A 144,179-nucleotide genomic window follows, 5' to 3' on the forward strand; every position below is an offset into this window, starting at 1 on the left:
AATCCCAGCTTCTCGGGAGGCTGAGACAGGAGAATCGTTTGAACACGGGAGGCAGAGGTTGCAGCCTGGGCAACCAGAGTGAAACTCCCTCTCAAAAAAAAGAGAAGTGATTAAGCCATGATCCCTCATGAATGGGATTAGGACTCTTACAAAAAATAGCTTGAGGGAGTGACTTCATTGTCTTCCACTTCCCCGTGGTGTGAGGACACAGCATTCATCCCCTTTTCGCTTTCCTACCTTCTGCTATGTGAGGACACAGCGTTTGTCCCCTCCAGAGGATACAGCAGCAAGGTGCCATTTTGGAAGCTGGAAGCAAGGCCATCTCCAGATATTGAACCTGCTGGTGCATTTATCTAGGACTTCCTAGCCTCCAAAACAGCAAGGAACTTCTGTTCGCTATAAATTACCCAGTCTCAGGTATTTTATTATAGCAGCATAAAGACACTAAGACAACATAAGTTGGTCCTACTTAGCACCATGTGGTTTTCTATTGTGAGGACACCCTTCCAACCGTAACAAAACTTAACATTTTTAGTTATGAAAATAATAAAAGGAACATTAATTTAGTTGAGATTAAGTTTACATCCAATATGCTATTTCATAAACTTGGTCATAACTAAAACGGATTTCATATATACCTTTCCATGTTAATAGACACAGCTCTGCCTCATTCTGTATAATTCCTGCACAAATTTCTATGATAGGTATATGACATTTTTTTAAAATAATACTTTAGCCAGAGATGTTTAGATTGCTTCAGCACTTTGCTATTATAAACAACACTGAAGTGATCATATTCATATATAGTTTGCCAGATTATTTCCTCAGGATACATTTCTAGACTGGAGCACCTGTTCAAAGAGCATGCACATATAAATTTTTGATATGTAATTTGGCAGCATGTTCTCCAGAAATGTTGTGCCAATTTACACTGTCATCATAAGTACATTTCTCTATTTCTGCAACAACTCCAAATATAAAAAGGATTTTTGGATTGTTGTTCTATCCTTGAGAATCTGAAGAGGAAAAAATTTATTGTTCTATTTACTAGCATTTTTCTAACTGTGAGATTAAGTATATTTGTATTCCTTCTTTGCTAATTGTGTTTATGTTCTTTGGTCATTTGGTGGCCATTGAATCTGATTTGGTAATCTGGCCCTGTATTTATTGGGAATACTAATCACACACACACACACACACACACACACACACACACACATATACCATTTATACATACTCTAACTGTGTGTATAAATATATGTGTGTATATAGATATATAAACAGAGATGCTGGTTTTCAATTTATTCACTTTATTTTGGATAAGGTTTTAAATTTTATATATAATCCAATTGACATATATCCCTCATAGTTATTATTTTTGACATTCTTAAAAAGGTACTTTAGAACTAATGATTTTTCACCTGTTGTATTTATTGTTGTTTCATTATTTAGATATGTCTGTTCTGTTTTGTGTATTTGCTTGTTGTTTGCTGTCATTTTATTATTTCATTTAAATTGTTGATGCATTTAATTGTTGTTCGTTTAAATTGTTGATTTATCTGGAATATGTTGTTGATAAAATTGAGGTCCAGGATTTTTTCCCCAATGCTTAATCAATTTTTCCAAAACCATTTATTAAATAATTCAATTTTTGAACTTATTTTGTTTCTATTATTTTATACTACATTCTCTATAAATTTAATTATATTTATATAATCCACTTTTCCCATCGAGCTACTTATTACATATACTGCTTTAATAAACTATAGTTTTTAAATAAAAAATCCAACTATATTGGAAAGCAGCTCCACATGTCTTTTTTTGGGAGGGGAGATTTTCTGGCTAATACTGCAAGGTTATCCTTTTAATTAATTTTACCCATTTATATATTATACTGTCACCAAAGTTTATTTAAAATATACTTATCTGTAAAGATTGAATACAATGCAATTTGAGTTCCCATATTTTAAGCAACTAAAGTTATTGCTGTCCTTTAAATTTGGTGATGTTATTGATTTCATTATTTAAACAATATAGACACAGGAGGGGAACAACACACACTGGGGCCTTTTTGGGGGGCAGAGGGAGGGAGAGCATCAGGAAAAATAGCTAATGCATGCTGGGTTTAATACCTAGATAATGGGTTGATAGATGCAGCAAATCACCATGGCACACGTTTACCTCTATAACAAAACTGCACATCCTGCACATATACCCCAGAACCTAAAATTAAATAAAAATAATATAAGCACATTAAAGAAAATCTAGAAAATAAGTTTTAAAAAACTTCCATTTCAGCTTTAGTTAGCATTTACTATACCTTCCCATAGATAGGTAAGTGTTTTCTAAACTACTGGATTTTACTTTGCTCAAGCCAGACAACACGAAAGTGTATAAAGAAAACAGTTAGTAATCTTTCACCTTTATATTTCTCTTCTACCTCAGGGAATCAGTGCTATCAATTTGGCATGTATCCTTTGCCATTGTTTTTCTTGCTCATAGAAATATACAAAAAATATATTTGTACACATATGCAGAATTCTGCATTGTTTTTCCTTCATGAACATTCTCCAGCTCAAAACATATTCATCTAATTTATTTTAATAGAATAGTAATATTCATAATACTGATACACCATAAATTTTATAACCATTTACTTATTTCCCACTATAAGCAGGAATAAACATACAGTCATAGCTATAAATATAAATATGTACATAGTTATTACATATGTAGTACATATCATATATATGTGTTTGCATAGTGTATCTGTAGTATAGATCCCAATAAGTAGGATTAAAATGATTGCATATTTTAATTTAAGATGTATCAGATTAATTACCAAAAATGTTGTAACAAGTCACACTTCCAGTCACACTGTAAAGGAGTTTCTGTTTCCACAATCCCTAAATAGCATTAGATTTTGTAAGACTTTCAAATCTTTGTCAATCTATTGGATTTTTTAAAATCTTATTTTTGAGTGCCATTTCTCTGAATACTAGTGATTTAAACTTCTTTTTATCAGTTACTTTAATTCAGAAAGCAAATTGCTCATTTATCTTATTAACATCTTAGGATCTTTTTGTATATTAGGCATGTTAACCCTTTGTCAGTTTTTGTAAACCAAATAGTTTCTCCCAAAATATTTTCTTTTGCCTAAATATTGTGACTTTTGTAAAAATAAATGTTTAATTTTAATGTACTCAAATATGATTTTTATCGGTTTCTTGTCTTATGATCTCCTCATCAAGTAAACTTTAACATGTTTTTAAATTATTATTTTTAATTACAAATCAATGTAGTACATCATAAAAATTTTGAAATGCCAAGTGTGGGAGGAAAGAAAGTTGGCATGCTACATAATCACCTTTAGTGCTGTAGAGCATTTTTTCCAGGATATTTTTTTCTCATACATATTTTTAAAACTAAGTTTAATCCCACTGAAAACATTAGTTTTGACTATAATGAATAGTATACTAGTTCTATATACTATATATCTTCAAAAGCTTTTTGTGTGTATGTATTTTCATGATGCCAGATTGACCTCCTAGGAAGTAAAAAATGTCTACTAGAACTTTTCAGGTCTTACCACCAGACTAGTTTTGCTTTTTTTGTATTTTAACTTTAAAAAGACATTTGACAAAGATAAAGACAAACCCCAGAGTGAATGCAGATATTTCACAGTGTGCATAACCATGCAGAACTTGAAGATTCTTATGTACTATTTTTATTGCCTCAGCAAGTTCTGTAAATTAGACTTTGAAATATCTTGTGCACCTGTGCACCTGTGCTATGTCTCATTGTTGCAGACATGAACCTAGTCCTAATGGCATTGCAATTTTTAAATCTTTCTAGACGAGATCTATCTTCTCTTTGTGGAAAAAGTGTATTCAATAGCTATAATGTCTGTATTGAGATAGTATAATAAGAAAGCACATAGTGGACAGAGCTGTGGTTCCAACATAAGTAAAACATTATTTCCAAAATAAGATTAATTACAGGGTTTTCATATTCTTCATTTTTGTTCACCATGATTAATCTTTCTCTTACCAGGTATCTGGCTTGGAATTCTCGAAGGAATCGGTATATTGGCTGTGATCACCAATGCATTTGTAATTGCTATTACTTCTGATTACATCCCACGTTTTGTTTATGAATACAAATATGGCCCCTGTGCAAATCATGTAGAACCAAGTGAAAAGTAAGGCTTAAATTTAAACATTTTCCTGATATGTTTTACATTTGTAATTAAAATAGAATCTTACTGGGAAGTTTTGTTCTGTGACCATTAAGGGTGGTGTTTCTAAGCATTGCGTTTATAATGTGTTTATTAGGTGAAATCAAGCAAGGTAAAAAGGACAACAGTGTTATTATAGCAAATAATCTTAGAGTCCATCTACTGTTTTTACTTGGAAATGCATCACAAGTATCAAAGTATTAAAAATATATTTAGAAGTTACATTCTGTAAATAGAAGTTATCTTAGAATAACTTCTTACCATCTAGATGGTAAGAAGAATGCAATCTTCTTACCGTATAGATGGGGAAATTGCAACCTATACTGGCTAATCAAACTGCTGAATGGAGCAGTGCTAGTTTGTGGGAAGAAGCAGAACTTGAAGGAACTGTCAGCTCTATGACTAGAGATTTTCAAAAGGAATTTACAACTGGGGGTTTTAAGGACGCAAAAAAATCCTGTCTCCCATGTATTTTCTTTTAAAATTTAAGTCCACTCTTTGCAACATAGTTTCTCAGCCTCTGCACTATTGACGTTTTAGATCAGGTAATTCTGTCTTTTCATGGAGGGCAGAGGGCTGTCTTGTACATTGCAGGATGTTTAGCAGCACCCTTGGTCACCACCCAGTAGATACCAATAGTAACCTCGCTATTCCCCAAGTTGTGGCAACCATAATTATCTCTGGGCATTGCGAGATGTCCTCTGGGGGACAAAATTACCCAGTTTAGAACCACTGCTTTAGGTGATACAGGTTTTCTCAGCTCTTTCCTTATTTAAATAAGGTATTGGGGGAAAAATGTAAGAGGGCATTGGATTTGAGGAACGGAGAGGAGTTGGAGGCACATGAAACAGAGCTGTAGCTGGAGATCAGCCTTAGATGTGGAAGAAGCGACAGGAGAAGCTGCTTCTCCTGCTTCCTTCAGGAGTAGCTTTGGGTGTGCAGCTGATCCAGATGCAGGGCATGTGCCACAACAGGATGAGCCCTGGAATAGGAGGAAATGCGCTGTTAACTCTGCTGAGGAACTGACGTTTTCTCAGATCAATGAAATACCTTTCTGGATATAAATGTCTCAGTTGTTTCAGATAGGTGATAAAGGGATGGATATTTCCTTTATGTATTGCATATCGTGGGGTCTTGTCAAAGGATTTTAACTTGAAGCCAGACATTTTAGGTTCGAGTTCTAACTTTGCCTTTTTTTTAAATTTTATAATAAATTGTCTACTTTATTTTAGAGATAATTGAAAATACAGAAGAATAAAAGGCCATAAAAACCCTAGCAAAAACAAAACGAGACTATAATTCCATTCCAGAAATACATATTACTAATATTTTGAACCCATCTTTTCAGATGTATTCTATTCATGTACACATTTTAAAGGTATATAACAGTAGAATCTGACTTTTTTGATAATCTGTTCTTAATTATTTCTGCCCTTAACAATATAGAATGAGTAAATATTAAACTTCTGTAGTTCTAAACTTAGACATGCTTATCCTGTATTCTGCTTTTTAGTAAAAGGCATGTCATTAATCTGGACCTAGTTGGTTCATAATAAGAAATGTTCGGCCGGGCGCGGTGGCTCACGCTTGTAATCCCAGCACTTTGGGAGGCCTAGGTGGGCAGATCACAAGGTCAGGAATTCCAGACCAGGCTGGCCAACATGGTGAAACCCCCTCACTACTAAAAATACAAAAATTAGCTGGGCGTGGTGGCGGGCGCCTGTAATCCCAGCTACTCGGGTGGCTGAGGTAGGAGAATCGTTTGAACCCGAGAGGGGGAGGTTGCAGTGAGCCAAGACCGTGCCATTGCACTCCAGCCTGGACGACAGGGCAAAATTTCGTCTCAAAAAATATATATATATTCATAGCCCTTATGATTAAGAAATGGTGTCCGAAATAAGATCTTATGAACTCTAAAGCACTATTTAAGTGTAAGAGGGATTTTGTATTAGTAGTTTTAAAAACCCTGTTTTTTCTTAATTCAAAATAATCTAGAAGCAGATGTTAAGGATTTAAAATATACAGGCTTGTTAGGGAGCCCTCTTCCATAGCATTATTTGCCAGTGTCTTCACTGCCACCTAGTGGCAGGTGAAAATGAGATTGACTGGGTATCTAGCACTCTGCGTTTATGTAGATAGCGCCTGCCTTTCATGTAGATAGCGCCCGACATCTTCTCCATATTCATCGGTTAGGAATATAGACTAATTTCAAGCAAAGATGTGGAGGACTTATGTTACATTGACACCACACATTCAGAGGAGCACCCTGTTTATTTTCCACGTATGCTTAGCAGCTAAATTGGCATAGATTCATTCAGATTGGAAATTTTCGGAGCAAGGTGGAAGAACAAGATGACAGTGGGAGGGGAGGATATTGGCAAGAGAGTAGGTGAAATGATAAATTATTGGTTCTAGTATGGACAACGAATGGAGTGAAGCAAGCATAGCTCTGTAATTAAGAATTCAAGGTTTAGAATCAGATAGATGCGTGTTTGAATCTAGGTTCCGAGGGCAGTCCTTCTTAACATGTGGTCTGCAGATCTCCTTCAGGGATCCATGAAGTCGATGCAATTTTTATACTGAAATTAAGATATCATTTGCCCTTTTCATATATTGACATTTTCCCTAGTGATCCAAAAATATTGGTGAATAAAGTTTCTGGTAGTTTTGCATAACTAAAGGCAGTGGCACCAAACAGTATTGCTAGTGATTGTATTCCTCACCATAATTTGGCCAACATAAAAAATTTCAGTAAGAAGTTCAGTGTGTCCTCAGTGAAGCAGCAATAATTATTGATTTAATACAATCTCCACTATTGAATAGATGCCTTTTAAATATTCTATGTGACAAAATAGGAAGTGTGCATAAACCGCTTTCTGCTGAATGCCAAAGTGTAATGGTCGTCTCAAAGAAAAAAAAATACTCATGTGATCATTGGAGTTACAAACTGAGCAAACTTTTTTCCAACATGAAATAATGATTGCCAGACAAACTATGATTATTCAGACTTGGATACTTAGCAGTCTTTTACAGAATGCTCACTACTAGCCTGTCATTTTAAAGAAAATAATTGCCATATTTATTGCCATTGAAAAAGTATAAGCACTGAAGTGAAAGTTAAGAATTTTGGATAACTTTTGTTTACCACTTTGAGCCTAAAAGCTTCCCAACGCTTTTGATTTTTTTTCTGATAAAAATAAATGGTGATATTAACAATTGTGAGTTTTTTCATGATCTATAGTAAAAAATATGTCAATATTTGGAAGAGCTGCATGGCTCCAGGAACGAATATTTTCCAAATAACCCATATTTGATGTTATAAAATCATGAATTAATAAAAGATGAATTTAAAATGCAAGTTAGACTTAGGGATTTTAATGTAGCAGAATGAAAACGTCATTGATATGGTTTAAAATTCCGCATTGCAACTAAACCTTATAAAGTATCACATGTAGAGCTTTGACGGAATGTCAATGAAAAATATCCACAATTGTTTCACATACTATTAAAATAGTCAGTATATGAGACCAGATTTTCTACTTATTCTTCAACCAAAACAACATATTGCAACAGATTTTATATAGAACCAGATATGAGAACCTAGCCGTCTTCTGTTAAAACAGGCATTAAAGGGATTTGCAAACATTTAAAGTAATATCATTCTCACCATGTTTTTCTTTTGGAAAATATAGGTATTTTTCTTTAAGAAACGGGTATTTATATTAATGTACCTTAATATAAATTATTTTTGTTTTTAAATGAAGTAATAGACGTTTTCTAAATTTCTCAGCTTTAATTTCAAGTACGTTAAAATATCAATAGATACATCTCTGTGAAAAAAAGAAAAAAGCTTCTTCAGATCCTCAATAATTTTTTTAAATGCAAAGGGGTTCTGAGGGCAAACGTTTTTGGAATTATAGGCCTACAGGAAGTTACTTAGTCCCTTTAAACTTCAATTCTTTAATCATTATGATGGAGATAAAATATATATGTTTTAAGGTTGTTGTAAAAATTAATTTTAACAATTCTTTGAACTCACCTGGATCTCTAAAGCATTGGTCATAATAACTCATTCTTGCCCCTCCCCTTTCCTTTGATGTCCTCTTTTCCATCCTTAACCATCTTACAAACCAGTTGTCCAATCACCGTAACCACTTCCTTGGATACGCAGGTCCTTTCCCCCATTCACTTTGTTACGGAATTGCAGAATCACATCGTTGGTTCTCCAGACTCTTTGTCTACTCTGCACTGCACTCATGCAGCTGCATGTGAATGAAGGAAAATGAACAACCACACTGACTAGTTTCACTTTAAGTTTGTATCACATACTTTGTGTGGACCTGACAAATGTATTTTATTTTTCTAGTCCATTTGCCCGTCTACTTTTTTAGAGAAGTTTGTCATAGCTTCTCCTTGCTCCTCAAGCCTTCTGAACCTCCTTTTTTATTCTCACTCTGACCTGATCTTGCTTCCTACTTAAGAAAAATTGAATCAATTAGAAAAGATCTTCCACAGACGTCTATTATCACATCTTCCTACCTACAGTATGTGTCCCATGTAGCCTGCCTCCTCCAAGTTCCTAGAAATAGAACCATCTGTGCTCCCATATTGAAGGCAAAATTCCTCCACTTGTGCCCTGGATCTCTTCTTCTTTCCCTATCTGAAACCATCATTCTAGTAATTCACCCCTTTTTCTCATACATTATGTATTTTGCCTCTATTTACATTTTCACATTAACATTGAAACATGCTTTTATTCTTCTAGTCAATAGATAAAGTCCTCCCTTGTCCCGGCTGCCTTCCAGTTACATCTTTATGTCTTTGCTCCCATTTATAACAAAAACTACATCCAAAGAGTTTTCTGTTCCTATGTTCTCCAATTCCCCTTCTCTTCTTCCCTTTTAAACTCTCTTCGATAATGTGTATGCCCCATGGCTCCGTTGAGATGTCATGATGACTTTCACATTGTCAAACCCACTGGTCAACTCTAGTTCTCACATCATTTGGCTTCTCAGCAGCATGTGATAATTGAGCATTCCCTTCTTAATATACTTTATTCACTTGACTTTCAGAAAGCCACATAATTTCGGTTTTCCTGCTACCCCACCAGCCACACCTGCCAAGTCATGTCTGCTAGTTCTCATCTCTCAGCTTTAGTTTTGGAGTTCCCCAAGGGCTCAATCTATGGACTTATTATCCATATTTCTATTTATTTCCTTGACCATCTAATTCAGTTTCATGGATCGATCTGTGCTCATACCTGAATTCTAGCCTTGAATATTCCACTGTCTACTTGGCATCTCCTCTTACCTGTCTAATAAACATCTAAAACTTGCCATGCCCAAATTTAAAGTCCAAATTTCATCCAATCCTGCTTAACCTTCAGTCTTGCCCATATCAATTCACAGCAATTTCATATTTATAGTGGCTCAGGCCATGATCCTTGGCAATCAGCCTTGAATACTTTTTTTTTCACGCCCCACACAATCCACTGGAAAACATGTTGACCCTGCTTTCTAAACATCCCTTTTTCATACCACTTCCACTGCCACCACCTAGCTCAAGACACTACCATCTCTCACCTGGATCCTTGAATAATCTTACTTAAAACTTAAGTTCATTCATGTAATTCATGTGCTCAAAACACAGTAGTGTCTTCTTATTTCACTCTAAGAGCCAAAATCCTCCTTAAATTCATACAAAGGGAGCTTCTTCTCTGAGCTCGTTTTCCAACACTATTTCCCTCCCTCCCTTTGTTTCCACCACCACTGCCCTCTCACAGTCCCCAGTACATGCCAAGGTCTCTGCTTTTTCTGCTTGAAACTGTCCATCCCCAGATACCCTCACGGCTGCCTCTTTCAACTCCTAATCTTTCCTCGTGTTATCTTCCTAAAAAAGTCTACCCTAAGGACTCTACGTGAAATTTTAAACCCCTAATTCCAATTTCCCTTAGCCTAATCTATTATGTTGTGAGGTGGTCAAAACTTTACATTACTTTCTTTAAGAACATCCAATTTCTCCAGCACCATTTCTTGAAAAGACAATTATTTCACCAAGGATTGCAGTGCCATTTTTGTCATAAATCAGGTGAATGTGTATTTGTGAATCAGTTTTTGAACTATCTCCTCTTCATTGGTCTATTGCCTTTCCTTGTATGAAGATCACAGTGTCTTAATTACTGTAACTTTACAGTAAGTCAATATTATGTGCTGTAATCTTCTGTACATTTTCTTCTTCAACATCGACGTTGCTAATATAGATTCTTTACATTTACATATAAACTTTAGATTTAATTTATCAGTTACCATTTTTTAAAAATTTGAGAGAATTGACATTTTAACAACCAATCTTTAAACATGCTGACTCCATTTATTTAAGCGTTTGTTGAATTCTCTGAGACATGTGGTTTGGTTGTTTGTTTTTAGATCCCAGTGTAGAGGTCCTATATGGCATTTTTAGATTTATGCCCTGATATTTGGTATTTGTAATGTCACTATAAATAGTATTTATTTAAATTTTATTTTCTTTTGTTTGCTGCTAGTATATAGAAATATTTTTCTATATTGACCTTGTATCTATCTAGTGACCTTGCTAAATTCACTCATTAATTCAAATGGTTTTTAGATTATTTTATATTTCCTATGTATATAACTATACCATATGTGAATAAAGTCATATTTATATATTGTTTCTTTATGTTAATTCCAGTTATGTCTTTTTCTTCTACTTGTGTAGGCAATGTTGAATAGAAATAGTTACAAGAGAAATGTTTGTCTTCTCCCTGACTTCAGGAGAAAGTGTTCAACATATGAAGCATTTCACTGTTAAATATGATATTAGCTATATGTATTTATGTAGATATTCTTCATCAGATTAAGATCCTACCAGATTTTTGGTTTGTTGAATAGAGTTTATTATGTCTCCAGTTGAATTTTATAAAACATTTGTTTATTTATTAATATGATCATATGATTTTCTTTTTGTTCTGTTAATGTAGTGAGTTCCACTGAGCGATTTTATATGATAGAAAAAACCTTGTATTGCGAGAATTAGCTCCACTTGGTCATGAGATTCATTTGTGGTCTATAGAAAATTTAAACTTATCTTTCTGCCCCCCACTGCCTCAAAACTTTGAGAATTAGCTCCACTTGGTCATGAGATTCATTTGTGGTCTATAGAAAATTTAAACTTATCTTTCTGCCCCCCACTGCCTCAAAAGTTTGAGAGGCTGTGTGTTAGTGGCAGGCCCCCTCCTTCTTGCAGCAGGATTTGTAGAAGGCCTTTTTCTCTTAAGTGCTGTGACACTCTAGAAGATTTCATTCTGCCTTTTGAAAATCAAATCACTCCCACCCCCAGCTTTCCAGGCTGCCCAAGAACTTAGCAAATATCTCATGAGAAAAACATCCAGGCATTTGGGGCTTCTGTACCTTCCCATCTGTCACATCAGCCCCATGCAATTGGTAAAACTCATTGGTTTCTATTGCCCTTGGTAGAGACACTCTGACTTGCTGAGCCTAATTCTTAGTATTCACCAAGATTTGATAAATGAATGCCTCCAGGAAAGGGAAAGAATAGGTGATTGCCAATTTCCCTAGGAAGGACTTTTCTCTCTCTGGAACATTCATTCATCTAGTTCTTGTTTCCATACATCTTCAATGTCTTTAAAAACTTGATTTTTGTTACCGTAGGAATGCTGACTTAACAATATCCGATCTGGAAGAATTACTTCATTTTTATTTTCATAGCACTTACTGCATTTTAACATTCTATACAATCTACTCATTAATTATGTTTATTGTGTGCATATCTCTCCCCTCTCCCACCCTACTAGAATGTAAGCTACACAGGGATAGGGGTTTTTGCCTGTTTTGTTCACTGTTAAGTATCAAGCATCGATAATTTTTCCAGAAAATCATAGGTCTTGAATAAATATATATGTTTAATAAGTTAAGTAAAAAATAAGCAATGTTTATTAACTACTTAATTATAATTGAATAATATGTGCATGCATATTTATAAAACATATTTTATAGAGTTTTAATGCATAGAAAGTAATTAGCAAAATATCTAGTGTGTAGTAACTACTTAATAAACATAAACCAGATGAAAAGGCAAGATAGGAATTATTGGGAGGAAATGGCAGGGCAGGAATCTCTCTCATTAAGGTACAATTATGAGAGTTAGGGAATGGAATAAAAGAGCTTGGTTGCTAAAAGTTTATCATTAGAATGGAAAAAATAATACATTTGTAAAATCCTGGCATTTGTAATAAAATAATTAGGCTAGAAACCTATGAATCTTTGAATCACATGATATTTTTCTTTTCTCCCAGTTGCTTGAAGGGATATGTCAACAATAGCCTATCCTTCTTTGACCTGAGTGAGCTTGGTATGGGAAAATCTGGTTATTGCAGGTACTTATAATAGTTATATTTCCTGCTTGCTTTCACCATTCCATGTACTCCCCCCTGCATGTTAATGAGGACACTTAAACTGTTATTTTGGCATTTTGGCAAATCAAGAAAATTCAGGCCTCCACTCGTTGATCTCTATTTGTCATTCTCTTTGTTTTTGTGGATTTCAGGTACAGAGACTACAGAGGCCCCCCTTGGAGTTCCAAACCCTATGAGTTTACTTTACAATACTGGCATATCCTTGCTGCTAGATTGGCCTTCATTATTGTGTTTGAGGTTAGTCGCAAGCTGAGATGAAAATTACTATAGATAAATGCTTTTCTAAATGATTTATCAGTTGCCTCTTTGAAATCAGTTCCTCACAGACTTCCATAAAAACACTTAAGTAGGTCCCGTAAAAGGCTTTAATACAATGAAAGCATTATTACAAGTACAGAAAAGCAAGAGCTGAATAATGTAAGAGTGTACATTAATTTAAATACCAGGAAATCAGCGTTAATAAAAAAGCTACTGCACAGTTGAGCTGAAAACTTTTGAGCCTCCTACTTTTGAGCCTTTTAGTAACCAAGTTTAAAAAGGAAAGGATGATTTTCATCATCCAATAAAAGAATCCATATCGATTCATTGGGATGGAAAAAACTGATTTTCTGAACAATCAATTCCAATTACAGTGGATCACTTATATATTTGTGTAAGCAACACTGGATGGTTCAATAAATTGTGCTTGAGAACATTTTATTTAAAAATTCAGAGACTTTATCAGATCCATACAATAATATCTGATTGTAATCCTGTGAAGAAATTTGGCAGAAGCTATTGTATTATTGCCTTGTTTATCATATAATTATTTCAATACAGTGAATAATTCAGCACTGGGATATATTGAGTATCTACTCTCTGAGGTACCACTAAGGTCAATAAAAAGACTTTAAATGAATCTGTTTTATATGGCCACACCAATTAATTCAGAGAAAAGGTAGCTATGACTAAGACTTTTGGAACAAATATTTTTAAAGGTAATACACCTCTCAACTGATCTCCAAAAAGTACTTCAAATTTTTTAGTGAAGTATCCTTCATCTTTAAAATGAAATGCTTACCCCTAAGGGTATCATCGAGGACTGAAATTCTGTTATTTAACGACTTTGCACCTATATACATGTCTCCTGATGAAGTGAGAGTGTCTAACATAAGAGTTAAGGCATATTTCCAACCCGGTGATTAAAAAAACTTCTGTTGTGTTTTTATTTACACTTCTCCCCCCATCTTATTTTGGAGCTCAAATGAACAAAGTTAATAGAGTGCATGGATTCAAAGCAAACTGTCATCACTGATCCATGTAATTTCCTCACTATTTTTTTCTTCTTCTTTCACCACTGCTAATTCCATTATCCACCCATTCCAAAAACATCCACTCCCTTTTCATCTGTATAAATTCTTCCACATATTTACTTGCATATGTGTTTGTTTACAAACAAAAATACATAGTATTAATTTGAGTGTTCTTTTTCAAAATTACTTCAATGGTATTGTTTCATGAAACTTATTTTGTGCCTTACCCATTTTACTGTTTTTAGATATATAGAGAGCTAGCCATGAGATTGAGCCACGTTTAGAACATTTTTTCTGTCTTCCGTATGATATTTCATCAAATGTATTAATCCTTTGTCAGGTGGATAGTTTGGAAATATTTTCCCCATTCTATCAGTTGTCTATTCACTCTGTAGATTTTTTTTATTTGCCATGCAGGAACTTTTTAGCTCGATATGATCCCATTTGTCTATTTTTGATTTTATTGCCCATGCTTTTGAGTTCTTACCCCAAAAAAATCTCTGCCCAGGTCTATGTCCTAAAGCATTTCCCCAGTGTTTTTCTTCTAGTGGTTTCATAGTTTCAGGACTTACACTTGTCTTTAATCCATTTTGAGTTTATTTTTGAATTTGGTAAGAGATAGGGGTCTAGTTTCATTCTCGTGCACATAGATATCCAATTTTCCCTCCACCATTTATTGAAGAGACTATCTTTTATTGTATTAAATATTTTCCCCTTAGAGCGCCATTTAGAATGAGTTGAATAAACTTTTTAATTATAAAATACTTCTGCATTAAGTTCTAATAGTCAGTGTTATTAAAATTATACTAACTTGGCCAGGTGTGGTGGCTCACGCCTGTAATCCCAGAACTTTGGGAGGCCCAGGCAGGTGGATCACCTGAGGTCAGGAGTTCGAGAGCAACATGGAGAAACCCCGTCTCTACTAAAAATACAAAATAGCCAGGTGCAGTGGTGCATGCCAGCTACTCAGGAGGTTGAGGCAGGATAATCACTTGAACCCAGGAGGCGGAGGTTGTGGTGAGCTGAGATCACAACATTGCACTGTAGCCTGGGCAACAAGAGTGAAACTCCGTCCAAAAAAAAGCTATACTGAATTATTTTTTGCTCAGGGACTTGAAGCATATCCCTACTAATTTAATTATAGCAAATGTTTTTAATTTTATTCCTATACCCTTGAGGCACATTCCTGGATATTTCTGTGAATATCAAACATTTTATCAAGAAAGAAACTTCTGATTATTTGCTTTTATATGGAAAAATATGACCTGCCTTATTATGATCTACTCTGCAGTACAGTCTCTTGGGACACATATAATAAGCCCAGTTAAAGTACCTTGAATTCTTCATAGACTATTATCTACTAAGAATCCATTAGGAATGTATTATTTTCCACAGGTTATGCTAACTCTATTAGTATCATGTTTTTTCCTTTCTGAGAAATTGAAAGATCTACTCTTCATAGGAAAAACAGGATGCATTTATAATAACAGGAGGTAATATTTAAGCAGGGCTCACACTATGACAAGCAATCCTTGAGCCATACACACACACACACACACATATATATATATACACACATACACAAACATGTATATGTATATTGTGTATGTGTATTTGTGTGTGTATGTGTATATATATTCATTTAATACTTATGCCAACCTTTAAGAAGTACTACTATTATCACCACTTTAGGGATATAACACAGAATATAGGTGATTTGCCTGAGGTTAAAACAGCTAATAAGCATAGCATTCAGATTCAAGCAGCCTCATTCAACATGTATACTTCCTACCACAGACATACTACCTTTGAGTTTTATTCCTGCTTTTTTTTTTTAATGCATTACTTTTGTCAGTTCATTTTTCAAAATATCGGCCAGGAGCAGTGGCTCCCACCTGTAATCCCAGCACTTTGGGAGGCCAAGGCGGGAGGATAACTTGAGCCCAGGAGCTCGAGGCCAGTCTAGGCAATGTGGTGAGACCTCATAACTACAAATTTTTTTAAAAAAATTATCCAGGTGTAGTGGCAGGCAACTGTACTCCCAGCTACTTGGGAGTCTGAGGCAGGAGGATTGCTTAAGCCCAGGAGATGGAGGCTGCAGTCAGCTGTGTATATGCCACTGCACTCCAACCTGGGCAAAAGAATGAGATGCTGTCTCAAAGAAGTAATAATAAAATAAAAGTAATATGTTTTTTATCATAGAATTATTATGTAATAAAGGTAAAAATATTTAAAGCAGCTATGATGATATATGAACTTAATAGACATGAAAAATGCATTTTCTGAGTTTGAGTCTAATGCTAGCATAACAGGCAGACTGCATTCTATGTGGTTTACATGATATGTGTTATGATCTATTGGACATGGGTTCTCCCTGGATATGATCTTTCTCATCTGTGTGTAACAATTCATGTCGTAATATTTCATAATATGTAAAGATTTTATAGGAGTGAATTTAAGATTTATTCAGTGCTTATAAAGTGATATCAACATGTTGCAGCAATAAGAGGAAGTAATTCTTTGTTTTGTCCTAATACTTAAGGAAGAAAGCAACAGTAGTGTTTTCAATATAATTTTTGAAAATATTAATATTCTAAATGGTACATACTAAGTTCCGATGCTTGATTCAAGGCAAATGCAACATTGTTCATTGTTGTACTGTTTTATAATTAGCATTTCAGAATCTTTGAAAACTGTCCTTTTCACATTTAAATTTGCAGCACCTTGTTTTTGGGATTAAGTCATTCATCGCATACCTGATTCCAGACGTACCAAAGGGTCTACATGACCGAATACGACGAGAGAAGTACTTAGTTCAAGAAATGATGTATGAGGCTGAACTGGAACATTTGCAACAACAACGGAGAAAAAGTGGTCAGCCTGTTCACCATGAATGGCCTTAGTTGACACCTGTTACCCATTAGGGGTGATAACATTAATGGGAAGAAATGATGGCAACTTTGAATGCTAGGTGAAATCTAGGAGGAAGGCATACTTGGCAAACCACATGTATAATATGCTACTTGGAAATGTATCACAGCCATCTCTGGGATTTGAAATATCCAGACTTGTAGGGAAGAAAACAATGACTTGACGACCTTAAAAAGGGTTAGATTGACATTGCAGGAAGCCAGGATGTAATTCTCAGAACCAGTCTCAGGGAGATATATGCTTGGAGAACTCTGCCTTCCATCAACTGCAGTGTAATGGGAAAGAGGGTGGTGAGGTTTTGAAAGACAGATTTCCATGTAAATGTGCACAAGCCAGGCATGGCTTAAAATATCATGCAGTCTTCACTCACATACTAATTTGACTTTGGAAAGTATGGTTGAGTTCAGATACTTATAAGAAATGACTTAAACAAATCCTTGCCTTGGCTGCCAGAACTCTACATCCCTTCAGTTTACAGGTTGGTAGGAATTGTCCATGTCTCTTGCTGAGATTATGGATCTGTGCCACAGGGGATTTATGCTGCTTTACATTGACTATGCAGTTGAAGAGTTGCACATCACCTTTAGTAGTCAAACCAAAAATCTAAGATTCCAAAAAGAACAGCATTCATTGAAATAATATTCCATTGCTTTGGCTACTTCAAGTCTCTTTTACCCCTGGCAGAGCCAGTTGCAGTGCAATTTTTTGTACTAAATGCCAATAAAGCCACATACTTATAAACTATGAATGGCTATTCTTATATAGTTTAGAACACAACTAATCCATACTTTATTGTGGAAGGCTGTTTTATAGTATATTTAATTTTTTCTCTATGATTTATTACAACTCTCACGGAATATTAACTTGAAATGCTGTAAATACGTTGGTTTTCCTTGTCCCTTTGCACCTTGACAGTACGTAGTATACATTGTGGTTTATGCAGCTCTGACACCAGTTTTTGCTATTGTAATATGTTTATTCGGGAAAACTGAGGCCAGATGCTCTGCAACACTAACGCTTTTTCAACAATGTGCACTCTTACTCATGAACTAATGAAAATAATGCATGAATATAAATCTATATTATTTGCTAAAAAAAGAAAAAACATTTGTGTTTTAGTTTCTTTTTTCATGACTGAAGGGAGTTTTATGTTATTATTTCTTTGATAGTTTTGTTTTGGTTTATTTTTAACAACGCTCTAGAAACAAAGTCAAATTAATCACAAAAGACATAATTTTGCTTTGTTGTGGAATTTCTATTTCAACGTCAACTCTGTATCTATGAGTATGTCTGTTCCACAGACAGATGAGGCAGGAGTGATGGGGCACTCAAGAAAGTTCAGAGGAGGCATAAGCTATGGAGGTTGGAAAGGAAGAAAGAGAAGAGCTGAAGTAAATGTATGGTAGAAATTAAGACGTTTCTTTGCAAAACAAGGAAATCACACATATGCACACATACATATTTATGGTTACTATGATTGTTATTATTTGTCCAATCAAGCAAAGCACCATTATTTCTAACATATAAAAGACCAGATCAAACACAATGGAAATAAAGCTACTACATATATATGCCAGTATTTCTCTAGTAAGATTATGTTTCTCTTACTAGAAAACTATTTTCTAAATATTAACACTGAAAATGTTTTGTTAGCTTTTCCTTCTTTCTCTCCAGAAGAAACGTGGATAGATGATAGCTGTTTCATTGTTTGTTTTTGTCAAGCATATTCACTTTCCTCCTTGTCCTCTGATTCTGAGCAAAGGGCCTCAGACTCTGAACTTCCCTCAAGTGCCGTTGTTATGTGAAACTCTTCCATTCAGATTCCAGAGAGGTTCTCATGCTCCCCCCCCGCCCCCGCCTTATTTGTAGCAATCGTAGCAACTAATTCCACTAAGTACAAGGGAGTTTTTTACACTCCTCCATTTTTATAGCATCTGCATTTCTTTTTCTTTGTTAGGTACATGTATACACCTGCCTCAGTATAAATACTCTCTCTACCTAATAATAACATCAACCAACATCTTTTCCAAATTAGGGCCACAGAACAGCAACATTTGTCTGACAGTAGTATAAAGAATAATGATAGCTCTATCCTTAAGAAGTATTTCCTTTCCTTTTTATATAGTCCCATTAGGGTTTAAAACCATATTGATCAACTAGAAAGAAAAATATGAAAAGAGAAAAATATTTTAATTTAAAAATTATAATACATTGATTTATAAAATGCCTTCTCTGATACTTTTGAAACAGATGTGAAAAACAGAAAAAGAAAAAATTGTCTGAAATGTTTATTTTGCAAAACAGTGCAATAGAATCTAGTTATGCCTTCATCACTGTTGACAGTAAATACTGACAGCCCCTTGCAGTGTGTTAGTTTTAGATCACTCTGTTTTAGTTGAGAGAAATGTTTTATATCATGGTTTTTATATGAATACAAATTACTTCTCAAAGATTTATAGCACACACTATTCTCAGGAATTCTGTATTACATGAATGCTGCTTATATATTTTCATATTCTAACTTGTCTTTTCAAGCAAATAACTAATATATATGTGCATGCAGTCTGCCTTGACAAGTTGTTCCAAGCTGAAGAGCTTTCACTGTACAATGTGTGGAAAATCACCATAGATCATGGCTGAAATAGTTTGTAATTGTCTGAGTCTGTGCACGTACTATTAGATAAAATGCTGCTGAGTGACTGCATGATGAGATACAATTTCTGAATGCTGCACATTCTTCCAAAATGATTCTTAGCACAATCTATTGTATGATGGAATGAATAGAAAACTTTTTCACTCAATAAATTATTATTTGATATGGTATTTTCCCTATAATTTGCATGTTAAGTTTAATTCTGCTTGCTTTTTAAATATTAAATTGAAATTTGTTTTCTATGGGGAGGGGGTGTTGTTCATTCTTTAACTCTACAAGGCTAGCTTCTTATTCTTGCAGGCCATTACCGTACTCTTAAAAAGGTTTGACTTTCTTCTGAAAAGATCATCATTTTCTTCAAGGCGTTTGCACATTATAAAGTGCTGGTGGGGAATCACACATATCTAATGCTTTGTACTAGACACAGATAAGAGAAGAAGCTTGATTAGTTCTTGTGAGGGTTAACAATACTGTCATCACACATAAGCCCTTTCTCTTTCGCATTTATGCTGGCTCCATCAATCACCATCAAAATCTCTTTAAGACAGGAATTTTAGCACAGATACAATGCATGCTAAGGAGGGAGGACATGCAGGAGCACCATAGCCAACTGTCAAAAAGAGGCTGCCAATTTGCCCATTTTTTTTTTAATGATAGTCAAAATGGAAAATCCAGGTGGCCTGCAGAGTTGCTTAACTGATATGGCTTGATTGACTAGCCTGTCAAATGGGGGCAAGTTAATATAAGCCTAGGGTGTGTGTTGTGTGTGGGTGTGCATACACACACTTGCATCTTGCCATCCTTTGTGTAAGAATCAGTGAGCAGTTACTGTCTTTGAAATATGCCCAACTCAGTCCTACTATGGTGACCAGATATTTCCACTCCATTTCCCCTGAAAATCATGGTATTAAAATGGACTCTGAGTATAGTTCTAGGTTTTATCCAGGGAATCAGTTAACATCTTACCTCATTCCTGGTATTCTTAGTGGCTCAGAGAGAACCTTTTAGGTAGGAGTGGCCTGAACAACCCAGCTTCTGATGAAAAGCCAAACATTTCCCTACAGGCATTTATATTCCAAATGAAATATGACAACAATACATAGTCCAAAGGAGATATTAATTGGGCTTTAGCTTGAATCATTGATCAGCCCAGGCTTCTGCTAGCTAGGATTTATACCTTTGTAATGGTGATAAGTTATCTTCAATTGAATTTGCCATCTGGCTTCATTTGAAAAAAACATACCCATGATCACATTTGATGGCTTTTTTGTTTTCTAGAGAACACAAATGTTACCCTCACTGCATCCTAGCCATGTCCACATTAAGATGTCTTTTTTAGGAAAGTGAAATGGAACAAACGGTTGGTAGAAAAAAGTTTCATATTTGGGACCAGTGCCAATATCTGGTACTATCAAAGTCTACCCTCAAAAAGAAATCTATAAGTAAGTCCAGTTTTACTGCTTTATGACTGTATCAGTGTGTGCTTCTGCAAAATTCTCTCTAGAAAAAGCCTCGTTCACATGCAGCCAGCCCAAGTGGAAGTCTTGATTACACTAGACAGTCAGTTATGTGGGCTCTGCTTTACATTTTTCCCTAAGAAGGAAAGAAATGAGATTTTCCGGTATAGACCTGCATTGACTTCCTCAGAGTGTTTTTTTTTTTTCATCTTAATTCTCTCTATGTGGTAAAAGCAATGTCTCTGCCCTCTTTGTTTTTCAGAAAGTAACACTTCTTATATTATTCGTTGAAAAACAAAACTTTATGAGATCTATTTAGATACTGCTCAAAAAATAATCGCCATGTAGGTGGCTAGCCCCATGTGCTACTCAAACTGCCTCAGTACCATTACAATCATTTTGAATTGCATGTTGATACATGAAATTCAACCCTACCAGTAAACTCTTCAGGCAAAATTAAGTATCTTTCCAACAAGTAATATGAACAGACTTTTCCACTGATCTTTACCCAGCGTATTTTTCTCTCTCTGGTGAGAAAAGAGAGATTGAGTGGCAGAAAAACCGGATGGCCAAGATAATTGTGGAAGCAATGTTTTGAAGATGATAAAGGCAATTTAGAGTTTCTACCCAGGCAAAAAAGTCTACTTTACAGACCCTACTTCAGTATCTGCTATGCACACACCCTGCCTTCTTTCTGGCTGAAAAACAAACCACAGCGTAGTTCATCTGTTAACACTCAGAAGAAATGAAGGTTTTTTTTTTCTTATCTATGTTATGATTTATGAAGCTAAATCTAATAAGCTTTGATTTTGGTGACAACTCTAACCAAAGAATAAACAGCCTATTTTCAGTGTTGAAGATGAAAATACACTTAAAAAGATATACAATTTAAAGGATATACAATTTTATCTTCCTAATATGTATGTCCATTGGCCTCTATATTGTATTTTTCAAGTAGGAAAGAGCTATTGGAATTCTATAATTGAAAAAGGAATTGGGGGACAGCCAGAAGAGACAAGAGTGGATTTCTCCAACCATTTTTATTCTCAACAGGAGAAATTATGTTGCAACCATATATTTATCCAGATGATTATAAATATTGGTTTTATTGCTCCTTTTACTCACTGCAGTTACCCTGCAAATCGTAAAAAAAAAAAAAATACACTGTGTATTGCTATCATTAAATATTCCTTCCAAATTCTTAAATTCTAAAGCCAATTTAAGGAAGCTTTGCTCTGTTGAGATAGACTGAATCAATTTTTAAGAAGGTGACCTATTCGCATTCTTAAAAGTAGTTAGCATAAAGGTGTGTAAACCTTTATGAAGTGTATTCCAAATCAGTCAATAATGCTATCCACAAATTCAGCCTGCTTATATTATACTATAATGCAAATAAATGATTTGAGAGTTGCTCACTTTTTTTAATATGGCAGTTAAATTAAGACATTAAGTAAAGAATTACACGAAACTACTCTTAGCCTTTTAAATGTGTCAAAAGCAGATCCTGTAATAGGGATGAGGTGTTCTGAACATCTGTGCACACACTTGCTTTTGCAACTTAGGACAGAGGTGAATCATTTCTGGAAATTCCTGAGGATAAGCTCCACAAAAGATATCACCATTATTCATTGCTTTTCTTGATTTATAGTAACCCACTTTATTAAGTTACAAACCCTCTTGATGTTTATTTCTGTGTGTGTATGTGTCATAACCCATGGGTGAACTAAATATTACAGGCATTATCCAAAACATCGTAAAGGAAGTCATGTTATATGATATGAAAAACCTTATTTTGGCATATGCTTACTTGGTCACCTGGTAGACCTGCCTTAATCTATAAGGTTTTAACAAAAGATTTTAGAATAGATGATTATCTTCCATTCCATTCCTAACCCTGTAGAAAATATTCACATTGATAATTCCAATGCACTTAAATTGGAACTTAATTTTAAAAATTTTAAATAATTATATATAAATTATATACCTATACTTGTTTATAGGCATTTTTCCTAATCTTAACTAGTTGTATAAACAACATTAGATTTAGATATATTCTAGGACTCTGAAATTAAAAAGCTGCAAAAGATTTTGAAAATACAAAAATATCACATTAAATGTCCTACCGATGTACTGAAATATCATTATCAATGAACATCTTGCTCCACAGGGTAAGATTATTTTTCTAATTTATGATGACAGCCTGACACTTCAAGAAAGGGTCATGTTGTGATTAAGAAGTTACATACTTATGAGCTTAACTCTTTGTCTTCTGAAGATGGCTAATATTTGAAACACCAAAGTATAATATTGGAAAAATGGGCTTGTTCATGTTTGTTATTCACATGAGTATTTGCAAATCTACATTGATTTACTCAGGAGATTGGGGTGGGAGAGGAAACAATGGTATTATCTGTTTCCAAGAATTACCAATAAAATCTACCCATTACTTAATTTACTATCAATGACGAGTTACATTTTATTAGTTTATAAATTTGTATCATTTTCATGTGTACCATTGATGATATCAATTAAATTTTAGTTATTTGAAAATAGGTTATACTACAAGATTATAAATGCTAGATAAAAGCAGTTAACTCTATAGTAAACCTAGCTAATTTGCAATATTGAGATTAAGTACATGAGACTTGTAAATATACAACTCTGCATGTACATACAGCTATAACTTCTGTAATATTTTAAAACAATTTATTTCAAAGAGAACAATTAAAGGGAGACTCCTCTATTTTTTCTATATCTTATCTTTGTAATAATGTTTGATTAAGACTGTAACAGCACAAAAATATTTCAGTAATATTCTCTTTGAAATACTGTTTGAAAGCCACATGGCCAATGGTTTACTTTTTATTTCTCTTTAGAATGAAATGGTGTAACCCTATAAAGTCACAAAATAGTAAAGTTCATTTTTAGCAAATACTATATAAACAAAGGGAAAAGACCCTCCCCACCTTCTGTTGCTATTTTGAGATTCATAGTTGCTTTGAACTGTGCATTGAGTAATAAACTTGGGTTGAGATGCTGTTTATTTATCAAGGTTTACATGTACAAAATAATAATAAATCATAATAATGAATATTGCATCTTTTAGTAATAAACTTGTTTATAACAGTAGTTTTCTCTCTTTTCAGAATTTAGGACCTTTAGAAAAGTTACTCTCTGGAAAATAATATTTTATTTAAACTCTGGCATTAAAAAAACTACTCTTTGGAAATTTACGGCATGACTTTTAATGTATACATTCTGTTTTTCTTATTATTTCTAATTCTCAAAATAGTAACATATATTCTGATCCTGCATCTTAAAAATCCTGAAGAGAAATAATGAAACCATTTAAGTTAACATGTACACCATTTTCTTCATATATTGCAGACCAAGTATTAAATGTTCCATGTGGGCCAGTCACACTGTGCTAAGCACTTTATATGATTTACTTATATAAATCTTCATAATAATTCTATTAAGTAGGGGTAATTTTTACTCTTATTAATTGGTGAATAAACTAAGATTTTAAAATATTGCCCAAAATTACCTAGATTTGTGTCAGAACTTGTGTTTGAACCTAAGCCATTTGACGGCAGTTCCTCACCTCAATCATAAGCTGTTGTAGTTCTTATTCCAAATGGTGACAGAAAATGTCTGTCATCAAAATGAAATCATTCAGAATGAGTTAAAGAGGTATTGAGGTAATTCTGTTCCATTTTTACCAATATCTGTGGTTGTGCTTTAAAGGTACAGTGGTGAGTATCAAGTTTGGAACACTTTAGGCCCCTCTAAAACTCATCATTCCTAGTGCCATTTATTGGGAATGTCTCTGGTCATGCTGTGGCAAAAACAGCCACAAGTTTAACCCTCTTCCATGGTATGGATGGAACTTGTCACTGAACTGTCTTTGTACTGCACCAGTGGCCTTGGCATGACTCTGGGCTGCTAATCCTAGTGAGGGCCTGAGAGGAGTGCTGGGACTCACTAGCTGAATCTGTTGACTGTGCACTTCATAGTTTCCTTTTGCTTCACCACACAACAAACATGGTTTTCATACACTATGGAAGACAGTTTCCTGTAGATTCCCATCTGCTCTCTACCTGAAACCCTAGATTTACGCATGTTTGTTCAATTAAGAAGAATGGGGGGAGTCTCTACATTGACCTCTAAAATCTCTGGAAATGTCATCTCCTAATACCATAAATTTCATTACACAAGAGAAGGCAGAGATATTTTTATAATAATAATTGCATTTTCCAGTTGTATGACATTTTGATAACACTCCAGGTAAGATAATTAGGGACTATAAAAGAAGAAACGTTTTTAAAACTTTCTCGGAAATGTACTGACCTAGTGAAATGTCTTTAGGAGAATTTGTGAGTAAAATTTGTGAGTAAAATGAAAAATTGTATGGTATATTTTGCTTTTATGCTATCCCAAGTGGAAGTTCACAATCCTGATGTATTCCAAATCATATTTACATATATATGTGTACAGATATATATATATGTACATGCATATGTAATACCTACCATTAATTTATTCTCATCCTCAGAATTGCTGTTTTTTTATTCTTTCTGTCTCTCTCTTCCTCTTCCTGTCTTTTTCTTTCTTTCTTTCTTCCTCCCTTTTTTTCTTTCTTTCTTTCTTTCTTTCTTTCTTTCTTTCTTTCTTTCTCTCTCTCTCTCTCCCTCTTTCTTTCTCTCTTCTTTCCCTAAGATATTAATAAAGCTAACTAGTTTTGGCTCAGATTTCAATATTCACAAAATATATATTCTAATTAATAAGAGTGTCACAAATCATTTGGAAAATAATTGCACCTCTCAATTTGCAAATCCTTAGATCAACAGCTTAATTAGCGTTGCCAGACTTTAAAAAATGTTTCCAAAAATTCTGTTCCTTCTCATTTTCAGATATTTCTCCAAATGTGACCCCTTTTGACCCTTTCCCTCTATTCCCAAATGTATTTTTTTCTCATCTCTCTTATAAACTGTAGCCTAATACCTTCTTTCTCTTTCTCCATTCTCCTTTTCTATTTGAGTGGAGGGAGAGAAGGCAAGGATTGGGCTCTGTTTTATAAACTCCAGTTTCTCTAATTCCTCCACTGATTTGTCTGTCTTTCTATCTTTTCTAATAATAAATACTGGTAATTTATTTTTTCTCTATTGTATGCTTCTTTCAAGACTTTCTCTTTTGAGAAATATTTAAAGACAACCTTTGGATTTCCTTATCCTTGCCTATTTGGACCATTTCTTCTTACTTTGCTAACACACTCTTTTCTAGGCCTTTTGCTTTTATCTGGCCACCAAAATAAATATCTGACACCTGTCCTAATATATGACTCTCAGATACAACTTTGTTTCTTATTATCTGTCCTCTGACTTGGCTCCTGTGACATACTGGTTCTTTCTTTTACCTTTTCAGAATTTCACTTCTTCACTTCTTCCAAAAATCTTTCACTGCTCCTTCATTTGTCAACTCGCCTTTTAATCTGCAATACCCTCATTCTCCAGAACTTTAAACATTATTTTCTAGACACGAACTATGAAGTTCTCCACTTCTGTTACCTAACCCAGGTGGAGTGAGTTGAGCTTGCTCACATGAGTTGAATGAGCAGAGTACAAGTCTTATGGACAATGTATTTTCTCCAAAGAAGAATCCTATTGCTGATGAAATCTCCTATGGTCTGTTACAATATTTGCAACATTCTTTTACCAAATTCTATCCTAACAACCTTCTATAGGACATTCCTTTTCTCTTTCCTTAGCCCTGGAAAAAGGCTCCAGACTTCTTATTGAGCTCTGAGGCAATTTTTCATTGTAAAGTGATAGAAAGGAAGAAGACATACTGCATGGACAGCACAAAGGGAGCAAAGTTTTTAGTTATAATCACTCCCACTAGCCAGACATACCATCTTCTTCTGTATTTAGCTGAATGTTTTTTTTAATGTTTGGTCAGGACAGCTAATGACTGGAATGACTGGAAGAGGACCTGATAGTGGTGGTGAAGGGAGGTTAATAGTAGTTGTATGCCAATTGTAGCTACAGGATGGGAGATGGGTGGCATAAAATATGTCTACATGTATGTCAGGTATGAGGTCGGGGGTGGATGTCATTCCTCTATTTTATCCCTCGTGGCAGGAAAGTGTTAAATATGCATATTTCTGTTTCCCGTTCTGCCTCTAAACTCCAAGATATTTTAATGGTTAAAAAACTACTAAAACGAAAAACCTGAAGTTTAATATGACACCAAGCAAAAAGACTTCACTTTCTTGAATGGTAATGAAATCCAGCCCTAATTTATTCAAGAAGGAAGTAGTCAAGGGCATTTGGAGCAGGTTGGTTTTTCTCTGTGAAAGTTGGAGCCTTTCAAAGAATATCCCGAGAGACAGTCATTTTGCATGTAGTTATAAATAAGTAGAAATAGGCACCAGACATCCCTGTCTTCTAGCAATGGCAACTATACATATCTACTAACAAGTAGGCAAGAAGTATGTGGAGTTTGTGTGTGTGTGTGCATTCATACAGGTATTGCCTTAGAAATGGGTAGTCTCAAATGCCATATTGTTGTAGCTTTTGTCCTTAGGATCATAGCCTGGGACATGTACCAGGCTTTCTCTCCTGAGTCCGTTCTGTAAGACAGATTCAGCCCCCTGTTTCCGGGCACTGCCATTCTCAAGGTTTTCCTGAGGGAAATAGAAAGACACATATTAGCAAGATATCCTTGATGTACTCCAAATTAACCTGAGAGAATCTTGTTTAGGCCTTGGCTTCAAAAAATTATATATACATACAAAAGAAGCATAAACAACTCTGACCTAAGACATTTTCTAATTGATAACTTTGATAATCCATGTAAGGTACTATTTCTAATGATAATAACAGCAAAAAGAACAATTTATTGAGCATTTACAGTATGTCTCATGTTGCATGAAGAAATTTATACACCTCTCATTTAACCCAGCAATCCTGTGAGGTAGTAGTATTACCTTATAAGGAGAAACATACCTGTATCTCATATGGGGATGGCCCCCTTCCTACCTGGGAATAGGAGAGTCTGCTGATAAAAACAGGGACACCTATACACAAACTCCCCTGGATGCTGCTCAACATTACTTTTTGGCAAAGGAGCCCAGTAGTGACACAAGGAGTGTCTCCTCCCTTTCAACTTATCCTTGAGAACAGAAGCTGGCTGCCTGCATTAATTAAGTTTATTATTTATTCCAGGAAATTCTATCTTCCTGAGTCTGCAAACCAACAAATAACTTGATCCGTTGCTTCTAGAACTTCCTCAAAATTCATTTATACAAACAATAGGCTGCTTAACCAGCTGCCTTCTCAGCAAAATAAATTGCTCATCTGGGTAAACAGCCCTTTTCTCAAAAGTATAGATTGTTCAATGAAGCAAACTCCTTGCTTATCAAGCCACTGTTCAATTATCAAAACTGACTTTAGGACCCTCACCTGGCTATGTTTTCCAATTTTAAATTCTCACATCACAGTTTTGCCCAGTTCCAATAAGAACCCTGAATTGAAAGATCTACCTTAAGTCACTTAAGCTCAGAATTCTATAAATGTCTGCACCTAACTTCTGTATTCTGAGTCTCTCTGTAAACGTGGTGCTCTTGCCTCCTGCCAAAAGTAATAAACTCAGCTTTAGGTGATATACATGCTATTCTGCTGTTTTCTGGAGATGAGAGCAATGGACAACTCAGAAATATTTGCAATGATATGGGTTAGGCTTCCCTCTCCTAAAATCGTAAAAGAATAAAATGTCTGGGACTAAAAGTGAATATAAGTTTAAACTAAAAAGAAAAACACAACAACAACAAAAAATACTCCTGCCCTTAATCAAGCTGGGAAGACAGACACTGATAAGGTCAGCTGCTGCCAAGGTCTGGCAGTCATCAAATGCCGTAACAACCCTTTGGGTGACCATTGCACTCTTACCAATGCTGCCCCAGATAGCTTTGTGGTCATTTTCTGCTTCCCATAGACCCCTTTAAGAATCCTTCAGTGGGAACCCAAACCTTACAAGAGACATGTTCTTCCTCCCTCTTGTTGAGGGTGGCATTCCCCGATTCCTCTGAAGTACCCCACCTTGCTGCATCAAGTCAGTAAGTCCAATTTTGTCTAACTACAGGCTCTTTCTGGTGGTCTTTGGCTGATGAAACCTTAATAGAACTTGGACAGTGTCTCTAGTACTGCCTGATCTGAACACACTTCTTTTTCCCAGAATAAAGAGAGCTGGGGAGTTAGAGAGTTAGGTGCATCTTGCTGCGTCTTTGCCTGTACATTCCCACCATGACCTTGCTTTACGTTTATATCCCATAGAACTGGAAATGCTTGTGTCCATGTTGCTCTGTATAATACCCCCCTTACTCATCCAGTTTTTAGATCAGAAAAGCTGGAGTTGAGGAGTTAAATAATTTACCCAAAGAATGTAGGACATGGAACCAGGATTAATCCCAGGACTGTCTGACGCTAAAGTCCATGCTTTGAACTATTATAGGAGAATGTGCCTTCAATTTGTTCCTTTTCTATTATTCACTTTTATATCTTCCTAGAATTCACCTTCACAGGGGTTAAAACAGTTTGAAAACTGACCACCTGCAATGCCAGTAATTCAGCTACAAGGCACTTTTACCTATCAACATATTTATATGCTTAAAAGCTGATTAGCTGAGGTAACTCTGAAGTTGAAACTCAAATTCCTTCAAGTTCTCACATTCACTGCTTTCCCTTTCCAGTGCATCTTTGCAGCTGGTTTAAATGGGCAAAACCAGGAATCCCTTTGAGTCCACACACATTTTTAGAAGCTCAAACATCAGCTCACCTGCTCTGTCCCACTGTCATGCTGAACTCCGCACCAGCATAGTGTTTTGTACTTCTTAGACCAAAAGCAAAATAAATTACAAACTGGTCTAATTAACAGTGGTTGAATATCCTCACCTCTTTGGCGACCTATTAACAAAAGAACAAATAGATTAGATGGTTGCAGGCCTCCATGTCTTCCTTTACAGATTTAAACATTGTCAACTTGAAAAGTAGGTTACTTTTTAGAATAAGAGTGAAAACAAGACTGAGTGGTTAATAAACAGAAATTGGTTAACTGCTGAAAGGGGTCGGAGTTCGTTTTTAAACATCAACAAATTGTCAGGTCAGGTAGACTCATGACTGTAGAGTTAAACAGAGACAACCTATTTATTTTTAAATATCTATTATAGAAAATGCTACTAGTAACCTTCTTTGGCCAACAGAGGGGATAGCAGTAATTATGCAATTTCTTCCTTTAAAAAAGCTCTTGACTTTTTATCCAAACCAGATATATTAATATTTGAGATCATCTAAGTCAGTATTTATAAAATTAGAAAGAGTATTTTTATTGTTCCTTCTTTTCTTGCACCCTAACATCCTGAACAAGCAATACCCTCATGTTCCTCCCAGGTACTTTAAGCATTCCTCACACCTCCTCATGCCTCACACCCTCCTTTTCCCTTCCTTGAAACATACCTGTTCAATGTCCTATTTCTTCAAATCCTGCTGTGGAACAAGAGTCAAACTGATATTCAAACCAAGATGTAAAGGCCAATGATTTTGCTCCTCCCAGAACTTATGCAAATTTTAAGTCATAAAGACTATTCACTAATACCCAATATCATTCAAGGATAGTTATTAGTCCCACAGTCAGTGTAGTGTAAAGATCCCTAGAGGGAGGAGTGGAGTAGTGGTTACACTGTTGATCAAATTTCTTTTAAGTGCCAGATACTGTGACCATCCACAAACTTTTTCTCAAACTGCTTTCTAGAGACAAAAAAAAGAAAGAAAAAAATGTAGATTTGTTTGTTTTTTGTATGAGACAGAGTCTCACGCTACTGCCCAGGCTGGAATGCAGTGGCATGATCTCAGCTCAATGCAACCTCCGTCTCCCGGGTTCAAGTGATTCTCCTGCCTCAGCCTCTGGAGTAGCTGGGACTACAGGCACGAACTACCATGCCCGGCTAATTTTTTGCATTCTTTTTGTAGAGATGGGATTTCACCATGTTGGCCAGGCTGGTCTCAAACTCCTGACCTCAGGTGATCTGCTCACCTCAGCCTCCCAAAGTGCTGTGATTATAGATGTTAGCCACTGTGCCTGGCCAAAAATGTGGATTTTTAAAAATCTAAATTGAGGCTTAAGCAATCTATTCCCTGGCATTTACATCACTATGTCAAAAGACATTTGGCCACATAGAATTCTACTACTGTTGATAATAATATTTATCAATTAGTCAGTGTATTCTACAAACTGAGCACATTTTACATAGATTATCACTAATCCCTATAAATAGGTAAGTATTGTTATTCTCATTTCATGGATGAGGAAATGGTGAACTTTTCTAGAAGCTAATAAACGATGAAGTATACATTTAGTTAAACATATGTGATCTCACACTCTGTAACGCTCCATTTGCCTTAATGTGTGCGTATGTGTGAGTGGCAGAGGAGGAGTTGCAAAACCTCAAACTTCTATCCAAGGGCATCTCTGAATCAGAATAATTTAATTTGGGACAAAGCCATTTCCAGTGTTTCAAACAGAGAAGAGTTTTGTCTCTGAATGAACCACAAAATCATCAAACACTCCAACAAATGATGTAGATCTATTGTCTCTTAAGAGCAGGTCCTGAGATTTGCTAAGAAGGACAGGACTCTGCTTCATATGGATTTAGATTCTGTTTTCTTCTAGAAAAAGACAGTATTCCCTTTGGGAGATAGCAGATGGTAAAGCAAAGTATAGGGCTATAATTCTCACAGGTAGGAAAGTTAAAAATGAAAATGAAACTCAAATTCTCAAACCAGAAGCTCTGTGTTTGCCTTCAATCGTGGATTTATCATCTCTTTCATGAGCAAGACCTTGGGGATTGAGCATCAGTGGACTGCTGAGAAAATTGGTTGAAACCAAGTTCGTCAAGAGACTACAGGACTGTAGACATACTAGGTGAGAAAAGAGAAGGTCAAAGGGGATGAGATCATATCCTGTAGACAAGCAGGTTTATCCTAAGGAAAAGAAAGTTCATGCTTATAGAGGAAATGTCACTAGATGTATAGTAACCTGGGGTGGTTTTGAGGAAAGTTCCCCTTCCTCTGAGCAGAACCAACTCTATGCCAAGGTACTGACTCCATGAGCAGAATGCAACCTAGAATCCATTCCCCACATGGTCCCTCTACTGGGCACAAGCCCCAAAACTCTCAGCAGAAGTCCTGAGTATAAGACATAGGCTTAAGTTGGAAGTTAGGAAAGTCAGATTAGGAGTGGAAAGGGCATAAAATTTCAGAAACTTAGGAATAAAGAGATGGTCTATAAACTTGCAACAGAAAGAATGGCATGAGTGTGTGTGTATCTATCTGTGTGTGTGTGTGCATGTATCTGTGTGTGTGTGTGTGTGTATGTACCTCTGTCTGTGTGTGTGTGATAAAGAGGAGAGAGAGACTGAAATAAGGTAGATTACATACAAGAATCAGAAATTAGAATGGTATCAGATTTCACCACAGCAAACTGAAAGCTAGAATATTTTTGATCTGTCTCTTATCGTTATACAGAGCTGCACAATTCCTGACAATTTATAAACTAGTCCAGTAAATTTCTCTGATGAGATTAATTATCTAATACAAAGATTACTTTTTTATGTTAAGAGATAGATTGTAAATATTTTAGGCGTTGCTAACCAGAGGATCTTTGTTGCCACTACTCAACTCTGCATTTGTAGAGTGAAATCAACCATAGTTAAAAGCAAATAAATTGGCAAGCTCTGTTTCTAGAAAACGAAAAAAAAAAAAAAAAGAAAACAGGTAGTAGGCCAGATTTAACCTTATTGTATGGAAACATAATCTAAAATATAAAATAATAGATTGATAACTAAAGATTTTATATCTGAGACATGCAGCTTCATGGTAAATGAGAAAAATATAGTAAGATTCAGATAAATATAAACTACTGTACACTGAAAAACAGAGTAGCATCAATCTCTATCTACTGTCCTGATAATGGGATGTTTTGGCCACTTGATACACCAACAATCGTATTTGTTCTTGATTTAGGAAATGATATTTTCATTTCACATATCTAAAATGGAAAAAATGAAAAAATAACTTTCAGCCATCCAGCAGAATTTTATCAGTAATAACGAAGAATTTAAAGTGTATCTTAGGCCAAGACCTTTCAGCAGCTGATGCACAAAATGATTAATGATATAAACTTCCTGGAGTTGCTAATCAACACAGACATGATTCTATGTGTCAACATGTATGAGTAACATAAACAGCATATCTTCGAGGTGCCGTATTTTATCTGGAAGAAGTATAATTGAAGACATCACCTATTAAGACCAAACAAGACCAAGATAAAATATGACACAAGGAGAACAGGCCCACAAAAGGCCTCTGTCCTTCCTTACTGACCCTATTCTACATTTAAACATTGTAAGACTTTTTAAAAGATTCAGTGGGTATTACAGAAGATTTGTTAAAGCCTCTTAGTGAGCAGACCTGAGGGTATCAGGCTAGCCCTAAGGCCTCATTTGGAAGACAGGGACCAGGAGGCAAGAACATCTGGTGGTCATGTTCAAAAATTTTTCCAAATGTTTGAAGGCATAATTAGACTTTGTTAGAGTGTTCGCTTTTGGCCTGAAGGGCATTTGACTAAGACCTGGCTTATTTGGAGAAAAAGAAAAAAAAGGGATTAATACCGGAAGAGTTATTCATGCTGAAAATGTGTAAGAATTTTCAATCAAATTTAATATAAGTGCTGCTGTATCAACATAAGAGCATGCTAATTCTGGTGCACACATGGAAAATATGGACTGGCAAACTACTGGATTTCATGTGTACACATTTCCTGATTTAGAAGGAAATGTTCAGGCAGCTGAAATCTTGGTTGTCTTCTTAGTGGTGACCGATCACTAAACTGAAATGTCTAGGTATATCCCACTAGCATCAAGGAAGGAGTTACAGATGTCAGGGTACTAAGGCAAAATCTAAACAAAATGAATAAACAATCTTTTGCCTGAAACCATTTACATAAAGATATTGAGAGAGTTGTTATTATGTGAAAGACTGGGGTTACAAGATTTATAGTCTATTCTTTATCATAGCCAAGATCTTCTTAAATTTCAGTGAATGGCTAGTGACATCATGCACAGAACAATAGGGCATTGGAGCTTCAATATAACATTTCTAGTACACAGTCACCAGAAATGTTGCCATTCAGGTTTTGTGTTGAGTCAGAATGTTGGCCATTGTTCATTGGTATATAATAGTCATGGAAAAATAGAATACCTTAAAATTTTTTAGCTAAAATACATACTCCAAGGAGGTGGAGGGACAAGAGTACAGTGAACTTATTCCACCCCATTATCTCCCACACTCTCACCACTACCAACCCCTCATGGGCTCTGAAACAAAAAGGACATTAATACATCAAAAGGGCAAGTATGGATGGTAGACACTTTGCTAAAAATGGCTTACAGTGAAGCTGCTCACTGCAGAGAACTCCACGACCCTAGAGAAGCAGCCTCCAAAGGACAACGTAGGCAAAAACAACAGTGTTTTGCTTTTCTAGTAAGTTAGCAAAGGCTGACTTCATGAGATAGTAAGATGGTGATGACAAAAATCTTGTCTCTTACTGGGATAAGGGGAAAAGAACCACTCTGAATATTTAACCTTATTTACTGATTGTTATATTACAGAGGGTTTTTCATACTCAGGCCTCTGGGGGGCATGTGTCAAAGCATCTTTTTTTTAATAATATATGGGAAATGTTTGAATATATGTTTTTTTGTTTGGTTGGGGTTTTTTTGGTTTTTTGAGACGGAGCCTTGCTCTGTCGCCCAAGCTGGAGTGCAATGGCACCATCTCAGCTCACTGCAACCTCCACCTTCTGGGTTCAAGCGATTCTCCTGCCTCAGCCTCCCATGAATATATGTTTTATATATTAATAGTCAGGTAAATAATAATGAAGGGTGCCTTTGTATGTCAGCGTTGAGAGAGTAGACATCTCTGTGGGAAGAAGGGTTTTTGTGGGAAACGTGAATTCAAACCAGTAAGACAGCCAGCCAGTCCACCAATGCATGCATGAGCCCATATCTTCTTTAGTCCCAAAGGGAGGAATTATAACCAACCTGTTATGAGGCTGATGATTACTCCAGCAGCAATGCATCCTAAGCAGCCCACTGCACTGTAGTAAAGGTAGGAGATCGAGTACCAGGTATCAGCTATTCCAGGTCTGTGGAGAACAGCACATGTCACCAATTCCGTGCATTCTAAAGACCCACAGTGATGTAGAGGACTGTTCAGGATTCATTTTAGGGCCTGGCATCTCAAAAGCCTAAATCATAACTTTTTGTCATTTAAAAAATTATATTTAGAGAAGATGTGCTTTGTATTCCACTCAATCCAATTCATTCCTGAATTACAAATATAACAATGTTGATACTGAATCATAAGTATTACAATGAGGATTGTGTCTTAATACAAATAATACAATTTCATTTGTATTATTTATTCTTCAGACATTTATTAAGCCCAGATTTAGTGCTAGTAATTGTGACAAGCATTAGCGATATAAAGATGAGAAAGTCACAAAGTCTACATACAGGAGCTAATAGACAATCATAAAATGGGTTGGTTTTGCCTCAGTAGAAAAGGTATAAAAGACTATGGCAGCCTTCAGAGTAGTATCAAATTCAGACCAATGCGTGAGATGATACCTCAGCTCATTTTGAAAGAATAATTAGTAGTTAATCAAGCAAAGAGGGTAGTCAGGGCCAGGAATTAGCATTCCAAGAAGAGAATACAGTAAGTATAGGCAGGAGGGGAGAATCAACATGGTTTATGGGGAACCATGAATAGGTTGAAATTCTTTGATACAAAATTTATGGAAAGAAAATGAAACTCAATGGCAAATGGAAGCAAAATAATGGAGTGCCCATTTGGAACCTGAGTCAAAATGAACTTTATGGAGGAATAGGAGACACTAGTATGGCTCTTGAAAGATAAACAGATTTTAGGAGAGTGGAAATGAACACTAAAATACATTCCTGTAAAGGAATAGCTTAAGGACCCAAATGTAGGAAAGAGTGGGATAAGCATAGATAGAAGAGAAGAAACAGAATTCAGAGTAGAAGGAAAACAATAGTTAATAACATTAAAACCACAGGAAAGTTTTAAGTTTGGCAGGTATTTAGCTCCAGGATAAAAAGGTTGTGTTTTATTCCATAAGCACATGAATAATTTAAGCCATCTCCATGTGGTAGTAATGAGTTCAGAAAGGTGCTTCAGAACAAATAAATCTAGTGATGCTTGGATAGAATGGGTTGTATTAGAAAGGAAAAGAAGATAGAAAAATGGAGGAAATAAAAAATACAAATAAGGTAATTTCACTTTTCTGGACTTTGTAAAGACAAGACTAGCCTCAAGATTGACAAGGACAATGGAGAGAAGATATGCCGGACCGAGAGAGACTTTCATGAATGCAATTTGCCACATTATCTGGCCAGTTTGAGAAGCCTGGACTCAGAGGGAATGAGCCAGTACAGGGAGATATTGATGATAATCAGAAAAGGGCTACTAAAAATGAAGTACTTTTGAGGATACACAAATAACACAAATCCTATATTTTCTAGACTTGCTCTTACATACAATTAGAATGTGAGAGTGAACATTTATTAAAGTCACGTGTAGTGCTACTTTATATACATATATGTATATATATTCATATATATATATTTCCTCATTTTTCCATCAAGAGCTCTGAGAATTCAAGAAGTTACAACTTACTAACTTGTCCAAAGATACAGAGGGAATAAATTATAAAACCAAAATCCAAACCCAAATATTTCAGATTTCAAAGTCCACAATCGTCTCTCTACACCATAGTATCTGATGTATTTTGATATATTTGATCACTTACCCCAGCCAGAAGTACAAAGGGAAATCCTTTGTTAAACCCTGTGTTCATATTGTTTGGTTTAGAAGCCATAGGTTCACAGCGGTGCTCCTAACTCAGCTTGCCCATAAGCATTATCCTCATTGCTCACAAACTTCTTCTACTGAGTTTTATTCTTTGAGGACACCATGTTCCTCATACCCAGTCACCTGTCTTTGAACCCTCCACTATTTTTTCTGTTTTGTACTCATATCTCCCATTAACTCTTTCACCAAATTGGTTTTTGTATGTCTGAATACAGAGGAATGGACATCTGCAGAAAGCTGCAGCCCTGCGTGGCACTCTTCAGTGCTGGGTACTTCCCAGAGTGAGTCTCATAAGAGAACAAGATACGTCTCATCACACTTATCTCTGAAGAGTGCACCTCCCTCTTACCAGGTGACCCACTCTCTGGGACTTAGCACCATCTTTAAAGTCAGCATACCTGCTGGATAGTACTGGAGGCCCTGTTGCTGTCACATTTGATTTGATACATTGGTCTGTTGATAGAGGCAAAGGCCATGTCTTAGAGGCTGGTGCAGGGTAAATGAAGGCCCCAATGGCCACCCAAAATGACAAGGTGATTCCAGTAAGAAGACCTCCTAGTGCACCCTGGATGAAGAAGAAAAAAGTTAATGGGAAATTTGGCAAAGCTGTCTATGGAAAGAATAATGAGATGAGGAGTTCTATGCCTTAGAGATTCTGGCTTTCCACCCCAAATCTTGGCCACATGTTTCGGAAACACTCTGCTCAAACTGCCTTCACCTCAACTCCCATAATGCAGGTTTATTAAGGAGTGACTTGTTCTTTAAATGAAGACATCAGATAATTTCATGGTGATCATTATATTTAGATTTCTAGCAATAATTACTTTTCTCCTTAGGGTTTCTTTCTCTTACTACTTAAAAAGCTGCTGAAACCTCAATTCTCATTAGAAGACTTTCAGAAGTTAAGGAAAACTTCAAATATTAGGTCATTTTTAGTTATTGACAGCTTTTATACAGAAATTATTACTCCTATCTCTCTTCCTAAGTAACCGGCAGAGTCCCCTGACTCCCTAGTTCTGAGTTTTTTTGTTTGAGTATGAATACTAGCAAGTGCATTTAATGGTCTTGTCACTTAAGGTTTATATTTCTTGATAAATAGTGAAAAGTCAAAGAATCACTTTTCTTGTAGAGGAGGCAGAACAATCTAGCAGAGATTAGGACCACTAGAGAATATAATCTGATGCTTCTGGTCACTGCTAGGAAACTGAGCCTTCTGAGTCATAGAAAAGAAACCTGTTGGCTTCTCTAGTTAATCAGAAAAAAATAGAAGAGACCTTGGTAAGAGTTCCAGAATACTTTCTCCATTATTGTTTGAAGAAATTTAATCAGTGTGTGTGATTTGAATACCTGTGCCTTGGTCTAAACAAGTGATCTGAAAATTTCGAATACAACAGTCAGACAATAAATATTTTAGGCTTTGTAAGCCATGCAGTATCTGTCACAACAACTCAGTTCTCTTATGGCATGTAAGCAACTACAGACAATACCCAAGCGGAAAAGCCTGGCTGTGTTTTTAGTAAAATTTTATTTATGGGCACTGAAATTGGAATTTTATGTAATATTTTTGTGCCAGAAAATATAATTCTTCTTTTGACTTTTTTCCCAACCATTTAAAAAATGTCAAAACCATTTCTAGCTTGAAGCCATACCAAACACAGGGGGCCAGCTAGATTTGGCTTGAGGCATATCGTTTGCTGACCCCTGGCCTACCAGTAAGCGGAAAATGGATTTCAACTGGAGGGTTAACCCTGGTTGATCTATAATGGCTAGCTGGAGAGCCATGTTGAGACAGATTCTGAAGGTGTAGCCACATTCTATGGGAAGGAGAGCCATGATTGGTTAGTAGGATCAGCTATGGCCATTGATGAGGGGAGAGGTGACACAAATTTATAATATTTACTATACTTTATTAAATATCTAGGCAAAGGCCATGTCTTAGAGGCTGGTGCAGGGTAAATGAGGGCCCCAATGGCTGCCCAAAATGACAAGGTGATTTCATTAAGAGAAATCAAGGTGGTTTTCCTGACCAAATAGAAAAAAACTACAATGTACTAACATAGATAATAAATCAATGTTAACAGTGCACTAAAATCTTATGTAGTTAGCTCATATTTTTTGTGGCTAGGATATTGTCTTCCCTCACATTATCTCCCCAAAGACATAATATTCTTGTCAACCCCAATATCAGACAAGTGATTAAGACTGCTTGGGAAGTGCTGCAAAGACCCGAATGCTCGCTACCCATCAATCTCCTTTACTTAGCCCCACAGGATTTATCTAAGAGAAAGGTCAATAAGGGTCAGGTAGCCACAGAGACCTAATCAAGTATACTATCTGACACAGACTTTACGGAATATCCTATAGTATATACATTAATAAGTGTAAAGTCAAGCTTTCTGGAATCAAAAGACTGTCTCAAAATACATGCATGTAAGTGTGCACATGGCAATAATTGAAAGATGGCAATTTTGTTATACTGAGAAAATCCTGCTATTATAAATGTTTTAAAAATATTGTTATGTTATTTTTCCAAATAATTGTTCATCTTGATTTAAACGCAATAGTTATCCAACCAACATTTACTTGAAGACATACTATTAGCTTGTCAGAGCAGCAAAATGAAGATCCAGCTGTCAGAACCCAAGTGTGTCCCTTCTCCCCTACATAAATTAGTTAATTAATTTAATAAAGTTAGTTATAAATCTAGGTAACTATACACAGAAAACAATGAGATTTACATTTGTAAATACGAATTTTCAAAATTGTGTTTCAACAAAACTATTCTTGAATTCAATATCTATTTTACAGTTAATGTTGTGGGCCTTTAATTTAAAGAAGACTTAATTTAACCTTAAAGAGTCAGCTTTGATGTCAGGATATGTGGCAGTTCATAACTACCTCTGCTCTTCTTTCATTTCTGTACCCAGAAAGATGTCACTGAAGTCAGAGATAGGTAGACTAAAGCTCTGTTTAATTCTGCTGTGGATTCTTTTCCTGGTTAAGACAGATCGCTTTTCTAAACAGGGCTGAGAGGAGAAAGAAAATGGCTGGGCCCAGTTTTGACTGGGAATTGTGAAGAGGGCTGTGGGATCCTTACCTTCCAGTTCACAAAAGGGAACACGATTCCCAGGGAGAATAAGCCCAGCATTGGTCCTCCACACATGCCGTGAATGCTGAGGGAAGCCTGTGGAACAAAGGCAGACCAGATGAACCCCCTACTCAAGGGCATCCGTGACTTCCTGGCATCATACCTCTCTTGGACCTGGGATAAAATTGGGTCCTAGTCCTGACTGTGCCATTTGTTAATTATGTGCTTTCTATAAGTCATTTCTCAATTCTGGGATGAATGATAAGCACTGTATTTATGTGTGTGTGTCTGTGTGTGTGTTTGTATAGTAGAAAGGCAGGTAACCTGAATTTAGTTTGAAGTTCAAGTTGAAACTCATTGAATTTCAGAGTCTTCTTTCTCTATAAAAAATAGGTCATAGAACCAAGGGGACTTCAAATCACCTCTAGCTGTAATGCAAGTTCTTTTTTCCAGAAAGATGGGTTGCAATGCATGATTGTTTTTTCCAGATTAATTTCAAAGAAGTCAATGCCTCAGATATATTCTTGACAAAATGGAGGCAGATGAGGGTAAAGCCTTCCTTCTTACCCAGCATCAATACTTAAGTTAATATTCTTGGCATTTCCTCTGCTGACGATAGCATTAATTCACAGTTTCTAGGGTTGCTGAATTTGAAAGCTAATTTACTAGTGATTACGTAGGAGAGTCAATAAGTTAGTAAAGGTAATTTTATCTTCCCTGTGGGAAAAATATTTGACAATCTCTTACAAAAGTCACTAGCCATCATGACTCAGAACAAAAAGGCCATCATAAAAAGAAAAAAAAAAAAGGCATTGGGGGAGGAATTCAAGAGTTCCTGGATTTAAAACTATGTATATTTCTGTAGTGTACAAAAGCAAACTAATTTTATTTTTTACCTTTCTTTTGTTAATATTAAGCATGTTTAATTAGAGGAAGACTTACAGCTTATGTAATTCAGCCTCCTCCCCAATGTCCAAATCCCTTCTAAGCCATTCCTGCAAGAACAGGACAACAGCTTTGTGCATTGGGGTTAGGGTTGCCTTTGGGGCTTGGGCAGGATATTTTACCTTGCTATGCCTTAGCTTCCTCACATGTCACGTGGGTATGCTAATACTTGCTTCCCATGTGGGGGACATGGGGTTTGGTGAGTAGTTCAATGTGGAATCCAAGAAAAAGCACAGAATAATGACTGAAGACTATGGAGCACATAAGGGCACCAAAATGTTGACTACTACTATTATTATCTTTTTATTACTGCTCTAACCTGCTCTATTAGTGAGCTCTGATCCCTGAGGCATGCCATTTGTTTGCTGAACTGTTATGATATCTAGGAAGTTTTTTCTCAAGTTGAGATTAAAATGCACCTAAAAGTCATTAACAGCTCTTAGCAGAATTAGCTGATCATCATTAGGACAGCAGCATATTGGACAGAATGACCTTTCTCAAAGGGAGCTGGGCAAATCAGTAACTGATCTTCCCTGCTGCTATTTGACCCCAGCCCCTCCTGCCCCTCTATTCTCCACCCGATTATGGTTCTGTGGTCACATGTTTCAAGTGAGGGGTTTATTTTTCAGAGCCTTCAATATGCCCCTGTATCATGTGGATTTTGGGGCGTGGAATATAGTGTGCAGTGTGCTCCAAAGTCTTTTGACTGTGGAAATTTTCTTTCTTGGAGCATGTCATAGGATGAGGCTTTCCAGAACATATTTTCTACAGTCTTTAACAAAAACATTGAAATGGCCTTTGTTTAAGGGACTTAAGCTGCCCCCACTGTCAGCCTCAGCACCACCCATAAACACACACCATTACGGGGTGGTTTCAGAAACATGACATGAAATTAAACCAGGCTCTATATCTCATCCCTATAGTACCTGGGTTCTTGTCTTCTTCCCATATGTAAATTCTGAATATGAATGTTGTGCCATTAAATTCAATTTAGCAAGGGTGTTTGGAAAATTAAATAAGGGAATTATAGTTGCCTTTTTTTGCCCGTCAAAGTCAGATGTGTTCAGAGAAATGAGTGGACCACCTTAGAGAAAAATACCTCTCCTAGGAAAGGAGAGGTCAGGGTTTTCATTTCTTGCCTATCAACATCTCTTAAACTGCGTGGCACACATCTTAATCAATCAAGAAGGTGGGCCCAGGATACTCATCTGAACTAAGGCAGGCAGATGAGGGCATCACTCACGACTTCCTCCTCACTACAAGAATTGTTTTCCACCAGTCTTTGGAGGAGTCCTTGCCTATCTGGAGCCCCTCATACTTCAATTGCAGAGGAGCTCACAATGGAAATATCTCTGGAAGAAAACAATTTAGTGACTCAAATCACCAGTTGGACATGATGATACTTTCTTAAGAGTAAATATTATTGTGGCGCACAAGACATCAGAAGCAACTTGGAAATATAGGTTCCATGAATAGGAAAATAAACCTAAAATAAGTGCCTGAGATCACTAAAGACAAACCTCACCACCTTGCCACTTCTGCTGTGTAGATGGGTATCTATCAGAGTGCTTCAAACATGAAGGGATTACAAAGCATCTGTGATGAAACAGTAGTTAATGGCCTTTTAGAAAGGACATCATGTTCCACAAGTTCTTTTATGTAGACAGGTGAATTATTCCATCACTTAGCTCTCCCAGATTTGTTCCCTGAATCTTAAAATGGAAGTAATGGAACATATCTAAGTAGTCATTGGAAGGATCAAGTAAGTTACACTGTTCTGGGAACTGGAAGATCTTCTATAAACATTAATGATTACTATTCACTTACTGTGACTCATATCTTCATTTGAAAAACATTTATTGAAAACTTATGCCATGATAAGAAACTCTAAATAATGTTCAGATTACAAAAGGCCAGGCGTAGTGGCTCACATCTGTAATCCCAACACTCGGAGGCCGAGGCTAGTGGATCTCTTGAGGTCAGAAGTTCAAGACCAGTCTGGCAAATATGGCAAAACTCCATCTCTACTAAAACTACAAAAATTAACTGGGCACCTGTAATCCCAGCTACTCAGGAGGCTGAGGCAGGAGAATTGCTTGAACCTGGGAGGCAGAGGTTGCAGTGAACCAAAATCACACTACTGTAATCCAGCCTGGGTGACAGAGTGAGACTCTGTCTCAAACAAACAAACAAACAAACAAACAAAAAAACCCACAAAGACACAACGGGACTGAGAGAATCGGAGTAGAATCTGAATATGTGCTTATCTGATGCTGCTTTGTGAGTTGGGCAACATGAGGAATGGGGATGCGTGGCTCAGGAGACTTGAGTCATAAACCTAGTTTTTCCACTAACTGTGAGAACTTGAACAGGGTATTTTCACTTTTTTTCCTGTAATCACCTGCAAAATGAAGATGTTGAAACAGATTATCCATAAGGTTCCTTTTAGCACTGATATTTTATGGAATTGGGAGTTGTGAGTTCGGCTTGGATGATAGGTGGAGGTGAGCAGATATCCCAGTTCTACCACTCTTTAATTATGTAACTTTGAGACAGTTACTTCCTAGTTCCTTCATCTGGAAAATTAGTGCATTAATTATACTACCTTTAAGAGAAGTGATGAAGATTAAATGAAATAATACATCTAGGACTCTGCCCAGAACATAGTAAGTGTTACATAAATGTGAATTATTATTGGTTTTACTATTTTTATCACTACTTTCATATCAGGATAATAAATTCTCAGATCGGAATTTTTAAGAGTTTCTAATTTTATCTCACTATCCCATTACTAGTTTTAATCGTTTCTCCTTCTGAAAGTGATTTAATAGTTTCCCCTTCAGAAAGTGATTTCTCTTTCTGAAAAGATAAGTTCTTCTTTTTTGTGCTGACTAGAGAATTGATTTTACATGCATTTTACATTTATTTTTAATTTGGAGCTGGTATCATTAAATGTCAGCCTTTGGATCTTGGAGGAAGAGGCAAGACATTAAAAGAGAGTGGGGGGAAGTTCCAGTGAAACCAAATGTGTCTTTTCCTTCTTTCGTTACCTGCACAACACCTCCCATGACAGATGCAGCCACAGCCATAGAGGTACACATCACGCCAAATAAGAGACCTGAAAGAAAGAAAAATTACAATCATAATTTCCTGAGGGATTCCTGACTTCAAGGGATGCCTTGAGCCCCCACTCAGAACTGTCTCTGATCCAAGCCCTTTGCAAAGGGATCTCAGCAAGGACCATCCTCCCCATTCAGCCATCATCAGCCCCAAGAGAGGCACTTAGGAAGTCTCTTTACCAAGGAAAAGTTTCAATGACCTGCTTCCTCATCAGGCGGAATGAACTGCTATCCAGCCTCAAGGGTTATCCTTCTAAGCTTCTGGAAGAAATCTGTTATGTGGAAACAACATGAAAATGTGGGAGAGGTCCAGACTAATCTAGACAAAATTAGTGGAAATTAATTCCTGGGCAACCACCCTCCAGCAAGGAGCTGAAAAAGAAGCTACTAATTCCAGGACTCCAGTAGTTTTTCATCTTAACAATGGTTAAATAATGTCTACACATTCTACCTAACAGGTTTCGCAAATCTGGAAAGTTTTTCAGATTTTTCCCTTTGGCGCTTTTTTTTATATTATCCTTATGGTCCTTAGTTACATTACATAATGATTTGTTTGTTTCCATATCACCAAAAGGACCTTCAGAGTATGGGGCTCTTCTGGTATCATGAAAGCTCGCTAAATGAATCAGCATATATATTTTGTCATCTTTTAAAAATAATATCTTCTTCTAAACCATCTTTTAAAAAGTCATTGTTTTTATACATCTTTGTTTAAAAATAATCTCAAAAGTACACTGAATTCCAATAATAACACATAAACAAAACAATAGAGAGAAAGATAGGCAAAAAGTAGCAGATTGACAGAGATGGAGACACAGTGTCAGAAATGGAAAGAAAACTATTGTGTTGATTCTTTTTGAGCATTCTCTGTCAGCTACATATCCAACCCAGTTCCCAACGTGACTATTAATTCAATCTTATTGAATACCAACCATAGATGAGACACTGCACCAGATGCCAGTGCCATAAAGTTAGAATGTGATTCCTGTCTCTAACAGCTTTCATTCTAGGAAGAAACTGCTTGCAAATTAATCCAACAAGTATATGCACATACCCAAGAACAGTGACTGGCACGCAGCAAGTACTATGTATTTATCATTTTTATTATTTTATTTCAGAGTCATTACATGATATTCCTTATGAGGAACCCACTCTTAAAATGAAATCAGGCTAGTAACCTTTGAGGCTATCTTTTCCAACTTCTCAATAAGACACACAAAAATAAGGAAACTTCAAGATTGATCAATAAGCACTTGCTAAAATTCCAAAAGTATTCCAACTATCTATTATAGATAGGCTACTATTAGATAGATTGACTACTATTAGACTATTAGATAGATAGATAAGACTACAGAAAACAATGTCTGCCCTGACTTTGTATTGCTTCATGAAAAAGGAGAGCCCTATAAGCCTGAAGAACAGAAGAAAGACATGTTTTTTCTCTCCTTCTGACTGCCTTCTCACTGGACCAATGGTTACCTGTTCAAATGAGATTCTAGGCAGCCATCCCTCAATTCATAAGTTCTTCTTTTTTGTGCTGACTAGAGAATTGATTCAGTCCTCCCCACAAAATCTTTATCCTTCCACCAGATTGCAACCAACAGCAACATGCTAGGCAGGAAGTTTAGGATAAATTTGTGGAAATTTCATAGACATCTGGAATATCTCCCATAAACAAAGCAGTAGAGGGAGTGAAAGCTCCACAGTTGCAGAAAATGCTATGGATTTTCCCAATGCAGCATCAGCTCAGAGGATCAGTCAACAAAACACAGGCATAGGTGAAACTTCTACCTCAATCCAGAGTATCCATGAATATCTGCCAGAAATCGGGAATTATACTGGCAGCAGTGCCCATCTACTTGCTATCAGCTCTAACTCAGAGAGTGAGCAGAATCAAGGCAATTCAGCTACCCAGTTAGCAAACATGTGGTCAACATTCCTCTCTTCTTGTTCAAACACAAGTAAAAAAAGAAAGGAAATATAGAATACATGACAAAATGTTGCCAAAAATGGGAATGAATATATTAACCTAAAAACTGAAATAAATAGTATTCTTTCTGCAAATAATTCACTTTAGGAACCAGAAAAAAATAGTTTAAAACTTTGGCAATCTTAATATGCTGCAAGGATACACAGACTCAATGAAGCAAGGACATACAAGTCAAGAGAAAACAAGATGAAAAGAACAGGAAGACAGGGTGTAACACCAATAAGTTTAGATGAAGATAGATCCGGGTATGATAAGGAAAAACTGCAAGGAAATTAAAATGACAATAGTTGACTAAGCAATTCCATGCCTAGCTACTTATCAAAGAGAAATGGAAACACGTACACAAGAAGACTTGTGCAAGAGTATTCATAGCAGTTTTAGTCATAATGACCTCAAACAAGAACAGCCCAGGCCCATCAATAGACTCAGATGTTAAAAAAAGATCTGTGGTATATCCATATGTGGCATACTAAGAGCAATAAAAAAGAATAAACTATGAACACACACAAAACATCATGTAATCTCAAAAACTTTATGCCGTAAGAAGGACGTTACAAAAAAAAAAAAAAAAAAGTGCAGGCTGGGTGCGGTGGCTCATGCCTGTAATCCCAGCACTTAGGGAGGCCGAGGCAGGCGGATCAGCTGAGGTCAGGAGTTTGAGACCAGCCTGGCCAACATGGTGAAACCCCGTCTCTACTAAAAAAATACAAAATTTAGCCGGGTGTCGTGGCATGCGCCTGTAGTCTCAGCTACTCCGCAGGCTGAGGCAGGAGAATCCCTTGAACCCGGGAGGCGGAGGTGGCAGTGAGTCGAGATATCGCACCACTGCATTCCAGCCTGGGTAACAAGAGTGAAACTCTGTCTCACAAAAAGAAAAAAAAAAGTGCAATGGTGTGATCCCATTTATATAAAATTCTAGAAGAGGTAAAACTAATCTATGGTGGAAAAAATTGGAACAGTATTTGCCTCTGGAGGGTGAGTGAGAGAAAAGAATGACTAGAGAAGGCATAGGAGAACTTTCCACGGTGAAGGTCACATATCCTGATAAGTGGTTGGGTTACACAGGTGTATGCATTCGTCAATACTCAAGAAAGTTGTATTTAATATTTGTTCATTTCATTATAGGTGAATTTTTTTTTACATTTAAAAAACTTGAAACAAATAGTGAATTATCGTTAACAATGTGCATGTTACAATAATTTGGGGGAAGTGTGCAGAGGTCCACAATTTGCTTTTAAATGTATCAAAAATATGATGGATTAATGGATGGATAGACAACTGGATGGATACATGAAAAAGCAAGTATAGGAAAATAATAATGGAGAATCTAGGCAATGTGTATATGAGAGATCACAATAAAGTTTTAAAACTTGGCCATATAATTTAATTATTATAATGTAAGGAACATAACACAATAGCATAATTAAAATCATTATTGTTAAGAGAGCAAAGGGGAGGAAGGAAGAGGAGTTGAAAGAGGAAGATGTGAGTATACTTAACACATAAAATACAAAATACAACACAATTAAATAGAAAAAAGTAGATGCTATTGCTAGGTGGAAGGCTTACAAAGATATCAGTTATTCCCAAATACATTTTCATGTTTAATGCAATCCCATGGGATGGGGAGTGGTGGTGGTGGGTTCAGATAGGTTCGATGCAGTAAACTTTAAAGTTAATTTAAAAGAATAATTGGTAATGAATAGCCGAATTTTTTTTGTAAAAATTATAATGGAAACATTTTTAATTTTTAAACTGAAAGAAAAATGAGAATTGTTCTATCAGACATTTAAATAAAATGCTACAAGGCTATAATATAAAACAAGATGGTTCAGTCTTGTAATTAAAGAAAATAAGTATACAACATGAAACATTCTTATAGATGAGAAACCTTTATATTATATATTTTATTAATGAAAATATTTTTAAAACTGAGGAATATTTAAAGAATAATGCTGGGAAAGTGAACTATATAAGAAAAACAATTTAGTGGCCTGGCGCGGTGACTCACACCTGTAATTCCATCACTTTGGGAGGCCAAGGCTGGGGGATCACCTGAGGTTGGGACTTCGAGACCAGCCTGACCAACATGGAGAAACCACCTCTACTAAAAAAAAACAAAAAAAAATTAGCCAGGCATGGTGGCACATGCTTGTAATCCCAGCTACTCAGGAGGCTGAGGCAGGAACCCAGGAGGCGGAGGTTGCAGTGAGCCAAGATCATGCCATTGTACTCCAGCCTGGCCAACAAGAGTGAAAGTCCGTCTCAAAAAAAAAAAAAAATTTAGTTTATTATCTTAAATTATAAATCAAATAAATAATTTAGATATACTGAATATAAAATATAAAAGTACTTACAATCTAAAGGAAATATAAGTAAACATGTTTTTAATGTAAGAAATATATAAGCATAAAGAAATGGTAAAATAATAAATGATATATTTGATCAAACATAAAATTAAAATTTTCTGTACATGAAAATATGTTTAAAAACAATTAAGCTGGGAACCTGGGAGACATTCTACAATAGACAGAGGACTTATTTCCTCTTTATATAAAGAGATTTTACAAACAATAAAATTTCCAATGTCCCATCAACAAATACACAGAAAGCAAAAATAATTTTTTACAAAAATATACAAATCATTACTATCTGAAAAAAATGCTGTATATATCAAAAGACATAAATTAAAGCAAAAATCTGATGCCATTTTGTCCACTAACTTGGGCAATTTAAAAAAATACTAATATTAAGCACACAAAATATATATCAACACTCACTGCTGCCACACATACTTATTGATTCACTACTAGAACCATATTTCATAATATGTACCAAGAAATATCAATGAATTTGTATTATTTAACCTGGTAATTTTCTTTTAGAAGTTCGTGTTAAGGAAAAACATTACAGATGCAGTCGAAGGTTTATGTACATGTTTTTTTTTGTCACAGTATTAAAAGAAAATGAAAAAAATTTAAAAAGTAACAATAACGTAAAATTAAGCAAATAAGCCATTTGATAGAATATTGTATAATCATTCAAATACCATGTTTTTAAAAAAATACATAATAACACGATATGTTATTGTGTATGTCGGTAAAAACAACCAGGAACAAAGTTAGATAGATATAATTTTATTTAACAATGTACATAAATTTTCCCAAATTACCTCTATTTTCTATTAGTAAGTAAATACATAATTTGTTTATACTTTAAAAAGTAAACCTTGTGAAACTGCAATTATCTCTGATAAGTGCTGAAGTGAGTATAAACATAATATGCAATTGCATGATTAAGCAAGGAGCAATTATTCTTTGAGGGGGTTACTGGGAGTTTGGTAATAAGGAACAATTCTTTAGAAAAGAATTTGGCTTTTCTTTGTCAAAGTGACTGGCCATAGTAAGCACAACATCTTCCCATGTAGAGAGGCTAATATGACCATCACACAGTGTAATCAAGAGAGATTGATGCGATTAGTTTGCAGGGGTGTCCAATCTTTTGGCTTCCCTGGGCCACGTTGAAAGAAGGAGTTGCTTTGGAGTACACATAAAATACACAAATACTAATGATAGCTGATAAGATTTAAAAAATTACAAAAAAATTCCAGAATGTTTTAAGAAAGTTTACGAATTTGTGTTGGGCTGCATTCAAAGCCATCCTGGGCCGCATGTGGCCCACAGGCCGTGGGTTGGATAAGCCTCGTCTAGAGTGTAGGGTAAGTATAGAAGAGTATCTGAAAATAAAGGCAGTTAAGGTAAACTAGCTAGTCATTCTTTCCTGATACCCTGCTGGATCTTTGGAAGTGTAAGAATCTATGTGTGGGATTCTTCACATATCTCACAGTGCATATGTGTTTATAAGTGTGTCCTGAATAGCACATGCAGGATTTTGACATCTACCACATGTACATTTCATGATATGGAATAGAAAGTCCACCAGCTGTACCTACATAAGCCTTTACTGATCCAGGTGCTCAGCTTGTCGGAGAGATGAGGAAAACAGCTCTTGACAAAATCCTCAAAGGTCACTGTTGCCAAGGCATTGATGCTGGAAGCCACGGTGCTATAAGGAAAGAAAAGTAAGAACATGGTCTAAGCTATATAAGGCGGAGCTACCAGCCTGCCCTCTTGTCCAGGGCAGATAGATAAGGCAGGCCTCTAGAAAAAACAGATGCAGATATATCTCTATCTTCTGAGACTCCATGGGAACTATATGGCCTCTTTACTCATCTTTCAAATCTTTTTCCATGCTATTGCTCTTAAAATTTTTCCATGAACTACAGTGAAGAAGCTAGGCTTTCATAATCTAACACCCACTAATTCCCCTTAACAAGAGGTTAAATGAACTAGCAGGCAGCACCAGAGGAAATGTGTGTGTGTGTCTATGTGTGTGTTCAGGTTGGAGTGGAGGCAGAAAGTAGTGACTACTCTAACCCAGGAATCAGTAGAGCCTGCCACTCATTAATTATTCATTCATTTATTTCTACATCCTTTTATTCATTCTGGGTATCAAGCATACAATGGTGAACCAGAAAGACGTAGATCTTGCACTCTAACTGGGACACAAACATTTAACAACCAATTATTTACCTGCTTATAGTTGTGAAGGAAAATAGCAAGACGCTGTAAGAACATACAGAGACCTAAATTGATATGTAGTTTGGAAACTTTTTCCTTTGGAAGTGACAGATAGGCACTGGGAAAATCCATGCAAAGTGGGAAAAAGATGTTGTAGGATGAAGGAAAAATTACGTATAGATGTCTCAACATAAAAAGGAGCTGTTACATTCAACAACCTAAAGCTACCAGAGTTGCTAGAATGATATTATAACAGTAAAAGAGAAAGTGGCAAGAGGTAAGACTGGGAAGTAGCCACAAATCCAAACTGCATAAAACCTCTAATATTCCCTCTGTCACTTTCCAATCAGAGCTCAATCTTATTGGACCTAAAACTTGCTTAGGTGACAGAGGACCTGAACGTTGGGGTTTTCTTTGCAGAATAAAATGAGACCTTCTTCAATTCCTCATACAGACCCGGAATATTTTAGCTAGTGGAACAGATAATATATTCAATTCAAGTGATGCAAAATCACAACTATGAGAAAAAAATTCTGGAAAAGAAACAGGCCAATGAACAAAAGATGTCTAGCAATTTTTAAGTTTTCCATTGATATTGATTAAAAATTATTCTGCTATCCTCCAGTCCTCACTTGAGAACAAGATATAGCTATGACTTCTCTAAGTGATATATATATAGGAAGTAAAAACTGTCCAAGACCCATATCTGAAAACTAAGTGCTTTGGGGGTACTATTCTTATTTTTCTAAGAATCAAAACATGATATGTGATCCCTGCCAGACTCCTCTTCTATCTGGAGCTCCATAAAAGTTAAATAAGGAGAGAAGGGGATTAAATAAAAGGACTTTTTATGCTCCCAAAATCTTTGTCTCAATATACATCTTGTGAAAGTTTCCAACATCAAGGTTAATCTTTGAATCCTTTGGGCGGGAGGGAGCAGAAAGTTGAATTTGGCCCAGAAGGGTAAGGTTTGTACAACCTCTGCAGGGTTGCTTTGGCAGTCAGGTGTATCCATACGTCAATTTTCAGATTCTAAGGCTGCTACAAGATAGTGGAAATATTTTTCCCCTACCTCTCAACCACTGTCTTCCCATTCTATCGCTACTCCTGTCTTTTCCTTTCTCTATCCCCACAGTCTCCTTGTGCTTGTGGCAGTAGTAATCTCCCTATACCATATGTCGTCCAGTGTGTTTCTTCCTTGAAACTTTGGGACTTAGGATAAAGGAATCAACCATTCTTTTATGGAGGATATAATCTGTTAACAGCCATATTTCTCCAGTCTGGAGACAGTGAGCCTCAGAGTAAGAGGGCAAAAAATAAAGCATGTAGAGAGGGACGAAAGAAAGGGCAGAGTGTGACCCTTACTGGTGTTTGAGTCTCTGGTGCTCATTATCTCTGTCCTTAGTGTCCTTGAGATCCTAGTGCCAACACCATAGGACAGTGTCACTGTGTGCTATTGATGCAAAATTCTAAAAACAATATTAGTAAAAACAAGTTAGCAGTACACTAAATTAAAATCCTAAGGTAAAGTCATTATATAAATTCAAGGATATTGCTATTTTGGAAATCTGTCAACATATTAACATACTAAAAGTTTTAAAAGAGCAAAAATATGTAACCATTTCAAAGATGCTAAAATTTTACCAAAATATACGACTCAGATAAACATCTTTTCTAAAATTAGCATAAATACATGCATTTTATTCTTCTACTTTTAAAATAATTTATGTGAATATTCTCAAATATAAATAATACCTTTCAAACCAAAAGTCAATATCTTATTAAATTGTAAAACCAAACAAATATTCCTTTTAGAGTACATAATAAAACATTACCTCAATTATTTATCATGTTCTCAAAGCACAATTACGTAAGAGAATAAACATAGAAATGCATCTATTAAAAACAAAGAAAAAAAGTCAAGAGTATCTGTAGATATTTGATTACAATCAAACCCCAAAGAATCAACTAAAAATATTTTTTTAAAACCCCTAGATATCAGGAAAATTCTGTAAAATAAAATTAATTAAGGTATTAACCTAATAGATAAATTATATTTTAAAGTACAGTCATCAAAATTATTGGTGTTGGCATAGCTAAAGACCAGTAGATCAAAAGAATGTAAAAGATAATTAAGAAGAGCTATCAAATACATAGAAGAATATAGAATGTAATAAAAGTAATATTTCAAGTTAGCAGTGAAAAGATGGCCTATTTATTAAAGACAAATGGGACAACTTGGTTACTAGTTTACAAAGAAAATAAAGCAGGAACTTCACTTAATTTCTTATATGTATAGTCTAGATAATTTAATAACATTAATATTTAATAAAACCTTAAGTATACTAGAATGGTGTCTGGTTGATTATTTATAATCATAGAATGGAGAAACCTTTCTGAGAATGATGTTAATCCTGAAATCATAATGTAAAACATTAATATAAATTAAAATCTTTACGTGGCCAAAAATGTCATTAATAAAGCAAATAGACAATGGACAAATGAGAAAAAAAGTCCTTAACCTAGGTCAATTGGCTATTTTTCTTATATATAAAGAGGAAAGCTCAAATCTTCCTGACACAGAAGACCAAGTCTTCAATTTGTGTGTCACTCACTCCCTTGGTTTCGAACCTTCTAATGACTTCCTATTTCACTTGAAATGCAAACTCTACCATTTCATGAAGGCTTGTCGTGATCTGATTCTTGCTCACCTCTTCTAACTCATCCCCACCTGCTCTCCTTCCAGGGCCTTAGGTGCCAGTGTTTCCTGTGTTCCTCAAACACCCCATACAGTTTGTCTCTGCAGGGCTTTAGTATTTGCTTTTCCCCCTGCCTGTAAATGTTCCTGCTTGTGCTCTTCACATAGCTGGCTTTTTTGCATCCTTTAGATTTCAATACAAATATCACATATTCAGAAAGGAGTTCCTTAAAGACCCTATCAAAATTAGAATCCTCAGACTTCACCTCTCTCTAGGATACACACTGTTATTTCCTTTATATACTATTTGCTATTTTCAGAGACAATCTTGTTTATCTTTTTTACTCACATATTGGCCATCTTCCATGTCTATTAGAAAGCAAACTCTATATAAGTGAGGACAATGCTTATATCAGTCTTGTTATCTGCAGTATCCCTGATGTTACCAACTGTGTCTGGTATAATATAAGCCTTCTAAAATATTTGTCACAATAAATGCATGAATGATTTTGTATTTAGAATAATGCCCTTATTTGGGGAATGGAAGTTATTAGCTGTCTGAGTGTGTTATTAAAGATGAGATCAATGGAATGCAAAGAATAGATGTGCAGAATATATAGCCATACATTGCTTAATAGCAAGGCTGTGCTCTGAGAAAATGCATTGTTAGGTGATTTCATCATTGTGCAAACATCATAATGTGCTTACACAAACCTAGATGGCATTGTCTGCTATACACCTAGGGTATATGGTATAGCCTATTGCTCCCCGGTTACAAACCTGTACAGAATGTTACTGTCCTGAATACTGTAGGCAATTGTAATACAATCACAAAGCGTTTGTGTACTTAACCATAGAAAAGGTATAATAAAAATATGGTATTAAAATATAGGGCTATCATCATATATGCAGTCCATCATTGACTGAAATGTCATGTGGCAGACTGTATATATTGCAGCCAAATGAATGAGAAGAGCCAGAAGAGTGAGCTGCTTTATGTAAAGGTGATACAAAAGTGTGGGGGCAATTAGCATCAGACAAGGTAGGATAATGAGCATAAAATTCTTGAGTAGGGACAGACCAAGGCTTACATCCAGCCCCTGCAGTTTACTAACTCACCATAGGTAATTTTTCTATCTTGCTAAATCTCAGTTTCCTTATCTGTATACTGATGGTGAATAAAGTTCTAGGCTCATATGTTGTGTACCAATTAATGAGCAAATACAAATAACACATTCAGAAGGTCAGTTTACACACAGTGAGTGCTTGCTAAATATTGTTGATCACTACACCATCATCCTTATTATCCTTTCCATCATCATTATCAGATTGTTGTTGCTATACTAACCTCAGAGTTCCACTGAAGGCACAAGCCACAAAAAGTCCTGGCAGTCCTGGCATTGTGGCAAATATCTCCATGACAAAGTACGGCATCAGCTGAAGAGGAGGCAAAACATAAAAAAAAATAAATAAATAAAAAGAGGAAAGAAAGAAAAGAAAAGAGAAGAGAGAGAAAAAAATAGGATTAGTGGTCTTCTCATCAGTGTTTGAAATGTGGGAACATAGCTGTTTAGCAAAAGGAGGTAGGAAGTTTATTTTCCTTGTTTTCAATATACGCCATTTTCTTTCCTGTTTATCCTGAATATTAGCAACTAAGCCCTAAAATCAAGCCCCTAAAAGAAGTCTTCAGGGAATCTAGATATGATGCACTACTCTACATCCAGGTTTGTGGCAGAGGAGCCCCTCTTTGACAGATCAGGACAGTTAAATATATAGAGAGAGGGAAGGCAAATGATTACTTCCCTTGAGCATATTCTCCATAAATGGAGTTTTCAAAACCATGTTTACTATAGTATATCAGCACGATGTTTAAGTTATGCTGAGAAGACATGATAAGAGGCAGGCATTGTGGAAATAAGGGTCTTTTTCTTCAATCTGAGGTTCCTTAATCAACTGTGAAACCTGTAGGAAGAGTCCAAAGGCAGCAGCAACATCCAAAGCCATGGTTCAAGCCTGCATTCCACTCTCTCCAGCCTTGCTATGCTGCCAGACCTTGTCTTCAGGAACAAGATGAGATGCCCTCTTTTTTTTTTTTTTTTTGAGACGGAGTCTCACTCTTGTCGCCCAGGCTGGAGTGCAGTGGCACGATCTTGGCTTACTGCAACCTCTGCCTCCTAGGTTCAAGCAATTCTCCTGCCTCAGCCTCTTGAGTAGCTGGGATTACATGTGCCCGCCACCTTGCCCGGCTAATTTTTGTACTTTTAGTAGAGACGATATTTTGCCATGTTGGCCAGACTGGTCTCGAACTCCTGACCTCAGGTGATCTACCCGCCTCGGCCTCCCAAAGTGCTGGGATTACAGGTGTGATCCACCGTGCCTGGCCAAGGTACCCTCTTTTTTACATACTCATTCCCCTGTATTAGAACCTGGTAGGTGCTGATATCACCCAAGAGAAGAAAGAAACCAACTTCTTGGGGTTTGAGAAATAGTGAGCAGTCCAGGAAGAAAAAGAGAAAGGCCAAGATTATCCACCAATAGCCAGAAGCACGCTCATTCCAGACACTCGCCACTGTCCTCAAGAAAACCCATACCTGGTCTGGTGCTGAGATGATGCCAGAAGTCCAAGGGTCACAGTCTTTAAAGTGAGAGTACATGATTAAGCCAGAGAAGACAGCACACACCAGAATGATCCAGAGACCCAGCAAGTTAAAATACAAGGCACTAGAAAAGAGCACATGGGCCTATTGGTAGCCTGTATACCATATCATAGTGTGGTGAGGTCATTACCAGGTACTCAAGGTAAAGGGTTTTGGGCCTTTTTGCTAGTAAAATAAAATTCTATAGCCTTTAAGAATCACTACACTTTATACTTTTGCTATTTTTTTTTTTGCTTGAGAACATTACATTTTTAGACTCATTACCAAATTTAAATAAAGTAAGATTTTAAGTGAATTTTCCTTTGAAATCAAGAGTTTTTGCAAAACCTTGGTATGTGTGGTATGAGATCTATTCTCTTGGATGAAATTTCACATACCAATCACTCATATTATATAACTTCAAGTGATTTTCCCCCTACTCAATTCATAAAACTGTCAAAAAGGCAACTTACATTTTTAACATCTTTTTCCAGAGGGATAATGAGCTAACACAGAAATAGATAAGTGTTGGAAATATTCACTTTGGAGATTAATGCAGATAAAAGTTAGAGTTGGTTTTTTAAAAAGACAACAGAAAGTACAAAAAACTTAGGATCATCTTACCCATACTATGTGGTGCAATTCATTTTATTTTAAAACCCACAGATATGCCTAATTCCAGTCTGGGTGTTTTTGTAGTATCCTACGGTTATGTTGTATTCATTACTGTCCTTTGAAAGTGAAAATTTTACTAATTTCCTCAATTCCAGAGAGGACATGAAAGTAGGCTGGCCTTACCTTGGCCTGAGAGAATAAACAACCTCACTGTGGAGATGGCCGCAGGGGGCCAAGAGAGCAACGCTGAACATTGTCTAAGATCTAGTCATTGTTTGAAGGGAATCATATTTAAATGTAAAGACACACGTTTATTTCAAAGTCCTCTAAAACCTATACCGTACAGGTGTACTTGATTTTCAGAAGACCCTTAAATCAAAGTCCACATTTATAAGGCAAATACGCCAGATAATTATCCCATTTAGAGGAGTTTTCACTTCACAGTTTAGAAGAAGTTTTTATCTCAAAGTCTACTTCCTTGAAAGTATTTTGCCAATGCAATGATTTTTATGTGTTTGTTTGTTTTTCTTGGTGGGCTTTGGGAATACAATTGCTACATAAAATGAGCAATACCGATAATTGCATTAGTTGTACTCTTGCTGTCTCCAACCTTCAGGCCAACTCTATTCAAGCCTTTGCTCTGGCTGGCTAGAGAGACTTTCCTGCTCATCCTTATTCGTAACAGTCACTTCCTGCTCTCTTGTCAGTTTCTACTCCTTATAATTATTTATGTCACTATAGTATTTATGATCTGAAATTCTATATTTATTCATGTATTATTGTTTTGTGTTCCCAGAGCACTGAACAGTTCCAGCATATAGCAAATATAAAATTATTTTTTTGGTAAGAAATAATGAAATGATTGAAGAAATTAATGGTAGAAATTCATTACTACATAATTGCATTTTTTACACTGTTTCTTTTTAAAATATACCATTGGACCTGGAGTTAAAAGTCTTTATCCTTAACAACTGTGTGACTTTAGACAAATCACATAACACTCTGAGTCAGTTATATCATCTGTAAAAAGAATGTAACATAACTGCCTTACTTTTTATTATAGGATTATGAGGATTTAATGAGTTATACTCTGTAAAAATATGTGGAGGTTATATAGCCATACAGAGGACAGTCATACATTATCCACAACAATCTTATAAGTTCATCAGTCAACTATGTGAAATGAGAAAGCAGTGGAAATAGAATATTAAAGTCGTTGTATTTTGAATTCGTTTCTCATTTAAAATGGACTTGGGTTCTATACAGGGCTAATTCTTCTGTTTGTAAAATAGGCTTTTTCATTGATCCATTCAGAAAGTATTTATTGGGCAACTCTCTGTACCAGGCCCTGTTCTAGGTATTGTGGCTATAGCAGGAAGCAATGCAGAAGACAACCTCATGGAGATTACATTTTGGGATTAGAAGCAGGTAATGAACACTGAAAATAAATAAATAAATAAATAAATCAGATAATTTTAGATCTGATAGAGATATGGGGAAAATAAACTAAGGAAATGGAAATGGAAATGCAACTGTGTGTAGATGTGCTCATCATAACTGGGAGATGGGACGTGATACCCTGCGTCAACTCCTTCTACCCTCATAGCACCATTTGCTACCAGCAGACCTGAAAGATAAACAAGGGATTAGAAACACAGTTAGCTTCCAGGAAGCACATGTAAGTGTCTCAGTAAGTGATACTATTTCTAGGTGCAAGGAAGATTTGGCTTTAGATTAAGTTGTCTTTGGTGACTAATCACATTTCTGGTCATGAAACCAAATGCATGTATATGAGCCACTCCTGATTCTAACCCATGCCCACTTTTAGTGTGAACTTTATGGATCTATTTTTACTTACCTATTTTGCAGGATTTATTTTCCTCAAGTACCAGAGATTTTTCTAAGCCCCATGGAATGTCTTAATTACATTAAGCTCTCAGATAATGGAACAAAAGCAGAACATCTCATCAACATCTGCAGAGCCTCCTAAGTGACAGTCAGTCAGCAGCTGGCTCTGAGTGGCTTCCAGATGCCCCTGAGTGCCCTCAAGGCTCCAGCTGTGTGACAGATGGGACCTCCCCCCTCACCATTTTCTCACCACAGCAATCTCCCCTCCAGCTCTGTGCACTGCAACTATACCAAACATCTGAACTGATTTCTCTCTCCTGAATTTTATTAACCCTATCACCTTAGATTCTCTCAGGGAACCCTTTTCTAAAGAGAATTTTTATGTTTCATCTTTCATTGTTCTCACAAAATTACTATCACAGTCCTAATCCCTTCATGGGAGTTGGCATGAGTGGAACCAGGAATGGAAGTCCTGAATGTTAGAAAATTATGTACATTTGTTAGGAAATTATGTACATTTCTGTCTTCATGAGTATGCCTCCTTTTCTGACAGCTTTCATACTCACTAAATACTAGTACAACAAATTCCAAGTTCCAGGCAACTATAGGAATGGGATTGTATTCATTTTTCTTGAATTAAACTACTTTACTAAACGAAGTTTTAAGATTTATATACAGAAATGTGTGTGTATGTGTGTACACATATTGATTGACTACAGCTATATAATTTTATTACTTGGTCTTTCTTATTGGAAATTTCCTAACTAGATAACAATAAGTTCATTGGTGGCTTCTGATTAGTTAGCCTTAAGTTTCATTTACATATATATTATATATATGTACATGAGTGTGTACACATACACACTCACATATATATATGCCCATCCATACTTGTGTGTGTCCCTGTGTATATACATACACACAAGCATGGCCTTCTCGAGGCATTACTTTGTTTAATAAGCGATAAACGTTTAGTAAGCACAAAGCATTGTTCTTGGTCTTGCGGGGAAAAATGATTAAAAAGACACATTTCCTAACTTTCAGGTATTAACATAGAGAAATTAGGCATATTCACAAAAGAAAATAATATAAACTCATAATATTTTTAAAAACTAGATATAACAAAGAATTATTATTTATTTTACCAAAGGATTCTTCTCTTTACAGGTACAGCCAACTATGATCTGTTTTAGAGCAGAATTTTAAATGAATTTTTCAGATCAAAGTCACATGCATTTTCAATAACACAGCTATTGGATAAAGAGATGACCACATGTGTGGAGGGTTTGTTACAATATTATTTATTGTAATAAGATTTGAATATATTACCAGTGAATTGATGGAACGCCAGATAATGCTTTTATTTCCTTATTCTGAGAGCTATGAAATATATAAGAAGAACATTACAGTTCTCCTTTTGGAATTCAACTTACAAAATGGTTGAATCGTTTCCAGGCAATTTTGTATTTTATTTAGTGAAATAAGAAACTGTGCATTGAAAGCATTTTAAAATCACCTGGGGAAATATTCATAGTGACTGTTTCTCCAAGAAAAGTTTAGAGTATCCTGGTTAGGCTGGGGAGGTTGAAACCTTGGGAAGCAGCACTGAAGATGAAGAATCATTTTGGATGCAGTTCTGGCTTATTTCTGCCAGTTTTGTGAAAGTGTATATAACTTTGGTCTCTATTTTGGAGCATGGGGTGGCTTGCAGGGCTTGGAAAATGCATGAGGCTTGTGCCTCTGCTTGTATCCTTCAGAACAAGCAGACCAGGAAAGAGTCAGAGCAGCTGAGTTCCACTGTGGCTTGCTACATTACCCTCTGTTTTCTTATTTTTTTAACCTCTCCTTGGAAACTTTAAGAGTACAAACATCTGTTAAGTGAGCTTAACCTTTGCAAATATAAATGAAGCTTAACTTGGGCTATTTCTGGTAAATGCCTATATCAAAGAAAAAAAATGAAACTTAATGCTAACTACTCAGAAACCACCAACTAACTTAGAGATATCTAACTAAGAAATTCCCAATCGGATAGACCAAGTAAGACAACTGTACAGCTGTAACCAATCAAATATTTTCTTTGCTTTGCTTCCATGTTTAACCTATAATTTTTCCCCTTGTGTTCCCTCAGTGGAGGCCTTGAGCTACTTCTATTTGGTAACTGCCTAATTCATAAATCACTGTTCACTCAAATAAACTCTTTAAAAATTTAATTGTGCCTCAGTTTACCTTTTAACCCCGAAAAGAAAAATAATAGTTGAAGAGACCACATGCTAAATCAAGTGAGGAAGAAATGTGAGCTATTTACCTTTGCATTGCCACCCACAGTACCTAATTTAATCTAGTAATTTCTCAATAAATGGAGGCAGCAAATAATTGAGAGAAAAGACAAACCGACTTCAGTTCACACCCCAGCTCTGCCACTTCCTGCTGAGATGACAGTAGTAATGCTGGGCTCAAAAAGTTGAAAGAGTTAAGTGAGTCTCTCTGCATCTCTCTTACACATACACACACACACACACACACACACACACACACCCCAAGAGGAAGTATAAATATACAATAAGTACCAAATAAGGTAAGATAAAACATTAAAATTTTTCTTGACTGAGAACTTACAGCTTAGCATGCTTTTCTGTTTTGCAAGAGATGCATCGCTGAATAGTTGATTGATTGACCCCATAGATTCCGAGCCAAGTAAAAGTTCCTCCCACTGTGATAGTCCAAAAAGTGTGTCGCCTGAGAGGATCTACATCGAAGCTATGAGACAGAGAGAAATGAGTGAACAAAGATATTCCTTTGATGCCCAAGATATTATTTTAGGTGATAAGGTCATGTAGCTAAGTCTTTGTAAAGTATGAAAAAGTTGCATTGGACATACTCAAATATATGTAGTCGAGATCCATTTGTTGATTGCTCTAATACATTGTGGAATCCCCCAGCATGAGTTGATCCTTGAATGAGAACCGTTAAGAAGCCCACAATCATGACAACCATCTGAAATGCATCTGTCCACACCACTGCTTTTAATCCTCCCTGAAATAGAGAGAATGTTTGAGTCCTTGAAAACAAACCCTGTGACTCTTCTGGCTCTGCAAAGCCTCTCTGCTAATGCATGCATGCATTCTTTTGTTTATTCAGCATCAGCAACTGAGGATCTTTTATGTGCCAAGTACCATGTTAAGCATGAGAACAAAATGGAAAGTGAAAGAGACATACCCCTTCCTTAACTTTATAAAGTTTATAACCTAATGGGAGAAGCAGATGTTAGACAACAAGATAGTGATTTACTTAAAAATGTGGAAAGCGCAATTAAGAAAGACAGGTTACTATAGGAGCATAAAACAGGGAGCCCTGACCTGGTCTTGAGGAAATGATGTTCAAGCTAATTTCTGAAGAATGAGTAGGAATTTACCAACTACAGAGGACAAACAGAAGAGGGAACCAGCATGTGTGAAGAAGCACAACTCCCTGAGGAAATACAAGAAAGCTGGAAGATGTTGGTCAAAGGTGTGAAACACCCAAAGAGGAATTTGCTCTGTGGGTGAATTTGCTAGAGGCCTGACCACACAGACTTTGATGAGGACACTTAAATGTTTTCTCAAGAGCAATAAGGAAGCATTAGCAAGAGTTATATGATGAGAGATTTTGTTTCACAGCAGTTTCATTGGTGATTGTGTGGAGAATCAACTGCAGGAAAAGAAAAGGAGTTGAGAGACCATCTCATTTTATTTCAGCAGTCCATGCCCAATATGATTGACAGATAGAGGTAAGGTAGAGATGAAAAGAAGTGGATGGACTGTTTTGGAGGTAAAATCAACATAACTTAGGATTCATTGAATACAGGTGGTAAAGAAGTAAGGGAATGAAAACTAACAAATAGGATCTGGCTTGCACAACTAGAAACGCTCTTTGCAAAATTAGTGACAGGGAATATATTTTGGGAAACTGAGATGGTAGAATATCAAACAAAGAACTAGGAAGGAAGAGTATATTCCAGACATTCATAGAGGAATGAGTTTTAAGAGCTACAGAATGGTCAAATGGTGAGGTAAGTGGAACAGAGTTCCAGGAGGATGAATCTAATAGTAAAATTTAGGATACAATGATTAAGCAAGAGGTTAGAGCAGTGGTTATGAAACCCAGCTCCCCTTTAGAGTCACTTGAGGAATGTAAAAGGAAAAATAAATAATTAAATAACATTTAAGCCCTATCCCCAAGGGTTGTGAATTAATTAAGGTCTGGATTGGGGCCTGGTCCTCAGCGTCTTTTGAAAGCTCCCCAGTTGACTCTAGTGTAGAATTACAGTTGGGAATATTTGGGCAAGAAGAAGGAAGGAAAAAGAGAGGCTGTTGTAGTATTACAGGTATAGAAGCCCTTAGGATGACGATCTATGTGGGATGAGCAAGTGGGGAAAGATGAAATGAAGTGATATATCAATAAGTGCTTGGGAAATGAATGAGCCCTATGAAAATGAAATGACGTGGTATTTTTAACATTGAAAAACAGAATTATCATCTCTGGTTACTCCTCCAGAGTGTCAAGAACTTTAGTGAAAAGATGACAGGCTTCATCTTCATCTTGAGATGAAAGAAGACATTGGGGTTGCCCCATCACTTCCTTTGTAATTAAAATTGAAATTCAATTTTAAAAATAGACATTAAAATACCTGCCAAAGGCACTGTATTTATATATTTTGTTCACACATGGTTTGAGGAATAATAAATTTCTTACCTGTTACCTCCTATGTAGCATTAGCTTAATTTTCTTAAATCCATTAAGCCTTCAAAACCCAAATCTCAATGTAAGATTTTAGTGCTATGAAGACAAAATGTCAAAGGCCTCTGTTTTCAGAGGATACTTGGCATTGGTTGTGCAGAAATCTGCATAAACTTGGCATAAGGCAAGAGAACAAATCACTTTATCAGATATTAATCAAAAGGCAGATTATAGCCACCATGAAGACTTGTCTGACTCCTTCATACAGCGAGTCCTCACCTCTTTTCTCTGTCATACACACATACACACACACACACACACACACACACTTACCTTCTTTAATACTGAGGGTACCTTGCGTGTCACCCGCATATTTAATCAAACTGCCTTGTTTGGGGTCTAATGTTTGCCCTACTAAACTACAGAACCCTGGATGGCAACAAACACTTTCTCTTTTCTCTTTCACTGGTTATTTTAAATATTTTATACATCCACAGGCTTAGCAGAGTAAAGAGACGGCAATATGAGCAAAGGTGAAGCCTCTAATTTGACGAGAGAGAAGAACAGAGGTGTGGTACAGAGATTATATGGGTAGATTGGATTCATAGAATGAAAGATTTTTAACACCAGGCTAAGGAGCTTATAATTTATCTTGTGAACAATAGGAAGTAACAAGAGAATTAGATCAGTAAAGTTGCATGAAGAAATGAATATTTTAAGAAGATTAATCTGACAGAGGTATGCAGGGTGTGGGAGCAAGAAGAGGCTGGAAGCACAAAACCAGTTAGAAGGTAGTTTATTTTAGTTTATTGTGATTATAAAAATATCTGGATGTTTCTGATGTCATGTTTTTTGGTTTCTATTTGTCCTACTTTTGCTATGCTTGTTTTTCTCTTTTCTTCTTTTGCTTTGATGAATTGAGGGTTGCTTTTTCAAACTCCATTTTTCTTAACTTTGACTATTTTATTGAAATGGGTCCCCTTGAAATTTTGCCATGCATTTTAAATGTAGAGTAAATATTTAAGCAATGCCGTAATCCTCAGAAATTCAAGGATGATGAAACATTTAAGTCTGAGTACTCTCTTCCTGATTTACATTCTATTTTTATACAGTTTGGGGGTAATTCTTTTTTCTAAATTTCAAAATGGCATATAATTATAATTATAATTATTGATATATTTTATATTTTAAATTGTACAATAATATAAAACATTTAATAATATATAAATTATAAAATAATGGTTATCATTTCGTACCAAAAATAGTTTAACTAGACTCATTAAATGTTTACTATTTTATTTTCTTATCAATTATTCTGTTTAAAACTGTCATATTTTAATGTTTTCCCTTTCTCCCACAGTATCTCCTCTAGATTTTTCTTTAGGGAAGATCTGTAAGTGCTAAATTCTCTTTGGTTCCTGACACTCAACTCCTGAAAGATAGTTTTGTCAAAAACACAATTATGACTGGGTCTGGAATACTTTTTCCTCAATGCTTTGAATGTATTATCCCACTGTTTCTGGTTTCCATTGTTGTTGCTAAGTGTCCCTCTTTAAGTATCTCTTTCTCCTTCCTCTGGCTCTTTTTCAGGTCCTCCATTTGTATTTGCTGTTCTACAGTTTCACTAATGTATCCAGATATAAACGTATTCTTTTTCTTTCTGCTTTAAGGTTACACTTTCTAAATCTATATATACTTATATTTTATCATATCTGAAAAATTACAATCCATAATTTTTTGAAACACTACCTCACCTCCATTCTATTTATACTCTCCTCTGAGACTTCAATTGGACATGAATTAGACCTTCTTATTTTGTCCACCATATGTCTCCATTTCTATTTCACTTTTTTCATCTTCTTGTCTCTCTGTTATTCTTTAGGTTATTTCTTTGGATAGAGTTTCCATCATATTCATTGTCTCTTCAAATATATTTTCTCTTTATCATAATCATTATATTGTGTGGTCAGTTATTCCTGATGCTTACTCATCTTTGAAATTACATTCTTTATTTATTTCAGTTGTTTATGCATATCTATTCTCTTATTCAGTATCTTTTAATACCAAAATATTTTGTTCTTGAGAGGCTAAATCTTGTTTGTTGCTTTGCTGATCCTCACTCACAGTAAATTGCTATTTTGTATTTTTTATGATATTTTGTTAAAGTTATTGTTAGATCTTTATCTGTGTGTAAATATCTTATAGTCTTCAGTTGGATTATTCCTCCAGAGAGGATTTGCACTTTTTCCTTGCAAAACCTGAAGTGCATCACTGGAGTAAAACCATGCCAGCTCCCCCCAAGGATTCTAGCTTAATGTTATAGTCCCAAGCTCAGTTTCCCTACATTTTCACTGACCCAAATTTCAATACCTTAATAGTAGTAGTACTGTTATCACCACCTGCCTTCAAGTCAGCCTCATGCATCCTGCCTACCCACAACACTCCTTCCAAATATCAGCCCTGATAATTAATATATTTCAAATTGCTTTATGTTATTTTGTTACTTTGTTTTTGGGGGAGAACACTTACTTAGGGAGCTATGATACCTTTTTCAAGGCAAGCAATGCATTAAAAATTGTTATATCCAGCATCTAGCTGATCTTCTCTGGACAGGTACCTCAGAGCAACTAATCTATTATATGAGGTCAGAGGTAAGAGGAGCAAGAGCCTATTCTTTTAGCATAGGTGGGAAGAGTTGAGTGTCTGGAATAGAATCATGGTAATGAGAATGTAATTTTTAAAAATGAAGACAAAACTAAGTGCAAAGAAATAATGGGATTTGCAAGTATGAAAAAGATCAGGCTATTTTAAAATTGTATATAATTGGAATAGATGTTACAAAGAGTAGGTGATATGCACATAACACCAAAATACATGAATCATCTGCTATATGAAAATATATTAATTTTTGATTTTTATCTATAGTGAAGGAAAGATAATTCAACTGTCTGGGAACCACTACCATATGCTTAACTGGTTAATTATAGGTTGTACATGGTACAATGACTCAGAAGAATAAAGATTATAGTTGCAGGGAATGGGCAAACAATAGGTGCTCAATGAATGTTTAACTAAACTATATATAATTGCATTAATTACATAAACATGCTGTCAATAAAACTCAGGCTCCTTAATTAAAAACAGAGCATGTGTAAAGCCAAGTGGTAAATGTAATCCAGGCTTACCCAGAAATACAAGACAAAAACAAGCTGTGAAATCCTCAAGTTTATAAAATAGCAGCCATCATTGCTCACTTGTATGTACATTTTTTTATTTCTCAACCAGTAGACAGTGAAGTATAAAGTGTAAAGTATAAGTGCCATCTGTGGTTTATGAGGGCCGTGAATGAATAAACTATTTTTCTCAGAAGTAGCATAGGGTCACCTATTCTCTAATCAAGAAGACTTTTTCATTAGATTTTTTTCTTATTAGGCATGATTTTCTTGAATGAGTGCAGAGATTAAATTCTCCTAAAGGTTGGTAATGAAAAGAATGTTAAACAACAGCACCTTCCTCAGGAAACTGTGACAGATAAGCCGACATACTTCTGCTTAATTTTGGAATAACGAATTCTGCTATAATTAGATGCCTATTGCTGGAGATTTGCCCTTATCCCATATTAGGAGGTAGTGTTAAATACTTCTTCACAGCTAGATACATACCAGGGTACAGTAGAATGTGCAAACAATTCCTGTTGCAAACACAGAGCCCCAGAGATCAAACCCAGTCACTAGGAAAGAAGAAAAAAATATTAAAAGAAGTTTCCTTCAAAAAATTAAAAGAGCAAGTTTTATGAGGAAAAAGACACAATATTTTATCAGTGTTCTTTGTAGGCAAAAATAAAATCAAATTAGAGTTTTCCCTCATTAAATTTTCTCACCTTCGAGAAAGATTATTTTTATTATATTTTTATACTTCTAGCTAGTCCATACATTTCATGTAATGTTAAGTCAAATTGTTCCTCCTAAGATCTTGTAGCTTCCAATCTTTGATCCAAATGTTTTGTTTTTGAGTTTCTGTTTTTCTCAACAAAGTTAGTCTGAGTACTCTGAAATCACCTAAACATCATCCATGAGCAGGGATATAAAAGGAAATAATGGCCTTAGAGGTTCCACTAGGAAGACTCTTGGGCAGAAAGTCAGTAGACTTGAATTTTTATTCAAACAACCCACTTCTCTTCTCTGACCATCATGAGAAACATGAACAAAAATTGAGTTTTAATAGATCTTTGACTTTTTTTCTAGGAAAACAATCCTTTTATTGAATGTACCTAGCATATATAGGTATACACCTGCCATGGTGGTTTGCTACACCCATCAACCCGTCATCTACATTAGGTATTTCTCCTAAGGCTATCCCTCCCCTAGCCCCCTACCCACCAACAGGCCTCCAGTGTGTGCTGTTCCCCTCCCTGTGTCCATGTGTTCTCTTTGTTCAACTCTCACTTATGAGTGAGAACATGTGGTGTTTGGTTTTCTTTCCTTGTGATAGTTTGCTGAGAATGATGGTTTCCAGCTTCATCCACGTCCCTACAAAGGACATGAACTCATCATTTTTATGGCTGCATAGTATCCATGGTGTATATGTGCCACATTTTCTTTATCCAGTCTATCATTGATGGGCATTTGGGTTGGTTCCAAGTCTTTGCTATTGTGAATACTGCTGCAATAAACATATGTGTGCATGTGTCTTTATAACAGAATGACTATAATCCTTTGGGTGCATACCCAGTAATGGGATGCTGGGTTCTAGATCCTTGAGGAATCGCCACAGTCTTCCATAATGGTTGAACTAATTTACACTCTCACCAACAGTGTAAAAGCGTTCCTATTTCTCCACATCCTCTCCAGCATCTGTTGTTTCCTGCCTTTTTAATGACCGCCATTCTAATTGGCATGAGATGGTATCTCATTGTGGTTTTGATTTGCATTTCTCTAATTACCAGTGATCTTTGACTTTTAACAATCCATGCTTTTTTATTCCTGTTGCTTCTAAGAATGTATATCATAAAATCAGATTACAAGTCCAAAGCACAAAACTCAGAGGAATATCAAAATAAAAAGGACTTTCTTGGCAGCTCTTATCTAAACCTCACTGCCTCTGAGGTTAATATTTCTCAGTATAAGCACATAGCCGAATTAAATGGAATATTGAGGACGTTCGATACGGCAGGTGTCATTGTGAAGTTTACTTTGACTTTTTTTTCTTTCCTTTTTGTTTTTAGGATTCTATTATTTTGAAAGAATAGACTATAAATTTTAGTGTAACTATTACAAGCAACTTTTATACTGAGATTATCTACTTCATGAGATTACTGAAGTCCCTATGTTATAGATGACCATACTTAGCAACATATACCATACCAAAACTGCCATAATTCCAATGATTTAAAAACAAAAACCAAATCCCAAACAAACAAAAGCAATCAAAATTGGTATCTAGAAGTATATGAGTCAAAACCAAGTAACTGTTTGCATTATTTTCAATGTTTAATCAATATTTAGAGCTTTATGTAATGACTTCTAATAGTAATTCAGAATCCCCTAACCAGAAGAATATCTCCCCAACAAAGTATTTTATTTCTAATTCTGCAAGGTGAGAATTTAGGCATAAAAATGGTAAAATATGCCAAGAGAATGCTGATAACTCACCTTGATTGAGTGCCAGGGCAGGAGCATACACCACCACTCCTGTGTAGAGAATCTGGTAGAGAAACAAGAATCAGGTTGGCAGTGAGAAAGGCACATAGAAAGGAAAACTGCCTAGAAAGTTCTTTATTGACGTTAGACTTGTATTCTCTTCAACTTGTTCATCAAACATTGCATTCCTGTCGACTCTAATTTTGAAGTTGCTCACCACTATCAGTAGTCTGTAGAGGGGATGTAATCATTAGATGGAGGAAGAGAGTTGGATTTTCAAAATTGCTACTAATTTTGAGATATTATGGTTATATTTTGTATATCTCTAAGGGATACAAAAATAGACTTAATTAAGTTTTGATTCATCTTCCTTCTATCCATTTTCCTGATGCACGCATCACAGTGAACTCTCTACCGACTTCATGAGGAGCTTTACTAAGCAACAGAAGCATATTTTAGCAGTTTGCTGAAATATGGAATTTAGAGGTGAGATAGAAAGAATCTGCGAGGAAAAAGTACTGTGCTGGGAAGACTAACAACATGGGTGATCTCCATAATGAATATGTCTTCTAATTCCCAGAAGTGCAACCACTACCCTGCTGGAAATAGGTCCAGTTTCTCCAGTTTCTATTCGGAATTTCACCATGTAGAGATTCATGTTAGGGTTTTAAAAGGCAAATATCTATGGGCAGGTAAAGGAGCATGGTTTTCCTCCATTTTCTTGCCTAAATTCTTCAGTCAGTGTGTGGGAGTTTTGATTAAGAAGAGGGAAGAAGCTTATCTTCTAGGAGAAAGTACTTGGTGAGTAGTAGGAAGTATATCAATGCCGTGCCATGGGCAAATCTGGAGCAGCATGAAGACATCCCAAAGCTGGGGGTGTGGAAAAGGAGTTCATAAGAAAGAGAGGGAAGTAGGAGTATTAGCTGGGAATATTGTCTTAAAATGACTTTCTGCAAAATAGGTATTTCTGCTTCAACTCAGTTAGTGGTTAAAAACAAACAAGTAAAAACAAAAACAAAAACAAAAAAAGCAAAACCTAGTTATCAGACCATTTCATATCAAATCTAGAGCAACTTGTGCAGGTTAAACAGCAGTAAAATACGTGTTAAGAAAATGTGGGTGGCTTATACACACACACAAACGGCTTTTTTTCCCTTTGTGGCTTGCAATATACATTTGTTTGTTATTTTTAGTACATATTAAAAGTGCTATCTTTGGAAGAAAGTAGCGTCTTCTTAGTATTAAGTGTCCTTTAGCTGAGTTTATTGCCCCCAAAATAAACAAACCTATATCTAGTAACCTCACAGTTTCCACATCTGCAGCAGCCATGACCACTTACCGTCTGTACAATGTAGATGACTGTGGCAGCATAGCGAACTGGTTTATTGAATCGTAGTTGTAAGTACTAAAGGAAACAGAAAGACATGCAGAGTCAGTGAGGTTTAGATAAGAACTGCTAAGAAAGTCCTTTTTATCTTGGTATATCCTCTGTTGTGCTCTGGACTTGTAATCTGATTTTATGATATGTATCCTTAGAAGCAACAGGAATAAAAAAGCATGGATTGTTCAAAGTCAAAGATCTATTAAAAATCAATTTCTGTTCGTGTTTCTCATGATGATCAGAGAAGAGAAGTGGGTTGTTTCAATAAAAATTCAACTCTATTGACTTTCTGCCCAAAAGTCTTCCTAGTGGACTCACTGAAGCCATTGTTTCCTTTTATATCTTTGCTGCTCCAAATTTAGTTCAATCCTTTATTTTCTCTTTTCTGGATTGCTGTTGTGGCACTCCAATTGATCTCCCTAATACCATCTGTGCCCACTCATCCTATCAACCACATATCTCCCATATCAATTCTTTTAAAGCAGAGATCTGATCATGCTGCTCTTTTTCTCAAATTCTTCAACAATTCTCTATCATTGACATACAAAGTGCATATCCCAAGCTTGATATTCCAAACCTTCCATTGTCGGACCCACGCCCTCCCTTTCTTATATCACTAACCTTCACATAATTTATTCTCCACATGCAATTATTGTTTATCATTCAGCTAACATGTTTTGTGCTTTTTCAGACCTTTCCTTCATTTAGGCAGAACTCTCAATATAAGAGCCCCTCTCCCCAAATTTCACAAAGTCTTAGTCATCTGTCAATAGATGGAAGGAAAAGTAAATACATTCTTTCAGATATAGAATTATGCAGTTGAAATAGTCTTTCTTCTTTCACAGATGAGAAATTCAAGGCTTAGATCATTGATGAAAGCATCAGCCCAATTGCTATTCCTGGCTCTGCTCATATTTCATCCTCTGAGCTCATATGGCACTAATATTAAGACTTTTTCATGGTTATCAGTTGCTATCTTATATTTTGGTGTTGAATTTGATTATCTCTCTGTATTAGTTTGTTATTAATACTGTATAAATTAATTGCCACCAATTTGTTGTCTTTAAACAACAGAAATTTATTACCTCTCAGTACTGAAAACCAAAAGTTAAAAATCAATTTCACTGGGTCAAAATCAAGGTGTGAGCAGGAGACTCCTACACGAGGCTCTAAGGAAAAGTCAGCTTCCTGCCTTCCTGCTGTTAGTGGCTGCTGGCAGTCCTTAGCTTCTGGTTCCATCACTCCAATTTCTGCCTTTACAGTTACATTGCCTTTTCTTTTGCCTGTCAAATTTCCCACTACCTCCCTCATATAAGGATATATGTGATTGATTGCATTTATATAGAGCCTCTCTGGATAATCCAAGACAATTTTCTCACCTCAAAATCCTTTAAACACATTTGCAGTAATCCCCTTTAAAACGAACAAAAAAAACATGTAAAGTAATATTTACAGCTCTCAGGGATTACACCTGGATATATACTGGGGAAGGTATGCTGTTTTCAGCCTACCATATTTACTATTCCTAATATACAAGTACTGTTCTATTTTATTCATTTTTATCTTTATCATTTACACATTCATTCATTCAACAAATGTTTGTTACCTGCTTTACATATTGCATTCTGACACAAAATGATAAGCAAATATGATATAGTCCATACCATAGAGGATCTTACAGATTAGATGAAGTGACCATTAACAAATATTTATATTAATGAAAGTAAAGTTGCAATTGTGATAGGTACTACAAGAGCTAAAAGTAGCTGTGAACTTCCTAAATAGTAGAATCTCATTTACTGTTTTGGAGATTAGGAAAAATTTTTCTCAGTAAGTATTCTAGAAGACATTAATATATGTCTTTCAGTATATAATAAACATGTATTGAATAAACACCATAAAATTTTAAAGTATCAATTGGCTTGAGGATTAAATTTCTTGCTAGTAGTTTCTACTTGATAGTAGTTCTTTCTTTTCTGAATTTAAAAAAATCATTTTGATTAAATCAAGGATTGACAATCAATTTATCCTTTCCCTAGAAACATTAGATAAATGTTTCATGGCTTACAATTGGCCCTTCTTTGAAACAAAGGACTTCTCTTGGCAGAACTGTGACTCCATTTTATACTAACTCACATTCTCAATTTATCCTGCCAGATTCTCCCAAACCTGAGGTAGAAAACCACCTTATTTTCAGGCCCTCTCTTCAGATGATACATTCTGTGAGCCAGAATGTATAGTCCGGTGAATATGTGAATGAGGGCATCAGACATAAGGAAAATATTACAGAGGAAGGGAAGTCAGTGAGGAGTCAGCAGTCACAAATATCATAAGGTAGAAAACACTGTGAAATGTCTGTGGTGAAGACACCTTGGGTTCACATCTTGTGCCCTTGGGAAGACTATTTTCTGCCACTAAGCCATGATTTTCTCTTCTGAAAGTGGATGTTGTATGGATCAGATGGTGGGAAGTATGATAATGCCAAGTACAGAGCTAGGGCTATAGTAGGATTTAATGACTGCTGTGGTCTCTGAGGGTGCAACAGCCATAGTTTATTGGCATTCCCTGTTCCAGTACATGTTGATGGCATCTAAATGTGCCTGAGATTATCTGCTTGAGAGTGTTCTGAGCCTTTGCACAGGGCCATAGGGCAGATCAGAAAGGCTTGAGGGTGTTATCATCGGCACTCAGCCAATTACTAAATGGGGTTGGAACAAAATACCCTGGCTTTTTGCCTTTCAGTGAGGACAACCCTGAGACGCACTTTATATTGTCTCTTAGAGATCCCCAGTTGGATTGAACCCCAGTTGTTCACAGTGGTAACCTGCTCAAAATTACATTTTTTATTGGCATCTTTTTCTTCTGTCTCACGTTGCCACTTGTCTATCACTGCTTACTAGAATCACTTCCCCCAAATCAACTTGCATTCGAATCCTTGTTTCAGGATCTGCTTCTAGTAGAATGCAACTTAAGACAGAGACATTTCTAGTAAATATATTGCAAGTACAAATTTTGAAAATGCTTCTGTAATGAGGTGTGTTCTCTTTCTGAGAGGAACTCTTTTCTATCACATAAAGAACTCAGGATAGCCTACAGGAGGATGAGACTAAAGGTAACAAGGACAAGCTGTCTCATTTGCATTCCCCTAGGCCAGCAAGCTGCTAGCCAACTAGCTACCTTATGGAAGTCACATAGATGGTCCCAAGTGAGACCAGCACAATTTTATGGGGCCCATCTGAGCCAGGCAAAATTGCTAATCTGCAGAATTGTGAAAAACTAAAATTGTTATTTTGAGACATTTATTTTGGAGTAGTATGCTACATAGCAATAGATAACCATGAATACAAAGATTGGCACTAGAAGTGGGGAGGTGTAACAAAAACCAAAAATATGTAGCATTAGCTTTGGTACTGGGTGGCACAAGGAAGTCTGGAAAACATAAGGGGCAACGAATCCTGAAAAACAGTAAAGCCACAAGGATATTGCTATGGGGATCTTGAAAAAAATCAATGGTTTTCCCATTTCAGTTAAGTTCCACTCAACCCAGTAAAATTACAAAGACAGTACTAGAGAAAAGCTATATGAACAAAGACCTGATCAGAAATCAGGCTCCTTGAATTCCAGTTTGAGATTTGCTGGCATCTCACTCTGTGATCTGTGCTTCAGGATTCTCGTCTGTGAAAGAAGAAAGACTGTTGCAACTGCATAATTCTATATCTGAAAGAATTTATCCACTTTTCCTTTCAGTGTATTCACTCATTCATTCAGTGGTCACCTTTGGTATATATATAAGCTATTCCTATTGTCAAAAGTAAAAATGCAACAGAGAAATTGCATGCTTCATGCCTGCTTGTAAAAATACCTGAGGTGACATTTACCAACATTATGATGGATTATTTTCAGAACCCCAAACTTGATCCAGCCATACTCTTTTCCATCTCAGGAAATACCAACTCTACTTTTCAGGTTGGTTCGAGCCCAAATAACATAGAGCCAGCCTTTACTCCTCTCTCTCCCTCCCCACATCCAATCCATAAAAGAAATCTGGGTGCTTGCCCCCCACTTTCAAAACATATTTACTTGCATTCATCCTCTCTTACAACCCTATTACTATCATCTCTTGCTCAGATTATGTAAGTACACTCCCAATTACCTCCCCGCTTCAGCAGTAAAAGCCCTAAAATTATTCTTAATATCTAGCTAGAGTAATCCTCTTAACATACAAATCCCATCATGTCACTTCCCTTCCCAAACACTGTAATGACCCATCATTTCTAGAGTAAAAGCTAATCCCTATGATGACCTAAAAGGCCCCATAACGTTGGTTCAGACCCTAAATATCTCTTTTACAACAAATATTATATAGCACCATTTACTCTGCTGAAATAGTATTCAATAATATCTTATAGATAAACATTGAATTTCTCAAAATATAAATATAATTACTAACAATACCACCACTGTTATTTGAAGGAGAACTAAAAGGAAAGCATTTACCTAAAAAAAGTATGTAATGTATAAATGCTCAGAAACCACTGTACAAGAAAACACAGTGAAATAGTAGCCCAGGCATTATCATAAAGAAAATTTGAAATTGAAGAGAAGTAAGTAGTTCAGAAGCCAAGAAGTCCAAGAAATATGAGAGAATTGGTAAACATTGGCCTATAAGCCAATATTAAATTAGGTAAATAATAGCAAACTAGATTTATGAGTGTATGATAAGAGAAGGAAGGAAATAACTTTAAAGTGAAGATAATATTATGAGACTAATAATAAACTGTACAATTGAGATAATGAAAATATATGATATTGCAAACTAGCTAAGCCTAAATTATCACTTGAGGGTGAGAAGAATTCCCTATACATTGACTTGTGACAAGGTAGTGATAAAGTAGCACAGATGGCATATCTTAGTCTTGAAATCCCACTGCATATCGAGGCATTTAAATCAGTTGGCTATTGCTATATAACACCCGCCTCCAAACTCATTGGCTCAAAAACCAAAAATTTATTATTTCTCGTAACTCTGAGGGCAGGCTGGGTGATCTCTCTGGTTTCATCAGGACTTTCATGTAGCTTCAGTAACTTGGAAGATCAATGGAGAGAGGTCTGACATGGCCTCACTCACAGGTCTGGTAACTTGTATTGGCTGTCGGCTGGGTGTCTCTGTTCTCTATGTGTCCACTGCTGCTCCTGAAGCTAGATCAGCTATGCCAGCTTCCTTACATAGCAGCATCAGGGCAGCATTCCAAGAGGACAAAGGCAGAAGCTACAAGGCTCAGAAGGCCTAGGCTCCAAGCTCACAGAACATCACTTTAGCTACATTCTGCTGGTCAAAGCAAGTCACAAAACTGGCCAAAGTTCACGGGGTGAATGAAGAGACTCCACCTCTTTCAGTCTTTCGTATTTAAAAAGACCCTAGAAAGCATACCTTTCAATAACTACCAGAGAATGGAGGCTGAAGAAAGAAACAGAAACTGAAGATACTATAGACAGACTAAGTGGTATAAATTTGAAGATAGCAACAACAATGATCATAATAATGCAACACTCTTACATAGTATTTACTATTTGCCAGGCTCTGTTAAACGTATTTGTATACAATACATCATTTACTCCTCACAGACATCCTTTGAGATAGATGTTTTTATTACCACTATTTTACACATGTGAAAACCAGGTATATAAAAGTTAAGTAATTTACGCCAAGGTCATGAAGCTAGCAAGTGGCAGAGCTGACACTGAAAGCCAAGTCAACAGAGTTTAGAGTCCATACTCTTTTTTATTTTATTTTTTTAAAGACAGAGTCTCACTCTATTGCCCAGGTTGGAGTGCAGTGGATCTCGGCAGTTCACTGCAACCTCCCAGGTTCAAGTGATTCTCGTGCCTCAGCCTCTCGAGTAGCTGGGATTACATGTGCGCCACCATGCCTAGCTAATTTTGTGTGTGTGTGTGTGTCTGTGTGTGTGTGTGTGTGTGTGTGTGTTTTAGTAGAGATGGGGTTTCTCCATGTTGGCCAGGCTGGTCTCGAACTCCTGACCTTAGGTGATCCACCCAACTCAGCCTCCCAAAATGCTGGGATTACAGACGTGAGCCACCACGCCTGGCCTAGAGTCCATACTTTTAACTTGCATGCCATAATGCCAATTTTTATAAAGCAAGAGGTAATCCCAAAATAACCTTATGTCTACTTTACACACTCTGGATTACTTACTATTAGGTCGCTAAAAAGTTGAAAATATGTAGAGGCAAAAATAGTAAATATTTTAAAAACAATTTAGTAAATTAAATTCAATGAAGTCCTTATATTTTCAATACTTGCACTAATTTATTAATTTAAAAAGAGAATCAAATCTCCTCAGTTACATAATTGCAATTGGTTTAGTTGTTTTTGCAGTAACTGAGCCATTTTACTAAAACCAGTTACGGCTAAGCATGTATTGAGCAGCATCTATGGAATAGACAGATTGTTCAAAGTAAGTAAACTGTTCAATAATTTTAAGACAATGTTTTTATTTCATTTAATTTCTGGAAAATGTGCTAATTTATAGTGTGTGTATAACTTTTTATTGTAAAGTTACTGTGCACTAAGGTAGTACTAATATGTGCAGTAGTTTTTGAGCATTATGGCATTAAAATATCATGCAGTGCAGAGTGAAATTACTCATTGTATATGTGTCTTTACACACTGAAAGACATCTGATGTCTCTGCCCTCAACTCCCTATACATCAGTAGTGACTCCTAATCATTGTGACAACCAAATAGCCTACAAATATCCCAAGTGCTCCCTCTGTGTGGCACTAGCCCCACTGAGACCCCTGCTGTATGTAACTGGGCACTCCCATCTCTTTGATCTTATCTTTTACCATTGTCCCCTTTGCTGTCTCCTCTCCAAGCACACTGATTTCTTTGCTGTCCTTCAACATGCCAGTCACACTCCTTTTCTAGGGCCTTTGCATCTGTGACTCCTTCAGCCTGAGATGCACTTCCCTTGTCTGGTGCAATTATTTGCTTTCTTCCAGTCTCCATTTAGATGTCCTATTTGATTTGAAGTTTCATATGATCATCCTCTATGAATATGGACATTCTCTACTCATACCAGCATTCCTCCTCTCTATCTCATCCTATTTACTTTACTTTTTCTCCATTTGTTTTTGTAGGACAGGACAGCATAGTTATTTAGCATATGATATCTAAAGTTAGATTGCCTGGTTTGAAAAACTGTTACTTGCTAGCTTTATGTCACTTAGCAAGTTACTTAATTCTATATGCCTCAGTTTTCTAGTCTGTTAAAAGGAGGTGACAGTACCTGTCTAAAAAAGATTGTTTTAAGGCCAAAAGACTTAACACACATAAGGAACTTAGAGAAGTACTTAGCACATAGTTAAATACCATATACATTTGTATTATGATTTTCTTACACAGTATATGTTTATTGACTGCCCTTCTCTGCTATGAAGTAAGCTCCATGACAGCAGGAACTTGGTGCAATGCTTTATGCCTAGGGCTACGAGAATGCCTAGAACAAGCTGGGTGTGGTGGCAAACTCCTGTAGTCCCAGCTACTTGGGAGGTTGATTCAGGAGAATCACTTGAGCCCAGGAGTTTGAGAATGGCCTGGGCAACATAGCAAAAGCCCCATCTCATAAATAAATAAATAAATAAATAAATAAATAAATAAATAAATGGAAGAAAAGAAGAGTGCCTTTTTAAGTATCTTAAGAGTAGATGCTCAATGAGTATTTACTGAGTGAATAGTCATAAAAATTATATTACATAAAACTATGGAATCAATAACACTTTTAAAGACTTCCTAAAAAGTGTTCATTTGCCTGAGTGGCTTTTGAAGGCTAGAATAATGTTTTATACTCATATAGCTTACGTATTTAAAAAAAAAATAGGTCTGTTTTCAGTCTTCTGCAGTGACTTTAGGAGTGATATTGGATAATGAAATAAACACCTTATTAATAGAAACTTATGTTTGATCACATTTCTATATAGAGCATGCAAATTCAATTTTGAACATGATGTCTTCATTGAGAATCGTTGTAAAGCCAAAACACCACTGCCTCATTTCCCTCACATTAAATAATTCCCATATTTGTATTATTTAGCAGTTCCTTCCTGTTAAAATGTTTTGTACTTTTCAAAAATGTTTCCATTTCCTCATTAAAAATTAGTCTTATTATAATTTGTATTAAAGTGCCCTCTACTCTCTGACGGAAAGGCCACTAAGTAGAGATACAGAAAAAATTAGGTTCTCAGGTCACTTTACTATTCAAAAATCTTAACTAAGTCATCTATCTGTATCTCAGTTTTCGTAGCTGGAAAATGGCCATACTCATGAGAGATGTTCTGTTTGCTTTTCAGAATGATGACGTTCACAATAATAAAAAATAACATCAGCCCTCTTTATTGCAAACCTCCTACAAATGAGGCCATACATTAAGTACTCACATAGAGGTTCTCATTTGATCATTAAAATAGCCCTGTGGGATTGTCATCATTATTTTCCTTCTACAGATGGGAAAATAGACATGTCTCTCTCCAAAGCTTAGGCTTTTTACAAAAACATTTTAATGTCTTTCTCATAATGTGTAATTATCCTGAAAATCAGTGAGTGTTCTTCAACTACCAGGTGCTATCATCAAGAGGATGAGAAAAAAAAAATAGAGAAGAATGGAGAAATCATCTTACCTCATAAGTGCTGGTGATACCAGATCTGTAGAACACAGGGAGAAAGAGCTCTGATGTTAAGAGGATGACAAATAGGTAAGCAATGAAGAAGACTAGGAAGGATGCCCCAAAGCGGTAGACTTCAGAAGGGGTCCCCAGGACCGTGACAGCTGACATGAAGCTGGCTGTCAGAGACAAGCTGACAGGGCCAAAGCTCATTTGCCTTCCCCCAACCAGGAACTCTCGGGAAGTTGCCTTTTTTCTCTCCTTAATGGCAAAGAACACCCCAATTCCAGAGGAAATGAAAAAGAGGGCTGCAAATACAACATAATCCCAAATTGCAAAGTTCTTCACCTCCATATTGGAAAGTATGACACCAGAGAGTTTCTTTCAATGAGGTCTCAGGAAGAAGATGTTTCCAAAAGCAAAGTTCAGTACAGTGGATGCTTTGCTGAGAGGAGAGACTGTGATTCCCTGAAGAAAATGATTACCAGAGGCACTCGTGTGAATCTTCAGACACCAACGTGTACTTAGTGAAGATCTCAAAAGTTGACTTCAAAGAAGAATCTGGTGCTGGTATTGGCACCAAGAGATGAGAATTTGAAATCTGACCCTAGCTAAGAGCTGTCTGCTCCTCTCCTAAAGCATATGCCACAGAGAAGGAATTCAGATGTGTTCTGAAATTAATAACCACTGGGGGTGGAATGGACTGGCCAGATAACATGCTGTTTTATCTCTTAGATTTTTTTTAACTTAAGGTTAAACATTACTGGGAAACATAGAATTGATAACAATTTACCACCTCAGCATTTTTAATTCGTGAGATGGAATCTGTAAAATGCAAACACAATCCTCAGCAGTGTCTTCTTCTTGAAGAAGGGAGAGTGAAGGCTGTGTGCCTGCAATTGTCTGAGGCAGTGGATGTGGAGAGAAAGAAGCAAAGGACTAGGAATTCAGAGACCTTTGCTCGAGTCCTGGCTCAACCACGAGAAAGCCATGAAACATTTCATAAATCATTTAACATTTCTGAACTTCACCTGGAACACAGGGATAATAAGACCTTACAAGGTCTTTAAAGACTTAAGTCTTAAACTTCCTGACTCTCTTTGTCTTGATCTGTAAAATGAAAGGTAATAATATGTACCCCATTGGCTATTATCTGTGCTTACAGCAGAGTGCTCTGGAACATCATAGTTTTTCTTTCTTTACTCTAGGACCTAGAAAAATGAATTTGCCATTAATTAATAAATTATTTATAGCCTTCAACTTTATCTTGTCTTTCTCTTATTTTCACCAGGTTACTATCACTGTACCCACAGGCTAAGTTAGAATTAGGACCAGGACAAATTAGAGAAGGAAGGTAACAATCCAGTTATAAATTCCTGTTTCTGCTCTCTTTAGACTCTGTCAATTGTTCCAAAGTACCTCCAGTGCAATTTCTAATTTTGTTCATGCTTCTCCTCCTTCTTCAGTGGCCTTCTCCATCCCCACCTCTACAAAGCTTGTGTATTCTACAAGATCTAGTACTAGTTTTCTCTACTCTGTGAAGCTTTTCTGCCTCTCCACGTCAACTCCTGTAGAACGTAGCCTCCCTAGTACTCACTTTGTACTCAGCCATCATCTTGCCTATTTTAGGGAATCTCTATGTAACCGGCTACAAGAGTCTGTCAGCTGTTCCAATGACCATTTCCTTGAAGACAGAAGCAAAGCTCTAGTCCATATACCCAATACATTATAGCCATTGTAGAAAATAAAAAAATAATTTTTAGAAAGGAGAAAACTAAAATTATCCGTAATACCCAAAGACAGAAACATTTCCAGCCAAACAATAAAACAAAAAACGCTCTAATTTTGCTTTCCACATCTGGATAACTGAATAAATCTTTGCTTCATGAATTTGAATTAGACCCAAGAAAGGTTTAATTAGATAGCTAAAGTATGCTTTTAGTTACCAATAAAAATATGAAGACTCTCCCAAGAGCTGTCTGTGTCCTCTGTTTAAATTCCTCCGCTAGATTTGGAGATTTGATATGATAAATGTTACTGCAAATCTTGGTCTTTAATATATTTACCTTAACCTGGGCTTTTAATTATTTGTATCATGAAGTATTCCAATTATATATGAGGTTTTTGTTGTGATTTCAGCAGAAAATCAGAACTTTTTTAGCTTTCAGAGACTTGACTCCTTTATAGTTTAATATTTACACTACCTAATGGTTAATATTCAATCTATAAAACATGTAATCCCCTTGTATAAGTCAGGTTAAGAATGGTTCAAAACATTATCATCAATAACTTTCTAAAAGTACATACTAGAAACCTATAACAAAAGAGTTAATGAGTACTGATGGTTTTAATTAAACTTTGTGTAGTAACAGTATTATCTACATGACTCCAATTAGTCTTGAATTTTGAAGCGGTAGGGAGCAGAGTGGTTAATACCTGGGATGTGAAGAAACCTTTATGCCTCTTAGGAAAGTATTCCTTGCTTTCAACATTTTGTTGATTATAAGGCACAGCATCAATTCAGTAATTTAATTTTCAGTTATTTTCTATATATTTACCCTTTTCTCCCTTTGGTAGCATTCGTTGTCCTCAAACTCTCTTCTTAATTCCATAAAGACTCACTCCATGCAAAGTTCATGCAGATTGTAAAGCACAGCAGCAATTCATAACTTTTCAGGTGAAAAAAAAAAACAACCCAGTACATTCAATGACCTCATTAATTAGAAGGCACATTTCTATATCAGAAATGCTAATATAGCGAGAAGAAGGAGGGAAAATATGCTTCTTCGACCTGAAGAAATCCCTGTAGCGCCTCTACCCTCTCTCATGTGCACAAAATACTGCCATTTGTATTTGACTCATTTAGTGCAAGGCTTGAGACCCTGTCAGAATATAAACACCATCACCTGTTACTCATACATGGCCTTAACAAGGTCCTGCTATTCAATTACTCACATGCTTAACAAGTTAAATTTGTAATTGCTAACTTTAGTAGTCTCCGCAATGTAAAATAGTTCAGCAATTTGCATGCAACAAGTTGTAATGGGAAAGAAAGAGTTTGATGATATCAAATGCTACCAAAAGAGAAAAAGGTAAAGAACTGGAAAAAATGGGGCATTAAAAACAAAACAAAACAAAACAAAAAACACCATTGTTGCAATGTTGCTAAGAGTGAACTCTGCACACCATGGTTATTTTGGCCTGGGATCGAAGAGAAGAAAATGCACATGATCAAGCCTTGGCCACTTGAGACTAGACTTTCACTAAATTGCTGTCTTCCTTCATCTGTTCTCAAAGCCAATGGGAGTAGGAGTGGTGTACAAGAATAAAATGGCTATTATTTTGCTCTATTTTTATTTCTTATTTTATTTTTTTATTTTTTTGAGACGGAGTCTCGCTCTGTCGGCCAGGCTAGCGTGCAGTGGCTCGATCTCAGCTCACTGCCAGCTCCGCCCCTGGGTTCACGGCATTTTCCTGCCTCAGCCTCCCGAGTAGCTGGGACTACAGGCGTCTGCCACCACACCCAGCTAATTTTTTGTATTTCTAGTATAGACGGGGTTTCATCATGTTAGCCAGGATGATCTCGATCTCCTGACCTCGTGATCTGCCCGCCTTGGCCTCCCAAAGTGCTGGGATTACAGGCGTGAGCCACCGCACCCGGCCCTGTTTTTATTTTAAACTAGGAAGTGGCAAGATTAAAACTATGTTTCAGAAAAATTATTATAATAATTTTTACATATTTCAGTCCAATGAATATTAAGGATGGCTCAAAGAATTCCTCACAATGTGAATAAGCTGCTTAATTGAGATAGTGAAAGTAGTCCTCCCCATAGAGCTTTCTCTCAATGAGCATGCCTATCAAACAAATTCCTGGGAGGCAAATTGGTGATGCCAAACTATACTTTAACAGAAATTATGGGTTAAAAAAACAAACTGCAAAGCAACTGTGGCCATTGCCTCTTTCCAGGAGGAATTGAGTAATTCCTATCCTGAAGAGGATAATTCAATATAATGCTTACTTCTGCTTACAGAGATTGATAGGGAAAAAACCATGTCCAATAATTTTATCATAAAAGACAAAAGACTGCAAATCCAGAAGTTCTCCTCTTCCTGTAAGCTATAAAAGATATGGCCTACAACAGAGGCTTCTTGATTGGCTGATATCTTTATGAATATAGAAAGAGTTGATCTGATGAGCAGGTGGGGAAGATAAAAGAACTCTGCTTGCGAATAAACAGACCTTTAATTTTTTTTTCTTTTTAGTCCATGGGAATGATATTGGAGACTTGTCATAGGAGTGAAGACAAAGAAGTGGCACAAAAATCTGGCTGGTGGCACGGACGTTTCTCAAAAAATATCCCATTGTAAGGAAGAGCTGATGAGATTTTAATAATGGGAATAACTCATATTAAATATTTTTTGTTGTGCTGTGCTGGGGGATAAATTCCTTCTTTACTCCCAGTGTTTAGGGAAAACTTGCTACATCATTGACATTGTATTGTATTTTATCATTAAATTAAAGGGAAAGAAGTTTGTGTTCCACTTTAGGCTCAAAATGGTGGTAGAGATGGATAACTGTTAGAGGAGGTAAAACTCACAAAGGACATAGAGAATACAGCAGAAACAGAAATTGGAGAAAGATCTCCTGGGATCTTTACAGTCTTGAGGTTGAAGAGGAAAAGACCACTTGGTATTCGATTCTACCAAAGTCAGAAGGTTGAGCTTTCTTTTCTTTATTTTTCTTTTTTCTCTTCCTCTTTTCTCTCCTTCCTTCCTTCCTTCCTTCCTTCCTTCCTTCCTTCCTTCCTTCCTTCTTCTCCCTCTCTATCTCTCAAAGGGAAAAGTAATTTGAGAATGCTGGAAGGTTGAAGAATTTGAGTTGAGGATTTGCCACTCCACTTTCATTCAAATACCCTTATTAGAAAAATGTTTGCCCTCCAAGGCTATTTGTGTTAAGTGGAAAACATTCTTTAGCCCGAACAAAAGACCAAGTCTCTTTTTACAGTCTCTTACTAAGGTATCTTGTGATTTTGGACATATCACTTAATTTCTCTGATTCTTAGTGGCCGCATTTGTAAAAATGAGAATATATCAGATTAATAGCAAGATAATTAAATCAACGTAAGTAATTAAATTACCTTTTCAAGTCTGCTCAAATGTCACCTTCCTTGACCAACCTATTTAAATTGCAAACCCTAACACTCAAAATCTCCCTTCACAGCTGTAAATTTTCTCCAAGAAATGTATCCTTTACTAATATACTATATATTTTAAATGTTAGCATCCCTCTACTGGAATGTAAGCCCCTAAAGGACTTTGTCTATTTTACTCTCCGATGTACTCTTAGCATCTAGAAGTTCCTATCCCATAGTAGACACTCAATAAATTAAAATAAATTACATGAATTCTAGGAGTCTCTTCCATGTTTACAATTTAGGTTTAATTCCTCTTTTACTGAAAAAAAAAACTTAAGTTTTTCAAGCTTTTATTTAGATTGAAATATTTATCTATTCACAAACATGTTTCCATGCAAATAAAAACTGAATTTATATTCCATCCTATCCGATTCCCGTAATTCATTGTAACTAAATGTGACTGTGGCTAAACATTTATTCACATATTCTACAGACACTTAACAAATGTGAAAAGAGATGTTGACTCAAACTTTTAGGAGGCAAATTTCAGAGTCCACTTAGAAAGGTCAGCAGAGAACATTATTTAATATTAAAACAGACTAATGCCAGCACCATTCCACAGTAAACAAGTAGAACATTTAAGCAGAATATTCAGTTGGGAGGGCAACTGAGCGTGAGGTTCAAGGTCCTTAGCTAATTGTCTCATGGATCTCAATCATCCACTCCATTGTAGAATGGCAAAGGGGAAAACCAGCATGATCTACTATCGGCTCAATTTTGCTAAATAAGCATGAAGGGAAAGATGTCTTATTTAGTTCAGGCTTGTAGGGACTTAAACAGGACGTTTGAATAGGCCTCAAAAAAGGAAGAAATTCTCAAATACTTTATAAACAAATGGAACTTCAATTAAATTCAAACAAGATTTAATATTGAGTGATTTTTATTACTCAAATTCTTTGGAAATACACTTCACACAAGCTCAGAGGCAATTCTATCAGTTACCAGTGGAACTCTTCAGTCTTCCATTTCTTGGCAATTCCAGTGTTCTTTATGCCACCTTGGCCCATCACTAGGTATCACTCTGAATAAATGACTTTTGCATATTTTCCAAACTGAAAACCAGTGGATATTTGTCATCACTGGGAATACACAAATAAATGTAGCCCATTTATATGGTGCACATTATCACCCAATTGAGTCGCTGATAAAAAACTATGTGCTATAGTTACTACTGTTCAACACATTTTTGCAAGACTTTCTTTTGATACTACCATGATACGAGTAATTACGTTCTCAAGTGTTTAGTGGCAAATCAAAGACATTGCTATCCTTCTTTATAAGTGATCAAGCTGATAATAATGAAGGTCCAGCCTCAGGTCATTCATCTTCTTCAAGTGGTCAGAATTTTAGTGATGTTTGTGTGTGCTCATATATCTGAAAATTCTGAAAAGGCTTGATTTCTTCACTAAGTTGCCAGGCCCTGGAAGGTTTTGTTTTGGGGTCATGATGCATGGAAAATAACTCATAAATAGAGTTCCCATTAGAATTCAGCTTTTCAGGTGCCTATTTAGAAATTACTTCAATTAATGTGAAATGCTTTTCCTCATATTAAAATCAGACAAGTCTGAATTCAAGTTTCAGCTCAGCCATTTACCGACTTTGGGGAAAGTTGCTTTAACTCTTTGAGTTGAAGTTTCTTCATCGTGGAACTCAGGATTATACCTAATCCATAGACAAAGCATGGTAGGTGGAAAGGTACCAGAATAATTTAGCACAACTTTCCAGTCTACCTTTCTGACTATAGGCATGCTTATACAAATCCTATGTAAAGTTTTTAGCTCCCTTTCTGGGTGGCTTGGATTTATTTTATTTTATGTACAGCTCTTTTTTAAATTGAAGGTTGCTCTTGGTGGCCCTGCTTATGGTTTTCAGATACATTTTATGAACTTAAATGAAACTATACATGTCAACTGACTGATATGTACTTAGGTGCTCATTAAGTGGAAGCTCTTATTAAGAATGAAGACTGAAGGCATATGAATCAGATAAAGCCAGGCTCAAAGTTTTGCTTAGCCATTTGCCAACTTTATCACCTTGAACAAGTTACTTCATTTCTTTGGTAATTAGCCTACTCATCTTTAAAATGGAAATGGGACCCTTTTAACGGGGTTGTTGTGAGAATTAAAGATATGTGTCAACTACGTCATACAAGCAAGCATATCATAGGAATTTCAAAAATGCTATTGTTATTGCGTCTATCACATTTCAACATTTGCAACTTCCAATGCTATTCTGGAAAGAACAGAGTCTAGGAAAGTAAAACAGAAGCTACCATATTATCACCTATAATACTTCCTGACCCAGGAGGACAAAAGCCAAATTTCTGATTTGGAGTTCCCTTGATATTTGCTCTATTCTGTATCTAGAAATTCTGTATAATGTCTAGATTATGGAAATTCTCTCTATTTCATTGCACTGATGTAGTCCCTTGTTTTGTGTGTTGTTACATCATTTCTTTCTATCTTTTCAGATGATCTCCTTGCACCTTAGGGTGGAAATATTCTTACAAATGTTCTTACAAATGTGTGAAAAAAAATTTTTTTTCATCTTTGTTTTGTGATGCAGGGGTGTCTAAAAGAGAGAATACAGTCATGGGTTCTTAGCTTCTGTTTCTAGTTAGGCCAGTAAAGCCCCTTCCTCATCCTTCTTTTCCACTTATCACTAGAGACAGAAACTAAAAACCATGGCTTCAGCATGCTAAAAGCCTAAAACAAAACAAAACAGAACAATAACAACAAAATAAGGCGAGTTGGACAAGCTTGGTAGGTATTTGCAGCCATTGTATCTTCTAAGTTTAACTTCAAGTTATTTTTACGCTGTGGAAACAAGAGTATGGCCCACTTTGCAAATGTTTTAAGCTTTCCCTAGTCAGCATTATTGCAGTCCACCTATGGAGCAACAGTGTTATGGAAAATCACAAACCAGAACTTGGAGAATCTGTAAAGAAAGCACATTTGGAAATGTTCTCGTTGTGTATATTTTAAAATTCTAGAGGATTAGAAAGAAAGATTAATGGGAAAGTGTACAATACCAGTACCTCCATGAGACAAACACAGGTTGGAGAAGCTATTTTCTACTTGTTTTTAAATATAACTATTTGTAGGACTGCCTATATGGGTGAGATTATGTTTATCTACTACATTCCTAATTCAGAATCCCACTTCTTGTCTCTGCTAAGTATATTTTCAAATTATTAGACTTCGCTTGAGGTCTGTGAGATGTTTAGGATAGCTGTGGTTTTTCTAATGAGAAAAGCATGGTTTATTAGAAAAAATTATTTATCAGGAGAGAAATATGATGAGATTTTTAATCATAATTACTTTTGATAACAATCTGAAGAAAATATATTGTGAGCCAAATACATGCACTGTTTTATTCTTAAGAATTCATCATCAGTGTAAATTAAAAAGCTGTGTATTTTGAGCTTTCCTCAGAAAGCTATCCTTTCCTGAGAAAGGAGGGTTGAGATAGGGCGAGGAGGGCATAACTAACATTAGGAGGCCAAGGATATCACTGGTTGGTCTCTTTCCTCACTTTGAGTATTTTTTTTAATATCAGGTCAAAAGAATGTGGAATTTGAAGTGAAAAAAACTGAGTTTGAGTCCAGTTCTACTACTAGTCTGCAAACTTAAGCAAAAGTATGCTTTGACCTCGAGCAAAACAAACAAGCAAAAAAACAAACCCTTTGAGCATCATAATCCTTACCTTAAAATAAAGATGATATTATTTACCTTGCGGGGATGTTTTGAGGCTTCCATACTATGATGTATTATAAACTGTAAATGCATTCTGTAAGGATACTTGGCATATGAAGTTAGGGCAAGGCAGGAAGAATAACAGAATTTTGGGCTTGGACATCAAATGTAAGTAAATTTCATTTCTGCTCTATTACTAACTATAAAATTTAGGCTGATTACTTAGTGTCTCTGAGCTTTATCTTTTATAAAATATATTACCTTACACAGTAGTTATGAGTACCAAGATAACATAAATCAGCGCTCAGCATAGTGTCTACCACACAATAGTTTATCCATACATATTACTAGTAACAGTTGATTTCTTTTTTTTATACTATGGCCATATTAATATTGATGCTGATTTACTAGAACAAGCATTTGTTGAGTGGAAGCTATGTAAAAGATTAAAAGCTTATGCTGAGGAAGTGTGCAAAGGTAAATGGAACGTGATGTATATGCCCAAGATATCTACACTCTAGTAGGAGTGTGGAGCTGCAATGATAGGAGGGTCATCTATAAATGGTGGTATGATGTAATTTTTTATGATTCATCATCCTAACTGGGGACACTTTGACAGTGAAAAAAGATCGTGCTATAATACTGAGCAGAGACATAAACTGAGACTGTCCTAAGCAAAAACCAAGACATATGGTCACTCTCTCTTGAAGGGAGATGTATCAGACACTGGAATAAATTCAGAGAATAAATTTGGCTGACTTCCTGCAATTGCCTCAGGCTAACTTTTAGGCCAGTGATTGGTACTTTGTTTCTTATCATAGAAGTTTCCAGAATGTTCTGATACTCCAGCCCCCACTCTCTGGCAAAGTCTCCACTGGAGAAATGCTTGAGATCAAGAAGGGACTCATCCTATGACATCCTGTGGAAAAGCACCCTCCCACACACACAAGCATTCCCATCCAGGTGGAGGAAAACCCACACACTGCTGCTGATATGCTTGGATGCCCTGATTTCTGCCAGTAAACCTGACTTATTGATGCACTTACTTTTAGTCACCAAAGAAAGAAAAGGCCCCAAATGCCCATGAGATTAAATCAACCTCAAACACATACATACATATACACACACAGACACAAACACACACACACACACAACCAAATCATATGGTTGGCTGTGTCCCCACCCAAACCTCACCTTGAATTGTAGTAATCCCTACAGGTCAAGGGTGGAGCCAGGTGGAGATAATTGAATCATGGGTGCAGTTTCTCCACACTGTTCTTGTGGTAGTGAATAAATCTCATGAGATTTGATAGTTTAATACATGGGAGTTCCCCTGCACAAGCTCTCTCACCTGCCACCATGTAAGATGTGACTTTGCTCTTCCTTTGCCTTCCACCATGCTTGTGAAGCCTCCCTAGCCATGTGAAACTGTGAGTCAGTTAAACCCATTTCCTTTATAAATTACCCAGTCTCTGGTGTGTCTTTGTTAACAGCATGAGAACGAACTAATACAGTAAATTGGTACTGGTAGAGTAGGGTGCTGCTGTAAAGATACCAAAAATGTGAAGTGACTTTGGAACTGGGCAACAGGCAGAGGGTGGAACAGTTTGGAGGGCTCAGAGGAAGACAGAAAAATGTGAGAAAGTTTGGAACTTCTGGCCAGGTGCGGTGGCTCAAGCCTGTAATCCAAGCACTTTGGGAAGCTAAGGTGGGTGGATCACCTGAGGTCAGGAGTTTGAGACCAGTCTGGCCAACATCGTGAAACCCCATCTCTACTAAAAATATAAAAATTAGCCAGGCATGGTGGCAGGTGCCTGTAATCCCAGCTACTCAGGAGGCTGAGGCAGAGGCAGGAGAATCACTTGAGACTGGCAGGCAGAGGTTGCAGTGAGCCGAGGTTGCCACCATTGCACTCCAGCCTGGGTGACAGAGCAAGACTCCGTCTCAAAAAAAAAAAAAAAAAAAAAAAGGAAAGAAAGTTTGGAACATCCTAGAGACTTGTTGAATAGTAAATAGTATTGACCAAAATCCAAAATGCTGATAGTGATATGGACAATGAAGTTTAGGTAGAGGCGCTCTCAGATGGAGAAGAGGAACTTGTTGGAAATTGGAGCAAAGGTGACCCTTGTTATGCTTTAACAAAGACTGGTGGCATTTTGCCTCTGTTCTAGAGATCTGTGGAATTTTGAACTTGAGAGAGATGATTTAAAGCATCTGGTGGAAGAAATTTCCAAGCAGCAAAGCATTCAATAGGTGACTTGGGTGCTGTTAAAAGCATTCAATTTTATGTTTCACAATAATATGGTTTGGAATTGGAACTTAGGTTTAAAAGGGAAGCAGAGCATAAAAGTTTGGAAAACTTGCAGCCTGACAATGTGATAGAAAAGAAAAACCCATTTTCTGGGGAGAAATTCAAGCTGGCTGCAGAAATTTGCATAAGTAATGAGGAGCCAAATGTGAACCACCAAGACAATGGGGAAAATGTCTCTAGATCATGTGAGAGGTCTTCACAGCAGCCCCTCCCATCACAGACTCAGAGGCGTAGAAGGAAAAATGGGTTCTTGGGCCTGTCCCAGGGCACCCCTGCTCTGTGCAGCCTAAAGACATTGTGTCCTGCATCCCACCACTCCAGCTGTGGTTAAAAGGGGGCCAAGGTACAGCTCAGGCCATGACTTGAGAGGGTGCAAGCCCCAAGCCTTGGCAGTTTCCACATGATGTTGAGTCTGCAGGTACATGGAAGTCAAAAACTGAGGTATGGGAAATCCTCCTAGATTTCAGAGGATGTATAGAAATGCATGGATGCCCACGCAGAAGTTTGCTGCAGGGACAGGGCCCTCATGGAGAACCTCTTCTAGGGCAGTGTGGAAAGAAATGTGGGGTTGGAGCCCTAACACAGAGTCCCCACTGGGACACTGCCTAGTGGAGCTGTGAGAAGAGGTCCATACCCCAGAATGGTAGATCCACTGACAGCTTGCACTGTGTGCCTGGAAAAGCCACAGACGCTCAATGACAGCCTGTGAAAGCAGCCAGGAGGGAGGCTGTATCCTGCAAAGCCACAGGGGCGGAGCTTCTCAAGACCATGGGAACCCACCTCTTGCATCAGCATGACCTAGATGTGAGACATGGAGTAAAAGAAGATCATTTCAGGGCTTTAAGATTTGACTGCCCCACTGGATTTTGGACTTGCATGGGGCCTGTAGCCCCTTCGTTTGGGCCAATTTCTCCCATTTGGAACGGCTGTATTTACCTAATGCCTGTACCCCCATTGTATCTAGAAAGTAACTAACTTGTTTTGATTTTACAGGCTCTTAGGTGGAAGGGACTTGCCTTGTCTCAGATGAAACTTTGGACTGTGGACTTTTGAGTTAATGCTGAGATGAGTTAAGACTTTGGGAAACTGTTGGGAAGGCATGATTGGTTTTAAAACATAAGGACATGAGATTTGGGAGGGGCAAGAAGTGGAATGATGTGGTTTGGCTGTGTCCCCACCATATCTCACACTGAATTATAGTAATCCCCATATGTCAAGGGCAGGGCCAGATGAAGATAATTGAATCTTGGGGGTGGTTTTCTCCATACTGGTCTCGTGGTAGTGAATAAGTCTCATGAGATCTGATGGTTTTATAAATGGGAGTTCCCCTACACAAGCTCTTTTACCTTCCACCATGTAAGATATGACTTTGCTCTTCCTTTGCCTTCTGCCATGATTGTGATGCCTCCCCAGCCATGTGGAACTGTGAGTCAATTAAACCTCTTTCTTTTATAAATTGCCCAGTTCCTGGTAGGTCTTTATTAGCAGTGTGAGAACAAACTAATACGACAGAAAACAAATGAAAAAGAAGAGCAAGTAGACCTCATAATACTTAATAATAGAAACAGTTTTGTTTGATTTTATCTCTATGTGTTAAATTTAGGCACTTCCATGTAATTTCTCCATAAGGATCAACTCATAATGATCCTTCTCAAAAGTAACGATATGATTTTTAGGAAGTGTGGCTCTCTCTGTTCATCCACTATTAAGCCATATACATGTTTTTCCCCAAGAGAGGTCTTATATCTTGATTTAAGGTTTCAGGCCTCAAGTAACTAACCAAACTTGTAAATCTTGCATGAAATACAACTAATGGGGGACGAGGGGCTAAAAATCAAGTGATGACTTTGTAAGATAGAACTAAATATTTAGTATTAAGAAGGCAAGATGTGATGGCGGACAGATTATAGTCTGGGAAAAATCGGGGTTCCTTTACAAGCTCTGTTCCACACTACACGTTTGAGCAAAGTTATGAAAACTTTTGATCTAGTGTCAGCTATAAAATGAGAATCATACTATGTAGTGTAGTTTTAAGGATTAAATAAGATAATGCTTATAAAATTGCTGATACAGGAGCAGGCATAGGTGGAATTCAGTAAATGACAACTCAATAAATGGTCTCACTGCTGAGGATATCAAGTTTATAAATGCACTGCTTATCTCACTTTGTTAAATTTTTAAGTGTTTATGTAGCAATTTGCATAAAACGAAGTCCATTTTTCCTTCAGGTAAGATATATTTTTGGACTTTGGCTTTTGTTAATGATTGTTTTATCTAGTTTTAGATGTCACTACCAGTCTATACCACCGATCACAGATCAAAAGCATGAGATTTAGATTTAGCTGAACTTCTACGAGTTTCTGAATGACTAAGCTTCATTCCAGGGAATAGTCATTGAGTGCAAATGAAAAAAATAGCAATAATTGCTAGAAAAAAATGGTATATTTTCCAGATCACCTACAAAGGGAACCCCGTCAGGCTAGAAGCATCCCTGTTAGCAGAAATCCTATAAGCCAAAATAAATTGGGGGCCTATTTTCAGCATTCTTAAAGAAAAAAAAAATCCAATCCTCATACCCAAACCTGGCAGAGACATAATGAAAAAAGAAAACTTTAGGTCAATATCCCTGATAAACATAGACACAAAAATGCTCAAGAAAATACTAGCAAACTGAATCCAGCAGCACATCAAAAAGTTAATTCACCATGTTCAAGTGGCCTTTATTTCTGGGATGCAAGGTTGGTGCAACATACGCAAATCAATAAATGTGATTCCCCACATAAATAGAAGCAAAAACAAAACTCATATGATCATCTTAATAGATGCAGAGAAAACCTTTGATAAAATCCAACATTCCTTCATGATAACAGTCCTTTTTTTTTTGAGTCTCACTCTGTTGCCCAGGCTGGAGTGCAGTGGCGCCATCTTGGCTCACTGCAAGCTCTGCCTCCCAGGTTCACGCCATTCTCCTGCCTCAGCCTCCCAAGTAGCTGGGACTACAGGTGCCTGTCACCAGGCCTGGCTAATTTTTTTTGTATTTTTAGTAGAGATGGGGTTTCACCGTGTTAGCCAGGATGGTCTTGGTCTCCTGACCTCGTGATCTGCCCACCTTGGCCTCCCAAAGTGCTGGGATTACAGGCGTGAGCCACTGCACCCAGCCTATAACACCCTTAACAGACTAGATATTGAAGGAACATACCTCAAAATAATAAGAAGCATCTATGACAAACCCACAGCCAACATTACACTGGGCAAAAACTAGAACCATTCCCCTTCAGAAATGCAACAAGATAAGGATGCTCACTTTCATCATTTCTATTCAACATAGTACTGGAAGTCCTAACTAGAGCAATTAGACAAGAGAAAGAAATAAAAGGCATCACAATAGGAATAGAAGGAGTCAAACCATTTCTGTTTCCTAAGGATATGATTCTATATATAGAAAACCCTAGCAACTCCACCAAAAGGCTTCCGGGACTGATAAACAAATTCAGTAAAGTTTCAGGATACAAAATTAATGTACAAATTCAATAGCATTTTTATACACCATTAACATTCTAGCTGATAATTAAATCAAGAACACAATCCCATTTACAATAGCCACAAAGAAAATTAAATACCCAGGAATTCATCTAACTAAGGAGGTGAAAGATCTCTACAAAGACAACTACTGAAATAAATCAGAGACAACACAAATAAATGGAAAAATACTCCATGCTCATGGGTTAGAAGAATCAATATAGTTAAAATGGCCATACTACCCAAAGCAATTTACAGATTCAGTGAAATGCCTACCAAAATACCAATTTTAGTTTTCACAAATTTAGAAAAACCTATTCTAAAATTCATTTGGAACCAAAACAGAGACCAAATAGCCAAAGAAATCCTAAGCAAAAAATACTATGCTATAAGGCTACAATAATTAAAACAGAATGGTACTGGACAAAAAAAAAAGACACAAAGACCAGTGGAACACAATAGAGAATCCAGAAATAAACCCACACACCTACAACTATCTGATCTTCGACAAAATCAACATAAATAAGCAATGAAGGAAGGACACCCTATTCAACAAATGGTCCTGGGATAACTGGCTAGCCATATGCAGAAGGATGAAACTGAACCCCTATCTCTTACCATATATAAAAAGTAACTCAAGATAAAGATTTAAGTGTAAGACCTCATACATATATACCATGGAATACTACACAGCTATAAAAAAGAATGAAATAATGTCTTTGGTAGCAACATGGATTGAGCTGGAGGCCATTATCCTAGGCAAATTAATGCGGGAACAGAAAACCAAATACCGCATATTCTTACGTACACACGAGAGCTAAACAGTGAGAATACGTGGATACAAAGAAGGGAGCAATAGACGCTAGGCCTACTTGAGGGTGGAGGGCAGGATGAGTACAAGGATTGAAAAACTACCCATCAGGTATTATGCTGATTACCTGGGTGACAAAATTATCTGAACACCAAACCCCCGTAACATGCAATTTACCCATGTAACAAATCTGCACTTGTACCCCTTTAACTTAAAAGACAATTTGGAAAGAAAAAAATAAAAACCATAAAACACCTCAAACTATAAAAATCCTGGAAGAAAACCTAAGAAATACCCTTCTCGACTTTGCTTTGGCCATAAATTTATGGCTAAGTCCCCCAAAAGCAACTGCAATGAAAACAAAAATGGATAAGTAGGACCTCGTTAAACTAAAGAGCTTCTGTACAGCAAAATAAATTACTAACAGAGTAAATAGCCTACAGAATGGGAGAGAATATTCACAAACTCTACATCTGACAAAAGTCTAATATCCAGAATCTGTGAGGAACACAAACAAATCAACAAGCGAGAAACAAAAAATTCAATTAAAAATGAGCAAATGAAATGAAAAGATACTTCTCAAAAGAAGACATACAAGTGGCCAAATACATATGAAAAAATGCTCAATGTCACTAATCATCAAAAAAATAAAGAAATGCACATCGAAACCACAATGAGATATCATCTCACACTAGTGAGAATGATGATTATTAAAAAATCAAAAAACAGGGCAAGGCTGTGAAGTAAAGGAAATGTTTATACACTGTTGGTGGGAATGCAAATGAGTTCAGCCAATGTGGAAAGCAATTTGGAGATTTTCAAAGAACTTAAAATATAACTACTATTCGACCCAGCAATCCCACTACTGAGTATATGCCCAAAGGAAAACAATTCATTCTATCAGAAAGACACATCTATCAGTATGTTCATTGCAATGCTATTCGGAAACACATGGAATCGACCTAAGTGTCCATCAGCAGTGGACTGGATAAAGAAATGTACATGTACACCAAGGAATACCAGGCAGCCATAAAAAAGAAAAATAATGTCTTTTGCAGCTACATGGATGGAGTTGGAGGCCATTATCCTAAATGACCTAATGCAAGAACAGAAAACCAAATACCACATGTTCTTACTTATAAGTGGGAGCTAAACATTGGATACACATGAACATAAAAATGTGAACAATACACACTGCAGATAGCTAGATGGAAGAAGGAGGGAGGGGGTGTGGCCTGAGCAACCACTGCTGGGTATTATGCTTACTGCCTGGATGACAAGGCTCTTGGGATCCCAAGCCTCAACATCCTGCAATTTATCCATGTAACAAACCTGCACATGTACCCTTTAGTCTCTAAGCTGAAAAAAAAAATTCTCAACGATTTTTAGGATCTGAACTGACTTGAATGACACCTTTCTATAAGTTGTTTCACATTTCATCTTCCTAGGCAACTGAAAGCTCACCCAGGAAGCATACTGTGCAATTTTCTTTCAAAGGCCAGAGCATGAGAGAGAACCAACAGAAGGGAAAAGAGAAGAAAAGAAAAGAAATGCATGTTTTTGGATCACCTACTCTCTATGTGCCAGTCAAAAAGCTAAACACTGCACAATAGACCCAGGCATCACCTAGGACCTTCTTGCTTCTTGAAAATGGAGTCTTAATTTTCTTTGTTATGCTACTTATGTATATCGAGAGATATCACCACAATTTTGCATATTCTCAAGGGCCTATCTTTTCCATGGTCATCAGTACCTTCAGCCAAAATGTAAAACTAGAGAAAGAAGAGTTTGCTGATCTGGGAACCTCCTTTTAGGATATGATATTTAACATGCTGGCAGGGACAACAGAGAATCATACAAATTCACTACCAGAATGCTTCCTAGAGAACTGAAAAGAAATGACCCATGTTGAGTGAGGTTGAAGTGCTTTGGTTACCATAATAGGTGGCAGCAGTGGAGAAAGGAACTAATTGGCTCAAGGACTCCAGTTTAACCATGATACAAATAACAGACTGATGGACATTAAAAGACATTGTACAAAGTTTCTGATCAGTATTCCTCAAAGCTGTCAAGATTATCAGAAACAAGGAGGGTCTAAAAAACTGTTACTGTCCAGAGGAGTCTAAAGAGATATAATAACTAAATGTAATGTGGTAGCCTGGATGAGATCCAAAAACAGAAAATGACATTAGATAAAAACTAAAAAAATTCAAATAAAGCATGGACTTCAGATAATAATAGCGTATAACTATTGGTTCATTCTTTGTAACAATTATATTATTATAATATGATAACAATAGAGGAAACTGCCTGGGGGACATATGGGAATCCTCACAAGGATTGTACCTTTTCTGTATATATAAAACTATTCTAAATTTAAAAATTTTTTTAAGAAAAAAATAGGCTCAGGTAAGTGAGCAAGCTAGACAGATATGTTATGTGATTAGCACAGGTTTGGATTTTACCAACAGATCTGGCAGGTATACTATTCACCAAAACTAGCAGGAATTGCTGGAGAGAGAGGTATCAACATCTCTGAGATCAGCTGGTTGGAGAGGCTGCCACAGAACTTGCCTTATTAATAGCAGTGAGAATGAAGAGGCCATAAAGCAATGAATCTCAGTGGCAATAATTCACTGACAGAAACCAGATTGTCACTGGTTCTCTTAACAAATGGCAAGATCAGGGTGGCAGTCAAGGGGGCTTGAACCAGTGACAATTGGAGAGATGATAAGAAGAACACAGTATCCCTAAGGGGACTGATACCTGGAGATCTGAAGCAACACCATCCTCAAAGTCTAAATTACAGTGGATCCACTGGGTACGTGAACTCACTGGTGATCATTTTCTCAGTCCATGGATGTATGCTCGTGATTGGTATTTTTGACAGTCGGAGTAACCCCCACACGATGTCCTTTGCCTATGATGTAATTGCTAATATAATGAGGAAACCCAAGTGGAAACCTCTGAAACTGCCTCCCACCCCTGGCCAAGGTAGTAAATCAAAAACACCACATCCTAGAGGAGATGATACAGAGAATAAAACATTAAGAGATTTAAAAAGAGCATGGGTGAAAGTCCCTATCATACTTCTATTTTATTTGCTTGTCTGGACTCCTGTAAAAACTAGATAGATGCTGGAGAATGATATAAGATGCCACAAGCTCACTCAAGGAGTAGCGTCAGTCACAGGTATCGTGCCAAATAAGATATTTTCTCTACAGCTGATTGACATAGTATGGCTTTGGGTACGTGTTATATGACCATTAATTTGGTGAATGTATTCCTTCCTATCCCATGAGGACAGAGGACCAGAAACAGTAGACATTTACAAAAATTGACACTATATTCACAGTTTTACCCCAGGGTTATGTTAACTCTCCATCTAGAGATGTCAGGGCTATCCCGACATCTTGCAGAATATCACATTGATCTAGTATATCACTGACATACACTGATTGGCCAGAATAAGCCAGAGCAGCTAGCAAGCAAAAGCCCATGTTGAGGCACAAGTGCTGTAGAGGCAAGATACCCATATAAATATTTAGAGATCTACCACTTTAGTAAAATGTTTTAAGGGATATGTCAGTTTATTCTCTTAAAGCGGAGGCTAAATTGTGCAGGTTGTATATTCCTGGAAGTTTTTTTTTCTGGAGGCAACCCGTTTCACACCTAGGAATACTTTTCTCATCCACATAAAAACTTCCAGGAATATACAACCTGCACAATTTAGCCTCCGCTTTAAGAGAATAAACTGACATGCATTTCTTTTCTTCTCTTTTCCCTTCTGTTGGTTCTCTCTCATGCTCTGGCCTTTGAAAGAAAATTGCACAGTATGCTTCCTGGGTGACCTTTAATGTTCATTAACACAGAAAAGGGAATTTGCATTTCACAAATAATTCAAAGTTATACAACTCATAGATTTTAGATTACATTAAAAAATTGATCAGAAACAAAAGATAAGACTAATATGTTCATGTTTACACTTGGGAATTAAAATGTTAGCATTAGATGAACATAACAAGTTTCTGATACTTAAACTCACCAGAATTCAGGCTTTAGCTAAGAGCAATGGTTATATACAAGAAAAAGTATTATATAAGGAACCTGCAGCACAGTGATCTAATGGGCCAGATTTTGGCTCATCAACCTCTATGATACGGACCATTCATAGAAATAGCTAATTACAATTTAAAGATTTGCTGTGAAGTTCAAATGAGATTGGGTCCATCAGCAGGTTTTAAATATTGGATTCAGTCAGTATAACAGAAAAGTAACAGAACCACAACTTGTTGTGTGCTAATGTGTATGGAGTAGCCAGAACACATGAGTTCAAACTCAGATTTCACCACTTTGGGCAAGTTACTTAGCCTCTTGGGGACTTTCCTCATGTGTAAAACAGAAACAGTAGTAACCATAGCCAATATTTATGAGGTTTAGATAATATATGCAAACTGCTTAGCCCAATGTCTGATACATGATAAGTACTTAACAAATGTTAGTTATAATAATAATTATTATTATACAAGCCCTGTATATTACACTTAGATACCTATTTTGCTTAATTAGTTGTTTATGTTGTGACTCTCCTATACCAACATCAACTGATGTTGTTCCTAAGAGTTTGGTTAGGTCCTGGAAAATTGATATCTTGTAGGAAATTAAATATATCATTGTGGCCAAGAAAGTTATAAATTGGTTTTCAAAAATTTTTTTTTAGTTTCATACTCCATGGTAAAAAATTTTTTATCATACTTCTAATAAATATATATTGTATATATTATATATACTATAATATGTAATATATTAGACTTATAAATTATTTACATATACTATATATGACTTATAAATTATTTACATATACTAATATGCAAATTGTAAAGCATATTCAAATATAAACATTTAGATTATATAATATATATTATGATATTAGATATATGATATATAGACATTAAATATATGTACTATATATTTTGTATTATATTTAAATATTATAAAATTAGGATACTTATATATAGATGGAGAGATGGATGCCCTAATATTTTTTCCTATATCCCAATAGGTTCATCAGTGAAAATAGCATTTCTTTACAGACAATTGTACCAGGCGTTCAGAAGTAGGTTGGGAAAGAAAGCCATGGGTACAACTGATTGTGTTTGGGGGTTTCAAAATGTGTTGATTAACTAGCATGTACTTCATAAAAACAAATAATAGTAGTCATAATTAATCAATATTCAATGTAAAGTATATTCCAGGCACAGTGCTATGCAAATTGCATATTCTTTCATGCAATACATACAACCACCCTTTGGGGTAGATAAAATTGTATAATTCATTTTACAGATACAGAACATGAGAGTAAGAAGGTTAAGTAACTTGCCCTAAATTACTATGTAAGAAATAAATAAGATGACACTTTGCAACCATATCTTCCTCCCATGACCAGTGCCCTTTTCCTTGGTAAGGTCATAATAATGATTATTACTATCTCCATTAATATTAAATGCTGTATCTATTGAGCAACTCTTATTTGCCCTCACTGTGCTAGGTGTTGCTCATGGGTATAGATAAAACATTTGTTCAGCAAACTCCTTTGATAAGTAAGCCATTTCAGAGAAGGTGAAACTATAAGAGTAAATGGTAGTATACTTTGAAGGGTGAAACAACGAATGGAAAAAAAATCCCTTAATATAGGAATTTTAAGTGGGAATATCTAATGTTTAGTTAGAGATTTTTTTTAAAGTATTGACATGTAACACATCTTTTGTTCTTCCACATCTTCAGTGATCTTCACTACACACTTAAGTGTTTTGTGTTTACTTAATCTCTCTTTCAGTCTCATCTCATCCTTCTTTCTCTCCCTTTTTCTTTTCTGATATTCAAGGACGGGGCCCTACTTTCTGATAAAACCGTTATAGAATTCAGAAGCGTGTGGGAAGGGAAGTCTTCATAATCCTGAACAAATTCAGAAAAAGCAAAAATCTCATGACCAGAATTGAACATGAGAGTGTAAAATTCAGTTTCACCTGAGGAAGGATTTGAAATTCTAGGGAGTATACGATGGCGCTCCCATGTAATCTTATCTAGATCTGGATGGTTAGAAAATGTCATGTCATTTATTTTTCACAACAGACCTGTGAGGTGGCTGCTGCTATCCTGACCACATTTTATATCAAACTCTGGGCACGAAGATGAGTATGGGTTCATTAGGAGTTCATATATCTTTGACCAGATTGTGTGCCTAAAGATAACCAAAGAGAAAACCACCTGTACTCTCATGAAATAAGGTCAGGTTATTAAAAAGTGCCCTGGGAAGTGGAGCATCTCTGAGATATCTCTATTAAAGTTATAAGTCCTCTCATCATCATCCTATATAATGGAAATTCAAGCTAATATTTACTGCTCACTTTGTGAGCATCAGGGGCAGGTCTAAGAACTTCACATCTATCATGTATTTTAATTTTCCTAACAACACTTTGAGAAAGTACTATTACTATTTTTAGCTTACAGATTGGGAATCTGGGTACAGAGATAATAAGTTTTCCAAGGACACAAAATTATTAAAAACTGACTTTGAAATTCATACCTAGAAAACTTGACTTCAATTCTTATGTGAGTGAACACTATTATTTATACTCCCTTTACTTTTTGAAGGGAGGAGAGATAATAATAGGAATTTATACATTACATACATGTGAAACTTTAAAACATCTAATAGATGCCATTTATTGAACAATCATGATGCATCATGCTAACTAATAGGTATACATTGTTTTATTCAATGTTATAAACACTTTTCAAGATAGCATTAATTTTACCATTTTATTGTCAGGAAACTGAGCTTCAAAAGGATGAGGTAACTTGGTTAGGGTCATGCAGCTGGCATCAGAAGTCAGATTCCAATTCAGGTCTGTAGGACCCTTTCAACCTATATTGTTTCCATAAAGCAATGCTGTATGTTTAGTTTCAATGAGTAATCTCATCTAGTAGAAAACAGTTTGAGCACATTCTTCCTCTTTAATATTTGAGAGGATGCATTGTGCATAAGAAATGCAGCTATTGGATGAGGATTTTTGCCTTTTAATACCTTGGGAGTGGCAGTGGGGATTATGCCCAGTCCAAAGGCATCACAGAGACCTTGTAGTGTTGGAAGTCAGAGGGCCCTCCACAACAAATACCATACAATATGCCTGAGATTAGACTCTCCATATCTTCTCTTTAAAAAGCAAAAAAGAATTCTAGAATATTTCAAGAGAAAGAGAAAATTATTGCAAAATATCAAGTGAGGTTTTATGATCAAATGAGAGTAATATCCTTGTTTTCCTCTTACATGTTCAAACACTCATTCTCTTGCAAAGTCACTTTTCAGTCTGTTTTCTAAGCATGGTGCCTTCCCAGAATTTCACCTTTAATCCTCTTTCATGGTTACTCTGTTGAGTGAATATTGTTCTTTCTCTTCTACTCTTCCTTTCCCTTCCCAAAAGAACTCCACTTTTCACAATCCTAGAGTTTGAATAGGATTGATATCCACATCTCCTGAGCGAGAAGAAGGCCTTGTAGGCCCTCACCAATAAGCATAATTTCATCCTACTTTCTGGCTATACTGACTAGTTCACAAGGGCATACATTAAGTCTGCTTTAAAGGAGTTGGCACTTCATGTTTCTTAAGCCCATATAATTGATAATGGATAAGCACACAATTTAAATTGTTCAATCAGCAAATCTTTGGAAGACAGAGCAGGAACTAAATGATAATTGGTTCTTAAAATAATAAATTGCAGGGCCAAATATCAACTAGACCTACCCTAGTTTTGGACATTTCAATTATGTGAATCAATAAACTACAGAATTTGAATTTACCTTTTGTTACTTGAAGTTGAAAGCTTCTTAAGTTACCTTATATAATTTCCCTCTGAGGAATGGAATTCACTTTCTACTTATCTAATATTTTAGCTTTTCTGAGGTTCTCCATGTAAAACAAGATATTCACAGAATAAAATTAAATAGCGTATTAAAGCTTTTAGCATTGTGACTGGGTACATAATAAGTACTCAACGTATAGTATCTGTTATTGTTATTGTTAGAACTATTTAAATTCATTCACCCTTTATCTTCATCTCAGACTCTAGAGCTTCAGTCAAAAATGTATCACTGCGTGTTGTACATCTTTCTATTAGACTCTGTATTTCTAAAAATAAGGACTATACCTTTATGCAGAATGTCAAAAAATACCTTAAATCAAAAAGTTGTCATTATGTATTGACTCTTCTATATGCCTTGGCCATGTGCAAGGTATGTTAATCAGTGTATCTCCTTATTTTTTCTATCCACTCTGAAAAATAGGTATTGCTCTTCTTATTTTACAGGTGAGAAAATTGAGACCGAGAAAGTTGTTCTACTTTCCCAAGATCATACACTTAACACAAATCCAGATTTATATAATTCCAAAGCTCATGACCATTTCATTAGGACTTATTATTTTCTTGGACACAAGCTTTCTTCCAATTGTCATATAACGAATGTGTTTTTATGTTGTCCAGTATGTGTGTTTGTTTCTCCATTCAATTTCAAACTGTAATTAAGGTAATTTCTTTATCTCTGTTTGCTCACAAGGGTATTATTTAATAAGCCCCATAAAATTCTCCCTTGCTAAATGAAATGTTCTTTCTATTTTAGAAGCTGTATAGAGTCGGTTGTGATTGATGGCTGGGATGTAACAAAAATGAAACATGCCAAGACTTTGTAGTGGCTTTGCCTATAAAAGCAGTAATCCACCAACGCCTTATTATGGAGTACCTGATTATCATCATGACAGAAATATGGAGCCCAAACATCTTACTTTAATGAGCCTTTCTCATTTGGAGAACTTACTTTGGCTTGGGTTTGTTCAAAAATACTTTGCTCTTTTGAGACCACAGTACCTAATTTAGCAGCTCATTATACTTTACTGTAAATGACATTGTGTTCTTATTTCTAAATGTTATTTCCATTAGCACTTGATTTCCTACACATTTGACTTGCATGAGTTTTCTAATATTTCCTTAGATACACAATGTTATCTGCATGACAAATTTAGGTAACTTCTTGTAACAGATTCAGTTAAGCTTCATGATGTAGCTTTATTACAATCAAGGTCAAACACTGGCTCACAAGTTTTTATATCATAGTAAAAATCTAAAAGAAAATTTCATTTTTGTTCTGTCTCACTTCTCTTCTCCTAATCACCCTATCTATAAATTCTTAATTTTATCAAGCCCATCACTAAAACAAGTGCAAAATAATCAATTGTATATTTGTATATCAAGGGAATATTGTCTGGAATTATTTTTGGCAGAGGAAGGAATGTTAAATTATCCATCAAAACTACCTGATATGGGAAAATGTGGACATTAGCTATTCTTCAGTTACTATTAGCTTTGGTATTTCTTTCTGTGTGTGCATCTGTGTCTAATGGGGTGGGGGTGGAGGGTGTCAAGAAAGAGAGAGAGAATTTTGTTGCAGAGAAAAATAATTTTCACCTGAAACACATGCAATTAAGAGGTTATCCTCTCAATTAAGTAATCCAAGATTACTTAAAAGTTTATCTAGTAATCCATCTGGTTTTATTGCATGATGCTGTGGCTTAATAGTCAGGTTGTTCACTTTTGACATTACTGCCAGAAAGTTTAGACCAAAATTTCTGGCTCACACCCATATTAAATGTGTTGCTTATTGTAGTTTGAAGAATTCGCCTTTTTTAATGTTTCTGTCTCAGATCCACTCCTTTACAGTTTTTCTTTATTTCTTTGCCCACATTTAACCTAGGCTAATTTACAATATTTTATTGTGCTGCACAAATCACTTAATAAGCCTTCTGAAATTCTTTCTAGGACAAGGTGGAATATAATAAATGGACAGTCAATGTGAAGATCCTGAAATCCTGAGTAATTATCCCATATACCAATTTCATCCTTTTTAAAAATAGACACAACCAAGTTATGGTGTGTGCTTACTGTCTGCCAGGAGCCAGAAGTAGACTGGATGTGAACCTCAGCTGTTAGGCTGAGATATCCTTCTAACTTACTTTGACTCTTACTCTGAAATCTCTTAAACTCACCCCACCTTCTGCATCCCAAGGGCATTCATTATGGTTCTTTCTCTCACATTCATAAGCCTTTGCATCATGCATTCTAATTTACAAAGCATTTTGCAGTGCCTGTTAACCAATCTCTCTACCTCAGGTGCCCATCCATTCTAATCCATCCTGCACACCTATACAGTGTAATTTTCTTAAAATACCATTTTCATCTTGCTGAAGAACCTCTATCTGTCATTTTAAGGTGAAACATCTCGTCTAAAACTTCAACAACTTTCAGTAGCTAGCATCATCTTACTTCTACAAATAATTCCTCTCTTTAATTTTCAACATGAATCTTCCTCTTCAGTAGTTGCCCTAATTTTTCTCCAGCAGTGCTGTCTTCTTTTCTGCTTCCACATGTAGTTTATGCAGTTTCTATTACCTTGAACACCAGCCTAGTTTTCTCCTCCAATTAAAATCCTATTCAATTTTAAAGACTCAATTAATCTACAGTTCTTTCACAAAGGTTCTGAATCTCAGAGACTGTTCCTAACTATACTTGTTTTTTTTTTTTTTATCATTTTCTCTAACTAGATTATGTGTTTCTTAATGACAGGCATGATATTGCATCATCTCTTGGGTCTGCCATGTTAGTAAGCCCAGCATTGAGAGTTATTATAAAATTAGTAGAAACTTATTGAGCCTCAATCACTCCAAACAATTATCAAGTACTCAGCCAGAGGCCATATGTTTTAGAATTAGTAAAATGAAAGACCTAAGAAACTCCAGAAACTCTAATGGCCTGACTTCCACTCAAGCATTTCAAGATAATACTGAATCAAATTTGTAATACGATCAGAGTCCCCAACACTCTAAAGAGATGAAGATATTCATGGGCTTTGCTCAGTTACCATAAACTATAATTCAATATGGTCATGAGGAAGTATTTCCATAAACACTGTCAAAAAGAATGAATTTGGGTTTTTTAATTCCCGTTTTTCCATTGCTATTACTAATAACTGAGGCAAGAATCAACAGTGTATGCTAAAAGTAATGGGCGAAATTTTGATGGACTCAGGATTAGAATATTTCTCTGGTCTCAAAATGTCTCACCACAGATTATTAATTACTTATGAATAAAAAAATGACAACTATACAGTGTAAAAACTTGGTAAACACCACTAGTGAAGTAATCAAAGCTAACATTACCAATTCATTACAGGCCAACCTGATACCAGATGCATGCCCCACGATGGAGTGCACTAAAATGACACAGCATCATTCATGTGGTATTTCTGCCAAAAATGCATCACCTGAATCTCATCATGAGGAAAAAAAAATCAGAAAATCCCACATTGAGGGACTTTCTGTAGAAACTGTCCTATACTCTTCAAAAATGTCAGTTTCATAGCAGAGAAAGGAGATTGAAGAAGAATGAAAACAAAATGCAATGACTGATCCTGGGTGGGATTTTTTTTTTCTGTGAAGGATAGTTTGGGAAGAACTATTGAAATATGTATATTAGATGATAGTATTGTATCATTGTTAATTTCCTAAACTTGCTAGTTGCATTGTGATTATAAATGAATATCCTTGTTCTTAGAAGCTACTTTCTGAAGTATGAAGAGTCATAACGCCTGTCATTTGTTTAAAATTTCATAAATAATTATTATGGTATTCATCTATGTGTAGCTATAAATATAGACATATTGAGAGAAATGTCATGATGTCATAATTAAAGACAATATAAGTTTCATTGTACTAATTCTTGTGAGCCTTGTTTAACTCATCATTGTGGTAGCCAAAATAGTAGCCCCCTAAAAATGTCCACATTCTATGTGAATATGTTAAGGTGCATGGCAAAGAGTAATTAAGATTGCTGATGGAATTAAGATGGTAAATTAAATTGGAGATAGGCAAATTATCCTAGATTATCCCAGAGGGCTTTATGGAATCACTGGAGTCCTTATAAAAGCAGAAGAGGTACGCAGAACAGGGAGAAAAAGAGAGTTGGTGACATGGGAAGGACTTAGCCTGACATCAGTGGCTTTGAAGATGGAGAAAGGGCCCACTAGCCAAGGAATACAGATTGGCTCTAGAAGTTGGAAAAGGCAAGGAAATAGATTCTTCCCTGGAGCCTGTAGAAGGAATGTGACCTGTGACATGCTGATTTTAGCTTAGTGGGACCAATTTCAGACTTTTGACCTAGAGAATTGTGAGATAATAAATTTATTATCTAAGCCACTAAGTTTCTTGACGTTCTTACAGCAGCAATAGAAAACTGATACACTCCTTTTTTTTTCTGTAAAATTAAAGTTTGAAAAAAAGCAGCGTATGTGTAGAATGCTTTTTAAGAACCCCAGCTCTAGAGGCAGGCTGTTGAATCAGGGGAGGTAAAAGATTGTCTAAAGGGTTTGTAATTTTTCAGAAACTTGATTTTTAACACAAATGAAGATGAAGAACTATTCTCAGAGTAGTACAACTGCAAATCAACACAAAATAGAAATAAAATGGAATCAACAGAAAATGAGACAGGAAGAGAGAATAAAGCTTTAGCCTGAGTGTTCTTTGGCATTTGTCAAGAGAGGGACAAAGGAAAAGGAGATAGTTTATATTTACGTATGTATTTATACACATGTAACATTATACATATATTTACTTTATTTACATAGTATGTATTTTATTTATGCTTATTTTCTTATATTGCAATTATATATTATATACATATACACACACACACACACGTATAACACCCACACACACATATATATGTGTGTATGTGTACATATTGTATCTTTTGGGATGTGTGAAATGTTGAAAAGGGGACTGAATTCTAGTCTAGCTTTTGTCATCTTAGTTTTGTAAAACTGGGAAATATTGGGCTAGTTCAAAGTTAATTGCGGTTTTTGCCATTAAAAGTAATAATACAAGTGCTCTGAGTTTCAGACTCCTCAACTCTACCAAAAAAAAAAAATCACACTTACCTTGATGATTGCTGTGAGAATTAAATGAAAAAGAGTACAAACACCTAAAAGAGGGTTAGTATAAAATGTGTGATCAATATACAGAACCATCAGTGCATTTATTATTGTTGCTACTTACACTGTTGCTTCTACTACCGTTGTTGGTACTTGGCTGTATCCACTTTGTTCTTTCATCATTCAGCCCCTCTTCATCAACTACTTTCTATTTTATTTTTATTTCTTTTCTTTTCTTTTGTCCTTAGTAAGATGCCAAAAACACAAGTGTATTTACAGGGCTATGTTCCAAAGTTCCACCTGGGCTGCTATGCTGACACTGCTTTCTTTGTCTGCCTCTTACAGGTAGGCGTTTCTTAACCTCTAGCCCCTGGCCCTCTTTTGTTGTCAAACTATATTTATTTTCTGGATGGCCTTTTTATTCTGATTACTTAAGATACTGTGTCACTATTGAGGACATCTTAATCTACGTATCCAATTGAGTTCCATGTCTAAGTCACATCCTCAAAGTCACAGAAAGGCAGAAATGTAAATTAGACCCTTGAGATGCTTCTAAGGGAAAGAAGAAAAACTGGGAGGAATGGTGGCTTAAGAAAAATATCGGACGAAGCAAAACTAGTTTTGTCATTTTTTTTGCTTTTGTTGTATTTTAGGGATAATGGAGTTTTTAGTACTTTGTATACTAGGAGGAAGTTGCTGAAGAAAATAATGAAAATAAAAGAAAGATGACTGAAGAGGCAAGATATCAGGGGATATTTAGAGGGAGAACTTAGTATGATGTCTGAGTATGATAAGTCAATAAGAACACAAATTCTCAGAATTTAATTTGAAGGAGGAGAGGAGGAGTCAGCTACAGATGCATTGAAAGTTAGAGAAACTCACTTCTTTGAATTTTTTTGTTTCCAAAAACTGCAGCCTTCAGGAACTGGTTGACAGTTGGTCATATAGTATGTCTGAGGAGCCTATGTTGGAAGAGATTTGATGTTTTTTTCCAGTAATTTCAATGTTTTAGTAATTTTGATATTGATTATTTGACCAAGGAGCCATCTGCCATCAGATAAAATGACACAAGGCAATTTGAAGCCCACCATGCCTTTTCCTCAAATATTGGAAAAGCAAATGAATAGATGAATATTGTGTGTGTTTGAATAAAGCCTCCAGACACAATTTTTTGCACATGATGAAATTCTAAGACATCTTTATAATATAGTCTCTGTTGGCTTAATACACAGAGACCTTCTGTGTGGCTGCCTCTACCGGGGTCTGGAAAACGTCGTCAGTGTGCAGCAAACACACACAGTAAGGTGCACTGTGAATTTCTAAGAGTCTCCAAAGACTGAAGACAGTAAGTCATTCAGAGTCATGTTAATGGCAAAGCTGCCAGAAATGGGCCACACACCCTAATTCAAATGACCCTTTCTTCATAAAAAGTCATAAAAAATGACCATATAAGAACCCAATTCTTCTCGAACGCATGAATGGGATTTGTATGTATAATCTATGGACTACAGTTTGAAACAAGTCTAATATGACCCAGCTGTGTTGCATAATAAAACTGACAAGGAAAGCACGGTCTAAGAGGCCACCAGATGGCAGCCTCTTCATGTTTAACTCCTGTGGTTACCCCTAGACCTGCTGGATTTTGTTTATTTTTAGGGCCCAGGACTTCAGAGTAGAGGAAAGGATTGGGAGTAGGAATTCAGTTAAAGGCCACAGACAGGTAAAAAGAAATGGATTTTCTTTTTTAAGTTTTTTTTTATTTTATTTATTTTGTTTTGTATTCAGAAAGATGCTGAAATCACAAATGTGTTTATAGGGCTCTGCCCCTAAATTGCATCTGGACTGACTGTGTTGGGACTGGTAGACCTCAGGCCAAGCAGGACAGTATGAACCTGGAAAATAAGCAGAATATGTCTCTTTCTGGTTGTGGCAGCCGCCTCAACTCAAAGTCCCTGATTACCTCTGCAAGAAAAATTGTCTCGTACTTGTTTCTTAGGCTTTTAAGTGGTTGAAAAATCACTTTATCTTTTATTTACTTAAAATCCTAATTTTAATTTTTTCCTTTGTTATGCACTTTTAACTTCATAATTTTTCTTACTGAAATTTTAGAAAAGACAAAATGACTTCATTCAATAAACGCAGCAAATGTGTTTAAGTTACTTTTTAAAAAACATTTTATTTTACACATATACTAAATAAGAAAAAAATTTAAATATAAAAAGTGAAAAGAAATAATGTAAATAATATAAAGTCATCACCACCCAAATATAACTCCATAAACTGTTATCTAAAAATCCCATGTCTCTATAAATAGAATTATCTCCAAAACAGGATTTTGCTATATATACTGTTTTGTAGATTTTAAAAATTGACAATGTATCATATACGTTTTTCTATATTAAAAATATATTTCCATGCTATAAATTTTAATGGTTATATGGTGCTCTGTAATTATGCCACAGTATGTTCAATTGGGCCTTTACCATAAAAATGTTTTTAAAAAGACTATAATTTTATAAAATCATTAGTTAAGCAGGAGAGTAAGACAGGATAGAAATTAAAAACATGAGCAAAGAAGAGAAATGCAGACAGGCAACGGAGAACCACCCAGGAAAGGTGAGGTCAAAACAGAGGAGAAGTAAAGGACACATGAAAGATAGAAAGGGGTAAAGATAGAGGAAAAGAAGAAAACAGAAATGATCTGCAGTAAACCATCCAGCAAAGACTTGCTTTTGATTTGTTTTATAGGTTTCTGATGATCAGCCTTTATCTTTCTACTTTGAAATACTGAGTGGCTGACAACCACTCTACAGTTGTTCTTTATCTGAAAGGATGGTAAATTTTCACTGAAGGGCACAGTAAAGAAATGTAAACAGCAGATATTAATATTAAAATTGTTCTCTAGTTGCAGCTACAGAACAGAGGAATGCAAACTGATTATTTGGAATTAAGCAGAGGATCAAATCTCCAGGAAAAAAAAAGGCAAATACATTTTCCTATTTCTAGTTCACTTCATAAGCTTGTGAAAAGAACACACTGCCTGGACGTGATGATTTATATGAAATGATGTCCATGAAATACAATTATATCATATTTAAGGTGATGAAATATTATATAGATATTTAAGGTGATGAAATATTATATAGATAATAAAAATGTATGAGCTTACTCTTTTTAGCACATGTAGACAATAATATGTGCAAGGATACATAGTGACTTGGGACTGACTATAAAATTGGGGACATAAGGGCATGGTAAAAGAATAATTTTGCTTTCTATGCAATATTTTTTACTTAGAATTTTTATAGTAGGACATGTATTGATTTTTAATAAAAATAAATGAATAAAAAGAGAAAATGTCAGCTCACTGAGCACAAATCACTCATGAACACAGGGAAGGGGGATGATTCCTCAAAGTGTGTAAATCATGGCTGACAAGAACAGCCTCTCTGGTCTCACTCCATTGAGCGCTTTCTCCAGCAGCCTCAAAAGGCCTTATTCTCAGCTGGTGTCATGCGACTCTCATGTCACAGGACGCATTTTAAGCCTCCCTTGAAGAAAATTCTTTGTAAGGCTTGGATCTAGACCTCTTTATCTTCAAATAGTTGCAGATGGCAGCCTTAGGTTTCATGAAGGAAGAGGGTAGATTGGCAGACTTGAACAATTAAAATGAGCGGCTTCAGAGGGATTTTTAAATTCTCTGAATTTTACAATGAAGACCCTCTTTGCTGGGAGTAAAGCAGTAGGATGAGAAAGTAAAGCTAGAGGAAATATTCTTCCTGAAATAAAGGTGTTCCAAAAATAAATGTGATTGAATTGGGATAGATCCACTGTAATGATGCCCTCAAATATTAAATCTTGGCTCCAGAGAGCTTGCAAAATTTCTACAAGCCATTATGAATATTTCTTAGAGCTTAATAAAATCATATATTTTATCATAGTAAGGCTGTGTAAGTTAGCTAAATATTGAGTTTTCCCTTGTTTGGAAACATCTCTGCTCACTTATACCTCATGCTAAATTCTGGAATAGAAATTCATATATTTTTAATAACAATGGAAAAACAATAATCACTTATGAAGTGAAATCTTTACCCTGCCTTTTTTAAGTTGACAAATAAAAATTCTATATATTTATGATATACAACATGATGTTTTGATATACATATACATTGTAGAATGGTTAAATCGAGGTAATGAGCATATACATTACCTTACACACTTACTATTTTTTGTGATGAGAACATTTAAAATCTCAGCAACTTTCAAGTACACAATAGATTATTATGAACTATAGTCACAATAATGTACAATAGACCTTTTGAACACATTCTTCTCTCTACCTGAAATGTTGTATAATTTGACCAACCTCTCCTCAACCCCACAGCCTCAGCCTCTGATAACCACCATTCTACTCTCTGCTTCCAGAGTTTGACTTTTCTTAGATTCCATATATGAGTGAGATGGTGTGGCATTTGTCTTTTTGTGCCTGGCTTATTTCACTTAACATAATGTCTGCCAGGTTTATTCATGTTGTTGCAGATGATAGGATTTCCTTCTTGTTTAGGGGTGAATAGTATTCCATTGTGTATATATGCCACATTATTGAAATCCATTCATCTGTTGATGGACATTCCGGTTGATTCCATGTTATTCTACCTTTGACACCAAGTCTGCGTACCTATTGAGCTCTACTCTTTCTTTAACCTTCTGGCTTGTTTTCTTTCCTGTGTCTTAGTAACTGGCCACTCTACCTTTGCCTCAGGATCCTCTTCTGTGCCTGATAACTCTGAGCAGCTCTGGTCAGATCTACTCAAAACCTCAGGTTCCTCATTCTTCATTCCTGCAGAGGATATTCCCTACTTTGAAGTAAATAAAATTTGTTTTTTCTTGATTGGTAACATGTTCTTTTCAGAAATCAGGAAGAATCTTTGTGTTCAGGACCCTTGAAAAGTATCTGCTGTAAGGGTGATTTTCGAGTAGCAGCCATCAGAGAGCAGGCTCTTAATCTGGTAGCATAAAATACAATAAAGCAACCAGAGTACTGGTCATGACATTTGGTAACTTGGTAACACCAAAGTAGCTGAGGGAAGATTTTAATGAAGATTGTGGAGGCTTATCTCAAACATTAAAAAATTAAACAAGTCTTACTTTTTAGTTCTTAAGTAACAGGAGGACATCTCTGTATGTAGGTACTTTATTTCTCTAGGATAATTTTCAGAAAATAATTTGTCAGTTGACTACTTTGGGGGCAACTAAGTTATTTTGGAGATTCTGTTAAGTCCTTGGAGAAATTAAAGATTAAAAACTTATTTCTTGATCTCTAGCCATTCATAAATGTAACAGGCAAGTCTATATAATGCAATGTAATGTCAAATATAATATGTTCAAAGTACCAATGAAGTACAGAGGCAGAAGAGCTGAGAGGATCTTATGTTTCTTGAAGAAATATTTCAGCTGGTCCCCAAAGGTTTAATGAAAAAAAAATTCAAAATGAAAATAAAGAAAAATCTTGCTGGTGGGAACACCATGAACAAAGGCTTGGAGGCATGAAAAGTACATGACACAATGGAGGAAAATAAGTACAGAATTATTGCTAGAATTAAAGATAGAGGAGATTGTAATGGGGAGAAAGTCTAAAAATAATTCCCAGACCAGAACATACAGTGCCCTGAATCCCAGGCTAAGAAGATTTCATTTCTTTCTGTATTCCGTGAAAAGCCCTTGAAGGATTTTAAGTGGAAGTATTTTTAGAACTATGCCTTAGAATGAGTTATCTTACTGCTATAGTCAGATGGTAAGATTGAAAGCCAAAAAAACCAATTATTAAAATAACACCAATGGCAGATGTGAAAGACTTGAAATAGTACATTACAGAAAGAAAGAGACTACACTTTGGCCACTTAAACATCTAGAGTTTGAAAAGGTGGGCAATGAGATTGTCTGTGTAGTTGTCAACTCCATTCTTGTCATTGCTCACAAGGAAGATCCAAAGTAAATGTTTCTATTTTAAAAAGAGCTTTATGGAAACACTCATAAGGAAATAGTTGTGTGCTTAAGAACATCAGCCCTGGCCCTCCTAAACAGGGAAAACCTTGGCAAAGTAAAGGATTGGTGTTTACATTTTCAAAAGCTGTTTTATCCTTTAAATGGTACCTATGATATAGTCAAAGAAGGCTGGTTGTCAATTTTACTGCTTCTGTAATGATAAATGTCCCCCTTTTTCTCCTTTGCAGGAGAGTGGATTTACCAAGTTTATCCCAAGAAGCTAATTTTGAATGAACAATATGAAATATGATCATGGAAAATTTAGGCGTCAGAAATTAAAAACCTAAAACTGAAGAATATAAGGACTTGAGGGACAATTAGAAATTACCTACTCTGGAGTTCTCTATCTTTTTATCAGCCCAGACTCTTCATTTATTTTTTCACTTAATAGAGAGCTTCACACAGGTCATGACCAGGGTGACCATGTTTGGTTACCAACATTGTTCACCATTTATATCCCAGCAAGTCCTATAAAATTCAATAAATAAATAGACTTATAAAGTATAAGTTAAATGATTAGTAGCCAGTTAGCACTATTCATCACCTTTATAAACCAATATGATCTAAATGCATTGATAAATTTTAAACAAAAGCAGACACTCAATAGTTTGATTACTTTTATGGCTTATGTTTTCCATTAAGCTTTTAGAGATAATTAAAAACAATTCAATAATTCTTGTTATTATCCTATATTCCTAAATCCTTAATGATCCCGGGGACGTTGGGTTAGGAACAGTAGTTCTAATCTTATTCCAAATGAAAATGAGGCACAGAGATGGGAAGTGACTTCCAAGGACATATAAGTATCATCAACATCCTATAATTTAATCTTAAGCAGCTTTTGGGGCAAGGAAAAAAAAAAACAATCTTAAGATTTGCTTCAGTGGTTTCTTGTGTCCCTGGTCTGTGAGGCTGATTACATGCTGTTCTGGCTTCTGACTTTTAGGTAGAAGGCCAATGGCTGCACCTTTAGCTCTGCTCTTGTATGTAGTTTTTTTCCCCCTAAAAGTGTTTAATTATACCAAAAAAAGCAGCTGTCTTTGATCACACAACTTGCTTGCTAATTTCTCCAGGTTGCTTTAACATTGCCATCTGGACACATTACTCTTTTCTTTAGATCACTTTTAAATAACCATGACAATAAAAATATTTTTAAAATAATAAAAAAATCAGAAAGACAAAAAAAAAATCCACACAAAGCCCAGAAACAATGGAAAGAAGCAAGACAGGGTTGATTTTCCTGGAGGGAAAATATAGTCACCTGGTAATTTTGTCTTAGTTCTGGGAAAAGAGCCCTGGTTGTATCACAACCCCACCTGTGCCCTTCCTCTAATTTCTTTCCTACTCCTTTACTGTCTGCCTGCCCTCTCTTTCTTCCTGCTATCTGGGTAGGACCTGAGGCATGTCAGGTACCAGGTTTCTACTGAAGATTTCTTGTCAGTGCAAAGATAGAATACAATCAGATTGTTTAATTCTTCCCCTATGAATTTGGTTCCAGAAATGTTATATATTAGTGACTAGAAAAAGATGAGTAATGACTGGGCATTATGTCGATGTGCAGACTGCATGTGACCTGAGTAGATACAGGATGCGTTATTGAGATCAGCAATATTTTCAGAGAATCAGGGTTGTGTGCTTGTACACAGGATTAGAAATAGATTCAAAGACCCCTCTCTAGTCCTGTTGTGTATGATCAAATCTCTTTTACAACTTCCCTGTCAAATATTTATCCAGTGTACTTCTCAATACCTTTCATGACAATCACATATATTGGCCTGCTCTGACTTTTGGAAAGAGCTTTCTTATAATAAACAGAAATTGGTCTCCCTACGAACTGCCCAATTTGTTCTATTCCTACTCCTTCTTATCACATAGAATAAGTTAAATTACTTTTTCCCTGATGGCTGTTTCTGATATTTCAGAGATGTGATCACAGCTCCTTTGAATTTTCTTATCTCCAGGAGAAATTCCCCTGGTTCATTAAATTATTGTTCTTAAGACTTAACCTCTACATACATTTCATGTGTTAAAGTTCCTGTTTCTCATTTCACCCAGAACTATACACAATTCTTTTTTGAGAATATTTTGAAAAATAATACAAGTAATATATATTTACGAGTGAAAAATTAGAAAACCACAGATGGCAAAAAATATATATTTTAAATGACATGAATAATTTATATGCAAAAAGGGATACTTTTGATATTTTGGCATATAACTTTCCAAAATTATTCACATTCATACAGACACTGCTAAATTTTAGCAAGATACTTAAGTGAGGGTAAGCTTAAAAAGTAATTCCATGTATGTCTATTTCTAAGAATGGGCACCAAAAATCACCTTGGAGTAAATTTTCTTTTTCTAGGAAGTATCACTTAACTGAGTCCTTATAATTATGCCAATTTAAGGTTTGCTGTCACCCATTGCTCTAAAGAGAGGCCAGCAAATTTTTACCGTAAAGCCAGGAAGTAAAGGTTTAAGTCTTTGGGGGCCACACGAGGTCTTTGTTGCTGCTGCTCTTCCTCCTCCTCCTCCATTTTCTTCTTGTTGATTTACAAACTTATAAACTTTTAAAAAATGGTAATACCATTCTTAGCTTACAGGCTGTACAGAAGCAGGGCACTGACCAGAATTTACCAAAGACTAAAGTCTGCTCACCCCTATTCTAGAGGAAGGATTTAATACAGTTTCTCAATTACTAACCTAGGCAGCCCCCACGAAACTCCTTGATATATAGAGTTCATCTCTGGGGATGTCTTAGGTAAATTTGCATAGCAATCAATGAGCCCCCTGGGAAGAAAGAAATAGAAACTTCAAATACTAGCTTTTTGAGGTGTAATTTTATTAGACTCCCTTTGATGGGTTGAGACATTCCCAGCTGAGGTGTGACAACTGGAAATCATGCCGAAGGCTGCAAAGTAGAACTAGCTAAGAGACTAACAGACATCTGGATTATTGGCGTCGACTCTTAAATGGCTGGAGAAGAGAACTGACTTTTACATAGCTCATGACTAACTAAGCTGGTCTACTAAAAAGATTATGCCTTGGAATTAATGACTAAGGGTGTGAATATATTCTTGGAGAGTTGTAATCCTCAAAGGGGCTTTCTGTTTTAGTCATAGATTATGATGTAATAACAATTACCTCAAACCTCTGTGGCTTAACAGGATAAAGGCTTATGTATCATTCCCAGCCTGTTGGATAGCTTTCCTAGGGAGCTCCCCTGTGCAACTCTCCTCCAATTTATCACTCAGGGATTCAGGCTCCTTCCATCTTGTGATATCATCATCTTTAATGTATAACCTCCACATCTGTCATGGAAAGGAAAGGAATAACACAGGCAATCAGTCAGGGTATTATAGTCAGGCCTGAAATTGGCATTCATTACTTCCTCTCATTTGCACTGGTCAGAATCTGCTTATAGACTCTCAAACTAACTCCAAATGAAGCTAGGAAACATAGATGTAATATGTACCCAGGAAGAAAAAAAATATTGTTTAATATCTGCTCAGTCCTGGTCATACTCCCTTCACTTACATGTGGGTATTGAGCAGGGTTGGGAGCAGCACATTAGCTTCTGGAAAGATCTGGAACAGCAAGAGTGTAACCACAGTAGTGACAAGCATGTACCATAACTTTAAACGTCAGTTTTTATTAGTGACTTAATTAGAAATGACGGAAGTGATAGCATACTAAAACTAGCCAAGATCTCATTCTAGCTCTTAGGTTTCTCTTTGCCTCACGTTTGGAACCCGGATGTAACTGGGCCCTTTGAGCCGACTAAGCTCGCAGGGTCTTCAGAAACTAGAAAGTAGAAAGCAAAAGAAATGAGACATCCAGCCAAGTTAGACAAATGAGGGCTTGAGTAATTTATTTACATAGTATATTTTATGAACTTACTTATGCTCTAAGCTGGTGAAGTGAGCCATATCAGTTAGAAGTGTGTATGTGGGGGGTGGGTGTGTGTAAGAGTGCAGGTGTGTTTATAAACATACTGGAATTATCTATGCTAATCTCAAAGTATGAAGGCCAATTTTCCTAATGTGGTCTGATTAATACAATTAGTGTTTGCATGTTGTGTGTGTGTGTACCTATATGTACATACATATAATCTCTATCTATATAAATATGGTTTTTATATATAAATGTTATATATATATATATATATATATATATATAAACTCTTCTCATTTTGGTACCTAATGGTATCTAAAATCTTGAATCTTCTTCTCACATGTACTCTATATATTTGCTATTTTATGCTTGCACTACTGGCTTTTGGTGGGTAATATTTGCTATCTTATAGTGCCAAGCATATATTCTCCCTCTTATTGGTAACAACAGTAACTTAAATTTTATTTGGAAAATTACATCTTGAAATGAATCAAGGTGTAGGGAAATTTAAATTTTCCCTCTGAAGGTTTGATAATTTTAATTTATAAAACAAATTGATAACAGACAGAGTAACAGGAAAAAAGGCATACATATTTTATTATGTGCACATGAGTGCACAGGAGTCACATAAAATATAAAAACTCAAAAAAAAAGCAAAATGGGTGATGCTTTTATACCATCTTGAAGGTACAAAAGCAATAGGAACTTGGATCATGGCTAAACAGGTTACGGGAGGGAGAGAAGGCTTGGCTAACAAAGATGGTCTTGCTATACAGATGAAACCTCACAGGTAGCAGCCCTCTGAGAGAATAGATGGTAACTGTGTCTTTCAGACCTTTAAAAGTGTCAGACTCTCTTGTTATCTAGATTATTAGACTGGACTTGTTTACTTCCCTTTTGAGGCAGGTTCTCCAAGTTTCTCATACATTGTGGAAACAGTCATCTTTCCAATAAATTATTATTATTTTTTATTAAGAACAACCAGGGTTATATTCTGTAGCCTGTAATCCAAGAAAACCTAAATGATACACACTTGAACCTCAATGTGTATAAAGAACATTTTTCTTTTGTTATATGTATATATAATATATATGTATTTATTTGTTACCTATTGCACTATACTATCTAGATATTTTTATATGACTTCTGTCAAATAACTTATTCCCTAACTGATTCTGTTTCTTTGTATGTACAGACATAGTGAATATGCATAATATTGTCATCAAATCACTGATAAATATATTTCTATCTGTAAAGAATATCTTTTTCCTTTCTTGTAATTTTAAAGACTTTTTTGTGACCTTATGTGGACAAACAGTTCATGTGTAATTTAAAAGAATAAATGTTTTTTACACACACTCTTCAATTGATGGTATTTGTTTTCTACCCTCCTTAATGGATCTCTAAAAATTTAAAATGCCTGTTTGGTCCAATTTTTACCAGATAAGGAGAGTTGAAGGCTCCTCTTAATAAAAGGCAAGGATGCTTGACTGAACTTCGGTTCAAGGCCCAATTTAGGAAGGTTAGAGTCCTTCCTAAGAGTTAGGAGGGTTCCAGGCCTCTCTCAGTAAAGTTCTTCACAGCTAAGGGACTCTTTAAGCTAAGATTAGTCTCTCTGGACTAATCTGCCTTGCAGTCTTTGCTGATGTCTGTGGATGGCAGGGTTAGGCATGTACAGGATCATGGGACAGGGGGAGATTTTTCCTTCCCAAAGTGGGACACAAGAGCTGATGCGACTGTGGGAAAATCATCCATTCACTATCAACAAGCAGCCACCTGAACTTTTGAATCAGTATCACCGCAATGGGTGGGTCTTTCCCAGACGTCCATGAGCTCTTTGTTTCCCCACCCTGTTGCAGGCAATGTTTTTCTCCCTTTCTCTCCTTTCCCTTTCCTATATTTTCTGTTACCCAGGGCAACCATCTTTCCCAGAGACCACATGTTGAAACTCCTTTATTCCACTTTGAGTGGACTGAAGACGACAGTGCCCAACCGGAGGCAAGTTTGAGCCCTGACAGTTCTATGTTGGGTGCTAAGCAGAGCGGCTAATTGTCAAGGTTTTCTCACATGTATTTTGCTCTGGCTGGAATGGAAAATGTTAATTTTGTACCCCCACGCAGCCAGGTGGGTGGCAACTTGCAAATTGAGAGACTTTTGACTGTGGTTATGAATTTGTCTCTCTGTGTTGTTCTGCAATAGAGAGGGGTACCTTAGCATAGAATGTGGGCCTAGGACCCCATAACCCCGCTGTTCCAGCCAACCTGGCAAAGTGGTCAGTTACAAACTTTGCTGCAGGCCCCTGAAAAAAAAAAAAAAAAAAAACCTGGATGAAATTTCCCTCCCTTTATGTCCTTGGGAACTTAACCTTGTAACCACAGGGTGGTACTTTATCTTGATTTTCACCACCCAGCAGACAAGAATTTTGGAGTTCCTATCATAGTTATCTCTAACATTACCCTGAGTATTTAAAAGCATTTGCAAGGTCAAAATTGGCTGCTCTAGGAACCTTCTGGGAAGAGCAATGGAAACTGCCCTGCGCCATCGTTTAGTGGCTAAGACTTTGTGGCCTGGGTTCAGAATTCAATTCCTGGCTTAGAGAATGAGTCTTTCCTGATTTGATATCTGCATGACCTTTACTATTTGTTGATTCTTTCCCCTCCACCAACTGTCTGGAATTTTCCTTTCTCTGAGCACCTGAGAGGTTACCTTTAGTAAAGTTCAAAAGCCAGAAATACTGACTTTAACATGGGTAAAGTCGGGTTAAAACTGGATATTCAAGCCCCAACAGTCTGGGACTCTTTGGGAAAAACAGAGGAGATACCACACACCCACTTTGGAGAAAACGTCTATTTTCCTCATGAAACCCTAGGAAGTGAAACTGGATAGATCCATCTAAAAATCTAAGACTGTTCTGTTTTGCATTGCAATATCTGATGGTTTTGACTTTGGGGGGTATAAGAAATTACTTTGCATTATAAGAGAGCTTTGGTGTGCAATAATTAGGTAGAAAATACAGTTTTGGGAATAGCTAATGGCAGTTATGGGGGGATGCTCAGCTCTTTTCATGTTTGGATCAGAGAAGCATGCTCTTGGCCACCTGGAAAACTACGAAGATGTCGCAAACCCTAGCACCCGCCACCGCACTGAGAGATAAGACTCCCATGGGGCATGGCATAATCACAGAATGGGCTGATTGGCTTTGGGTTGCTTTGCAATAAAATGCACAGTAAAATCATTGCACTTTCTTATTCCACACTGTTTTTCTTTTTGGGATCTAAGATTTGGTGTAAAAATGGGACCCTTAGCTTTTGGGGATTTGTTTTGCCTTCCAGTAGTGCCTGCTAATTAAGTGGTAGAAATTGCATGCTTTAAAGAGAAACTTATAAACTGGCAAATGTAAAAACCTTACAACTACTGGATCTGCTGTCTGTCTGTGTATTTATATATGTTGTGTGTGTGATGTTTATATATGAAGTGCTCCAATTAATTGGCTTAAAAATAATAAGTGCTTAAATCAACGATGTGCTTTCCTGTAAGGAATCAAATTTGACTTATAGAGCCAATAAAACCTTTTTGGGAAAACTGGCCTCATACATTGTCTGCACAGTCCTTGTGCAGGGTTCCTAACCTGTGTAAGTAAAAAAATGTTACTTTCAGACAGGCCCAGGAGCCCCAAGTTGTCTTGCAACCTCAACAGGAGAGAAATTTACCCAACTCATAGATATTTGAGGGTAAAAACACATGGTTGGGCTCAGCTTTAAAAAAAAATCATTATCTGAGATTCCTTCTCTGGAACAGAGTTCCCTCAAAGCCAATTTAAAAAACCTATGTGAAAAATAATTATTCTTGCTGCACATTATATAAATAATCAGGTCAACTATAATAAAGCAAATCATTCTTAGCATGATTTGTCTTCAGTAAAAATGGAAGACTGGAAAGAGAAAAAAATATGTTTCAAGAACTGTGGTACACCTGTTATTAGATTCCAGTTTCATCAGTTGTTTTTTTTTAGTCTTTTTCCTGCAATTTTGAGTAACCCTGCTTATTCTGGTGAACCAACCAGTGATCTCTGCTCAAAAGATACGAGAGGGTTGGGTAATGTAAAAAGTGGGATCATTATTCTAATTCTAGGCACGTATTGGAATTGGCTAGCAACCCCGTGTCAGCTAGGTTCCAACAACAGCCCAGTTCATGGAAAACCTTATTTAGTTTACTTGGGATAGTTTTACTTATTTTGCTTTACTGTTGTGGAATATATTGCTGTTATACTCTTCGTGTAGGAATGCAGTATAAGCTTAATGAATGTTTTCTTAAATTGAACACTTATTAATCTTTCAGATACCACCTTTTGTTAGAACTCAGAGTTACAAATGGCCATTACCAGACTGATGCTTTCTGACTGATCTCCTCTCTACCCCAAATGCAAGAGGCCCTAAAAGTTAGGCAGGAATATTATCACCCCTATTCAGCCTGAAGAAGTTACAGAAGATGGATCTTCATCTCTCTACAATCCTTAAGATTAAGAGTTCCCTTATAAAAGGGAGGGAGGAAATATGTTAGAGGCGTTTGAAGCAGAGCAACTCCATCTTGAATGGGGCGGGGTAAAATAAGGCTGAGACCTACTGGGCTGCACTCCCAGGAGGTTAGGCATTCTAAGTCACAGGAGGGGACAGGAGGTCAGCAAAAGGTGCAGGTCACAAAGACCTTGCTGCTAAAAAGATGCGGTAAAGAAGCAGGCCAAAACCCACCAAAACCAAAACGGCAATGAAAGTGACTTGTGGTCGGCCTGACTGCTCATTACATACTTATCATAATGCACTAGCATGCTAAAAAGCACTCCCACCAGTGTCATGACAGTTTACAGATGCTATGGCAGCATCAGGATATTACCTTATATGCTCTGACAGGGGGAGGAACACTCAGTTCCAGGAATTGCTCACCCTTTCCTGGAAAACTCATGAATAATCCACTCCTTGTTTAGCATATAATCAAGAAGTAGTGATCTATAAGCAGTTGAGCAGCCCATGCTGCTGCTCTGCCTATGGAGTAGCCTTTCTTTATCCCCTTACTTTGTTAATAAACTTGCTTTTACTTTACTCTTTGGACTTAGTCCAAAATCTTTTTTATGTGAGTTCTAAGAACCCTCTTTTGGGTTCTGGATCAGGACTCCTTTCTGGTAACACAATGTGGAAAAGAAAGTACATTTGACTCAAAGTGTCAATAATGAAATTACAAGGCTCAGTGCAGTGGCTCACGCCTGTAATCCCAGCACTTTGGGAGGCCGAGGCTGGCAGATCACAAGGTCAGGAGATCGAGACCATCCTCACTAACAGGGTGAAACCCCGTCTCTACTAAAAATACAAAAAAATTAGCTGGGCGTGGTGGCGGGCGCCTGTAGTCCCAGCTGCTGGGGAGGCTGAGGCAGGAGAATGGCGTGAACCTGGGAGGCGGAGCTTGCAGTGAGCCAAGATTGCGCCACTGCCCTCCAGCCTGGGCGACAGAGCAAGACTCCATCTCAAAAAAAGAAATTACAGTGAGTTAGTTTTAGTTATTGTACTAGTTATCTATTTGTGCATTACAAACAAACTAAAAGCCTAGTGACTTAAATCAATAATAAATATTTGTTAATTATAATATATTCTGTGAGTCAGGAATTTAAAGAGTGGCTTGACTAAGTAGTCTTGTTCCTGGACCAAACTGAGGGTCAGGTTGCTATTCTTGTGGCTGAATAACAAGATGCAAATGAACTGGGAGAAAAGGGAGTTTTTATTTCTGTAACCAGTTACAGGAAAAAGGCCTGGAAATTATGGCCAGGCCAACTCAAAATTGCAAAGTTCTCCAGAGCTTATATACCTTCTAAGCTCTATGTCTACATGTAAGCATGCATTCACCTAAAGACATAAGTGATTAACTTCTTTTAATCCATAACTAAGGTCTGAGTCTTGAAGATCTTCCTCTGGAGCCTCAGCAAATTTACTTAATCTAAATGGGTCCAGGTGCTGGGGTGACTATCCTTATCTTGTGTCCTGCTAAATCACAGAGGTTTGGGGAGTTCCTTCAGCCCCCCAGTAAAACTTGTTTAATCCTAAATGGGTCCTGTTAAGTATTCCTTCAATATTTTGTGATGATTTAAGGCCCAGGAAAGGCCTAGGCAAAACTCTTGGTGGGCTTTTGTACATTCCAGCCTTTGTATAAGGACACTGGCTCTTTCAGCTTTTAATATTTAATTTAACCACTCAGTCAGTACTGAACAGTTGTTATGTAGGCCTGCATTAGTGAGACCTGGCCCAAAGGTATCTCATGAAGTTGCAGTCATCTATTGGCCAGGGCTGAAGTTACCTAAAGACTTGACTGAGGCTGGAGAATCTATTTTCAAGGTGACTCATTCAGGGGCTTGCAAGTTAATGTTGGTATTGGTGGGAAGTTGTAGCTCCCTTCCACAAAGGCCTCTCCACAGGACTACTTGAGCATCCTCATGGCATGGCAGTAGCTTCTCCCAGAGCAGATCCAAGAGAGCCAGAGGAAGTTGCAATGCCTTTATGACCTAGTCTTGTGACTCACACATTGCCTCCTCCATCATACTTCATTGGTTATGAAGAAAATAAAAATGTCTTACGCCAAAATATATTTCTTTGACATGTTTTAAGATGGCTGTCACAGAGTCAGCAAACAGAAGTAACTTGCAAAGCTGTTTTTGTTGGGGAGATTTGCATGTGAAGAGAATCTGCATTGATGCATCCAGGCCTCCCCTTGTCCAGATCTAGAAAAAAGTAACTGTGAATCTGATACCTTTATAGGTCTGAAAGGAACATTTGTCATCTATTCTCTCTGAGGGTTGCTACCTGCAAGGTTTAATCTACATAACAAGATCACCTTTGCTAGCCAAGCCTCCTCTTCTCTACCTCTCATGATCTGTTTTGCCACCAACAGCTGATTTACCACCATAACCTGATTTTGACCATGCTTTAAGCCCCCATTCTTTCTGTAACCTCAAGTTGGTATATAATCTTCTGCACCCCATTAGGGATAGGATAATCACTCTGTGATCCTTCTCGTGCACACATTAATATATTTTGTATGCATTTTCTCAATTTAATTTGCCTTTTGTGATTTGATTTTTCAGTGAATCTTCAGAGAGCAAAGGGGAAGTTTTTCCTTGGCTCCTACAGTCATATAGACCAGCTATCATTCATTTTGGGAGAGGACTATACAAGGACATAAATACCAGGAGGCAAATATCATGGAGGCCACTTTGGAAACTGACTACTAGTTAGTGACTGAATTTCATTAATGTTCAGCAGTGGAGTTCTTTTATATAGCCATCCAATGGGCCATGTAGGCTACACTAGTAGAGTGTTTCTATGGATGGGAGAAAAGTACAAAGCAACACTCAAGGATTTTGTTCAAATTACATGTAACATCTCTCCTCATTTCACATGCCAAGGGTCTGGTGTGTTCTCTATGAATGTGGGCTCCAAGGTTTTTGGAATTATGACCCTATTGAAATGACAATTAATTAAAAAATATAAGGGGTTGTATTCCTGAAGCCAGTAGAAAAACTTACTTCACTAAAGTAAGCCCTCAGGTGTCTTGCATTTCACAGACTCAGACCGAAGCCACTTAGCCTGACTTATTCCACATAATCCATCACAAGCGGTTTCCAACTCCACTCAACCTCAATCTCTCTTTGACATTGTTTTTGTATGACATTGGCACCCTCCTTAACCAGACATCAATGTATCCGTCTAGTTTCCTCTACCCACACATCCTCAAGAACTGTTTATATGGTTGATCCTGTGGAATATGGAGGCCAAGCAGAGCTGCTTCTGTGCTTTTATGAAATTATGTAGTACTGAATGCAGAAAATGTACACCCACTCTCTCTTCGGGGCAGGACACAGTTTGGACATGGCGAGAATGATAGGGGGAACAGTGTTTCTTTAGTGCCTTGATGTCAGTAATTTTCCTTTTTTCCCCAGAGTCGGAGTCTTCCTCTGTTGCCCAGGCTGGAGTTCAGTGGTGCGATCTCGGCCCACTGCAACCTCTGCCTCCCAGGTTCAAGTGATTCTCTTACCTCAGCCTCCCAAGTAGCTGGGATTACAGGCACCCCCCACCACGCCCAGCTAATTTTTGTATTTTTAGTAGAGATGGGGTTTCACCATGTTGGCCAGGCTGGTCTCAAACTCCTGACCTTGTGAGCCACCACACCCAGCTGATACTGGTAATTCTAGGAGTACTAGGAGACCAGATAGATAGCAGGGATTTTTGTGGAAATGGTCAGAGGTAGAGAAGTCAGTGAGATTCTTTGACAGACCTACATGAACAAGGAAATTGATAAGAAAATTTATTGGAAGAGAAAAAGAAGTAGAAGGAATTATTTACTAAATATAAATGGTATACTTACGTATGCATGTGAAAAGTGCCCTAGGGGATCCCTGAAATAACTGAGAGACAATTTGAGGAAATCTGGAAGTCCCATAAGAGCAAGTCAAAGCAAGCATCATTAAATTAAATTTTACTGTTAGGGCATTAAAATGTCCTTACTGCATTTCAAGTATTGTGCTATGCTCTAATTACACCTTCTAAAGATAAGACTAGTCCTAAAATCTAGGGTTGGGTACAAATATAGCTGGAAGTTAAGCAGTTCTAGCTGTGATGAGAGAAAAACAATAGAGCAGGGCTGTCCAATGGAACTTTCTGCAATGATGGAAATGTTTCATACCTGCACAATCTAATATGAGAGCCACTAGGTGCATGTGGTTCAAGAGTACTTGTAATGTGATTAGGGCAGCTGAGGTACTACATTTTTTGTTTTATTTCATTTGTTTAAGTTGAACACAGTTTCACAGAAGCCACATGTGGCTACTGGCTACAGGATTCTACAGTGCAGCTATAGAGACTTGGAGGCAAATAAGCCTGATAGTACCTAAAGACAGCACCATTGTCACCACCACCACCATTGTCAATGTAGGCATCATTGCAGTCATGATCATCACCATAATCATCATCATTATCATCACTGCCACATTAGCTCTTACAAATATCTTCTCACTGGAAAGCTGCAGTAATTAATTTCTTTAATCACCTGTCTGCTTTCATTCATGTTCCCTTCCAACGTACTACAACCAGAATGACCTTGATAAAAGCAAATGTAATTATACTACTGTTCTGCTTAAAATCTTGGAATGGCCCTGCATTAATTCAGCATAAAGTACAACCTCCTTAGCAAGGCTCATATGCTCCTTTTCCTACTCCTTATCCAGTTTCACAGGATTTTGATCCTTGCCTATTTCCCTGGCCTTATCTGTAGTTATTTTTTCATATATTCTATATTTCAGGGATACAAAATTTTATTTATTTACTTAACTATACCATGCAGTGTTTTGTTTTTGTTTTTAACCTCCAGGTTTGTGTATCTTTTATTCCCTCTTTCTATAAGATTTTCCTCCCTTTTCTTTTCTGGGCACATCTTAGCCCTCTACAGGTCTCTGCTTAAAAGGCACATCTTTCATGAAGTTTTACCTGAATCCCTTCGGTGAGGGAGGTGAGGTATTACAGCTATGCTCTCCTAAAGTACCTGGATTAAGCTTATTATAAAACATACCAGGCTTTATTGAAACTACTTACTTAATGTCAATTGTTCTTGTTATACTGTGAGCTTCATGAGAGCCCTGCATTTGTCTATCATTTTAAATCAATGTGTACTTTAACTAGACCTCGGCCAGGTACAAAACAAGTATTTAATAAATGCTGGCTAAACAGATAAATGAAGAAATTTATACATCGGCCCTAATTTCCCTACCGTCACTACCACCTCCTGCCATCTCTAGAGAGTAGTACCACAGGCTCTAGTCCTGTTCTTACTTCCATTTATTTTAAATCTTTCTGCTTTCTAGGTTCATCTGATTAACAAATTCTTGCTGCTCTTGGTTACTAATGGCAATGAATTACATTATAAAGAAGAATACATCTAAACAATGTCATAATGAAGATTTATTGATTCAATGGGAAAGTTATTCTAAATGGAAATTTCTTACAATTGACAAGTGGTTGGGGAAGAAAGCTTAGGACAAGAGGCCCTCTCATTTTCATTCTCTAAGTCATTGCCTGCCTTGTAAATGATCACCTGCTCTGCTTATACATATAAATTTGGCCTTAGATTTTTTTGTTCCTGAACACATGTTGAAAATGGGGATTAAGTATACTTTAAGGATACTTAGAACTAGAAACACCAATTAAATTGGAAGAGGGTGATAGTTCAGCATAATGAAGCAGTGTTGAGGCATTTCAAATGAAAGAATTAGAAACAATACACACTCGGAAAACGTAGAGTCAGAGGAGGAAAATATCTGTTCCTGGCCAGACTTTATATGTGAAGTTTTTCATATAGTAACTTATTGAATATTCATAACTGATAATATCTTTTTCCATTTTACAGCCAGAAAAACTGATGCTCACAGATGTTGAACACTAAGATGACATAGTGAGTAAAGAATTCACAACCCCATGTATATACCAATGCTCACATCATTAAACTACGCTTTCTTTCAACAGAAAAAAAAATATCAACTCAAGGGTTTAGGGGAAGACTGGCCACTGGAATAAAAAGTCTAGAGAGTGTTCTCTGAGCTGGATGAAAGGGAAAAATTAGGAACAGAAGAAAACAAAATGGCTCATGTGAGGACATGACACTTAGTGACAGAAGTGAAAAAAACAGTTTGATCCTTTCATGTGAAGACCTTCCTTTTGCATAGAAGAGACAAATGGCCACTCACTAATGGGATCTTATGGTATACAAAGACCCTCTCTTTAACGTGCCTCATTGCCTGGGATTTGCTCTATCAGAGTCACTCCTGCAGCAAGAAAGAGTCCTATTAAAATATAGGACCCATATTATATATACTCAGTCTACAATGGCAACATGACAATCTTTGTCTAATACTGCCCTAAGTAAATACCTGTTGCTTTTGCCTGTCACAATTCTCTCCCCACTTTTGGTAATAGTATATCAAATTTTCATGGGGAAACCATCCCTTTTTCATTTTCAGCCTGCATAATTACAGCAGGACTGACTTACCTTTCGCTTCTAGATGTGTGATTACTAATTGGTAATCATTAGAGAACCTAGTCCTCTGAGTGGTGAAGAAATGGGCATATCAGTGAGAATTCTATCCAGGACTTTGCTGCAATAGCTGGGAAAGGGTTGTTCTCCTTCCACCAGTTTCTAAGCATGTGTGTGTTGTAAGCTTGAACCTGTTTGTGGTTAGTTCTGTTCCTATATCTTTGGGGCTATGTTAGTCAGGGTTCTCTAGGGGAACAGAATTGATAGCATAGATGTGTATATGAAGGAAAGCTTATTAAGGAGTATTGACTCACAAGATCACAAGGTGAAGTCCCACAATAGGCCATCTGCAAACGGAAGAGCAACGAAGCCAGTCCGAGTCCCAAGACCTCAAAAGTAGGGGAGCTGACAGTGCAGCCTTCAGTCTCTGGCCAAAGGCCTGGGAGCCCCTGGCAGATCACTGGTGTAAGTCCAAGAGTCCAAAAGCTGAAGAACCTGGAGTCTGATGTTTGAGGGCAGGAAGCATTCAGCAAGGGAGAAAGATGATGACCGGAAGACTCAGCAAGTCTAGTCCTTTCAACTTCTGCCTGCTTTATTCTAGCCATGCTGGCAGCTGATTAGATGGTGCCCACCCAGATTGAGGGTGGGTCTGCCTCTCCCAGTCCACTTACTCAACTGTTAATCTCCTTTGGCATCACCCTCACAAACACACCCAGGAACAATACTTTGCATCCTTCAGTTCAATCAAGTTGACACAATATTAACCATCATGAGTGTGAACCTAAGAATTGGGTCAATACCAAGAAGAGCAAAGTTGAGAAGTGGAGAGAAACAGATAATTAATGATAACAAAATGTGAATATGTCTTCAGTTGTGTGATCTGATGTCTACCTACTTGACTAGGATTTTTGTCCTTATACAGTTTTAATTGAGTTTGATCACTAGTAAACAATAGTCCTAACTAATTCAGCAGCTGTTATTATAAATTAAGTCTGAGGCGTCACTGATTATTAAACTTGGAAACTTACACAAACTCAGGTTTGCATTGTCTTTTATGAGTGCTTTTCTAGATCAAAGTTGCACATTTTCTCCTCTGCAAATTTTACTAGACCAAGCATAATACAACTCTTATGTGTTGGCTGTTAATCTGTCACTGACATATCTGAGTAGCTATTCAGATTCATGCCTGATGAGATTGAGATATAAGATGGAGCATTTTGCATGAAGAGTGCAGAGACTAGGAAAAAGTAACAGCCAGAATAAAGCAGGTACCAAAATGTGACTGCAAGCCCGTAAGTAAAAAATTCTATTATTAGGAAAAAATATTTCTAGAGAACCTAAAACGAAAAGAGCTTTTCCACATGTTTGACTTTGTTTCATCCTCACAATTTGTGAAGTAGTTATTTTACCCAACTTGCTAAAATTTGTAGAGATGAGGAAGCTGAGGCAAAGAAAAGAGCAACCTGCCTATCAATACAATGGCAAAGAATACAGCATAGGTATGAACCCAGAGAATCTAGAGCCATAGACCTGTTCCACTAACCACTGCTTTAGTGGTCCTCAAAGTGCCATCTCCTGAGTGCTCTTGAGATATTTCCATGAGATCCATCAGGCCAACATTATTTTCCTAATAACACTAAGGCATGATTTGCCTGTTTCATAGCAACATTTACACTCATGAGGCAAAATATTTGTGGATAAACTGCTGGTGCCATTGCAAAGATGAATGCAGTGGCATCGAACTGTACTGGTAGTCATTGTGTTCTTCACACACTCAGAAAACAATAAAACTCTTAATGCCAAGGACGTTAACGTTATACTTGATAAAGCAGTAAAATTATTCATCATATTAACTTCTCAACACTTGCATGTATGTCTTTTCAGTATTCTGTGTATGATGAAATGACAAGTACACATAAGCCTTTTATATTGCTTGTAAACTATGATGGTTGTCTGAAGGAAAAGCACAGGTGTGCTTACTTGAATTGAGAGATGAACTAGCCACTATTTTTTTTTTTTTTTTTGAGAAAAGATCTCACTGTGTCACCCAGGGTAGAGTGCAATGGCGTGATCTCAGCTCACTGCAACCTCCACCTCCTGGATTCAAACAATTCTCGTGCCTCAGCCTCCCAAATAGCTGAGATTACAGTTGCACACCACCACACCCAGCTAATTTTTGTACGTTTTGGTAGTGATGGAGTTTCACCATGTTGGTCAGGCTGGTCTCGAACTCCTGACCTTAAGTGTTCTGCCTACCTCGACCTCCCACAGTACTAGGATTACAGGCATGAGCCACCATGCCCGGCATTTTTTTTTTTAAATAGAACATCTTGTTTATTACAAAAAATGAGAGACAAATTAGGGTTACTCACACTTGGATATTTTGTAGATAATTTCTCAAAAATGAATGAAGTGAGCCTGTCACTACAAAGTCAAACAGATGACAATATTTATTGCCATTCATAAAACTTGAGCTTTTAAGCAAAAACTAGAATTTTTGAAAACTTATATTTAGCACTGTGCACTTAACAACTTCCTAATAAAGACTCTTCTCAGCCAGGCGTGGTGGATCACACCTGTAATCCCAGCACTTTGGGAGGCCGCGGTGGGTGGATCACTTGAGGTCAGGTGTTTGAGACAATCCTGGCCAACATGATGAAACCCTGTCTCTACTAAAAATACAAAAATTAGCTGGGTATGATGGCACACACCTATAGTCCCAGCTACTTGGGAGGCTGAGGCAGTAGAATTGCTTGAACCTGGGAGGCGGAGGTTGTAGTGAAACAAGGTTGCACCACTGCCCAGCCTGGGCAATAGAGCAAGACTCTGTCTCAAAACAAAACAAAAAATAGACTCTTCTCATGGTATCAGTGATTATATTAAAAATGAAACGTGTCAGCATTTGAAAGATATGCATAATTCAGTTAACCAATGTTTTTTAAGTGATCAATCCATATTACAAAATTGCTCACAAGTAAATGATTCAAAGTGCTAAACCATGGGTTATAATGTAAGTGCAAGAAGTTCATAATTATGGTTTTACAGTCCACTTTGCAACTAACCTTTAAGAAATTACTAATTGTCAAAATTTTCAGTGCAGTATCAAAAAGAATATATGCAATATTTTGACTTTTCTTAATGTTCAACCAAAATTATCACAACAAACTGAATTCAGAAGCATATATACTAAACCAGCTATTAAAGAGATTTATAAAAAGTAAGACAATGGCACTCATCACACTAATTGCTTTTGTATGTTTTGAAAAAGAGTTATTTTTATTAAAAACATTATTTTAACCTGTAATTTTATTATTAATATTTTTAAATTATTTAATGAACATATTTTTTAAATTTCTCATTTTTAATTATTAAGATAGTAAATATCAATAGATAAAAATTACATAAATACAAGCTCTTTGGGTTCCTTAATAACTTTTAAGAGTATAAAGGGATGCAGAGACCAAAAATGTTTGAGAATCACGGCAATATTCTGCTTCTCAAACATAAAACAAATGTAGTATGCTTCTTCCTTCAAGTAACTTGCCTTTTAGAGGAAAGGGGAAACTAAAAAATAAGTAAACAAAATACTTATAGTTGGAGAAAAATGCTTTGAAATAAATGACTCCAGGACTGTGATGATAATAATTAGAGGGAGAATAGGAAGTGGGCTAATTTTTCACAGGACTGTTCAGAGAAGGCCTCCTTAGGGAGGTGACCGTTAAGCTGAGATGAGAAGATTAAGGTGACAGCAATGCAGCAAGCTAAGGGAACAGTCACAGGGGATAGCAATGTAAAGAGGCCGAGGCAGTGTAAAAAGCTTGCACTAGATTCCAGAATTGTGTCATCCCAAAGCCCATGCTGCACTCTCCTTCTCACAAACCTCAACAGATTTCTCTTAGGCCAGTTGTGCTCTGGCCCTTGGAATAATCCACCTGGAAAACAGAGTGGAGATTGTTTTGAATCTTCCTGAGTGATGGCTTTACATTCAGTTAGTTGGCAGGTTAATCCAGAGTTTGCAAACAGCCTTCCGTTGCTCTAAGGAGTGGAACTCTCAGGAGCAATGCTTGTCAGCAGTGCCAGGAAACTGCTGCTGTTGCAAGAAATAGGAAAAAGAGTGGAATTTAATTTTACTGAAAGAAGATTTAAAGGGTACCTATAAATTGTGTAGCTAGTTTTCTATATCTTGGCCCCAGTCTGGAATTTTTCAAAGTAAATTATTTGAGCCAATTTCACTGTGGTTGCAAATATTACGTCGTGCGCTGTGGTCTCTGAAGCATGTGCCTTTTGCTGAGCTAGCATTCTGTAAAACTGCTGTGAGCTACTGAAGACAGTGGTAGTTCTCACTGAAAGAGTTCTCTTATTCTCCACTCCCCAAGACGCTCGTGAAGGGCTCAGAGGCAAAAAATGAAATGACATCTGTGTAGTAAATGTGAAAAACTATAAGCATTATTTCACAGAATTATGGAATTTCTTTTTATTTCCAAAAGTCGGATGGTAATACCTACATCACCTCCTGTCTGGAGTGAGCTTTTACAAAGAAGTAATTGGGCAAACTTTAAAGGAGTACATGTGTCAGTATCACAGTGCAGACGTTCATGTGGAAGCACTAGCTCAGATGCAGAGGGAGAGCATGAAGGAGAAGCTACATGCTGGGTTCGCATGACACAAATCAGCTGGGTGACTAAGATAATTAAGCAACCCACGATTTGATTCATAAGTCACATCTCTGATTTATAGCCTTGCAGTCAAAAGAGCCTGTGTTCATGGCTAGATATCATAGGGGGAACCATAGATACTTTCCCTGCACATAGATGATGAGGCAGTTTATCTCAGGCTTCCTTTCATTCTTCTCTATTGGGAAACTATTCTTTCATTCTTCTCTATGTTACCCTCTCCTTCACAAAAGGAAATTTACTCTCAGAGTTTTAGTTATTGCCCCTGTGATGATGACTCAAATATTTATGTCCAATCCTGGCCTTCCTGGAAGTTAATATTCTTCATGTTTGTCTGTTGGATGTTTCACCGTATAGCCACGTATCCAAAATCCAACCACACATTTAAAATCAGGTCCTTGACACGACTCTCACTGTTGATGTCATCTCCTGTCTTCTCATTTTTGCACCTGGCTGCTTTTCTTTTCCGGTTTTGGGAGTCAAAATTGGGAAGTTACTGGTGGTTTGTATGCTTCATTGCTTACGTGAAACCCACCAGTACCACATGTAAGCCTTGAGCTAGGAGTGCCTAGAGGTTGTATGCTTAAGCTGAGGCATGCTAAGAGTATACTGAAGTAGTAGCCTGGATCCCATAGGGCTTGATTCTCTGTCCTAGGACAGTAAAGTTGTAAGAGAGCAAAACCAAGATGAGATTCCTCAGATGAAATCACCTTAATGGAAGCAACCTAAGGAGGAGAAAATTTATGAATTTCAATTGGCTGAACTCCCTGAAATAGGCCTGGGGTTTGTTTTTTCTTTTGAATAGTTCTTCAACTCTTCTTTCAGTTGTGTGATGATTTCTCCAATTAATTTCTCCTTTTGAAGAGGTTGAATAAGGAAGGGTGAGGGAGCTGAAATTAACCTGGAGGTTTTTGCTTTTATTTTTGTTTTTTGTTTTTCTTATTTGCAACCAGAAGAACCAAACAAATACATAGGACAACTTACAAATCTGAGCTACATAAAAATCCAATAAATTTATTAGATAAAACAGATAAGTGGTGCTGCTCTAATTAAAGTGAGTGTGAGGGACTTCTGTAAGCCCAGTGCTCTCTCTCTGTCTCTTTCTTCCTCTCTGTCTCTCTCTCACACACACACACGCTCCCTCTCTCTCCCATGCTCTGAGGTAACCTCCAAGGCATAAATCTTGGCACTCTGAAGTGTGCCATTGAAAAATAATTTTTCTGTATCCATTCACAAGTCATGTCAGCTGTTTCTTTAAAATATATTTCATTTTCCTTCCCAACCCACATGCTGTCCCCACCACTGCTAGAGTCTTAATTTGTATCATCTCACACATAACTTTTATTAATATATTCTAGCTGTTTTCTCTGTTTAACCTCATTACCTATTTTAAGACATCCTATAAATATGATTATCCATGGCTATCTATTTATCTAAAACCTACAATGGCTTCCTTCCGTTGAGTGAACTCCAAGCCCCTGCATAAACTGAGTAACTGTTAGCTGAGACAACTCTGGTTTTAATTACATCCCCAAATGCATCATTCAGTGCAAGCAGTCTAGGATTCTTATAAAATAAGCACAATCATTCCTTCTGCTACGTCTTTATTTAGGCCTTTTCTCCCTTAGAGAATGTAATCCCTTCCCTAGACCAATTGATTCTTTAATGTCCAGGTCAAGTTTCACCCATTTTCTTCCCCATTCTAAAACGGCTTTTATAGTCTATTGCACAAAATTTAGTATATTATAAGCAACTATCTCGTGCTGTTGCCTAATGTTCTTTGTTTGTTTGTTTGTTTGTTTTGAGACAGAGCCTTGCTCTGTTGCCCAGGCTGGAGTGCAGTGGTATGATCTTGGCTCACTGTAGCCTTCGCCTCCGCCTCCCAGGTTCCAGCGATTCTCCTGTCTCGGCCTCAAAAGTAGCTGAAATTACAGGCATGCACCACCACATCCGGTGCTTTTTTTTTTTTTTTTTTTTTTTTTTGGTATTTTTGGTAGAGACGGGGTTTTGCCATGTTGGCCAGGCTAGTCTCGAACTCCAGGCCCCAAGTGAACTGCCTGCCTCGGCCTCGCAGAGTGCTGGGATTACAGACATGAGCCACTGTGCCTAGCCTCTAGTGGTATCTTTGATAGCCTGTGAGACATACTAGATTAAGCTTCTAAATTGTGTGCATCTTAGAACAAGAAAAGTGTATTTACACATATCTGAGGCTGACAGTGATTGCCTACCCGGTTTGTATTTTTATGAAAAATCAAGGTTAATTCTAAAAAAAAAAAAAATCAATCTATTAAGGATAATTCTAAAGAAATCCATCTAGAAAAATAAGCACCTAAACTGTTACAAAGCCAGTCAGTTATAGAGAAATTAATGTCAGTGCAATAGTGGTGAAGCAACTCATATTATCCACCTATTCAATGCTTTTCTCCAGAAACTAGTGCCAAAGTTTGAGTGGAAACAGTGGTTAAAAATAAAAGTGATTCAGCTAAAATTTTGACTGAGACCTTGAAAGCAATGTTTTATAATCTGTAGAGGACAGGGGAATATAAAGCATAAACATAAGAAAGGAGGACGAGGACATTGTGAATGCACACAACGGGAGTTTCATAAACTTGATAAACTCACATCAGGAAAAGATGAGAAACCGATAAAACATAAGGGGTAAGAATATCAGAGCCTCCTTGACAACCAAAAGATCATGACTCAATATGTCTGAGTAAAGTAAAAATATCTAGTACCATACCATGAAAGTGGAAATGGTTACATTCCCCACATTCACTGCATTTGCTGAAGGAAATGGTAAAAATTCCTATGTTAGCTAAAAGGAATGAATTCACAAGCACTGGAGTTACTCTAAGGGGACTTCATAAACTAGCTGGGAAGGGGTAAAACCTAAAGAGCACTCAAATTACCATGATTCTCATAATTGTGCTTGTGAGAATAGAATTAGAAAAATTCAACTTTGCTATTATGTTGGTGAATTGATTTAATCCATGAGCCAAAAAGCCTGGAAACACAAAAGTGAGGTTTACCTAGAGTCATTATATGCCCCAGTTGCAAAGAATAGCACTAGAATATATGCAGTTCCTACAACAAAGAATAACACTAGTATGTATGCACTTAAAAGTGCCCCAGTATGGAAAAAAAATAGTCACCCCACTATTTGTAGAGTTTTTCCATACTATAATTTTTATCTCTTGAGATAAGAGATATGCAACTCTGACCTGGCTAAAGACCTCAAACTGACAGGGCCTGGAGGTGAGCTTCAACTTCAGCGCTTTTGACTAACCAAAGCTTAGGATTAGAAGGGAGGGAAGAAGGAAAAAAAAACATGGAGATTGATGCTAAATTCGTCTTGGGCTGATATAACATTCTTTTCAACCTCTGACTGGATGCAAAGTTCTTCAGAACTTCTTTTGCTTTCTTTGTACTTTCAAAGTAATTTTCTCTCATTTGTACATTGTTTTGTTTTATTTTTCACCTTCAAATAAGTAAGGTGAGGTGACATGGTTAGGGAAGGATAAACAATCAGGCTTGCTCCTAGTTTCCCTAACAGAATCCCTTATATTGTCACAGCTAAAATGTGCTAATCTGTTTCACAAGTATTATGTCATTAGAGTTCCCCAATAATCTTGTAACTAAGAACTATTTATTTGCCATTTTAAAGAGGGGAAACTGAGTTCAGGAATATCATGATTTCTCAAGTTGTTAGAGAGTAGCAGCATGGGAAATCTAAGGCAAATCTTCATAATTTTAGTTCAGATTTCTTTCCACTATAGAAGATTGCCTTGAAAATCTCCTGTTTCCATCATCTAGAGTACTTGATCAGGGACCTTCTATAAATTTAGCACAGGTTTCATCTTGTAATACACAATTCAGCACTTAATTCTTGGGGCACTGCAGGCCTTGTAAGAGCTTAGAGAAAAGTACAAACATTACTTTTCTATTCTATGTTTCAATCATCTTTTAAATTACTTGACATATTCATGTCTAAATTCAAACAATTAAGACTTCCTCTGCATTTGTTCTATACATCTCAAGGTGTGGGATATCTCTCTCTTGATTAGCTAGATAGATAGAGATCTATATTTATCTATATATATGCCACTAGTATGCTAGAGATATGTATCCTTATTGGTGTCTTCCAGATAGTAGTATGTAGTTTTCATGGGCCAGAGTTTGCTTTTGTTTTTGTTTTCAATGACAAAATTGTATATATTTATCATGCGCAACATGTTGTTTTGAAATACATATACAGTGTGGAATGGCTAAATTGAGCTAGTTAACATATGCATTACGTCATATATTTATAATTGTTTTGTTGTGAGAACAGTTCAAACATACTTTCTTAGCAATCAGCAAGAATTTTTGAGCCATGTGAATAAGTAAGCATCTTTAAATGTGCAACAATTGGGAAGTAGCCATATACAGTACGTTAAGATAGGCATTGTCGGTATTTTACCAGGTATTTATTGATTTCTATCAAGTGTATCCTCAACTACTATTAATGCTAATAGATGTTCCACATGTTTTAGGAGAAAAAGAGTATGTTTTTTAGGATAAGAGAAACATTAAGTTTCTAAGAGACTGGACTCCTGAGAAATTGTGATGGCAAAGAATAAAAGCAGAGCACAGTTTCACAATTAAATAATTCTGGGCAAATGTCCTACTAGGTTTCTTAGACAATTTTATTTCTTGGACAGCAGGTACAGAGAATTGAGTAACCCGTGCTTTTCACTTCATTGTACATCATACTCAATTATTCCAGCATGTTCCCTTCCTTATTTTATTCTATTTATTTTTATTCTCTCCTTCATCCCTCCCACCCCATTGTCATTTCCCTACCGCTGATTCCTTTATGCTGAATTCACCATAAATTATTCAATATGTTCTTTGATATGTATGTAATATGGTTTGGCTTTGTTTCCCTACCCAAATCTCACTTTGACTTATAATAATCCCCACATGTCAAGGGCAGGACCAGGTGAAGGTAATTAAATCATGGGAGCAGTTTTCCCCATGCTGTCCTTGCGATAGTGAGTGAATTCTCACAAGATCTGATGGTTTTATAAGGATCTGGCATTTCTCCTGCTGGCACTCATTCCCTCTCCTGTTGCCCTGTGAAGAGGTGCCTTCCACCATAATTGTAAGTTTCCTGAGACCTCCCCAGCCATGCAGGACTGTGAGTCAATTAAACTTCTTTCATTTATCTTTCCTTTATAAATTACCCAGTCTTGGGCAGTTCTTTATAGCAGCATGAGAACAGACTAATACAGTAAATTGGTATTGAGGGGTGGGGCACTGCTATTAAAATACCCAAAAATTTGGAAGGGACTTTGTAACTGGGTAGCAAGCTGAGGTTGGAACAGTTTGGAGGTCTCAGAAGAACAGAAAAATGTGGGAAAGTTTGGAGCTTCCTAGAAACTTGGAGGGCTCAGAAGACAGGAAGCTGTGGGTAAGTTTGAAACTTCCTAGAGACTTGTTGAATGGCTTTGACCAAAGTGCTGGTAGTGATGTGGACAATGAAGTCCAGCTTGAGGTGATCCCAGCTGGAGATGAGGAATTTTTTGGGAACTGGAATAAATATGACTCTTGCTATGCTTTAGCAAAGAGACTGGTAGCTCTTCATAAATTACCCAGTCTCACTGCCCTAGAGATGTGTGGAACTTTGAACTTGAGAGAGATAACTTAGGGTATCTGGCAGAAGAAATTTCTAAGCAGCAAAGCATTGAAGAGTTGACTTGGGTGCTGTTAAAAGCATTCAGCTTTATGCATTCACAAAGTTATGGTTTGGAATTGGAAGTTATGTTTATAAAGGAAGCAGACCATAAAAGGTTGGAAAATTTGCAGCCTAATGATGCAACAGAAAAGAAAAAAAACACAATTTTCTGAGGAGAAATTCAAGCTGGCTATAGATATTTGTATATGTAATGAGGATCCAAATGTTAATCGCCAAGACAATGGGGAAAATGTCTCCAGGGCATGTCAGGGTTCTTCATGTCAGCCCCTCCCATCACAGGCCTGGAGGCCTAGGAGGAAAAAATGATTTCATGGGACTGGCCCAGGGCCTTGCTGCTTTGTACAGTCTCGGGACTTGTTGCCCTGTGTCCCACCATGGCTAAAAGGGGCCAACGTACATCTCAGGCTATTGCTTCAGAGGGTGCAGGCCCCAAGCCTTGGTGGCTTAAATGTGTTCTTGGGCCTGCAGGTACAGAGAAGCCAAGACTTAAGGTTTGGGAACCTCCACCTAGATTTCAGGAGATGTATGGAAATGCCTGGATGTCCAGGCAGAAGTTTGCTGCAGGGGAAGAGCCCTCAGGAGAACTTCTGCTAGGGGAGTGCAGAAGGGAAATGCGGGGTTAGAGCCCCCACACGGAGTCCCCACTGAGGCACTGCCAGTGGGGACCTCATAGTGGAGGTATGAGAAGAGGGCCACCATCCTCCAGACCCCAGAATGGTAGATCCACCTACAGCTTGCACCATATTTCTGGAAAAGCCACAGGCACTCAATGCCAGCTCATGAAAGCAGCCAGGAGCGGGGGCTGTACCATACAAAGCCACAGAGTCAGAGCTTCCCAGGGCTGTGGGAGCCCACCTCTTGTATCAGCATGACCTGGTTATGAGACATGAAGTCAAAGGAGATAATTTTGAAACTTTAAGGTTTAATGATTGCCAGCTGGGCACAGTGGCTCACAATCACAGTGCTGTAATCCCAGCACTTTGGGAGGCCGAGGTGGGCAGATCATGAGGTCAGGAGTTCAAGACCAGCCTGACCAACATGGTGAAACCCCCTCTCTACTAAAAATACAAAAATTAGCCGGGCATGGTGGTGTGCACCTATAATCCCAGCTACTCAGTAGGCTGAGGCAGGAGAGTCACTTGAACCTGGGAGGCAGAGGTTGCAGTGAGCTGAGAGTGCACCACTGCACTCCAGCCTAGGTGACAGAGTGAGACTCAAAAACAAAAAAAAAGAAAAAAGAAAAAGATTCAATGATTGTCCTATTGGATTTTGGACTTGCATGGATTCTGTAGCCTCTTTGTTTTGGCCAATTTCTCCCATTTGAACAGGTTTATTTACTCAATGCCTGTACCCATATTGTGTCTAGGAAGTAACTAATTTGCTTGTGATTTTACAGGCTCATAGATGGAAGGGACTTGCCTTGTCTCAGATGAGACTTTGGATTTGGACTTTTGGGCTAATACTGAAATTAGTTAAGACTTTGGGGAACTGTTGGAAGGGCATGATTGTGTTTTGAAAAGTGAGGACATGAGATGTGGGAGGGTCCAGGGGTGGACTGATGTGGTTTGGCTCTATGTTCCCATCCAAATCTCACCTTGAATTGTAATAATCCCCACAAGTCAAGGGTGGGACCAGGTGGATGTAATCGAATGATGGGGACAGTTCCCTCATGCTGTTCTTGTAATAGTGAGTGAGTTCTCACAAGATATGATGGTTTTATCATTGTCCAGCATTTCACCAGCTGGCGCTCATTCTCTCTTCTGTTGCCCTGTGAAGAGGTGCCTTCTGCCATGATTGTAAATTTTCTGAGGCCTCCCCAGCTATGCAGAACTGTGAGTCAATAAAACCACTGTTCTTTATAAATTACCCAGTCTCAGGCAGTTCTTTGTAGCGGCTGAGAACAGACTAATACAGTATATATCCCTGAAAGAAACTTTCTTGCTCCGATTTTTACTTTTTAAAAAACTCAGCATGTTTCCTTCCTTCCTTCCTTCCTTCCTTCCTTCCTTCCTCCCTCCCTCATTCTTTCCCTCTCTCCCTCCTTTCTCTCTCTTTCTTTCTTTCTCTTTCTCTCTTTCTTTCTTTTTTGTCTCTATCTATCTCTCTTTTTCTTTCTTTTCTTTTACTTTCTTTCTCTCTTCACAGTCTCATGCTGTTGCCCAGGCTGGAATGCAGTGGTACAGTCATAGCTAACTGAAGCCTCAAGCTCCTAGGCTCCAGGGATCCTCCCACCTCAGCCTCATAAATAGCTAAGACTATAGGGGTGCACCACCATGCCTGGCTAAGTTTTTCTAAAAGATGAGATCTGTGTTACCCAGGCTGGTTCAAAATCACTGGTCTCAAGGAATCCTGATGTGGCCTCCCAAAACTGAGATTACAGGCATGAGCCAACATACTTGGCCCCCTTTTCCTTAAATCTATCCATCTTGCTGTTAGCAATCTAATTTACTACTGGAAACTTCTGCATAATATTTTATCACTACAAATTCACCCACTGCATTTTGTTCATCTATATCTTCTGTGATGGACATCCAACTTCCCCCAATTTGCTATTTCCTTAAACAATGATGTACTGAACTTTCTCATACCTACCTTTTCATGGAATTGTGGGAAAGTTTCTCTGGCATATACATATAAGAGTAGGATTATTTGTTTGTGAGAGATACCATAACTTATTCCATCCAGTCTTTCCAAATTACTCTCCAGAAAGGCAGTAACTGGTTAAACATTTACTAGCAGTGCATAAGCATTCCTCACAATCTTAGGAACATGGCATAATCCAATTTTATATTGTTGTTAACCTGCTGAGTATAAAGTTATTTTAATTTTTACTTTCCAGATTACTATAAATTTGAATAATTCATAAATATAGTGATTTTTATTTCCTTTTTTGATTTATTTTTATCCTTTTCCAGTTGATTTTGTACTGTATTCAAACATTTTTCTCTTATTAGTCATCACTCATCTGCTAACTTTGTCTGTAACATCCTCTCTTGAAGAGATGTCTAAACTTTGATAAAGTCACATCAATCTATTTTCCCCCTTAAGGTATGTGCTTTTGTGAGTGTTATTTAAAAAATACTTTCTCACTTGAAGTTTGAAGAGACATTTTCCCATTGGTTTTGACTTTTTATTTTATTTTATTTTTGAGATGGAGTCTCGCTCTGTCGCCCAGGCTGGAGTGCAGTGGCGCGATCTCAGCTCGCTGCAGTTTATTTTTATATTTAAGTTTCAGATTACTTATGGTTTATATTTGTATAAGGTAGAAATCTAACTTTATTTTTCTCCATATAGTAAGTCTTTTTTCTCAGCAATATGAATTAAACATTTACTCTTTTCCCTGTGATGTTTATGCCTCTTGTATCACTTGAAAATGTACATATGCATATTGTGTCTGTGTGTGTGATATTTGTTTCATTGCTTTCTGTTTTATTAATCTATTTGCCTATAAACAGATCAGTACTACATTTTTTATTCATATATTTTTATAGCTTGTATTAGTATCTGGTTAGTCTTTAACTTCTATTTTATTATTTCTTAAGTAGCCTTTGCTATTCATGAAACTTTGTCTCTCATAAACATTTTAGAATCAGTTTTCAAGTCTGCCTTCAAAGGTTTGCTATATTTTGAGCAGAATTGTTTTGAATTTTTTAATTCTTCTGGAAAAAATTAACATCTTTACAATGTTACATAATTTAATTGACAAAGACAGTATTGTTCTCCCTTTGTTCTGATACTTCTTTTTATAACTTTAATAATTTTTAAAATTGTTTCTATAGAGTCATTTTGCATTTTTAATAAGGTAAATCCTAGAGAGCTTATACATTTTTAATGTTCTTATTAAAATAGTATTTTTATTTTCTGTATATCCTTAATAAAGAAATTTGGCCGATTTTCTTAGAATTTATTTTCTCTTCAGCAGCCTTGTTAAATTTTCTTTTTAATTCTGATAATTTTCCTACTAATTTGTTGAGTTTATAAGCAGATGAATAATCATAGCTTACTTTTCTCTGCCAAGATATATACCATTTCATTATTATTTTTCCTCTTGGAATGTGTTATCTAGGATATCCAATACTCTGTTGATTAGGGGTTTAAATAGTTGCTAAACTTATTTTGTTTCTGACTTTACTAAACACAATGTGTTTGATGATTTTCTATTAAGAAGTGTGGTTATTATAATATTTTTGGTTTTTAACTAAATCATATAAAATTCCTACTCTTTTAGTTTTTCAAAATCACAAATGAAAGAAAATTTTTATGTGGCTTCCCTTTCTAAATTTTTTAAGAACTTTAAAAAATGATAAATAATTAAATTGTAATATAATATATTGTTACATGATTTTTTCTTTGTACTATTAAGATGATTAATGGTATTTGCAAGTTTCTCTAATGTTAAAATGTCCTTATTTGTCTGGGATTAATTCTCCTTGATAATAATATTATACTCATTTTTAATATACTATTGAATTAGGTTAGTGAAGATTTTTATCTGGTTATTCAATATGCATTCATTAGCATAATCAGACTATATATTCTTTTTAAAATAGTCTTTATCAACTTTTGGAATCAAGTTTCCAGTATGGTTACAAAATGATGTAAGAATTTTGTTTCTATTTTTCCAGCCATTTCTATAAGAATGATTATCTGTCTCTTGAGAGTTAAGTAGAACTCATCTTTAAAAGCACTTACTCATGAGCTCTTTGGGAAGGCGGATGGAAAGGGGTTGTTTGAGATCAATATTTCTATTTATTTAATGAATTGTTAAAATATTGGTTTTCTATTTTTTGTTCCGGTTTTGCCATTTTATGTTTTGCCAGATAGCTACTAATTTTATCAAAGTGTTTAGTGGGCTATATATCTCTATTATAAATGTTAAGAGCCAGCAATTTATTTTCTTTCTGTAATAACAACTCCCTCAGAATAACACTCCCACTTCCTTCATCTGTATGACCCTGAAATTTTCAACTGGAAAAGACAGATGTTGTCATACTCTTATAAATTTTATTCTGAAATTACTTGTAAAAACCCTATAAAACCTGTGCCTTATTTGAACCATCTGCATATTTAAAAACCTCTTCAGGTGTGCCAATATCCTAGGAGTTTCAAAACAAACTAATATGACTATTAATATACAACTGACATAAATCTATAATTTCAGGTTGATTATTCATACAAAAATGAAGTTTAGACTTGGCAGGGATTGTGGCTTTGTCTAGCTACTCAATAAAGCACTG

General features: G+C 36.5%; 2 protein-coding genes across 6 annotated transcripts in view; one reads left to right on the forward strand and one right to left on the reverse strand.

Annotated features, from left to right (window-relative positions):
• The window catches only part of ANO3 (anoctamin 3), a 473,946-nt gene extending 454,213 nt beyond the window's left edge, over positions 1 to 19,733 (forward strand). For all 3 annotated transcript variants that reach the window (XM_054661268.2, XM_001134720.8, XM_016920588.4), the window contains 4 exons: positions 4,054 to 4,201; positions 12,570 to 12,650; positions 12,821 to 12,926; positions 16,702 to 19,733. In XM_054661268.2, the coding sequence (XP_054517243.1) occupies positions 4,054 to 4,201; positions 12,570 to 12,650; positions 12,821 to 12,926; positions 16,702 to 16,884 (518 nt within the window). In that variant the 3' untranslated portion in view covers positions 16,885 to 19,733. The remainder of the gene's footprint in view (positions 1 to 4,053; positions 4,202 to 12,569; positions 12,651 to 12,820; positions 12,927 to 16,701) is intronic.
• Positions 19,734 to 25,274: 5,541 nt separating this feature from the next.
• Positions 25,275 to 81,629, reverse strand: SLC5A12 (solute carrier family 5 member 12). Of its 3 annotated transcripts, none has more exons than XM_508335.9 (15): positions 78,982 to 79,666; positions 70,243 to 70,308; positions 68,916 to 68,967; positions 66,927 to 66,994; positions 61,427 to 61,581; positions 61,165 to 61,305; positions 56,041 to 56,170; positions 54,798 to 54,886; positions 50,124 to 50,236; positions 44,113 to 44,180; positions 40,127 to 40,213; positions 37,428 to 37,594; positions 35,178 to 35,281; positions 29,858 to 29,985; positions 25,275 to 27,707 (listed from the first exon to the last, which is right to left on the reverse strand). In XM_508335.9, the coding sequence occupies exons 1-15, from the start codon at positions 79,318 to 79,320 to the stop codon at positions 27,558 to 27,560; spliced, it is 1,857 nt and encodes a 618-aa protein (XP_508335.2). In that variant the 5' UTR covers positions 79,321 to 79,666; the 3' UTR covers positions 25,275 to 27,557. The 3 variants fall into 3 exon arrangements, with proteins under 3 accessions (XP_508335.2, XP_009458394.1, XP_009458395.1); XM_009460119.5 differs by lacking the exon at positions 78,982 to 79,666 and adding an exon at positions 81,525 to 81,629 and having other exon boundaries at positions 27,290 to 27,707; XM_009460120.5 differs by having other exon boundaries at positions 27,290 to 27,707; positions 79,315 to 79,402.
• Between the last annotated feature and the right edge of the window lie 62,550 nt (positions 81,630 to 144,179).

This window comes from Pan troglodytes, chromosome 9 (genome assembly GCF_028858775.2).
Source record: "Pan troglodytes isolate AG18354 chromosome 9, NHGRI_mPanTro3-v2.0_pri, whole genome shotgun sequence".
NCBI lineage: Eukaryota > Metazoa > Chordata > Mammalia > Primates > Hominidae > Pan > Pan troglodytes.

Bases quoted from the DNA above. Each gene is read 5' to 3' on its own strand.
- SLC5A12 (XM_508335.9), bottom strand. From the start codon at position 79,320: ATGGAGGTGAAGAACTTTGCAATTTGGGATTATGTTGTATTTGCAGCC. The intron at 70,309-78,981 runs GTAAGATGATTT...TGTTTCCTTTAG, and splicing joins GTATCACCAGCACTTATGAG to TACTTACAACTACGATTCAA. The intron at 35,282-37,427 runs GTATGCTGACTT...TGTTCTCCACAG, and splicing joins CCTCCAGTACTATCCAGCAG to ACCTGGAATAGCTGATACCT.